Genomic DNA, 144,179 nt, shown 5'->3' with positions numbered 1-144,179 from the left:
AAGTTGAAAATGTCTGAGGTAAAAAAATGCATCTAATGTCCCCAAACTCTGGAACATTTGAGCTCAGCCACAGGACACACAGAGTATTGGTTGTTTCTCTTCATGATCTTTTGGCTGACTGGGAACTGTGACCCAGGCTTCTGCACAGCATGGAGGGAGAAGATCCTATCACATATCACTCCTCTGGGAAAAGATCCAAATTCAAAGTTTGGAGTTCCGTACATCACTCTCCCAGTCATAAAGTTAAAAAATTATAAGTGGAACCATTGTAAAGTGGGAGCCATCCATATAGAATTAAAACATGTTAAGAATATCAGGGTGACCATTTTGGCAGTGTTCTATGGCACTAGTAGGACATTGCTTGAACACACTTTGGAACCAAGAATTTTGTGCAGATACATTTTTTTTTTCCTTTAAATGTGGTTTTAATGAGAAGTTGTATTTTCTTTTCTCTCTTGGTTCTAGTCTTTCTCTTAGCATCCCATCACTATTGTTTTGGGAGATCCAAAAACATCACTCCCTCATCTCCCTATCTCCCCGTCCCCCAACCATAGTGATTCCATATTTGATAAAAGAACAATAGATTCCCTTAATAAACGTTTAGGACCAGTGTTAGTTTTCTATTTCTCCCTAGCAACTCATTTAGTGGCTTAAAACAATTCAAGTTTATGTTACCATTTCCAAAATGAGCAGTTGCGCATGGCATGAACTGATCTTCTGCCCAGGGTCCCCTTCAGATTGAAGTCAAGGTGTGTGCTAGTGCTGCCCTCTCCCCTGAGGCTCAGGATCCTCTTCCAAGCTCATTCAGATGCCTAGAAGTATTTAGTTCCTTGTAGTTGTGGAGAGAAGTCCCTACTTTCTGGGCAGTAATCAGCCTGGGGGCCATTTTTAGATGCCGGAAGAGACACATGGCCAAATCTTTGTTCCTTCAAGGCCAATAGGAGAAGTTCTCCCTAGAGAGCTATGACTAAGTCTTACATAATGTTATCATGAGAGTGACCATACCAAACCCTTGCTCATATAAGGTAACTTAATCGTCATCTTCCCTGAAGGGCAGGAGGTAACACATGACATGTAGACCAGCAGGTGGAAATCTTTGGGCCTGTGTTGGAATTCTGTCCACCAGAGTACTCCTACCTAGCCAATGAGCAAAATCAAGACATTAAGAAATTTTTAAATTTTTTAAATTTGTTCTAATTTGTTTATATGACAGTAGAATGCATTTATACATTTTGATACATCATACATAAATGGAGTATAATTTCTCATTTTTCTGATTGTACATATTGCAGGACCACATTGGTCATGCAGTCATGCATGTACATGAGGTAATAATGTCTGTTTCATGCCACTATCCTTCCTACCCCCATATCCCTTCCCTTCCCTTCACTCCCCACTACCTAATGTCAAGTAATTCTGTTCTTAGAAATTAAGAAGTTTTAAGCAAAATAAATTCTTCCATAAATAGAAAATATAAAAATAAGGATATTAAATATAATCTCTTGATTTCAAATATTCTTTAATACAGAAGTATATCTTCATATGATTTGAGGAAGACCACTTTCCATCATTAAAAATCTAAGTAATACTAAGTAATAACATATTTAACTCTCATGGAAAAACTTTTTATTAAAGACACTAAATTGATAAAGAGCTGATAACTTATTAAGAAATGATTTGTTTTTCTGTCTTTCCAATATCCTATTCTGTAATCTGCTTGCATTTCCTCATAGGTGAATTTCCTGTTCAGGTATATCTCCAGGGTAGTTTTTGCACAGCATGGCAGATGTTACAGTAATTAAGGGTGCACCCAAATTCAAATGTGTTCTGCGTACCTTCAGTCCTACCCTGTACATGATCGTGTTAATATTTATACAATAGCCTATTTAATTTTAAAGCATGCCAAATTTGTCAGCCCCCTGGGTCACCCATCAAATAGGTCCTTACCTACTTTCTTCCATTGTGCAGATGAAGTCAGAAAAACTGATAGGTTAACTGCTGTTTCTGAGACTTCATGACTAATCAGTGATACAGTTGGGATTGTAACTCAGCCTCTAATTATTTACCTATGTGCTCACAGTCAGCCTGAAGGATGTGAGCACTACAATATAGGTTTGAGTTGTGAATGCAGTTTGAAAAAAAATCAGGACAATGATATGAAACTTCCACTTAATTTTACCAGTAGAAATTCTTGAGAGAAATCAGGTAATAATCACCAGTTCTGGTTCTCAATGAATTTACTGAGTCTTTTAGACACAAACACAGACACAGAGATACTTAAGATTACAGTTCAGATATGGGGTATTCTATGAAAACCTTACATGTTAGGCAATGAAAGAATGTTCAGAGGTGAACTGGTAAGAACATGAGAGCTGTAACTGTGATGGGCTAATAAATTTGGTACCATGAGAATGTTATAGGCCAGACTATAAGGGAATTGACTAAACAGACTCCATTTTGCTCTGAGACTCCATGTTATGTGGGAAATAAGCTTCTCCCATGGGAACACCCCACCCCTGTGCCCATCATCAGTTGCTTAGCATGACATGTTTAACAATACAAAATGACAATTCCTATGTAAAGAAAAATTGCTCTCTTTTGATTCCTATTGCTCCTAAACAATGTACCATGTGAACAGTGATTGTGTGGATCTTAGTAACCATTCTTTAGTTTGTACCTAGGTAAGGGTAGTTTTGACCCACTTCTCCCTCTGTTGATGATCTCATGATGTTAGTTTGTAATTTTGGATCATAGCAACAGACGCTTATGATTAATGTAATTTTTGGTATAACCCTGTGGTTGGGGCTGTTCTCCCAAGAGCCATTTTTTGGGGTATTGTGTGAGACAGACAGCCGGCCGGCTTAATAAAGACTCAAATTTGGACTTCTCAGTGGTGATCAGTCTGTTCTTAAGTTGTGCCCCACAACGGTAAACTCCTCTAAGATGTTCTTGTCAGGTACAGCAACAAAACGTTGACCAATACACTTAAGATCATCAGTTATCAAATTTATATATTAAGCTTCTTGTAGAAACATCATTTTGCAAACCCATTCTAGAATCAACTGATTTTTTTTGTTGTCTTCCCAACCAAGATAGCAGACCAAAACTCTGCACCCTGTGAGCACTGCAACATCATTTAAGATGATTGGTTTATCCTCTATGGGTTTCTAACAAGCACACTTCACAATGAAACACAGCTTTAAAACTCTGTGGAGCTCATCATTCTGCTAATGAACTTTTAGCCTAACCTCTTGCTGGGATTGACCAGCACTAAATGAATGTTCTTGCAAGTTATTCTTTTCACATTTATTTATGCTACAGTACACAAAGTTCTCCATTGGGTAAGAGCTTGGGGTTTTCCAAATTCACATAAATGCAGAGTTCCACTGGATAAAGGAAGGGAAACATCTAGATGGTAACAGATAGCTTCTTTTTGTCTTTTATTTTTTATTGGCTCTTTTTAGTTATACATGACATTAGGACTCATTTTGACATAATTTGCTCTAATTCAGAGGGAAAATAATTTGCTCTAATTCAGTCCTCAGTACTTCCCCTTTCCCTCCTGTCCTTCTCCCTCCCTCTGTTCCCTTCTCTCTGCTCTACTGATCTTTCTGCTATTTACTTTTAACTTTTTTTCAGTTAATGTGTTGGGGATATACATGATGTTGAGATTCATTGTGATATATTCATAGCATCTCGCTATCCCACTCCTTGATATACATCCAAAAGACTCAAAATCAGCACACTATGCAGTCACATCAATGCTTACAGAAGCACAATTCACAATTGCCTAACTATGGAGTGAACCAAGGTGCTCTGTGCCTTCTTTTTTAAGACATATATTCTTAAATTGCTTCCTCAGCCATATGACCATTCTTCATCCTATCATTTCTATTGTTCTTCTTATGTTGCTGATTTTAGATGGTAGATACCTATGGTTTGTTTTTGGCTTTTTATTTAATTCAAATTTTTCATTTCTTTCCATAAAGTCTTCCAAATAATCTCTAAAAGTTTACCTAATATCTTGGCTTATATTAACAGGTCTACAGGCATTAGACCTTTACTGATTAAAGAAATTATGATGAGATATAAATTGTATAAATCTTCAGATTTTGTTATCATGTCTCAGTCCATTTAAGTTACTATGACAAGATATTACAAACGGGGCAATCATGAATGACAGAAGTTTATTGCTCACAGTCCTGGAGGCCAAGATAAAGGCTTCAGTAGGTTTGACATCTGCTGAAGGCTCACTTGCTGGTTCATAGATGCTACCTACTCATTGTGTCCTCACAGGGCAAAAGAGGCAATACCTCTTTTACAAGGGCACTAATTCCATTTATGAAGTGTCCACACTAATATCCTAACCATATTCCAAAGGCCCCACACTTTAATACCATACACTGGTGATTAGGTTTCAACATATAAATTTTGGGGAATCATAGACATTCAGAATATAGCATATGCCATTTCATCTCAGTATTGAATGAATATATTGACCTGGGGTACTTTTTACAGACAACTTCCCTCAGAATAAGAGTGAGCAAATTCTGTAGATGTTAGCACCTTGCTAGCCTACCACCATTCTCTTAGGCTCTTTTTTCTTTTGCTCCTATGTTCCCTGTCCAGGGAACATGTGCTGAACTATGGGGTCTTTCTTCCCTCCCAGGTCTCCCTCCATGATATCATTTCTTAGAGCTTACTAAATGCTATCAAGCAGAAAGTCTTCCAGTCAGTAATTTTCTTCCTCATGACTCATCACATAAGAATAATACTTTCCTCTTGTTTTCACAAAACACTCTGTTGAGTAAATGCACATTTAAGAAACACTAACCTATCTCTCTTCCCAGGTAAGATACTGCATTTAACTTGGATACTAGAAGAAGATTAAATCCATAGAAATACACCTAGTTTTTAGATGCCAGGTTGACAAAAGAGATGATTGGGAGGGGAATCATTATGGCAATAATCAAATTTCTAGAGAAATTATAAAATCACTTTATAAATTACTTTTAGGTTTTCAAAGCACTTCATTTATATTGTACTTGGAATGGACGATAATTTGTTGAGGTATCTAAGAAAGCTGCTATTTTCACTTTTATGAATTTAGTACAGAAAGACCAAATAATTAGCTGATTTGGTCTAGCTAGTTATTGAAATTAGACCTGGAATTGAAATAGAGGTCATGACAGCTTAAGCTTGGACTCAATTAGATTATGAGTCTCACAGATCTCACAGGAATCAATACAATTTAAGTGAAAGGAAGATCATGGTTTGAATCATTTATTTGTTTTAAACTAGACAAAAATTCTAAGTTTTTATATATCATGGAATATCAATTCTTCCTTCAAGTATTTGCATTCTCCCACCTTGTGCGAGTTCACCAAGAACACATTTAACATCTCTGTGGTCTTCTCTTTGACCCTCCTATAGTTTTAGGTAAAGTGCTTGGCTCTGCAAAATGATCCGAAAGTATTTTAGCACATTCACAATTCTCCCACCTCTCATTCCCATATATCCTTCAGAATTGTGTGGCATTTGAACTTTCTGGAAAGCCTTCAAATGTTCCACTTGGATCACCTTATAACTCTTTCAAGCAATGCAGCAAATCCTCATTTTCTATTTGTTAGCTTTCCACCACTATGACAAAGCAACAAAGATAAACAACTTATGAGGAAGAAAGGATTATTTTGGTGCAGGGTTTCAGAATTTTCTGCTTACAGCTGGTTGACTCTGTTGCTTTGGGGGTCTGTGGTGAAACAGCACATCATGGTGGATGTGTATGGCACAGGAAACTGCTCACCTCATGGCACCAGAAGGCAAGAGAGAGAGTCAGGAAGGAGCCAGGGTCCTAAAATACCCTTCAAGAGCACGCCCACAAAGTCCTAACTTCCTCCCACAAGGCCACACTTCCTAAAGGTTCCACTGCCTCCCAAGAGTGCCACAGGCTAGGGACAAAGTCTTCATCACATGGAACTTGAGGGAACATTTATCCAAACTGTAGCACTCATGCAATCATAAATAGGGGGGAAAGACATAACTATTTAACTGTTTTCAAATTTTGAACACAACAGAATTCAGTCAAAATCTTTCTCTCAAATATGCACTTGTTGTATTGTATTTATGACATTTATAGCACTTGTACTCATTGCAATAATTATGTACAGTTTCTTCCTTGCTCTACTCATTTTCTCCCTTCTGGTCCAACATACTTTGGAGAAATCCTATATTCCACTTGTATGTATATTTTTTTAAAAGAGCAATATCCCATCTTGTTGTCAGCATTAAACCTTTAGCCATCTTCATTGTTTAGAAAATAAAACCTTTGATACTGATGACAGTTGGTTCTGTGATTCATAGTACATACATTTCATAAAGTGACCATGAACATTGAATGAATTAAGAAATACAGAGCCAAGGTTCTTAGGGAAACTCAGAGTTAGATTCCTGCAAGTCTCAGACCATTACATTTTTGCCAATTGATCAATACATAACCTTGTAGTTTTATGTGTGTTTCTGTTTAAAGATATTTAACATATATTGCCAATACATTAGCATTGAACTTGTGCTTGGGTGAAGCTTCTAGTGCACATATTTTCCCCAGAAGGCCTTCTTGTGCATAGGAATGCTGGACAGTAGTTCAGCACTGTGCTTGGGGCCAATTTTAAACCGTAAAATCACACACACACACACACACACACACACACACACACACACAGAGCACTAGAATGCAGAAATACAAAGCTGAGTAGACTGTAAAAATGGCCCTTGTTTGCAGTAGAGACAGAGTGTCCTCTTGTTCCATCTCACCAGGGAAATGAATGTTGGCTGGATTAAATTCTTCACAACTCTGTGCATATCCTTGAAATTTGGTGTGACTATTAATACTGGAGTGCAAATAAACTTAAGGGAACAGGTGAATGTGCAAATACAGGATTGTTAAATAATGAGGACAGTTGCAATTTATATTATAGTCTAAACCTAACTACATTTTCACCCACACTAAAAAAATGAGCTCTGCTCTATTCATAACAGATGCTTCAATAGTCCCGGAGTTCACCTTATATTCCCCAAACTCTATAACTTTATTCATGTTCCAGCCTAGGTCTAAAATCCTTCCTACACACATTCCTTCATATAGCTTTCTGTGGTTAAAACCAGTTAAAATCAGTATCTCCCCTGCAACGGCACTAATGCCAGTAGTACTGGGGGCTGCCATTATACAATATTTCCCATTCTCCTTGAATTAATATTTTTGTTCAACTACATCCCATTTACTCTCCATCTCTTAGACACATAAGCTAAAGCTCTATGAAGTCTGGATTGTCTCGTGTTTTTTTAGGTCCTCAGTAGCTAGCCCAGAACACTACACATAGCAAAAGCTCAATAAATATTTGCTAAATGAAATTTAACTGAATTTGATTTAAACTAGGTCAAAATATTATGTACTTAGCACTAGGTCATTTGTCACTGATGCAATTTTCTAGGCCATGTACAATAAAGAAAGAAGAACTGTAGCAGTCAAGAGTTCTGTGGAGAAGCAGAGCATACCACAAGAAAGGCAAGAAGAGAAGCAGGCACAAAGACAGGAGTCTTGTTGAAAGGGCTTTCAATGACAGTCTGAAGCTTTGCTTGCATAGCAAGCGAAACATTTTTATATTGCATATATTAGAGTGGCCTAATGTAAGAGTGTGTGTCGATTGGGGGTGATTGATGGCAATTCTGCATGGCTAAGGCCACTTAGGCATTTAATGGGGGCCTGAGAAACTCTTCACCCATATAAATCAGAGAGATAGTAGAATGTTAGACAACTCAAGGGCCTCCCAAACCAAACTCAAACAGATCAGAAGATTATTTCAAAATATTTATGATCCAAAAGTAATTATATCCAAAATAACTTCTTACTAGAAGAAATAATGAGTACTTCCACCTTTTTCAGCTATGCTTAAGTAATAACACTGAGCCAAAATTTTATATTTGTTATGTGCATTATGCAATATCCTGTCAAGGATGATTCTGAAAATCTAGACTAAAACTCAAATATTCAGTGTATAAGGAGATAAGTAATGACTTGGACCACAGCCTCCTCAAGCTCAGAGGGGTGACATAGGTCTTTGATCCATCCACAAACTCAGTTAATTATCTTCTTCTCCCTGAGAGCATGTTGGACTGCAGGTTTCTCCCTCTCTGCTTCCCTGAGCTTCTGACCCAGTAGATCTGAGAATCTAAATGCTTCTCTTTAATGCTGGACACCACAGGTGAGTTGAACCATCTCATTATTTTCTGCTATGAAAACATAATAAAGGAAATAAATTTCACTTATTTCAAATGTATTTCTTACTGAGTTATATATGTTATTTTGTGGGAAATCGAGGTATTAGGAGAAATTTACCATCATTTTCTGTGAATAACCAACCACCACCAGTGTATTGATCCTAACTGGGGATTTCATCTATATAATTTTGATAACATTGCTCAAGAGAATATAAAACATTTTGAAAACTAGCTACAAATTATACTTAGGCAAATATGTTTGAGTCTATCTGACCTAGCTATCTGTTATATATCATCCACCTATCCCATCTACCTGCCTGTATGTCGTAGCTATTCATCTATTTATATTATCCATCTTATCTATCATCATAATCTTCCTATCTCATTTCTTTATTTGCCTAAAATTTGAGTTGCCTGTCTTACAGTGCTTCTTAAGTAACTACCACTGTGAACTTGTTTATCTGTGTTTGTTTCATTGGCTGAACTCCTGTAGTCACAGACCATCAGCAATCCATCCATGTAGATGTCTCCTCCCACCACCTCAGAGTTGTTCTCTTTGATTGTAAAAGGTGTTGGAGTTTGGTAAGTAAAAATGGAACAGCCATTTTATCCCAGATCACACCAAAGAGAGAGATACAGACATACACCAACCCTGGATCCTAGAAGAAATTCTCTTAGCCACCTAAGTAGTCTAGTCTTAATATTCTGTGATACTTATCTCTGTGGGTGATACAGCATTAGAAGTGAATTTTCCCAGAAATGAAGACAAGGGAATGAATAAAAAGTCCATCAGAGGGTATCTTATCTAAATTAACCCAGAGCCGCATGCCAAGAAGAATGTCTAAAGTAATTATCATTTCTGTTCAGATTTCCCTTAATTGGCATTACTCAGATCCAGATGATCAACTGAGAGTGTGACCTTGCTCACACTGGTGAACTTGTTCTCCAGAGAAGAAAACTGATAACAGGCTTCTTTGTCATCAAAGGGTGAAGAAATGTGACAATCTGGGAACTGGTTTTAGGGCCCCATCTGCTAAACCAGAGAGAAATCAAGATTTTACAGTTCTATAAATATTTTAGTGTATCCCATCATTTATGAACTGTGTCAGCTATCATAAAACGTCCCTGACTTTTGTTACAACCGCATATAAGGCCAGAAAATTGCATCTCGTGGTAAACCATAAAAAACTAAGTAAAAGCACCATTCCTTTCAGTATATTCTAAAAATATACAACCTCCCTGTCAGTACACGGCAGAGTAGTTACCATCCCAGGATGCCTGTTTCTTTCTCATTTTTTTATCTGATCTTACCCTGGTCTTTTCAAGCCCTTTTGTATTTCAGTATCTTTTTATGTTTCATAAATAACAGCCATCGCCACATAACAGCTGAAATAGATTTTACTTTGTCACAACATACAGTAAGCAAGGGACACTTGGAAGACCATAATACTGCTGTATGACATGCCTTCCTTTTCCACCCGGTGTCTAATTGCTCAAGATGTGGTTCTCGTTTGGTCTCTACTGAGTTTCTTTAGCATTATGATTAAAAGAGCTTAATGAAGAGGTGATTGGCAGATTTGAAAGAGGCAGCCACTCCTAAGGATGTACACAGGAAGAAATATATAGGAAGCTGACTTGATACTGAAATGAAAATGGTGATTTATGAGTTGTTTCATCTTATCCCATATACCCTTGTTCTCTGGCTTTTTAAGATGTTGTATGATTCTTGCAATATCTTAACTCTTTGATATGTTTTGATCCTTCTGATGGTTTCTGCAACATGTAACAGCTGTGAGGGTCACATTACATTTCCAGGGGGATCAACTATTCATGTTAGTATCATTTGACCAGGCAGCAGGATATTCCCTTCTTACTAGACTACATATGATAGGGTACAGAAGGTAACAAGATAATGGAGCCCAGGCATTTGCAGAAACCTGAGAGCAGACAGACTCCCCTTGTATTCTGACATATATAGGATGTTTCATGGACCATATTTTGGATGATTAGGCATTAATATTACCCTTTCTCTCTTTGCTCCTTCCTTCCCTTCCCTGCTCCCTCTCTTCCACCCGCTTCCCTGTCTTTTTTTCCCAGTGCTTGGAATTCAGTCCAGAGCCTTGCACACGCTAGGCATGCCTTCCACTACTGAGGTGCATTCTCACCCCTCTCTGAATTTCTTGAGCATGGACAAATGCATGATTTCTAAATGTCCAAATTATACCTGTGCATTTATCATCTACATAAAACATGTTTTCAGCTTCTTCTTTAATATGATTTCTAACCCCCTAAAATCTTTCCTTCTACTCGTTTTCCTCCCTGTAAATAAGCCATTTTCATTTGTAGTGAACACTGTCTGCCTAATACTTGAGATGCGAATGTGTATGCGAGTCAATATGAAGTAGATTTGTTGTCTGTAAATATACTGTAGGCACCCCTAGATTTGCAATAGATTCAATGTGCCTACATTCTCAGTACACAGTGGTGAATTTAAGGCATGGAAATAAAGTCACATCCTGGATCTTCTTGTACCCTGTAAAGCCCAATTTGACCTGGAAAAACCCTTTCAGACAATATGAGCAAAGGAAGAATTTGTAGAATCCTAGGAACATTCTTGAGGTCTTGGCAGATCCTTTGTAGAAATATGACTGCATAGCTGGTGTAGGAAGGTCCTTTGTGGAACTGCTGGGCTCCTGCCAATAACAGCTTTCAGAAGACATCATATGCCTTAACCTTTCATGGCAATAAAAAGAAGCAATGAAGATTTCTAATCAAGAAACTGGTGGTTTGGGCCACTTGACTCAAAGTTTTCTGGGTGCTCTGACCTGTGAAAACAATATTTATGTGCTATAGAGCAGACACAGAAAGAGAATAAGAGCTGAAAACCATAGCAATATTAAGGATCTATCTTGATTAACAGAAGTAGGACATAAATTAAGTCTTGTGAAGCAGACCTGGAAGGTTTGCAACTTGCTAGGTAAGACAAGTTTGTTTAATACCTCCCACTCTAAATTTCCTCTTCTTTAAAATGACAGGACTGTACTCCTGGTTAGATGTCTTGAACAACACATGGTCTGCCCATAGTAGTGAGAATCAAAGTACATACAGTGATGAAACTCTTAGCAGAGGGCTTGAAGTAAAAAAATAACTTGGTAAAATGTAGTTCTTACTGTCATCTGTGTTCCTGACACAGAGTAGTGTTCAATAGATTTTGATTGTATTGAATTAAATTGAGTAAGTACAATACAGGATGTACTTCAACTCATTAGAAATATCACATGATGCTAGGTGTGGTAGTCAGTACTGTTTGTTATTTGATCTTGTAAAATTCTTGTCTGAAGGCTATAAATTTGACATTTTTCCACTTACCTGATAAAGACCCCACATTTCAGAGAGGTGAATTACCTTGCTTGTTGTTACATAACTGAACAGCAAAATCAGGGCCTGAGCTCAGGGTTCAAAGGCAAAATGGGAAAAACAATAACTGACTGAAGAAACTTAAAGGCTCTGAAGTCCATAGTCTATTTGTCACAAATAATAGAAAACAAATTGCAAATGCTGAATACAAAGTCATAGACTTCTTAACTTTTACCTCAAAATTCCCCAAATCTCTTAGTGTGCTGTGATTTGTGAATAGTGTCAGTTCTATAGCCAGAGGTCAAGGGTTAATGGGTTGCCCATAATCTGAGCCCCTCCTCTCTGCCCTGCATCCTGGTAAGGGGGAAGCCATGGCTGTGGAATGACTACAGTCTCCTGTGTGTCTCAAGGAGAAAGTGCTCACCTGCTCCCACAAAAATTGGCAGGAATAATCCCTGAGTTCCTTAATGGAGTTGCCACCTCAAAATGTGCCTTATTGGCATGTTGATATGTTAAGCTGAAACCACTTGAGGAACTGCGACTTCAGAAAGGACCATTGGCCTATCTTTCCTACATTCAGCAAGCCATAAAAATTCTTTTAGCGAGGATGTCCTTCTCATACCTAGGCTGGAGCCTTGGACACCAGAGACTGGTAACTGGCGCTTCAAAAAACCTGAATAAACTTTTGAAACAACCCTTATCTTCCACTAGTTTTTATATTCCCCTTCCTAGAATTTATTATCCTAGTCCTGAGATATATTTATCCTGTCATTCCTTCACAGATTTATGTTCCTTGTTTTAAAAAGGATAAAAACATCATGCTTCGGTATTCCTTCTGAGTTCACTCTCTTGTGAAGATCCTCAAGTATATGTCAAATTAATAAAACTTGTGCTTTCTCCAGTTAATCTCCTGTTGTATTAATTCAGTTCCTAGACCCAGCCAAGGAGCCCACAAAATAACTAAGAGGGCGTAGAAAAGATCACTCTCTCTCTCTCTTCCTTACAACCTTCTCTCATTTGCTCACGAATTGCTGAACACTAATGGAAACTTTATTTGCTCTTGTTTTCGCTGTGCAAGGTTGGTATTTCACCAGGAAACAGAACCAGGAGCAATGAGTAGAAATCATAAGAAAATAGACTTAAGTTGCATAAAATAAGGAACTTTGCAACCATTAAGAGCCATTGCTAAGTATCATTTAGTCCAGAAGAGACGTTGTAATTTGGCAGGAAATTAAGCAAGTGTATCTAGGTTACCTTTTAACTTAGTTCTGTGATTCTAAGGGAAAAGTCACACCTACGGCAAATATTCTTGAACTAACATTTGTGATCGCATTTTTTATAAAGAAAATGAAGCCTCATCCTTCTAAAGAAAATTGGTGAGACATAGTTCTGGAAGAATCTGTTCAATCCAGTAACCCAGATTTATTGAGCACCTTATCTGTTTTGAGCAAGGCACCTGTAGTTTCATCCCTGTGAATCACAGAAAATAGTCAACTGAACCTGAATCTGGTAAGTCAGACTCCAAATAAAAATGAAGGGAAGTTAAGGCATTCATGACTGAAAGGGGGAGGTGAAGCTTTGATCGGCGTAGGGCCTGCTGTGTTTCTGTGTCTCTTTCCAGTGTCTCTGGTGGACAGGTTGGTCAAACCTAAGTGCTGGGAAGACCACAGTCTTAGGTTAAAGAGCTCCAAGTTTCACTTCTGATCTTCCCGGGTGTCTCCTAAAGCACAAGAACCCCACCTCTGTCTCTTCAGCTACGAGTTTATCATGGGCCTGACAGAATGAAGATGGAGTGTGGGAATTCATTTCCGAAACAGGAAGTGAGACCCGGAGGAAGTGCAGCAAGGCCAACGCATGTTGTGGTAACTAAATCCCTGTCTGTGTTTCATCAAAGGGCACTGGTGAGTCACAACAGGGAAAGGAGGGCTCCCACGGCAGTAATCAGCAGCAGAAGGCCACATCAAATGCAACGCCGGTGCCTGACTTCCTGCTCCCTATTGTCCCACAGACGTTCTTAGACAGAGTGAAAGATGCCACATAGACTGTCTATGCTTTTTAAGTCCTTGTTTTCAAGCCACTTGGCTCTTACAGAGATGCATGTCTCCAAGCTGCAAAGTCAGAACAGCATAATCGTATTTACCAAAAGATCAGGGACGTTGCTGGATTTGGACCCAGGACACTGATGGCTGTCTGAAGCCCCCTGCTCCAGCAGCTCTGTGTCAAACTATGGGGGACACTGTGTTCCCCTCTTGTCCATGCTTGGCATCTTGCCTGGCTGAAGGGGCATCCTTCCCTCATGTGAGTTATCTCTCTCCCCAAGATCTCGAGGGGACTCCAAGGCAACTTTGCCTCCAGCTTTGCATTTTAAAAGTCTGCCCCTGGAAAGCATTATCTTCCCAAGGCACATGGGTCTCTGTAGGAACTGCTCTCTTTCAAGGCTAGCAAATCATTCATATGCATCACACAACACTGCTTATCATACTAACTATAAAGTGCATTGCAGGAAATTACTGTACAGTGTTACAGAATGAAATTAAATCTAGCATCCCCAAACTGCAAACAGAGGACTCGATAGAGTTATTTTTCTAAAAGAACATAAATGGAATAGAAGGTCTGGGGATGGAGTTCAATGATATAGTGCTGGCCTAGCATGTGCAAGGTCCTGGGTTCAATCAGCACACAGAGAAAAAAAAAAAAAAAAAAAATATATATATATATATATATAGAGAGAGAGAGAGAGAGAGAGAGAGAGAGAGAGAGAAATGGAATAGAGGCTAGTTAAATCACGACATGAATGTTACTTTATTCCTATTCCATCAACTAAACCTGTAATTAACTTCACTTTATATTGAGTAAGTATAAGGATTTGGAATAATAGCCTGTTATTAATGTTCTTTTTCAAATTGGAGCAAAGTGGCACTTTTGAATTTAACCATAATTTTAAAATTATTCTTTTTTAGTACTTCATTTGTGATTTGAAATTTGAATAACTTGAACTTAAAATTCTATTTTAAGCCAGGAGTGGTGGCACATGCTTGTAATCCCAGTTGCTTGGGAAGCAGAGGCAGGAGGATTGCAAGTTCAAGGCCAGCCTTAGCAACTTGTTGAGACCCTACATCAACATAAAAAGTCAAAGAAGCTGGGGTTGTAGCTCAGTAGTAGAGTGCTTCCCTTGCATGCTCAAGGCCCTGGGTTTAATTACTAATACGGAGAAGAAAATCAAATTTAAATCTAAATACTGTATCATATTTTCTTTCGTTTTCCACATACATTAATATCTCAATGGCTTCCTATAATCAGAAAAAACTCTGTCATTGTCTTACCTAAATCACTAGCCTTACTTCCTATTTCCTAGTAATAATAGATCACACGTGGCATTTATTACATGTTAAGGCAACTGAGCATGATGGGATGCACCCAGGGAGGTTTTCCTTCTCTTCAATTTTAACAGAGTGCATCTCCTTGTCATCAATAGAAAAGTTTTTGCAACAAATATAAAAGTCAATTTTCAACCAAATCAAGTAGGGGGACAAATGATTAGTGACAAGTTGCCCAGAAACTCCTAGCTCCAAGAGCAGTGTTGTTTCACCATTCAGAGCAGCTGTTCTGTTCTACTTTGGGGACACTCTGTCCCGGAGGAAGGATACTGAGGCTGGTTATGTGTGAAGGATATGTAGACCTTCCTGCCTAACTTGTTCTTTCTCTGCAACAAAAGGTGTATAGACAAAGTTATTCTAAACAATATTTATACTGAGTACTTGAAAGGCAGCAACTTTTCTCTTCTATGAACTTTTCCATAATGAGTTTTTTACATATATGTTTGAAGAACTATTTGTTTCTCCCAGTTACTTTATTTCTGGTGCCTTGGGGAAAGCAACTTGGTCATGTAATTGCGTCCAGAAAAATACTGGAGGACCCAATGGATTGGTGTGAGTTTACACTTTTTACACTACCTTATTACACTGCCTTACTTCAAAGTGAAAAAAAAAGAGGATGTTTTTCTATAAGTATATTTTTCTAAATAAGACTTGGAGTATCCACAGAAATCAGAGGAGCATCAAAATGTTCCTTTTGCTCCTTTCGATTGGTTCTTATAGTTCTTTTATTCATGGCAGGCTTAAGTAACAAACACCATGGGAAATGGTTCAGCTTTCTCATGAATCTATAAACACTCTGCAAACTCTAGAACAAACGGGAAAGAAAAGAATATAAAAGGAAAGGGGTTTAGGTTGAGGTATTGAATTTGCTGTGTTAGAAAAGAACCTCTGTTCCTGCCCATCACATCTTCCAGTGCCCTTCATGTTCCTCCTAACATCCAATTGCAGAATCGCTGGGTGACAGGGAGGGCCGCTGACCTAATGACTTGCAGTGCTCTGCCCTGGGCCGCCATTTACATTGTTACTTCTTCCAGACATAATTTACTTCAGCCACGACTTAATTTCTTTTGAGGTTGGAGCCCAGTGGCCTTCAATGATTTTCACATCCACAGCGCCATGTTGTTGTGAAAACACACCCATGGGTAACAGACAGAGACACACAATGCTTGCCTTATAATAAAACTTTAGTAAGTACCACTGACAGTTTCATTCTCTATCTGCTCCATCTCCTGGGTGCCTTTTACCCTTATGACTCAGACCTGGCATGGAAAATAAAACAAATAGTTAACACCAGTTTTATCCTCTGCCTTTTGTGTTGGGTTTATTGCATAAGGACAAAACTTCACATTTGTAAATACTTCCACATTGACATACCTCATGGAATAGTTTGCTAAATGCCACTAATGTGCTGACAGTACTAACGTATATAATTTCATTTTATATTCCACTGTTTAAGTGAAGCTTTATTTTACCAGTGCTTTGGCCTGAGACTAAATGATTCCCAATCTGCATGTCCTTAGACAATGCACAGAACCTTTAAGAAAGACTTTCCCAGTCTGACAACATTGCAATCTTATTTAAACAAATTCTTCTCCCCCGATTCCCTACAGAGCAACTATTGTACGCTTTTGTTGATTGTAGTGGACATATTGCAGATCTCCAATTACCTCCCAATGGACCACCCACCACAAGAAGGGTCTGTCTTGCCCACACAGAAGCACTGGCAGCCCCTGGCCTCCCAGAGACTGGAGACAGGCTTTTGTCTCAGTCCCGACTCCACTGCCCCTAATCTGTGCTTTTGCCGACGTGGAGCAAACCTAATCAATTACACCAAACCACGACGCGGTAAATACATTGTCTAACAGAGTAATAATTAGGTAGTAAAAAGAAAACATCCTAATGTTACTTTGGGTCGAAGATTGTCAGCTTCCAGACAAATGGAGAGATTTGTGATGTGAAACTGAAGTTATGGAGTTAAGACTTGCCACCAAAAAAAAATCAGCTAGGGACGTTAGAACAAACTGCCTTCTCCTCTTCTCGTAGATCTGAGCATTCTCTGTCAAAACCTGAAGTGTAGCACTTATTTTTTAGTTTTCTGAAACAGGTAATTTGGACAATAAAAACGATTTGTTAGGGACACAGCATTTGCAAAAGCTATTTGTGTTATAAAGTTGGATGTAACTTACTTAAATGGAGGTAAGTCATGGTTTGAAAAGTAGCTCGTTGTAGTACCCAGACAATGCAGGTGGTGAGTTCTTGACTTAAGTTATTTTCCTAGGTATCTTTGGATTACCAGAAGGAATTTATGCAATTTTGCACTATGTTTTATTCTAATTTTTTTGTTGGTAGTTTTCCAAATTAAAGGTCTTACTTACATTTCAAAAGTCAAATGCCATTTCAATTGATCTATAAAACTGTTTTGAAAATATACCCCTGTTATTATATTCATCACTTATCCCAAGTTTATGATTCTAATTTTGAAAATTAAATACCCTCTATAATTACATAAATCAAAAGTGTAGTAAATAAGAATTAGAAATTAAATTTACTCAGTTCTTTTTTCACTAACCTAAGACTACATTTTTCTATGACTCAATTTTTCATCAAAAAGAAGAATACATAACTTGCTCTTATCAACACAGAAATGCGGAGAGAATTTGGGATTTAAAATTACTTTGGTTCTTTACATATTGTTTAAAATGTCACAAAATGTCAATGGTTTTATAAAATGAGGAGCAAAGAACTATAATTAAAGGCAAACATAAAATGTATTAGCTGACTTCAACCATTCTTGTTTTTCTTTATCACTTCAAGATCCAATTTTATTACTTACAAAGTTCTGGATCATATATCCACAATTAAAATAGAAAATTTAGATTATTATATTCATATTCTTTTGTTCACTTAGACTTAAGAGTCACTGTCTTGTTCAACAGAGTCAAAATGGTACTCTAACAAATTTCTTTCTATTTTCCTTGATTCTACAATCTTGTTTACCTCCAACACACTACACGTACTCAACACACACACACACACACACACACACACTGCACTACACACAACACACCAGACACATACTACCCACTACACCCATGCACTGCACCCACAATACACTACATGCACACACACTATACACCATGCCTTCGCAAACACCGGGGTCAGGAAGATACTTCATGATGACTTATGTAATGCTGTCAGCTTTGGAGGTATCCATTATGGGACAACAGTAAAGCTGGTGTTTTGTACTTTGGAAGGAGTTGTGGTTACAATAATGTGCATGCACACACATATATGCACATTTATGTTAGGTTTTACCCACACTTGGGGAACCATTGTTTATGTATGACAACACATAAACAAAAGTATAACAAGCTTATAGAATTGTATACAAATCACAACTCTACAGATGGATAAAATATCACCAAGTCAACATCACTTGCAGTCAATAGCACAACAAAGAACCAGAACTCACAGGACTCCTCCTGAAGCTTCCATATTCTGTCTTTTTCCCAAAATTCTAACACCATAAGTTATTTTTGCCTGTTTACTAAAAGTTATATTAGTGGAACAATTCATTACATCCACTTTTGTCTGACCTTTTACTCAGTGTGTTTTGGGGATTTATACAGGTTGTTGCATATAGCAAGATTTCCTTTACAATAATGTGTAGGATTCTGTTGCATAAGGATAAAACAATTGATTTATCTGCTCTACTTCTGAATTGTTTTCGTTTTAATTAGTCAAAATAGTGTTGACATGAGACTTTATCTGACTCTCTCTTAGTGAAGATATATAGGATATCCATTTAGCAGTGGAATTGCTAGGTTACATGGCGTTTAGGGTCACTGTCCAGAGGTATTGTCAACTGTTTTGCAAAATGAGTGCACCAATATATACTTCTCTTTTCAATTCATGAGAGTTCCTGTTGCTTCACAACCTCACCAGCACTGGTTATATTTCATTTCTCTTAGATATTCTGATGTGTGTGGTAGAACTACATTGAGTTTTGAGTCTGTATCTCTTTGCTAATAAAATTTAGGACTTAAAATATATATATTTGCAGGCAAATTTTGAAAATATTTTAATGTAAAGTACCTCACCAAATATTTTGCCATCTGTTCTGTTTGGTTGAGCATCTTTTCCCTATTGACTTGTAGGAGTTTTTCATACCATCAGAATAAATTATTGTGCATGAACATTTAAAATGTATTCTCCCTTAGATCTGTAGAGGAAAGGTTGGGGAGACAGAAAGGGAGGGGAAGGTGCTATGCAAGGAGTGATATTGGCCAAATTTTATGCTGTATTATGTGCCTGTATAAATATATAACAACAAATCCCACCATTAGGTACAACTATAATGCACCAATAAAAATGTAGAGAAAGAAAGAAAGAAAAAATTCTTCCTCTCTCTAGTTTGCCCTCAGTGTGCATCTCTATCAAATTTAAATCTAGAAGACACACGGAAATTGTTCTTGTGCTTGGTGTGAGAGAAATATTGAAAATTCATTATTTTCCATAAGATATCTAAATGATTCAACAGTGTTTATAGCAAAGATAATTCCTGTCCCACTCTGCAACCTCGCCTGTATCTGAACCCAGTGATGGTATGTCTATTTCTGAGACTTTTGTTGTATTCCATGGTCTATTTGTCTATCTTTCCAGTAACGCGCCCCTGTTTCCATTCATTTAAGTTTGTATTTCTCATTCCTCCAGTCATATAGACCCATTCAAGATGGTCTTAGTTATTCTTCATTCTTTTCATTTCTTTGTGAATTTAGAATAAATATTCTAACTTATTCCCACTTGTCTACTAAGACCCCAAATCTAGCCATCCTTCATTTATTTAGGTCTTCCTTGATGTTCTAAATATTTTTTGCAGTATTCCAGGTTACAGTTCTTCAAATAGTTATTCTATGTTTTTCCACATCCTCAATATTGGCACTTTAAAATTTTCATTTTCTTTTTATGCTGGTAGGTAGAAATATTACTGGTTGTCTACATTGAGCTTCCATTATCTGACCTTGCTAAAGCCACTGTTAAAATTTGCTAGTTTATAGAGTGCATGGGTACCATATTTATTTCTTCCTCTTTCTTTCCCTTTCCTTTTCCTTGCTTTTTAAGTAGGATCTCCAGTAAAATGTCTTTGATATCTTTCTGAGCTCCAGAAAAATTTCAATATTTCACTATTAAACAGTATTTTTCATGCAAGTTTATTCTTCACACATTCTTCAGAAAAGAAAATTATTTATCTCTAGTTTCTAAATGTTGTTACCATGAACAGTATTCCATTTAATCAACTTTTCTGCATCTATTATAATGACTGTATAAATTTTTCCTTTTTTCTATTAATGTGATAAATTACAATGATTTTCAAATGTTGGACCAAACATCTTTCTAGAAAAAAAGAATTTAGCCTAAATTTGGTAATCATGTACTGTCATTTTTATGCATCTTTGCCTTTGCTTTTTTATCATTTTGTTTAAGATTCCTTATATATGATCATCCAAGAGATCAACATATGCTTTTTCTTTATTATAAAGTCTGTTCGATTTTTGTATCAAGGTTATATTGGTCTCACTCAATGCATTCAGAAGTGACACTTTTGAGTATTTTAAGAATTAACTGTTGGATTTTGCCTTGTGAGAAGGGAAGGTCTTTAATCACAGCTTCAGTTGTAGAATGATAGAGATTCTCTATTTTTTATTTTGCTACTTTTGGAAACACACTTCTTTCCTGGGAATCTTTAAATTTCTTCATAATATATTGGTATAAAACTGTAGATGATGTCTTTGGTTCAAAATGTTTCCTTGTTTTGTATGGTAACTTATTCTCTCTCTCTCGCTCGCTCTCTTCCATCCCTTCCTTCATCCCTCCCTCCCCCCTCCCTCTTGGGCACTGGAGATTGAACTCAAGTGTGCTTTTATTGCCACCTATACATAAACACCAAAAGACTTGCCATCTTTCATTTATTTAGGTATTCCTTACTGTTTTCAATGGGCCACATCCCCAGCTCTCTTAATTTTCTATTAAGACAGTTGTATATATATTTTATTCTACTCTGTTGTGTATGCTTTTCATTATCCATTCCTCTGTTGATGGGCATGTAGACTGATTCCACAACTCAGCTACTGTAAATAGTACCATGAATATTATGGCCATACAGGTATTTCTATAGCATACTGACTTTGACTGCCTGGGTTATATAGTAGATCTAGTTTCAGGTTTTTTTGAGGAATCACCATACAGTTTTTCATGCAAGTTGTACTAATTTACATTCTCACAAACGATGTATAAGAGTTCCTTTTTCCCTACTTCCTCACCAGCATTCATTATTACTTTTTAAATTATCCATTCTTAAATCAGAATTCATGGAAGTTCGCCTAGGAAACTATTTTATCTAGTCCCCAAGATTCTGTTATGGTTTTTCTGGCTTGAAAGAACCCTGATACAGGAGTTGCTTGGGATTATTGGAGTCATATGAGACTCAGCAGATGGAGCAGTAGTTGGAAGACAGAAGTGTTCATTTTAGTACCAGTTAGTGTGACAAATCTTGGAATGCCCAAGAAGATGTTGTATTCTAGTTCTGTCTTAGCAGGAAAACTGTCCTTCTGATCCAATGAGGCCCAGAACATTTAAAGAAGGAGAATGGCAGGAATGTGTTCAAAGAATTTGGCTGCTTCCTGTCCCAGTGGTGGACAATATACATATTACTTCACGGTATGCGAGTTTCTTAAAGCAATTATGTCCAAAGTACTTGGGTTATTCATAAAGAATTATGCTTTGGTCTCTATACCAAAGCAATAATATCTATACATTTTAAGGAGTTTTCAACTACTATAAGCACATTCTCTTTCTTTGTTTCTGAAACCACATTCCATAATTATAAGGTTTTTCTGATAATTCAGTTGACATTTGGAGGATAATTGGGTTTCAAAGCCTAATTCTTCCTTTATAATATTATATTTTTAATTGGTCTATTCATATGTTTGCACAAATGACCCCATTTCACCCATAGAACAATTGTGTGAGATCGGGATTTAAAGATGAGAAATCTTCTGTGTGCAATTTTAGTAACTTGGATACAAGTTTTAAAGCCAGTGAGTGTAAAGCTGAGGCTCAAACACAGGTTTCTTTGTCTGCAAAGTCTCAATTCTCTTTTCTCCAGACAGTGCTGCTACCTTGCATTGCAAAGTGGATATATTTTAGGGAGTCTATCTAGGCTAAGAACTATCCTTACTGAGAAGCATCTCTGTTTTATAAAAAGTAGCCTGTGGCAACTATATCCATATATTTATTCTACCCCTTTGATATAGGTTATTGAAAAGTACAGTTGAACAACACTTTACCAAAATTGGACCTGGATTGGTCTTTCTCTTATGGTGTTTTATGTGAGATGAGTTGATACTGACAGTTGGATACTGTGTCAAATGAATGACATTTTGACAGTATGAAGATCAATAAATGTTTGCAACTATTACTTTGAGTTCCTACACTTTTTGATACCTGCTTGCGTTTGTAAAATAAAGTCTTCACTATTTCATGAGCTAATTTATAATGATTTCTTTTACCAGCAGTTAGATGATCTAATCTCCTTTGCTTACAACTTTGCCTTCCAGGCATTTTCCAATTTTTACTTGTGCAGTGTGAGAAGTTAATAACCAGAATATATAAATAACTTCTATAAGTCAATAAGAAAAAGACACATCAAAAGAAATATGGGCAAAATCTTGATCAGGGTAATGATGAGATGGCTGTATTCAGTTTGTGAAAATCTATCAAATTTGAACTTGTGATTTGCATACTTTTTTCCCCTATAGGCATTATACTTAAATGCCAAAATGTTCTTTTGAAATCCATTAGTACTTTCTAAAAATACTTAAATTTTACAAAATAATTTAAAAAATATATAACCTAGTTCATTATTTTAAAAAATTATCCTTAAAAAGCCCACTTCAGTAAATCTTGAATCTTCATATATTACCCACCAGTGAAAATTAATTTGAATGAGTTATACTGTTTTTAATTCTTGTTACAGAATTCATAACCATGACACATAGACTGACTCTCATGATTCTTGTCTGGTATTCGCACCTTGTTATATCTCTCTCACTTGTGTGTGGAGAGGAGCTGTGACTTGATTAAACCAAGGGAATGTGGCAAAGGTTATGGTCTGTCACATCCATGATCATGTTATAATATGGAAGACTCCATCTTGCTGGACTATGTGCTCTCAAAATTTTCTCCCATGCTGGATTTGAAGAAATAAATGACCATGTCGGGAGACCCACATATCAAGAATGGAGGTGGCCTCTAAGAACTGAGTTTGGCTTCCAGTCAAGTCCTACAATAAGAACCTCACCAAAGTAAGTTCACAATCTTAATAGCTACTGCTAATGTTTATTTTATCACAATCATAAAACATGTAAAATTCTGAAACACCTTGATACCTCAATTATACAACCCTTTGGTGATAAATCAGAAATCTCTCCAGATCCTTGATTGTCTAAGCAAGAATTAATCATTTTGTCTACCATATTTGTTTTTGAGTACGGAACCAAATCCTGGCTTGAGCAGATTCAATTGTTGCATCATGGGCTAATATAAAAAATTGAGATTATATCAGGAAAGAAAAATTAATTTATCTGTGAATAAGTTTTTATATGTAATTTTAACGTTACTGAAAATAGTTCACTTTTTTTTTTTTCTTTTTGGTGCTGGGGATTGAACCCAGGGCCTTATGCTTACAAAGCAAGCACTCTACCGAATAGTTCACTTTTATAAGCAGAAATATTTTGTGAATACCCTAAACAGGAGCCTTTATGAATTTCCCGTCACTGACAGAATACCTGAGATAAGCTACTTAAATTGGAAAGAGTTATGTTGGTGCACAGTTGCAGAGATTTTAATTAATGGTAAGTTGGTTCTGCTCTTTTTAGACCTGTGGCAGAAATCATAAGGTGGAATAAGTTACTTAGCCAACCGGAAGCAAAAGAGAGAAAGAAGACCTGCATCCTCACATGTGTGAGGATTGTGTTATTCTCACATCCTTCCAACACTGTCATTATCCTCCTCTCTGGATGCTTCTATCTCAGTGGGTCCAAGGTGTTCTCACTGTTTTAATAGGCATAAATCTAATGTCAGACTTTTTGTGTGTATCTTAATGGGCTTATTTTTTCTCTGTGTTTCTTTTTCTTCCTGTTCATATATTTTGCCCATTTCCCATTATTTTTTTCTTCGTTTTTCTTGTTGATTTATAGGAATCCTTTGTACAATCCAGATATGTGTTCTTTGTTAATTTTGAAACTGCCCTTAAAAAACTTCTTTACTGTTGCCTTTGCAAATGGTATCATTTTTGAACTGAAATTCTTACTTTAAAATTAAGAATTCAGTGTAATTGAATTCATTAATTTACATGATGTAAAAATATAATATCCATGCATAAAATAACATATTCTTAAGGCAGACACGAAGGAAATACAAAGAGAAATTTTTAGTATTTTCAGAATACTGCTTTCTAGTTTAGATTAATCCAATAGGAACAAACAGCTGTAGACAAAAAACATTTAGCTAGCCTAATTAGTAAGTTATATGTTATGTATGTAACAAATTTTGCACCCCAATAATATAAATATAATTTATTTTCAATACACACAGGACATTCAAAGTTTACTACTTAAGACACAAAGAAAAATCTTAAATTTTATAAATAATTCAAAAATGATCTGCTCTAAGTTTTAAAAAAGTCTTTTTTTTATAAAAACATCAATGAACCATTTTCTACTTAATAATTTAAAAAGACATATCTAACAGCAACATAAAACAGGTCCCTATTAAATAAATCTTGGGAGAAAGTTGTTAAACAAAACATATTAACAGAATTCTTAAAATTATTCACAATGAAAATGGCATATAAGATCCTGTAGGAAATTAAGTAGTGATCAGAGAAAAATCTAAAGCTTTAAAAACTTACTTAAAGGGGTTGGGGATATAGCTCAGTCAGTAGAGTGCTTGGTGAGGCAAGCACAATACCCTGGGTTCTAATCCCCAGCACTGCAAAAAAAAAAAAAAAAAAAAAAAAAAAAAAATTACTTACTTAAACTGAAAATTAGAGAGTAAAAGTAAGTAACATGGATTGCCTACTGAGAAAACTCCCCAGAAAGGATCATGCAGTAAAAGCACGTGGTACTAGGGAAATTATAAAGATACAGGCAGATTTAACAAAGTATAAAACAGAACAAATAAAAAAGTCAAAATGTTTGCTTTTTTAGTTTTTTAGAGGACAAATCGTCTGCCAAACCAAAAACAATAAAAAAGAATAACAAATATACAAAAGAACACATTTCAAGTGGAAAATTGACACTGTAGAAAAAAAAATTTGATAAAGTTATTAACTGTATAAATAAAAAAAATTTGAAAACAGATAATTTCCAAGGAAAAAATTAATTTATAAAAATTGACCCTTACAGAAATACGATGCATAGATATGTCTACTTCTACCTTGGAAAAGCAAAACTTTTTCAAAGGACTACTAAGCACTTAAACACCAAACAATCCTCTAGCACATAGAAAAGGAAAGAAATTTAGTTTTAAGAAAAGTTATTATATGATTGCTAACTGAACCCAATAAACATATAAAAAAGAAAAGTAGAAAGCAATCTTAATGAATGTTGATACAAAAATCTATAAAATGTTACCAAGAACTTGTTAGTACGAACATGACACATGTGCACAACATATATTCCAGGAATAAAGAGATGATTTTGTATTAGGAAATACATTAATATAATTCATCATTTTAATCAGTTCGTGAGAAAAAAATTTTATATATTATTCTCTAGCCATCAAAAAAAAAATGCAGTTACTCCTCCTGATTAAAGCACTAAACAACCTAGAAATTGGTGAAAATTTCTTTAACATTATACAACATAGGGACAGTGGTCCTAAAGTCAGAATCTAACATAGGAAAACAATTGAAGGCATTCTTTTCTTTAAAAGAATAAGCAAAATATGCACTATACCTAGTACAGCTTCACTACATTGATTGCATTGTAATATGAAAAGAACTTAATAAATCTCTTCTAAATATATAACCTCATTTATATCATTACTCTAACCGAATGGACTAATGCACCTGTGATAATACCTACATAGAAAAGAAGTAAAATTATCTCAGATCACAGATTATAAAGCATCATACCTGATAGTTTTGAAAATATGAAGCAGACATCAAGAGGTAATAACTGATGTGAAAAGGGTAACTGGGATCATGTGGGTGAGGCAAAACTTTTCTGTCCTCTAAAGGCGTCAGAATAATTTGATTCCTACTTAAAAACCATCCTGGAGAGATGCTTCCAAACAACTTCATTCTGACTCAGTTTACCCATTCCCTAACAACAAATAAATACCCAAGTGCCCTGTCAGTATAAGTCATTGTCTTTGTTTTGGGGACATTGTATACAATATTTTGTGATGGTTATGTATATCAGCAGAAACTTTGATAAAAATAGCAATCATCTTTTCAAAGTTATCTTGAAAATCAACATTATAGTCATTTTGTAGGTCAACAGTTCATTGTCAATCAGTTCTCATAAGTTTTTTTTTTTTTTAACTTATACTGAGCCTATACTTTCCTAGTGAGTGCATGACACACTCTATATAGGAAATAGTTTACATTTTTAGAAGAAGAGTTACAAAATGTATATACCTCCATCATATGTTGCTTTTTTGTTCTTGTAATTTCATAATTACCTTTAGCTAGAAAATCACCTTTGGAAAAACTGACTTCAAATTGCACATTCATGCACATTTTATAATTTGAACAGTGATGTGACACATGCCTCATTGGGTATTAGTCACAGCAACATTTCCTACGTATGTCTCTGATTTTGGTACTTGAAATTGTCTTAATGTTTTTATGCATGGCCATTTTACAAGCCAAAGGAAATATTTTTCTCCATATTTCAAATAATTAATATTCTAGTGTATATGACCCTACTGATATAATATATTCAGTTATAATACTGAAGGAGTTAGTTTTCCTTCAGTGTACGGTGGGAACAGGTAGACACAAAGACTTATTTGTAAGAATACAATGTTTTTGCATTACAGAGGCATTCTATAGATTTTCCTCACTGAAGACCCTTGGTGATATGGAACAAACAGCACCAAAATAGTTAGGTGCCCCAGGATGCAGTCTTGACTTTTGTCTCCTAGTATCCCTACATAAGTCACCTCACTACTTCATCATTAGATGCTTCTTTAGATGCTTCTTTTTTTATTATTATTTTTAGTTGTAGATGAACACAATACCTTTATGTTATTTATTTATTTTTATGTGGTGCTGAGGATTGAGCTCAGTACCTCACATGTGCTAGGCAAGTGCTCTACCACTGAACTACAACCCCAGCTTCTAGATGTTTCTTTGTTGACATTATCATGTTGGCTGTGTAACCTACAAGGATTTCATTAGACCCCTAAACCATAACTCATGATAAGACTGTACTGCCAAAAAGAGTTAACTTTTTTTTTAACCCAGACTTCAATATTTTAGTCACAAATGTCAATTTCTTAACCAGTGTCTTTAATGAGTGTTTATTTTATAATTATTCCCTAAAATCTACAAATCTCTCTATTTGCATTTTAGGTACTTTCTTTGTATGTGTGCACACATACACACACACATACATAAAGTTAATAAATCAAATAATGTTCGAATTCATCTATTAATGATTTAACAAATCAACTAAGTTGTATATAACAATTTATATGTGTTTTAAATCAGTTTTTAAGTGTTTTAAAAGTCAAAATGAGAAGTACAGGAAGGTGAGAATTAAGTCATATATTTTTCCCTCTATGGGGTGATAGGTAATTCAAAAGATGAATTTTCTCAGTCATTTGCTTTTTCTTTTGCCCTCCTCTTGACAGTCAGTGACCATCTTTATTGTGTGCTTCCTCTGTCCAGCCTGAGCCTAATAATAGTGGTATCGCTCCTGTGCTATAAACCAAAAACTAATGGACAGAGATTAGCAGGGAAGTTGGTTGCTTGAAAATCGTTGTTACTAATGCATATTGTGCAAAGGACAGGATCTTTCTGCTAATCCAGCTTCCCTGCTCATGGGCACTCATTTTCATTCACACGCATTCATTTTTACACTTCACACAGTGCAAAGATTGCTCTCTGTATGTGGCAGATGCGATGGCCAAAAGCCTTCTGTGGCCACTTTCATGTGGAAACTTCAGATTATGTTCGAGGTGCCTGTTATTTTTTTTCCACTTATTTGTTCCATTTGACTGTGGTTAGGAAACTCTTTGGGGTCCATCTAATATTAAAACAAATTGCTATAATGTTCCAATGTCACCAGGTACTCTGAGACTTTGGCCATCTGGTGAGCTTTAGCCCCACTTAAGCTTTCTGCCCTACTGAATGAGAAACTTTCCTACTGGGGAAAATCAGGTCTTAGAATTTTTTTATGTTTCATGGACGACAAACATGGCTGGATGAGGTGGTTTGAGAAATCAAACGTATGACCTTTGAGGTTCTCATCCCCTCGCTGGCAAGGTGTATGTTCCTCAGACTCAGAAGGGCTGATGTTTCCTGTGCTTCCAGTCATTTCCCATTCCTCTTCCACTCCCCACTCCTTTCCTTATAACTTTTTTTTCTTTTTTTTTTTTTTCTTTTGCACTAAACATTGAGCTCATTGATTTCAAGGGTGGCATGAAGTGACCTAATGATGGGTCAGTCTTAATGAGAAAAGCGGCTGCCTGTGATGTGGCCTGGATTGGGCCGCCCCCCACTGCGTGCCAGCGTGTCAGACTTAGTCTCCTTTAAGAGACTGGAGCATGGAAAATCAGCAGAAAGCCACCGGGTGTCTCCTCCCAGAATGGGCCCTGTGCATGGCTATTTAGCCCCGTAAAAGAGAGCGCATTTGCACAAATGCGAGTGAACATAAGGAGTCCTTCAGAAAAGAATGGGGCCTTGGCAAATTTATAGACTCCCCTGAAAGAAAGTGATTACAGATCATTATCCAATTGAGGCAGATTGATGGGCTGGGGTCAAAGTAATATTGCAGATCTCACCAAGGGGACAATGGCTGCTTGTCACAGTGAAAGAAAGAAAGGGAAGGGAAACTGCCACACAGAGAGGCGAAGCTGGAAGCTTTATCAAAGGCTATGAAAGGGCCTGGATGTCCACGTCATTAGTTTTCTTGAGCATCATGTTTTATTTTATGTCACAAAGGATGTGCCATTGAGATCCAATTGGGCATTTAAACCTATCCCAATAAAGGACATACAAATGGCCCCCAAACAGGCTGCAACTCCCACTTATTTTTTTTTCTTCTAAAAGACAATAAAACAACATAGATGGAGAAGATGGTCCTTATAGAAATGCTTGTTTGCTTTCTCTCTCTCTCAGATCTCGCTCATAAAACTCGAATATGCAAAAGGAAGAGACGGGTAGCTGAAGTTCTTCCAATGAGCCCAGTCAGCGTCTTTCATCTGACAGCTAGGAGAGGAACAGATTTGACTCTGAAACTCCACAACATCTGGTCAAGGAAAAGTGCAGCCCTGAATCGGAATAAAACAGGGATAAATGTGTTCCCACTGCTTCCTTTGTATTGATTCCTGAGTGTTTAAAAGCGCTTTTCATTCATGGGTTTTTACAAAATGCAGCACATACAAAAGGCAGAGAATAACCAGCAGGCTGGTGTGCCTTTGCCTTTTGCTTGACAATAGGTTTTCGGGAACTAGAGATTTGGAATATCAGGCAAACATTATTCAGAGGAGATCTGATTTTTGTCTATTTTGTTTGGGTCAAGAGAGTATTAGCAAGTAAAAAAGAACTAATTCGTAGGCTGAACATAATTTACCAGGAAGCAGGATAGTCCATTTCTTTTAGCATATAGATTATTCCTAAACAATAAGATTATCTGGTTTCTCCAATGCATAGTCACCCAAAATTTAAGAGAATATAGATGTATATACATATATACGTATTATATATATTATTATGTTATACATATGTATTATATCTTTGTGTATGTATGTATGTATAAGGAAGGAAAACTTTGTTGGAGAATGTGGAGTTTTTCAGCTTTTTCTTTTGTGATAAAATTAGGGAGTTATGGATTCTATCACCCAATCATCTTTTTCTCTCAAGACAAAAATAGGCTCAGATATAATGAACGGTTGTATTGCTGTCTGTTTATATTTTACAAGTATATATCACTTATCCCCGTCATTATTGGATATCATAGATATGTTTTGTATTCTAGTGAGATAAATGTCTGAGGACATTTACAAATAGAATTCCTTCTTAGAACTCTTTCATTTTTTTTTCTATTTCCCTCCATCACAGGGTCTTTTCCTAATGAGCTCTTAATGAGCTGTCAATTGCTTATGCAAATAGAGAAAGAAACAGACACTGAGGAGTTGATAGATATGCAGTTAAAATATGACACTGCCTGACCTTTGGAAGTTATTAAAAATGTAAATTGCTCCAACCTAATAACTGGCCTTGACCCTCCTGGTCCTTCACTTTTCTACTTTCTTTAGGTTTGTGATTTGGAAGAAACAAAGACATCATCTCTTCATTTAAAGAAGATTAGTTTTAAGTTTGAAAATACCAGATACTTAGTTAAGGACTTAGGTTGAATGTTCTGGACTGATCCCACATTAAAAGAAAAAAAATGACAATTTTTAACCTTTTATGTAGCATGTACTATAAAAGACTAGAAGAAAGATGGTTAATCCTCTGTATCCATTGATTCTGCATCTGTAGACTCAACCATTCACAGATGGAAAATATTTGAAAAAAATGTGTCTATATTGAACATATGCAGACTTTATTATTCTTGTCCTTATTCCCTGAACAATATTGTATAACAGCTATTTGTGTAGAATTTGCATTGTATTCGTGTTATGAGTAATCTGGAGATGATTTAAAGTATTCCAGGGATGTGTGTAGTTTATATGCAAATATTATGCCTTCTTGTATAAGGGATGTGAGCATCCATTGATTTTGGTGTCTTCAGAGATTCTGGAAACAATCCCCTGTGGATACCAAGGAATAGCTATCTGCCAAATCAATAATAGTGGTTATCTTTGGGGAGAAGAATGGAAATAGAAGTGATGTCGGACTTTGCATAAGTATATATTTTTCTTATGTATATATTTCTTGAACAAATTACTAGGACATTAAGAATAAAATTAAAAACAGTTTTTTTGTGTGCTGCAAGATAATTTTTCAAAAATATTTGGGCTCACAAATATCTATAAAAGACTAAATTCTTACTCTGTAAGGGATTTATTTGTATTGTATGTTTTTCTCAAATTTTATTTCAAGCCACTAAAATATTAAACAATGTCTTTTCCTAAATGTGCTTCATCTCTGAAGATACTGAGGTTTGAAGTGATTCTGAATAATTCCGTAGAGACTCAAAACTTCAATAGAGATAAAAATTGTGCAGTGTAATGCTGATATTTGATTATACTCCAGAAATGACTTCTTCCTAAGTGATGTTTTGAGATGTTCACATCTAATACAGAACAAGGTAACTGAGGTCAATGACTGAAAGGGCATCCTGGGTCAGGGGGTTCAGTCTGAGGGAATGGGGATGTCACTTGTTACTGCTGTACTCCTTCAAGCAGAGTTTGCTGGCTTCACAGGTACACCAAAACCTTTTCTGCAATCCTACCTCTGAGGCTTGAATATATTGACCGTTGGGTTTGATAAATCTCCAATGTGCTATTCTTCCCTCAATGTCCCGGTAATTGGAGTTGTCTAGGGAGCCAATTTTATTAAGTATCTAAGAGGAGAAACGTTCTGAAGGGGGACAAAAATGATCCAAGGGAGATAGCCAGAGAGAATTTACAGAAGTAAACTGATCCACTGTCCCCTTAATTTGGGAACTGATTGTGCCTTGGAGTTAAAAATTCACGAGATGCTTAATATCCCTTTGGGGGGGGATAAGAGTCTTACCTGGCAAGTTAGTTGTGATTGTAACTCATGTGTACCTGATGGCACATTTCAGTGTTTTATGAAAGAACTGCTCAGGAGGTAACCGAACCAGAGCTAGTTCAGCCTGAAATCTGCAAGGGCTCTACACTGGAGTCGGTAGGAGGTGAGCTCCCGTTAGGTATCTTGGCACAAATAGGTTGGCACATTTCTTTATAGCCTTGTAACATCCTGGCAAGATAACCTTCTTTCTATAGGGGGCCTTTTATACACTGTGAGATTCTGTAGTAAATCCAGAAATGATGCGCCTTTCTGTGGAAGGCTACACTGAGGCGTGAGTACGCAATGGTTCAAGTTTTTGCACACCTCTATTTTCTGCCAGCGTTCTTTTCTCATTGTGCCCTGGGTCTATGGATCAGAAATACAGAGAATGGAAAACCTCGACCCTCCTTAGGTGCACACACACTTGGTCAACCTTTTCCACGTCAGACTAGGAACAGGCAGGGATGTGCCTAGTCATTTGAATTCTCCTAAACATGTATTGGAATTTTAACATGGCAATGATTTATAAAGCAGTCTTTAGAGCTGCGATGGAGTTCAGAATTTAATATCATCTCCTGGTCAACTGAAGGGTCCTATCACACAGACCCTGCAAGCATAAACAAAATGCAGATAAAATTACCAACCTATGCACAATTCCATTTTGCTTTCCCCTCATAAAAGATAATCATTTCACCAGAATAGTTGCTACATTCAAATGTGCACCATTTAAATGCCTTGTTTGTGAGAGAAAAAAAGAGAAAGGCAAAAATTAAGATTTGTGCAATATTCTCTAGAGAGAGGATATATGTGAGCAACAAAATACTTTAAGAGAATTTTAGGATAATTGTAAGAGATAGATTGAGGTGCTCTGTGTGTATTTAACTCAGTTAAAGTGACCATTTTGATACTGATTTAACTGAAAGGGTAATTGTTTTGAAGGAGAAATGAGTCTATTTATATAAATATGTTGTAAAAAAGACCAGAAAAAAAAAAAAAAAACTTTGAGGAGACTGGGATTGCTTAGGGCAAAATGGAAAGAAGAAGTTGCATTTTTCACCAATCTGACGTATTCACAGAGCTAAACTGGATCCTTCCAATCCATAAAGGGAATTTGGGCCCTGACTGATTTGTTTCACATTTATAAAGTTGCCCATGCTCACACAAAACAACTAGAATACTTTAAAGAACTTTGGGAAACTAGAAAAAAGTGATAAATCCCTACCTATGTTTAGATATTAATCTGAGTTAGATGGGATAGAATAAGACACTATTTCTTTCATACAATATTATTTATTTGCATTATATTTTTATCAAAATAGAAAAGAACTGCTTTTAGTCTTTTCTATTCAGTGCATTTTTAGGAAAAATTTTAGCCGGTTGCAGCTAAACATCCTCTTAAAATGAACCTCTTCTTAACCTAGGTTGACTTCCCATTTGGGGTTCACTATACATAACATTGTCAGTAACACATATTCAAGGAGTGTTTATGATCATAACAGCTACATTCTAAAGGGTTATCATTTCTTGACCTTTTAGCTAAGATCAAGTATACCATGTTAAAATTGCTAAAGTTTAGAGAGCCTACAGAGTGGGAGAAAATCTTTGCCACACACACTTCAGATAGAGCACTAATCTCCAGAATCTATAAAGAACTCAAAAAACTCTACACCAAGAATACAAATAATCCAATCAACAAATGGGATAAGGAAATGAACAGACACTTCACAGAAGATCTACAAGCAATCAACAGATATATGAAAAAATGTTCAACTTCTCTAGTAATAAGAGAAATGCAAATCAAAACTACCCTAAGATTCCATCTCACCCCGATTAGAATGGCGATTATCAAGAATACAAGCAACAATAGGTGTTGGAGAGGATGTAGGGAAAAAGGTACACTCATACATTGCTGGTGGAGTTGCAAATTAGTGCAGCCACTCTGGAAAGCAGTGTGGAGATTCCTCAGAAAGCTTGGAATGGAACCACCATTTGACCCAGCTATCTCACTCCTCTGCCCTATACCCAAAGGACTTAAAATCAACATACTACAGAGATACAGCCACATCAATGTTCATAGGTGCTCAATTCACAATAGCCAGATTGTGGAACAACCTAGATGTCCTTCAATTGATGAATGGATAAAGAAACTGTGGTATATTTATACAATGGAATATTACTCAGCCATAAAGAATAATAAAATTATGGCATTTGCAGGCAAATGCAGGAAACTGGAGAATATCATGCTAAGTGAGATAAGCCAATCTCAAAAAACCAAAGGAAGAATGATCTCGCTGATAAGTGGATGATGACACATAATGGGAGGGAGGCGGCAAGAATGGAGGAAGGAGGAACTGTAAAGAGGAAAAAGAGGGGTGGGAGGGGTAGGAGGGTAGGGGGAAAAATAACAGAATGAATCAAACAACATTACCCTATGTAAATGTATGATTACACAAATGGTATGCCTTTCTCCATGTACAAACAGAGAATCAACATGTATCCCATTTGTTTACGATAAAAATAAATATATAAAAATAAATAAATAAAATAAAATAGAAAAATAAAAAAAAATTGTTAAAGTACTATTTTGATATGTCATTTCATTTCATCCATGAAGAAAGTTATAGGTGACTTTGAGGATAAAAGAAGTTAAACGACCTCCCAAGAAAACACAAGCTAAAGCAAAAATGCACTTAATACTAGAGCACCTTATTTCTTAAAGCCCAGCTGGATCTTCCGTGTGAAGGATGACAGGCCACTCATTCTAGAAAGGGAGAACTGGACCCATTCATTCTCAGAGTGCCTTGAGGTCTAAGAGTAAAGATGTCCCTAGAAGTTCAGAGCTGCCTACGGTGATCTGGTTACATCGTAGCCATTAGAGTTCCCAGTGATGTCTGAGGTAAGGGTGAGGGACCACAGTTTCACCTCTAGGGTCCTGTCTGCATATCGAGCAAGACTGGCAGAGAATGGGATTGAGGCAGTGACCCCCCGGATATGCCTGTCAAGTCAGACCCACTCAATATTGAGCCCCTCCCTTTAAGTCAGTGGAGGGTCTCAGCCAAATTTGACCTTGCAGAAGTCAGTGGAAGGATGATTAACACATTTCCATGAATCAAATACTTGTGCATATTGATTTATTGGATATTGAGTAGGATACTGATTAGTACCAAAGAGACAATTCCAATGAAACTTAAAACTGCATACACTGTGGCCTGAATGAATTCATGTAGCTTCCCAGAAGTGAATAATCTCATTGGTAGGAGTAGTCAGCTCACTAAAAAATGTGGTTCACTAGTTAGTGATAAAGTAAAGTGGAACTTTTCAGACTTATTCCCCTCTTAACATGGGACATTTAGTAACATACAATTCTACCCCAGGAAATTTAAGTACTTTGTATTTTCTCACAACTGTGACCTATTTATTTTTACTTCTCCATCAGGAGTTATGTCTTTTCATAAATTTGGCAAACTAAGTCTCTCTTTTATCCCTGAAAATAATTCTACACAAAAGAACATTTCTTTACTCATACAGGAGATGATAATTTTTAGACATGAAAACCGCTTCACTTCTTCACAAAGTCTTGCTTAATCTTCAAAATATAACCGCAGAATCTTTCACAATTTCACAATACTACCAAACCTAGATTTTCCTCCCAGTTTTGCCAGAAAACAAAAAAATCATTTTGTCTCAGAATTGTTTTTGCTAAGAAAGAAGTTTCCCTAGAGATCAAGAAATAAAAAATGTAAAAAAATGCTTACCAATTTCAGTATTGCAAACAAGACAGCCTAACACAAGCAACATGTGTCAAAGACTAAATTGTGAAAAATGAATTGCGCCAGATACTATCACAAGGTAGCAGACAACTGCAGACAAAATGAACAAAAATGCCTTTCAATCTGACCTTGTTTAGATCTGGCAAATGTAGTAACAACTCCTTTCCTGAAAATGTTTTTTTCTATATTGAGAGATAGATACATCCTTAGGAGGCCAATGAAGTTCAGTATTATTTCCAGTTTACTGATGAAGGTTGGACTAAATGTAAATAGAATGGTCCAAGGCCTACCTATGATTCCAGCAAGAGCTAATATATAACATATAATGAAAATAATCTTGCAAAGGTAATTGTATAAAAACTCCTCTATCACTTTCTTTAATGAGCCAAGGAAACTGAAGATAAGACAAATAGAGTATTCTTTTTTTTTTTCTTGCAATACTGGGGATTGAACCCAGGGCCTTGTGCTTGCAAGGAAAGCACTCTACCGACTGAGCTATCTCCCCAGCCCGAGTATTCTTGTAAACAAAATGTTTTCTCCTATTAAGAGTATATTCCAGCAAAATTTCATCACCACACCATCTGTTGAATCATATTCCTATACAAAGCCTTTTGTCTGTATCACAGCTTCTGATTTTTCAAAGTATTCTCATTTGGTTTTCATTCTGGTAATCAATAAACAAACATTTTAATTGATTTATTCCAGATTATATGGAAGTTAGTGGAAGAGTCAATACCACAGTTTAGGTCTTCTGACTCTCCAAAAGCTATTATCTTGTTCTGTTGTGAGGTGTGGGCATTTTAAAGATCTTTACCAAGATTGAGGGCACATAATTTGCCTGATAATGCTTTTCCTTCAACATTTAGTATAGTAGAGACAGGACAGTCTTGTTTGTGTTACTAGAATTGTATTTTTTAAAATATTTGTCCAAATTGAACTTAAAAGGCCAATTTGACTGCTCTGTGTACACAACTATTTTGGCTCATGAGGAATAGGACTGATATTTTAAATACATTATTCAGATAGTTTTAGCCTTTATCTAGAATACTGAATTCATGAATTACATAGCTCTCCTAGTTTCTGTGACAGAATGACAGGTCAGAAAGATAGAATAAAAAGTGGGGAAGATTCCTTTATAAAATTATGTTAACAAATAACATTTCATATGCAACACTGCCATTAATCTCAGATAAAAAGCAGTCATTTCAATAAATAATGTCAATAAGCAAGAGAGATGGTATCACTTAATGTAATTTTTGGTAAGCATGGTAAGACCACCAAGCTGGATTATCTGGAGTATATTTGGAATCAAATAGAAATTTGTATCCGGCCCTCACTTGCTTGAGAGTGGAGATGAATCCCCCTTTGGCTATTGGTATAATTAACTCTTGTTTCACTCATCTCTGTTGACTTCTGCAGAATATATATGAGGTTAAAGAAACAATGGCTTGCTAAAATTCCTGAGCTATGGTGATAAATAGACATATTGCATAAATTCAAAAAGGAACATGAGACATCATTTTGCAGGTAGAGAAATCAACATCAATATTTTGATTGTACAAGTTCACCAAACTAGTTAGTAGTAGAGATACTACTATAACTTGTCACTTGGGCAGAGTACTGTGCTCTCAAAATGTGATTGTAAGAGGTTTTGTCTACCTCAACAAGTGGAAGACAGAGACAGGGTGTGCCAACTGCAGTTATCATCTGCAATTTGACTATTTGAAATACTTAATGAACATTAAGTGCACTTACTATTCTTTCAATAAGAATCCCCTTTACTTAGTGAAGCAACTGCTTTTTATCCTAGATTAATGGCAGGGATGAATATGAGACTATATGCATTAGAAAGAGGCATCCCAAGCAGGAATAAAAACAAATAAGTCATTATTATTTTATTTTTCTTCTGGGTTCTATCTTGAAAGGTTTTCTATGGTTTACTGAACTTGCTATTTAAAACATTTACCTTCAAATAGTTACATTGACCAAATGTATATGAATATGTTATGCTAATATCTGACAAATTGTACTATATAGATAACTTGCAGGTTTAAGGTATCTTTGTAAAAACACAGAGAGAGAAGCTAAACAAGCACTATGTTAAATTGTAATTTGTATACATTTTATGAGTTTGAAAAGAGAAAATGGGAAATTTTAAATTTATTTTCATTAATAATTAGAGAAATGCAAATTAAAACTAAGATTTCATCTCACTCCAGTCAGAATGGCAATTATCAAGGATATAAGCAACAATAAATGTTGGAGATGATGTCAAGGAAAAGGTACTTTCATACATTGCTGGTGGGACTGCAAATTGGTGCAACCGCTCTGGAAAGTAGTATAGAGATTCCTTAGAAAACTTGGAATGGAACCACCATTTGACCCCGCTAACCCACTCCTCGGTTTATACCCAAAGAACTAAAAAGCAGAATAATACAATGATGCAGTCACATCAATATTTCTAGCCGCTCAATTCACAAGAGCAAAACTATGGAATCAACCTAGATGCCCTTCAAAAGATGGATTGATAAAGAAAAAGTGGTATCTGTACACAATGGAATATTACTCAGCTTTAAAGAAAAAATGATATTATGGAAATTTGCTGGTAAATGGATAGAATTAAATAATATCATGCTAAGCGAAATAAGCCAAACCCAAAAAACCAAAGGTCAAATGTTTTCTCTGATATGTGGATGCTGATCCATAATGGTTGGTGGGGGTGGTAGAGAAGAATAGAGGAATTTTGGATTGGGCAGAGGAGAGTGAGGAGAGGTGGGTGAGTGGGAGTGGGAAGGATGGTGAAATGAGATGGACTTTATTACCTATGTACATGTATGATTGCACTAACAGTGTGACTGTCTCATGTATAACCAGAGAAATGAGAAGTTGTGTTCCATATGTGTGCAATGAGTTGAAATGCATTCTGCTGTCATGTATAACTAATTAGAACAAAAAAGCAAAATTTGGTCTATTGCATTAAATGAATAAATAAATCTAAATAAATAAATAGACAAATAAACTGATGTTTACTAGATAGATATTTATTGAATACTACCCTCTAGGAAATGCTGTATCCCAAGCATGAGAGGCTGAAAATCAGAGTCATAAGAAGTTGCAGACAGCTCAAGGTTTCAAAGGACCATGCTGTTTATTTGCTTAACTGAGGATGTGAACTGATTCCTTCCTGCTACAGACAGGACTGGACTCCAGACTGGGACCCTGAGGCCTGGAGCTCGCTAGAGCTTGAGCAATGCGGATGCTTTGCATTTTGACCCAAGCTCACTGGACAGCATTTCCCAGGATGCCAAGGAGCGCACTCTGCCTGCTAGTTATCAGCACACTGAACCAATTCTGGTTGAGAACATCAATAAGTCTCCTACATGTATTTCTGTGTGACAGGATAAAAGCTTGGTTTCTTCATTTGACCTTTGGTCACATCATTGAGGCAGAGGAATGCCAAGTCACCTCTCTCTGGGGAAACAGAGTGTAGGTGATGTGACTGAAGAGGCTATCAAAACCACTTTGAGACCTTGTCCCACCAGCAACGTGAGAACAGAAGTCTCAGCTATTTTTTCTTTTGCATAGAGGCAATGTCTACATAATAGGTGGCGTCTTTTCACCTTCTGCTGTTACAGGGTATATTACTTACTCTTTAGGTTCCTATTCACTTTCTTCAGTAAGAGACTTCTTTCCATTGCATATTCTTCAACTAATAACACCTCATATTCATCCCTGCCATTAATCTAAGATAAAATGCAGTTGTTTCAATAAATAAAGGTGATTCTTAACAAAAAAGATTTTAAGTGCACTTAATATTCTCATCATCATTATTATTATTACTATTATTATTATTAGGTCCTGGGGATTGGACCCAGGTGCACCTTACCACCAAACTACATCCTCAGTCCTATTCCTTTTTTTTTTTTTGAGACCAGGCCTCCCTAAGTTGCTGAGGCTAGCCTTGAACTTGGGATCCTCCTGCTTCAGCCTCCCGAGTTGCTGGGATTACAGGCATGTGCCACTGCATATGTCTTGTACTTAATATTCTTCAAGCATTTTTCAAGTGCAAAAAAGGCAACTGATAACTACCATTGACACATGGAGAAATAAAAAAAAAATTGCTGATAAATATATTTATACCAAAGAAAAGTAAATTAAAGTTGATTTCTTTCCATGAGAATCTTAATATTAAGAATGACTTAAATATATATAAATGCATGTATATATAAACACGTACAATGATATATATGTATTTATAAGGAGCATATAGAATGATGCTACCCAGACTTGAGGTTCTTTTCTTTGAGCTCTTTGAGAAGAAAAGAGCTGGCAGGGTAATGACATATCATTAATATCCTAAAGGAAATCCCAAAGCATACTGACCATAAAGACTTCACTGGGCCATTTCATTAGTTTATTAGGTAAAATTGAATAAAAAGGGACCTTAAATGAATTATAACCAGCTTGCAGAATAACAAATATACTGTGTATGAGAAAATTAGCTCCATGTGACATTCACAGCCACCATATGTAGAACGCCTATTACTTGTCCTTTCTCTTTGAAAATCATTTTATTGGAATGTATCAGCTAAACTAAAACACATGACCGTCCTTCTTGGGACATGAAAGAAACCACTGAAGACAAGTGTGGGTCCCGCCCCCAGAGCCGGCCTGTGAACACTCTGGGAAGAGCAGCCTCGAGGATCTTTTTATCAGTGTTCCTGTAACAGCAAGTGTATCACATGCTGCTGGGCTATTAGCCGCCTCCGTCTCAAGGAATTTGGTCAACATTTAGGAATTCGCTTCATGAAAGGCTAGCCTATTAAAGCTCTGTTGGGTTGTGTCTTTCTTTCCAACTTCCTGCATCACAGGGAGGGACGGTGGGCAGTGCCTCATGTGATGTAGCCCAGGCCCTGGGCCTGGGCCCCAAGCTAGTATTGTGACTTTTAAGTCACGCACCTCTTTGCTGTGGATCCCAGACCTCGGTTTCCACAAGGCGGATTTATGGGCACCCTGTGGCATCAGATGGCACATTCCATTTCTTTAGAGCCTCATGAAAAGGTGCCCCTGGAAAATGATCTTAGGCCAGCTTCCACTAGGGGGTGCATCTATGGTGAGGCAGTATCCAGGGTGTTTCCGATGCCCAGCCGAAGGGAGGAGGCCATGCACCAGAGATCTCTGGGAGGCTACCTCCTGCAGGCCGATGCCAAATGACTATTTCATGAGAATTTACTTTCGAGAATTGGTTGAATGAAAAGTTGAATCTAATGTAGACAGAGCTCTGATGAAGAACTAATTTTAGGAATGACTGTTTCCCCGTGTTGAGTGGGGTGGGAAGAAACTTCCCCAGCTGTGGTGTTCTGGTGTTCCCTATTTTCATTGGCAAGTACTTCTATTATTGTATCTAGATTTTTATAAAAAGTGATATTGAGTAAGACTCATATTCTTATTAATGGGCCTAATAGTTAAAAACAACAAGCCTTAATTTATGCTACTTATAAATGAGATGTTTAGAGCTAGCAGACTATGAATTTTATATGTGTAACTTCATTTAAGAAGAAGTTGAAATAAGTAATCCTGTTATCTTGTTTAGAGGTTTTAGAAAAAGAGCTTAAAAGAATTTTTCATAGATACAAAAATGTGCCTAATACTAATGTGTGGGGAGCCATCCTTACTTAGCAGAATCAGACGTGGTTGAGCTGAGGGACCTAGAGGTCTGGCTTCTAGGAACTGGCTACCACAGAGGAATGTCCCAGATGGCCGGGAAGCACGTGGCGCTGTGTGGGAGTGGTTCCCTGTCTGCTTCTGTGATAGCTTCCCTGAGAAAATGGCTTCCCCTAACTCCACCCCATCCTACGCATCACAGAAGAAGCCCCTCCCGTTCCTGGTCCCTTTACCTGTGAGATTATAAATAAAAGAGAGTTGGGCTACTCCATGCTGTTAGAGGCCAGACCCATCCCGCCTCCTGTCATTTAAAAACTAGGATTGGCTTTTGTGTGTTTATCAATTAGATAAGTTTATGGGTAATTGATTGATTTATAGCCAACATCGTCCTCCAGCAGTTAACCCTTTTCTCATCCACGTGAGATGTGACTGAGAGACACCCACACTAAAGTCCTTGCTCCCAACTACTATGCTCCTTCCCAGTGAGACATTCAAAGAAATCTTTTATCTAAATGGCATGACTCAGTCAAAAGAGCATTAGTAACTTTATTAAAGATAGCAATAATTTTGCAAGTTCAATGTAATCATATTCATTTTCAAAGAATAAAAGGCCAGAGTTTCCTCCATGATGATTTTATACATGTGAGACTACATTAAACTATTAAATGACACAACTGCTAACTTGGATCTTAGGGAAAGACCTAAACTAAGGGTGGTTGTGGAGGAGTAGTGCTAGGTGATGGAGTGTTGCTTCAAATCTGTGTTAGTCAGTTTTCCATTATTGTAACAAAGTACCTGATATAACCAACTTACAGAGAAAAGATTTATATTAGTGTGCACACTTGGAGGCTCCACTCAATGATCAGTTGGTCCTACTGATTTTGCCTTTGTGGCAGGGTAACACACCATAGTGTGGGGTGCATGGTGGAGCAAATGGCTTTCCTTGTGGTGGCTGGGAATCAAAAACAAGAGAACAAGGTCCCACTCTCCCCTTCAAGGACATACCATTGAAAACCTGAATTCCTCCCACTTGGCCCCACCTCTAAATTTCCACTACCTACTAGTAGTGCCATGGTTATGAACTGAATCTCTAATTCATGGGCCTTCTGGGGACACATTCCCAAACTGTGGCAGAGAGCACTATCTCCAACTGCTTACAGAACTTGTGCTTGCTGTGGACAATGCTAGCACTGGTAGTTAACACAGAAGTGCATGAACAGCCACAGTCTATATAACATGAAAGAATGACTATAGAATTGAGAGAAATATTGCTTTCAATGGAAATATGAAGTTTGCAAATTGCCTTAAGATGAACTGAAACAGTCTTCATTTATTATCTAGAAATCAAAAGCTCAGAGTCATTATATTCATCCAACAACATGGATCTTTAATGGCAAAGACCAAATTAGAAGCTAAGTCCAGTTCTTATTGTTAGAATATTTGTTATAAACTAAGCATGTCAGTGACTAGCACCTATAAATATACTCGATAAATACCATGAAAATCCTTGTTTTTTACAGCCTTCCTAAAGTGATCAAGTGCCCACCATTATAATCTGTGATCACTGTTATAAGCCATGAGTAAAAGAATCATTTTTTGAATGAATTTTCTGAGCAGAGTATGATAATCTCAGATTCTTTTTTATGTGGAATTCTTCCAAAGTCTAAGGAGAAGGCAAGAGTTCATAAAATACTATCAGTTGTGCCTAGATCAAAAATCTGTCTACACAGAATGGTGAATAGTGGAAGATAAGAAAATTGCTGAACAATTTAGATTTTACAATGGCCTAGTACTGTGTTATTCTACTTTCTGTTGCTGTGACAAAGTAATTGAGATAAACAAAGGTAAAGCAGAAGAGATATATTTTGACTCAGTGGTTTTAGTGATTTAAGTCCCTTGTCACTAAGCTTCATTGTTTCTGGGCAGATGGTGAGGCAGGGTACCATGGCAAAGCTGCTGACATCACTCACACCAGAGTGTGGAGGAAGTAGAGAGCGGGGAGAGAGAGAGAAAGAGAGCAAGAAGAAGGGGTCTAGAACAAACCAGCCCTTCAAGGGAAAACCCCCAGAGACCTACTTCCTCCAACAAGGCTCTGCTTCTGGAAGGTTCCACCACCTTTCAGTGGTGTCTTCCGCAGAACACCAAGCCTTCCACACATGGAACTTTAAGGAAGATTCCAAATTCAGACTATAACACCTACTGGTCACAGGAAAAATTCATCATTACTATATCAATATAAATAGGTAGCATAACTGTTATTGAAGAAGAATAATGATACAATCTTTATACAGAGTAGTTGTTTTTATAAATTTTTAAATTTTTATAACTAGTTATACATGACAGTAGAATGCATTTATGCATTTTGATAAATCATGCATAAACAAAGTATAATTTCTCATTTTTCTGATTATACATATTGTAGGATCACATTGGTCATGCAGTCACATATGTACATGAGGTAATAATATCTGTTTCATGCTAATATCCTTTCTACCCCCTTACCCCTTCCCCTCCCTTCACTCCCCTCTCCCTAGAGTAACTCTATTCTTACCTTAGGCCCCCCGACTTATTGTGAATTAGCATCCGCATATCAGAGAAACATTCAGCCTTTGGGTTTTTGGGTTTAGCTTATTTCACTTAGCATGATGTTCTCCAACTCCATCCATTTACCAGTAAATGCCAGAATGTCATTCTTCTTTAAGGCTGAGTAATATTCTATTGTGTATGTGTGTGTGTGTGTATGTGTGTGTGTGTGTGTGTGTGTATGATATATATGTGTATATATGTATATATCTTTATCCATTCATCAGTTGAAGGTTGATGAATGTAGGTTGGTTCCATAGTTTAGTTATTATGAGTTGAGCTGCTATAAACATTGATGTGGCTGCATCACTGTAATGTGCTGATTTTAAGTCCTTTGGGTATAACCCAAGGAGTAGGATAGTTGGGTCAAATGTTAGTTCCATTCCAAGTTTTCTGAGAAATCTCCATACTGCTTTCAATAATGGTTGTACCAATTTGCAATCCCACCAGAAGTGTATGAGTGTACCTTTTCCCCCACATCCTTGCCAACATTTCCTGTTGCTTGTATCCTTGATAATTGCCATTCTGATTGGAGTGTTGTTGATTCACTACATTGTTAGATTGCTTTTTAAAATTTTTCCGAAAACATGGACTCTGCTGCCAGCTTTGTTCTATAGTTGGGATTATAGTCTATCTAGAAATCATTAAGGTTTTCAGACTATATTACTGACCCACTCTGGACAAATTTTTTTGTTCTCTTTAGTTATACAAGGCAGTAGAATCTATATTGTAATATTTATACAAGCATATAAAGATGGGATACATCTTTCTCTAATGAGGACCCCAGTCTTGTGGATGTACATGCTGGTGAGATACACTGTGGGGTCTTCACATATGTACATAGGAAAGTTAAGTCAGATTCATTCCACTGTCTTGTTCATTCCTGGGCCCCCTTAATTTCTGAATCTAAAATAATTTATAGAGTCAGAACACATATTCATAACATTAACACAAAAAAAATTTCATTTCTTCATCTTTGGAAAAAGTTTGACCAGGAATGTTTGGTACCACAGACCTGCATGAGGCAGTTTTTGATTAGTTTGCAAAGCTCAGACTTTCTGTGAATAGCATCAACCACAGTAAAAATTCTGTCAATTATCAGTTTGAGAGACTTTTTTGTCCCATTAAATGATTGTCCACAGCAGCTCAGTCTCCAAATAATTAACTCGATTCACTTGTATCTGTTGCTTCAAGTTGAATTCTTGTTTAAAAAATAAATCTAGTCATTTTGTAAAGTTCTTGTCCTGATTTCTTCTTTATATTAGAAAACTCAACTGCTTTACCTCCAGGGGTACAAAAAATAATATTCGTTCTTGTCATAGGTCTCAACACCTTTCATTTGAACATCACAAAGTTGCTTACAAATGTCAAAAGAGTGAAACTTATCCCAGCCCTGTTTGAGGAAGAGTGGAACCTCACCGCATTCTCCATGGTTGAGTAAAGATAAAGAGAACTGTGGTCCCTTAGAGGCCCACGATCCTCTCACACAGGACCAGTAAGGTTACCTTAAAATACATATATGTGTGTGTATATATATATATATATATATATATATATATATATATATAAATATATGTTATTGATTGGACCTTTTTATTCATTTATGTGTTGTACTGCGAATCGAATTCAGTGCCTCACACATTTGAGGCAAGTACTGTACCACTGAGCCACAACCTCAGTCCAAGTTTATGCTTTGATTCTCCTTTCCTTTATCACATGATTATAACTTTATAGGTAATTAGTTTCATATTCCCCATAATTTCAAAACAATAAAGAAAAGAGAGAGGTAGTAAAACTTCTGCTCTTCTCCATTATTGCACATATTTTAAAAAAGTAAGTATAAGTGGAGAAACACACAATTGGATCTCCCTGGAAGAGAAAGTATGTTTTGTTTTAGTTTATTTTTCAATTAAAGTGAGGAACATTTTGAGATCATAGCTGTTGCTCCCTCCCCAGCTCCACACACACACATTCGCACACACAGACCCACACAGACACTAAGGAGATGTTACTGGAAACTGTGAGAGCGGAGTGGAAGAGAAGATCAAACAGACGTTACAGAACCACATCAAACTATTCTATCTCCAAGCAGGTAAAAAATACTTCACCAGTCTGCATCAGTTATTAGAGGCCATTCAAATTATTAAAGCCTGCTTAAACATAAGCAATCGGTTCCAACATTCTTAGGCAAATTAGTGAACTCCTGAAAAGTCTCTTTACACTAAATGAGGTACACCTGCCAGAACAAGAGAAACCCAAATTATATATAAGCCATGAATTCATAAATGAATTCCCATGAATTAAAATATCAAATACTTATTGCATAACAATAGAGATAAACTCTTTATATATGAGGATTTGTTTATTTGTCTGCATTGTTGGATATTTAAACACTAGCTACCAGTCATTGAGATGACTTGTGACAATATGGCAAATATTTCAGCCAAAAATGATATGTTTTTCTTTTGTTACATGAAGCTGTCAGATCTGTTTTCAGGTTTTAGTAGTTTAATTTCTTTAAATGTTTCCATAGAAATAACATTAACAAGATGATAGATTAGAGGTAATAATAGGATGCCCCCGACATGCAGGAGAATTTATCTTCATCATGTGTCTGATGATATCCTCTTATTGTGTAATGAACCCTGCTATTTGTATCTATCATACTTTTCCTCATTCATCTTCCTCGTTACTAAAGATAGAATTCTCATCCACTCTCTTTATAGATGCAAATTCACACCCCTCTATATGCCCTTCATTATTTGTGGTCATCTAATGAATTGACTCTTCATATACCAGTTGAGGTGGCTTTAACTGGGATACAAATGCTGATCTAGAAATATTTTATATATGGATAATCCCAGCTGTGGGAGAAATTATTGCAATTAATCTTTTTGGCATGTCTGCAAGATGTCAAGAACTACAAACACCTTACTACTAAAAACATGATCTGGGGCAGAAACCAGGAAAGGAGTGAGGAGCAGAGTGGAGATTCTGTTGCCAGATGACACACAGAGGTTCCTAAGCGAGGGATCCACTTCCAAAGCTACCCTTGCCCCCTTCTCCTCTCTTTTGTCTTCAAGTTTCCCTGTACAAGCATGCACCGCTTAATGATGGGGCCACATTCTGAGAAATGCATCATTAAACAATTTTGTCATTATGCAAACAACATACAGTACACTTACACAAACCTAGATGGCCCAGGTCAAACAGTTGATGTAATCTTTTGGGGTAGGCAGAAGATATTTGGGAAAAAAAACAAAAACTCCAAAGAGAAATTCTACTGATTTTGTGCAAAATTAAGAATGAGTATTGTATAACTAGAATAATTTTTAAAAAAATAATAAACGTTAATAGAGAACTAAAAAGAGTGATAAAATTCATTTATCAATAAACAAATTTAGAAAATTTAAAAAAAATTGATGGACTATGTCAAACCAAATAGCAAAATGGTGGTATTAAATTCAGCCATATCTACGTTAATAGAAGTAAATGAAAGAATCATTCCAATTAAAAAGCAGAACATGTCAGGCAGAAGCAGAGAGCAAGCTCTCACACCTTATGCTGCTGTAAGTGATGATGTTAATTTCAAACACACAGATTTGTTGAAAGATCAAAAAAGGAGAAGCTACCCCATACAAAGGGTGAGAATGGAAAAGTTGTGGTGCCTGTATTTATATCAAATAGAGCAGCTCTTATAGATAAAAAGAGACAAGGCAAAATAATAAAATATAAAATAAGTAGGCATAGCAATGCTAACTGCAAAGACGTTGTTTGAAATATAAATAAAAATATAAGTGTTTAATAATCCATGAAGAAGGATTTTCACTTCTGGGAAGTTAGATTTGATGTACCTTTCCTTATTGTTCCTACTCACTAGGTTATAATTCATGGTCATGTCATATAAAGCAACCAGGCATAGAAACTTCTAGGCAGAGAAAGGAAAGCCAGCTGCCTAGAGACCTCAGCCTATCAAGAGCAGCCCAGTGGTTTCCATTGAAAATCACCCATCACACCAAGAAGCAGAATGATCTGAAAGAGGATGAAGAAAGACAGTTAACAGAGGCGAATTCCAAGAGGACAGCGACTTTGGGATTACCTGGCTTGGGCTTTAAAGCAGCCATCATGCAATTGCTTCTGTAAGCAATTATGAACATGCTTGGTCAAATGAAAAAATATATACGCAGCAAAGATATGGAATATATAAGGAAGAACCAAATAGATATATTCATACTAAAAACTGAAATTACTGAAATAAAAAACTAGATTGATCCCCCCAAAAAGAAGAATGAAGAGTAAGAAGGAAAGCATGAGGGAATTTGAAGATAGAGCAATAGAAATTGTCCAATCTGGAAAAGAGAGAGAGAAAATAAGCTGGGAAAAGTAATTTAACAGACTCTCAAAGACATACGGGTACAAGAGAATAACTGAATATTTTCCAAATGCTGAAAAAAAAGAATCATCAAAGCAGAATTCTATAGCCATTGAAAATATCTTTCAGGAATGAAGAAACTGTCAATATATTCAGTAAATGTATTTGTAAACTATGCATAATAGTAACTATTACAGTATTAACCTGTAAAAATGAATGTACAGGTAAATATATGATTCAGCTGAAAACACTTTTTATTATTCATCATCATTGAAATTACCATGACTGCTTTCAAAAATTATTAAAATATCTCATTGGAAACATCATGAATCATCAAAATCTTCATTGAAACTACATAGACAGAACTGGTTTGCAAAATACAGTAGTACCTCTCTATAATTCTCCAAAAATGAATATGTTATGTATAGAGGTACAGCTTTTCAGATATCTTTTGCAGAATGCTTTGGTACCTTGTGAAAAATAAAATGAAATAATCATGTGATTCTTGACTGTAAGTCTATTGATATGGTGAATGACATTTATTGATTTCCTGATGTTGAACCAACCTTGCATCCCTGGGATAAAACCCACTTGATCATGGTGCACTATCTTTTTAATATGTTTTTGTATGCGATTTGCTAAAATTTTGTTTAGAATTTTTGCGTCGATGTTCATTAAGGATATTGGTCTGAAATTTTCTTTCCTTGATGTGTCTCTGTCTGGTTTAGGAATCAGGGTAATATTGGCTTCATAGAATGAGTTTGGGAGAGTTCCCTCCTCTTCTATTTTCTGGAATACTTCGAGAAGTATTGGAATGAGTTCTTCTTTAAAAGTTTTGTAGAACTCGGCTGAGAACCCATCTGGTCCTGGACTTTTCTTTGTTGGAAGGCTTTTGATGACTTCTTCTATTTCATTACTTGAAATTGGTCTATTTAAATTGTGTATGTCCTCCTCGTTCAGTTTAGGCAATTCATATGTCTCTAGAAACCTGTTGATGTCTTCGAAATTTTCTATTTTGTTGGAGTATAGATTTTCAAAATAGCTTCTAATTATGTTTTGTATTTCAGTCGTGTCTGTTGTGATATTTCCTTGTTCATTCTGAATTTTAGTGATTTGGGTTTTCTCTCGTCTTACAGCACCCCTTCATGCTCAAAACACTAGAAAAAATAGGGATAGTGGGAACATTTCTTAACATTGTAAAGGCCATCTACGCTAAACCCATGGCTAATATCATTCTAAATGGTGAAAAACTGAAAGCATTCCCTCTAAAAACTGGAACAAGGCAGGGATGCCCTCTTTCACCATTTCTATTCAATATCGTCCTTGAAACTCTAGCCAGAGCAATTAGACAGACCAAAGAAATTAAAGGGATACGAATAGGAAAAGAAGAACTCAAACTATCCCTATTTGCTGATGATATGATGGTATACTTAGAGGAACCAGGAAATTCCACCAGAAAACTTTTAGATCTCATAAGTGAATTCAGTAAAGTAGCGGGATATAAGATCAATGCACATAAATCTAAGGCATTTTTATATATAAGCGATGAATCTTCAGAAAGAGAAATTAGGAAAACTACCCCATTCACAATAGCTTCGAAAAAAATAAAGTATTTGGGAATCAATCTCACAAAAGAGGTGAAAGACCTCTACAATGAGAACTACAGAACACTAAAGAAAGAAATTCAAGAAAACCTTAGAAGATGGAAAGATCTCCCACGTTCTTGGATAGGAAGAATTAATATTGTCAAAATGGCCATACTACCAAAAGTGCTATACAGATTCAATGCAATTCCAATTAAAATCCCAATGATGTACCTTACAGAAATAGAGCAAGCAATTATGAAATTCATCTGGAAGAATAAAAAGCCCAGAATAGCTAAAGCAATCCTTGGCAGAAAGAGTGAAGCAGGGGGTATTGCAATACCAGATCTTCAACTCTACTACAAAGCAACAGTAACAAAAACGGCATGGTATTGGTACCAAAATAGAAAGGTGGATCAATGGTACAGAATAGAGGACACGGACACAAACCCAAATAAATACAATTTTCTCATACTAGACAAAGGTTCCAAAAATATGCAATGGAGAAAAGATAGCCTCTTCAACAAATGGTGCTGGGAGAATTGGAAATCCATATGCAACAGAATGAAACTAAACCCATATCTCTCACCATGCACGAAACTAAACTCAAAATGGATTAAGGATCTCGGAATCAGACCAGAGACCTTGCATCTTATAGAAGAAAAAGTAGGTCCAGAGCTTCAACATGTTGGCTTAGGACCAGACTTCCTCAACAGGACTCCCATAGCACAAGAAATAAAAGCAAGAATTAATAACTGGGATAGATTCAAACTAAAAAGCTTTCTCTCAGCAAAGGAAACTATCAGCAATCTGAAGAAAGAGCCTACAGAGTGGGAGAAAATCTTTGCCAATCATACTTCAGATAGAGCGCTAATCTCCAGAATCTATAAAGAACTCAAAAAACTCTACACCAAGAATGTAAATAATCCAACTGACAAATGGGCTAAGGAAATGAATAGACACTTCACAGAAGAAGATATACAAGCAATCAACAAACATATGGAAAAATGTTCAACATCTCTAGTAATAAGAGAAATGCAAATCAAAACCACCCTAAGATTCCATCTCACCCCAATTAGAATGGCAATTATCAAGAATACAAGCAACAACAGGTGTTGGCGAGGATGTGGGGAGAAAGGTACACTCTTACATTGCTGGTGGGGCTGCAAATTAGTGCAGCCACTCTGGAAAGCAATGTGGAGATTCCTTAGAAAACTTGGAATGGAAACACCATTTGACCCAGCTATCCCACTCCTTGGCCTATACCCAAAGGACTTAAAATCAGCATATTACAGAGATACAGTCACATCAATGTTCATAGCTGCTCAGTTCACCATAGCCAGATTGTGGAACCAACCTAGATGTCCTTCAATTGATGAATGGATAAAGAAAATGTGGTATATATATACAATGGAATATTACTCAGCCATAAAGAATGATAAAATTATGGCATTTGCAGGCAAATGGATGAAACTGGAGAATATCATGCTAAGTGAGATAAGCCAATCTCAAAAAACCAAAGGAAGAATGATATCGCTAATAAGTGGATGAGGACACATAATGGGGGGTGGGAAGGGTTAGTGTTGGGGTTGGAGTTGGGTTTAGGGAGGGGGGCAGGAATGGAGGAAGGAAGGACTGTATAGATGGAGGGGAAGGGTGGGAGGGGAGGGGGGGAAGGGAAAAAATGGCAGAATGAATCAAACAACATTACCCTATGTAAATTTATGATTACACAAATGGTATGCCTTTACGCCATGTACAGACAGAGAAAAAACATGTATCCCATTTGTTTACAATAAAAAAAAATGAATAATTGCATTAATAATGAAGACCAAAGTATCTCTTGGAAAATATCAGGGCAGATTTGTACAATTAAAAGGAAGAAAGTGGGACTGAAGAGAGTCCAGTGGCATGGTGTTGAATAGCAAGATATCATTTTAACATAGTACTGAAGGACTTTTCTATGCCTTACCATGTATATTGATGTATTACTTTCTGCCCAAACTGTTTCACTTTCTGTCTGGTTGCTATGCATGTGAAACTGGTCTGCAAGGTTTCCTGGACCAACAACAAAATCCAGGTGCATCCATCAACAGGATCATTAGTGGAATTTGTTCTAACCCTGGTTTTCAGGTCCTACTTTTTTCATAACACAATTAGTCCCAGCCTTGACCTTGTCCCTGAGACTTAACACTTAACTCTGTAGCTGTTCTCTCCTAATAGTCAAGTAACTCGATTGTGATGTGATGTGTGATGTTGGATTTCTCAGCTCATATTGCAAGATTTTTTTTTTACAATCATCTCATAAAAATGCTCCTTTTTATTCAAATAAATAGGAGCTATTTTGTCCTTATATGAATTTTTTTGACCTCAGACTCCTTTTCTGTTTTTATTAATGCCTTCTAGATGTATATATTATTGGAGTTCACTTTGACAGACTTGTACAAGCATTGAGTTCCCAGTATCTTTCTCTTTTTCTCCCCTCCTCCCTCCCCCTGTTCCCTTTCCTATACTCTACTGATCTTTCTATTTATCTACTTTTTTTAAAAGTGCATGATAGACAGACACAAAGGTGAGATTCACTGTGGTATATTCATGTAGGTACATAGTGCATTTGGTTGGTGTCATTCCACAGCCCTCCTCTTTTTCTGTCCTTCCTCCCTCCCCTCCTTCCCTGTCCTCTCCTCCAATGATCTCTCTTCTAATATGGGATTCTTAAAGACTGGCCATAGAGTTCAACCACTTAGTTTTGCAATGACAGAAAGAAGACCAGAGCAAGTTTGGAGTTGGAGATGACTGAGAAATACGGTTATTTTACTGAATCATTCTTATTAATATAGATTTTTTAAACTGGCATTATACCAAATTATGCAGGCATTGTACTGTTTTCCTTTCCATATATACATGGAAAGGAATACACACATACACACACACACACACACACACACACACATATATATAGCTAGTGGAGTCGGAGGACATGGTTTTCTTGAAATTGTAGAGACGTTTTGAATTTTAAGGAAAAGAAAAAAGAAAAGAAAATATACTTAACTCCTTCAACGATTTTTTTTTCTCCAGATACATTATATTATTTTCACAAACCACCTTCAAACTGAATCAAAGGGTCTAGTAGTTGTAAAATTATTTTTTTTACAATTAAAAATTAACTGATTACAAATAACTAGTTGGTCATAACTAGAAAAAGAAAAGGGCAATTGTTCGTAGCTGAATCTTTTCTTACATGAAAGCCGAATCAATGGAGAAAGAATTTACTAGTGTTAGAAATGAAGGAAGGATTTAAGAATGGAATCATCTCAGTTATTTTCCTTAAACATTAAACTCACCAAGGAGCCACACCAGGGTTGTGTTTGGTGTGGGGTCATCACCTGCACATCCTGGGGAAATTCTCAACACCTCTATTTTGTGGTTGCCCAAGGACAGCTTGCTGCAGAAAAGCAGACAGCAGCCAGAACCCTCCCATGCTGTCACTCTAGTGAAGGGCAGAAGATGCCTCCTGAGTACCGGGAGGGCTTTCCTTCTGGTCTAGGGACACAACACAACTTTCCTCCTTAAGCATCTTGAGGTAGGGAGTCCAGGGGTAAGACCAGTTAGTGAAACATAGAGGTTCATGTTTTGAGGGGAAAAGTATAGCTATAGAAGACAGAATACTTCATCTGGTTTTTTTTGTTTTTTTTTTCTTTTTTAGCCAAGCCTGAAGAAATTCATTCTCAATGGCATGGAACAAGTTTTTGAATTGTGCCCTGAGAACTCACTGTGATTTGCATTCATGTAAACACCTTCATTTTTTTCCTTAACTGAACTGATTTAACTGCTAATTAAAACTAGTCAGTAAGCACAATGCAAAATTAATTAAACCATTTAGTAGAGAGATGCAAATTAGGCAAAGCAATGCATTGGACACTATCAAAGTAAGTGCGATTGCTACTTGTCATCAGGCAAAATAGTTCTTAGGGTAAGCTCCTTCCCCAGGGATAAATGTTAAGGAATAAAAATCATCCTGTTGATTGTATGATGTTTTATTAAGCAAATGCACTGAAATGTAGCCTATCCTCAAAATGAAAAAAAAAAAAACCTGAAGTCTCATAGTTGTTTAATAATCACTAAGAACATTTTTGAAAGGAGTACAGTGTTTAGAGTGAAATATACCATTTTCAGATTTTTATGCAGGTAAAATTGTAAACAGTGTGATACGAATATTATTTGTCTCACCTAAAGAAAAAGTTAACCTACCTCTTTCCATCCTTAGTGCTTCAACTCTAGACAGTCTTTTATCTAATAATAGTCTTCTGTTTAAGAGGTGACTGTTTCCTTTGTCAGTAAATACATCATTTTGACACTGTAAGTATTCTGTATATTCTCGACATTTTTTATTGACCTTGAATCATTTTCTTTTTGAGTAGCTTCCCACAAAGCATATGGGCTATCAGTCAATGGGAAAATGAGTACTTTGCATTGAACCCTCAAAAATCAAAAGAGAGGAAAGCTTTGTTGTTGTCCTTTTCCCCTTATGGAAGCTGGTAATGGCATTTATAGACAGTCTTGCATGTATACCCTGTCACTTTCCCTCCCAGTGCATGTGGTAATTATGCCTCAGTGGCTGGATAGCATCAACTGACATGGGTACTCATAGTGTTTAGGACTGAGATAATCACATCAGCTGAATTGCTGAAGTGACATGTTGTATTACCCTACATTCTGTATAGATGGGTACGCACACACACAAACATTTTTCTGACTTAAGTACCATCACTAACATACTTTATGTGATCAAAAATATGACTGTCTTTCAAAAAGAATACTGAACAGTATTTACTATAACCAGAAATAAAAGGACCTGCTTTACGTAAGTGAATGTAGATTTAGTTTCCGCATTTTATGTTTTGTATGTTTCTGATAGAGTCTCTCGGATCAAAGGAGCTTCTAAATGCATAAAAATGGAGTTTCAATACCCAGAGCCTAGGGGAACTGTGGAAAACACATCAGATTCACTATGATCAACGTGATGGATGCTGGATGAAGGGAACCTGAATCTATAACTCAAACGAATTCATCAAAAACCGATTCATTGCTCATAAATGAAACTGTATGTTTATTTCCCCTAGTCAGAGAAGAAAAGAAACTATGACTCTGGTAAGATGCAACTTAACCCCTGCCAGATTTGCTCACCATGAAGAATGTTGGCCATGGGATCATTCCCTGCATGAGTTATGTGCATGCCGTTCACTGTGCAAGTAACCTTGGGCATCACATTCTTCCCTCATCCTCTGCCGCACAGACAATTACCACCTTGGTGTCCCCTATGCTTAATACAGAGTGTGAGAATAAATGCAGAAATCCAGATAGATAGTAACCTATAGGAACCTATAATAATTTTTATCCCACCCTTCTAACTCTGAAATCTTGAGTGTGGTGGGGTGTGGGGAAGATAGAGTTGACAGACCAGATTCGAATCTGAGCCCACCAGACGTGTGTTTCTGTTCTGTCCCTCCGAAATTATCACTGAGGAAAATAGGGTCAAAAGGCTGTAGTCATTTTAAATACGTTTTAAAGAAGTAAGTCAAGTAAGCCCTTTCACAACCCCAGAAATTGTTCAGTGTTGATTGATGTTGCATATTTATAATAATCCTAAGGAAAGCTGACCCACAATGATAATCCCCAAAGAAATCAAGCAATTTATCAAATGCAAGTTTTCTGTGTATTTCAAGAAGCACTCAACTGTGCATGTGCTTGGCCATCATCCCCTTGCTATGATACCATAAGCTGTGACTTTTTCTGGACCTGAAAAACCACCCATTTGTTTAAGAACAGGGATTTGGACTCAGAAGGCATTTGCTATACCTATGAGGTGTGTGCCTGCCATTACAGAATGTGTCTGGGATTGACTTTATTAAGAGAAGAGTTTTTCAGAGTAGTGTGATGCTTCTTTTGCAAATGGCAGTAAACTAACTCAAACTGTCTATAAAAAATAGATCTATGCATGCTCATGTGGGGAAATGTACTGGTTGATTAACTGAAAACTACGGAAGGAACAGCATGTCCTTCAGGCCCTGCTGGATCCAGGCTCAAATAGCATCATTGCTTGCTGTGGACTCTCCCTTTCCCTCCTTCCCTTCTTCCTTTTTGCTCTTCCCTCTTTCCTCTTCTTCTTCCTTGTTGTTCCTCTCTTTTCTTCCCTTCCTCCCTTTCCCAGTTCTTATAGCTCCCTCTACCCTAATCAGGATGTCTCCACTCTCACATGATCCTTCAGGCCATGATCTCCAAAAGGAGGACACTTCTCTTTCCTGGCATCAGTGTCCTTTCCCTCCAGAGTCCTCTGGTCCTCTGATTGCAGATCTTTGATAATGTGCCCATTTTTTTTTTTTTTTTTTTAGGTAAGCATGTCAAGGACCCTGGATAAAGAAAGGGAAATCCTCCTTGAAAAAAGGTCTAAGGTGAGAAGAAGGGGTAGGAATGGCAGGTAGGAAAATAGCAGCAGGTGTCCACTGCACATGAAGTTTGATGACCAAGGTCTCCATGAAGACATGGAGAATTTGGGGTTAATTCAACACAGAAAGCAGCAGATGGAAGGAGGAGAAACAGGTGTCTTGGAACTCAGTGTGGTTTCTGATTCTGCAGTGATCTATAATAGAAAAATTGTTGTCTTCTCTGGACCCCAATTTCCTTTTCTTGCAAATGGTGAATGGTGAATTTAGTTTGATGGATGAGTAAGCAATTTAAAGGAAAGAGGAAGAACAATGTGCACACCATTGATTCTGCTCTGTGACATTACCTCTGAGAAGGGAAAGAGGGAAGAGCCCTGTCCATTCAGGTAGCACCTGCTCATACGCTGTACACAGGATTTTAACTGCAGAGCAGTCTCAGCTTTGGAAATGTTAGGATGTGATCAACAGCTCACTCTTCAGCTTCTGCTAAGGCTTTCAAGAGAGTCAACAGTCTACATATAATCATGTTATACCCATTCTTGCAAAGCACTCTACCTCAGGCTGATAGGACACACACACACACACACACACACACGAACTCCATTCTCATAGAAACTCATGACAGTGTGTTTAAAAGCTTAAATGAAAATTCACAAAGTTTTCAAGCACATTTTATTTTAGCTAGTGTTATTGATAGAAATGAGTACTAACAAAAACCATATATTTAGTACTTCAAAATGTGACCTTATTAAGACAGAAGGTCTTTAAAGAGGTAATTAAGAGGCTAGAGATAGAGCTCAGTGAAAGAGCAACTGTCCAGCATGCACGAGGCCCTCGGTTCAATCCCCAGGAACACATGTATGCCTGCACACAGATAATTAAGTTAAAATGAAATCACTGAGGTGGACTTAAATCCCATAATGTTCTTAGAAGAGATGATGACACAGACACACATGTGTGAAGACACATGGAGAAGAGGACCATTTATAGTCATGGAGAAACTAACCCTGTGACACCTTGATTTCAGACACCTAGCTTCCAAATCGTGCAGAAATAAATTTCTGTTATTTAAGCCACCCGACTTAAATGACTCAGCAACAAAAATCTGACTGACACACTCAATATTTTCTGAAGAAAACTGTTTCTCAACAAAGTGTGCTGTGCCTACCCAATGAAAGTTCTTCTAAACTACTTGATATAATTGGTCCAAAGAATGGGTTGGGTTTGGGCTTGTGTGTGTTAGCTATCCATTACTGTGTCCCACATAGCTGACATGAATGACTTAGAAGAGGAAAGATTTATTATGCCTCATGATTTAAGAGGAGGCCCTAGTCAGCCTGGCTACTCTGCTTTGGGCCTGCAGCAAGATAGAATATCATGGTGGAAGGACATGGTAGAGAGACGTTGCTCAATTCATGCCAGCCTGGAAGTGAAGGAGGGGCACCAGGAACAAGAAATGATCACCAAGGTCATGCCGCAAGTGACCTACTTCCTCCAACCATGACCCATCTGCCTACTGTTTCTACCACCTCCCACCAGTCTTTCGGCTATCAGAGGATCAATCCACTGATGAGATGCAAGTCCTTGTGGTCCAAGCCATATCTCAGAACATTGTAGCATTGGAGACCAAGCCTTCAGTACATGAGCCTTCTGGGGCCATTCCTGATTCAAACCACAACAGGGTTGCAGAAATCCTTTGGATAAATCTTCAGTAACTATTGTGAAAATACAAAAGCTCATAATCTTCAAGTCTGCCATCACAAGGATATAAAGACAGAAAATAAAAGCAGCATTATCACTTGAGTGACAGTTTTCTTCTCTTATTGCTTTATTTTTCTCATTCTGAAGTCCATTGTTGTCTGAAATGTCAAATAAGATGCCAAGTAACTTCATAACTCCATCCAAAGTATCCTTTTCTATTGACAATTGAACATTGCATATGCTTCCTTCAAAGATAATTTGATTTTTTTTTTACTCTTTAATCTCTATGAAGTTTGGTTATAGCTTAAATTTGCCATGGCAATATTGAAAAAGCAACAGCCCTATTACAATTTTTGTCTGCAGACAAAACAGAGAAGACAATGCAATATGGAATTAGAGTACAAAGATACCTATTTTGAATGATGATTGTATAGGCAATAAATAATTTTCCATGTCAATAGCTTGTCATATGTATTTATTATATTATAAAATATAATTAGAATGCTTTTACACACATACACCCATGGAGAAACCAGCTTGAAATATTTCAGATGCCTTATTAAAATTTTTGTAATAAAAATTATTAAATAAAGATGATGTTTATAAAAGTTCTGAGTTCTAGAAAGTCAGAAATGTGTGTGAAACATACACACACATACATAGAAACAGTTCCATAGCATAAGTCAGGATTTATTCTGGATGCAAAGAGAGTATTTATGGAATCATTTTGAAAGGTTAGATTTCTGAAGGCTAATTTTAAAAGCAATCATATAGTTAAGTGAATTTAAGTGTATTTCCAACAGTAAAGTAGGAATGAAGTACAGTGTAAAACACATGGTACTGAGACATGTAGAAAAATGAGAATCACTGATGAGCATCAATCAATCATGGGATTGATTCTGAACTTTTAAGTCACTGAATGGAATCACAGATTGGGTACAAACAGGGTTCTAAACTGCTTCTGACTGCAGAATTCTGATGCCACCAAATGACAGTTTAAAAATCCAAACACAAACTGTATTTACATTCTATGTGTTCAGAGCAGAGGTTTTGTTTGGTTTGCTGGTTTACTCTGGCTGGGTGGAATTTTGGTAATGAAATTGACGGGGTAATGGGTTTATTTTGGTATAAACAGCCTACTCAATCCACCTCCCAATTGTGCAGCTCTGCCATCAGAAGCCACCTCCAAAGACCTTCGACTTTTTCGTTCTGGAAGGAACAGAAGGGTAAATTATAAGCAAAAGGAGTTTATCTAGCTTCTCAGCCCCAGGGTTTACCCAGCTCCTCAGGCAGCACAGGTGGGCATTAGCCCTCCTGGCTTCCCTCCAGGAGCTCCAAACAGACACACCTTCCACAGGTGAGCTGATTTGCCCCTCTTCTGCTACGAACATGAAATAAGAACCTCTCAATTTTTTTTTCATTAGATTAATCTTTTGGTCATGTGGAATATATATCAAGACAATCCTTTCTGATGAAAGGCAGTTCTTCTAGTGTTAGTAATTTATGTACAATAGTTAAAAGGGCTGTATATAAATACATGTAACAATTATTATCAAGGTCCTTCATGACAGATCTGAAATTTTGAAGCCTAAAAACCTTTGGAAATCCAAAGTATCGTCACTCATTTCATGATTAAATCAACCAAAGCTGACATGACTGTTAGCACAAAAGGACCCAGCCAGATGCAAACTTCACCAATCAGTCAAAGCCTTTTTTCAGGACCGGAATCATACCTCTGATGGACCCACTTTCCTGGTGGAAAAGGAAAGACTCAGCCCAAGGGAGAGTCTATGCTTACACAGGTTACACTGAGAGGTGACATAATTAATGAGCTTGTCAGTTTGGGACACTTAAGAATTTGGGGTCTGTTTCACTGGATGAGATGGGGGTGGTCTAGGATCAGTGGTTAGTTTGGGCACTCAGGAAATGGGTCTGTGAGAATTTAAAAATTTGTATTTACTGGGCAATATTTTTACTTGAAGAAGAATGGAGGGTCTGGGGTCAGCAGTCAGTGGGTATCTATTTCCCTTTAGGGACCCACTGTACTGTTACTGGGAAAGGATTTATTTGGGGAAGGATCAATCCTTTCTAGGGATTGTTCTTATACTGGAAAGAATTCGTTGGGAAAGGATCAAGCCATCCATGTGACACTTTCCTCTTCACTCTCTCTTCCCAGGTTACACTATTTTGGAGTTTTTCATTTTCATGTCCAACAATGACACTATTTATGTCCCTTTTTTATCCTGTTGAATACAAATTTCCATGTATAATTTACTACAGTCAATTTAACATGTTTTATTATGAGTTATAACCCCAGACTCTGAATCAGTAAAACACACACTGTAGCAATCTGAGGTTATCTGGTGAAAAGCATCTTCTACATCTTGTCCTGATCCTCTACACCTAGACTCCCAAAAGCAGCAGTTTCCTAGTGTGGCTTCCTGCATCTGCTCCTGTCCCCGTGGAGTCCTCAGCTTCCAGAACCAGTAGACAAACTTTTATTGTTTGTTGATTACCGAGTCTCTGCTATTCTGTTATAGCAGCAGAAAATGGGCTAAACCCTGCTTTCCACTCCTCCCTCCTCTCTGAACACAGCTCCCTGCTCACAGGGCCCCAGCCTCAATGGCCCCTTTGCTGTGCCTCAGAACATTCTGGGCACATCTTCCCATTAATGAACCACACCAGCTTGGCCTCCACATGGGGAGTTCTCCCTTTAAATATTGACAGGTTCATCTTACTCACTTCTTGACTCAACACTGGAATTTCATCTGCTCAGATTGGTCTCTCAATTCTCCTGAATAACATTTTTTCTACCTGCTCTGGAACCCAGCATCCCTGCAGCCTGATTTATTTCCATTGTCATTGTCACTATTGTCACAGCATGTCATCCCGTCCACATGTATGTGTGCCTAGCACAGATTTGTCTTAGTACTTCACTCCTTGAACTAGAACTTTGACCTTCTGAGAGCATGAAATGTCTTATGTTTACCTCCACAGCTTCAAAATCTGTCGGACTGACTAGTAAATAGCAATTTTGAATAAATCAATTAACTAATCTAATTGGTAATGCTATATTAATTTTATGTTTATGTTTCTCTATTTCTGTATCCATTTATTAGGAGTTCTAGCTGTTGATAGATTCACATGGGAGCATTTTTCTTAAATTAAAATTAATTCCTTCTTCAAACTCTATCCAGTTCTATCACATTATCAAAATGGTCACCAAAGCTAGCAAAATCAAAATTAAATAATACTAAGTTGGGTTATGTTTACCTAGGATGAAGATGACCTGGTTGAGAACAAAGCAAACTACACTGCTTGGTACTAGTTAAGATTGCAGTTCAAAAAAACACAGATTCAAGCAATCTTGAAAATATGCTCCCAGGTTTTACAAAATGGAGACTGTATGTGTTGCTTTAAACTGCAGGGTTGTTGGAAGTGACTTGGTCACTCTTGGTCAGGAATTGTGATTGGTGCTGGCAGCAGTTAAGATGTCTTGTAAGAAAGGGATTGGTAATATCACCTTCAACAAGAATGTACTGAGTAACTATTTGGTGCATTTTGCAAATCACAATATGATAATTGAAAAATTGAAGTATCCACTCTCCAAATGAAAAAAAAGAAAAAGAAAGAAAGGGATTGGGTGGGGTCTCTGCACAGTTTGGAGGAAGGCATTCCTTGTATAGAAAGTCAGAAAGTTAATAATATTTCAAGGATCAACTCACACTGAGAGGTCGGGGAGACTGGGTGTGTCTGCAGCTCAGTGCGAGGGTTCATCTATGGAAGTTTCTAAGATGTGATCACTGATTTTAAGTGGACTCCATTTTAATTGCCTCCATTTTTATTTTTTGACAATTATTTTAATTCAAAGGCATAATATTTTGAATAGTATGTGAAGAGCCAAAACTAAAGCAAAAGCTCTGAGTTAGAGCTATTTCCTGCCAAAACAGCTACCAAGGGTCATTTTATTCTTTTGGCATTCTTTTGTTAAGTATTTTATCGATATTTTAAAAAGTCTAACATTATGCAATTATGGCCTCCTAAATATTTTAGCACGTTATCTCTTATTAAGAATCTACAAGTGCATAATAAAGTGTTTTCTTCCCCATAAGGTCTTTGCCTCTGGAATCATCTGACTTTTGTACCAAGGTGTACAGTGATCCAAAATCCAAAACCGAATGTAGACTCTCATGGAAGCTTCTGCCTTCTATACCCTGGTTAGATCCCAGGCAAGATAAAAAATAAAAACACAGAAGTAGCTGGGTGCAGTGGCACACGTGTAATCCCAGTGGTTTGATCCTGAGTTCAAAGTCATCCTCAGAGACAGGAAGACACGAAGCAACTCAGTGATAACCTGTCTCTAAATAAAATATAAAATAGGGCAGGGGATGTGGCTCAGTGGTTGAGTGTCCCTGAGTTCAATCCCCAGTACCAAAAAAAAACCCAAAAACAAACAAACAGAAAAACAAAAAATCAGAAGTAAGAGTTACAGCTAAGAAAAGATTTGGTACTAGATAAAACTTCTAGCTAAGCCATGTAGACATGATTTTTTCCATTACAGTGTAAGTCAGGTGGGAGAACATAGTTTGAGAAATAAATAACTTACATGTGAAAGTTGCAGACACAGGTGACTCAACCTTTTGCACAAAGGAGTATAAACGCATGCTAAGTTGAGGTTTAGCATGTGAGCACATGAGAATGAAAACATCACGTTGTTCATTTGTTCTAAGTAACTCAGAGCTTGTTCCAAGAAGAGGGTGGGGCATTTCTCCTGACTCCTGAAAAATACAGAAAACTGGCAGTAAAAAGCAGATGATATGATTTGGCAGGGAGTGTACACAAATGAGGGAGAAGCACAATTAGCTATGAGCTTGCTAGTGAATTTGATCATTTCCAAAATTTACAGGGATATTTAGGACATATTTTTACATATCTTTTTTGTCTGCTGAGTTTCCAAGATGGGTAGAAACTCTGTCAATACTCATTCTGAATTCCAAGCCAAGTTGAGTCGGAAAGTAATTTTACATTACAATATAAAGAATGTATTTAACTGTAGAGGAAGTCCTGAGATTTTTAGCCTTGAAGTTGTAAGACAAAACAAAAGTAAACCAAGGCAAACATACCAACAAATCATTGGATTCCCATAAACACATCAAATGAAGGAATCATTTATTTGCCTCGAATATAAACCAACCTTTGGAGCATGTTGAATACATGAATTAGATTTAATAAGATCAAAGAAAAAGGATACAGTGAAGAAAAGCTTAAAGGAACTTACCATAGGTCAAGCATATGCCTGAAGAGCTTTTCAGATATTTCTTATGTTCTAGTATTTATGTCTGCAATATTTCATCTTTATATAGTGCACGGTTCACTAGAAAGAAAAGTATCAAAGACCAAGATGTCATGAAAGTTCATCATTATTTCTTCTCTATCTCAGAGAGCATGTTAGTACTGCACTTAACAAAACAAACAGGAACCAAAGAAAAGCTGTCCCACAATTTGGGGGTGGAGGAACCCTGTTTGTTGCCGCCTAGTTTGTTGAAACTCCCAGCAAAATGTCATTTTTAAAGTTGAGCTAAGTTTTATTCCAAAAGAGAGTTGGAAATAAACAATAAAAGTACAATTTTTAAAAAAGCAATATGACAAAGTAGAGTTACAGTCAAAAGTCTCTTCATGAGCATTTACTAAGAATCCATTTGCATTAAGGAATGAGAATTCTTCACTGTTTCCTGCAAAAGTCTGATGGGTAGGGCTGATTATAGAAATAAAGACTAGAGTCTCTGCCTCCATTAAGCCAACGTCCCCTTTGCTGGAAGTTATCTTGGATTCCAGGAACAAGGTCTGATCCCATCAACATCTTATGAATAGTGGAAGTCAGTTCCCAGGCAACACCAACTGTCTTGCTGGGGACAAGGCCTCGCCCCGCCAATCCTGAGATGAGGACAAACAGACCACACTGAACCTAGTTCTACCCGCTCTGGCAGCTGGGTGGTCCCTCAGGACTGTGCGCACCCACCACTGCCCTCATTCCCTGTTCTATAAAACCTGCACGCCATGGTCAGACCCTGGAAGACAGGGTCAAGGACACGGTCCCCTTGTCTTCCCGGTGTAGTGACGCTGACTGAAGTTCCTTTTCCTGCATTTGATGGTCACCTTTTCTGTTTGTCTTTTGGGTTCCAGACCTGACTTGTTAATTTCCCGAAGGCAGGCCTCTGGCCTAGGACTCTGGCGACATACTGACCATTTTCAGAGACTGTGATTGGGTTTTCACAAACCTTGCTAAACTCAGCAAGGTGTGAAAAGGAAACTTGCCAGACATCACCCGACTCTGTCATTGAGAAGCCAAACCTGGCTGGAATCATACTTACTTTCATTCATGAAACCCTTAGGAAACAATTCCATTTGGTTTATTGTATAAGCAATGTTGAGTTGTGCATTTTGAAAGAGGGATTTTAGACTAAAGAATAAGGAATGGCTGGTATTGTTTTCCTACAGATTCAACTCAACTACTTTTCAAAAAATCTAGATATCTCTGTTTTCAAAATGTACATTCTTTCACCACGATCTTCTTCTACACATTGCCTGTGTTGCATACAATTGGATTATGTGTCTTCTCTGTCCATGCCCTTTTTTAAAGATTGTCTGTCTTTTTACCCTTTTATTGGTCCTTTGTAGTTATACATGAATTAGGAATTATTTTGACATAATTATAAAAGCATGGAATATAATTTGCTCCAATCCAGTTCCTAGTACTTCCCTTTCCCCCTCTGTCTTCTACTCTACTGATCTTTCTGCTATTTATTTAAAGTTTTCTTTTCTTTAAATAGTATCTTGTGGATGTACATGATGGTGAGACTCACCATGGCAAATCCACCACTATATACACATAGATAGATAGATAGATAGGAAAGTTAGGTCAGATTCATTCCACTGTTCTTATTTTATTTTTTATTCCATTTCTCCTCCCTCCCCTTCAATCCCTTTTATCCACTTCATTGATTTTTCTTCTCTATTTTTTGTATCTTCCCCCCTTACTTTGGATTAGCTTTCACATATCAGAGAGAAAAAAACACATTCCACCTTTGGCTTTTGGAGACTGGCTTATTTCATTTAGCATGATAGTCTCCAGTTTCATCCATTATCAGCAAATGCCTTCATGTCAGTCTTCTTTATGGCTGAATCATACTCCAAAGTGTACATATATCACATTTTCTTTATTGATTCATTTCTTGAAGGGCACCTGGATTGGTTCCATACCTTGACTATTACGAATAGTACTTTTATAAACATTGATGTGGCTATATCACTGTAGCATGCTGATTTTAAATCTTTCGGGTATATACCAAATAGTGGGAAAGCTGGACCACGTGGGGGTTTCATTCCTACTGTTTTGAGGAATTTCCAGTCTTCTTTTCAGAGTGGTTGCATTAATGTGAAGTCCCACCCACAGTGTATGAGTGTAACTTTATTGAATATTTATCCCTTGGGTCTCTCATGTTTCTCTTTAAAAAGTACCATTTCCTTCAAATATGCATAAGTTTCCCCAACTGAATAGAGTCATGTGACATTTTTCTACTGTCTTCAGTCATTTGTAGATGTGAAACTAATTTTTCTGACTCTATTTTGTGTTATTCTTTATATGGTACAGAAGGCCAGCCTTCAGAGCACTTTTGAGAAGCATATCCTGTAAGAACCCAGAAACCACACCTGATGCAGGAACTCACATAAGAGAGTTTATTAAGCAAACAGGCAGAGTGTCTCCCTGCAGGGTTAGAGAGAAAATAAGAGGAAAAGAGAGAGAGGGAGAGAGCACACAAGAGAGTGAGTGACAGCCAGGAGGAGAGAGCATGAAAGTGAGGAAGAGAGAGAAAATGGCAGGGGAGCTATTCTTAAGCAGTGGAATTTTGCCTAATAAGAATGGACCAATGGTTGGCGAGGACGTTCACGGGCTAACAATCTGGACCAATTACCGAGAAGGAGACTTGCAGGCTGACTGATGAACCAATAGCTAGCTAGGATGTTCACAGACTGAAAAGCTAGGTTGTAAGATGGGAGGTGGAGAAATGGTTGCAGTGTAAAGGGCAGGGGAGCAGCTTTATATTATATATCCCACCTTGGAACCTGTGATGGACTCAAAAGGTGGCCAGGGCTGGGGTGGTGGCTCAGTGGTAGAGCACTTGCCTGGCATGTGTGAGGCACTGGGTTCGATCCTCCGCACCACATACACATAAATAAATAAAATAAAGGTCCATTGACCACTAAAAAATTATTTTTAGGAAAAGGTGTCCAATAACAACTCAAGTCAGAGCAAAGATCCTTCACTGGTCACCGGGATTTATGTTTCTTTGAAAGTTGTTCTAAATTGAAGCACTGTTTAAGAATTAATAGTCAAATAGTAGTAAATGAATAAACACTGATAAAATTGAATTTTGAGCAGGCTTGAGTTTCAAAGAAAAAGGGCAATCAATTTTACTATTACTACAGAGTTAAACACAAGACTATTTCAACTTTCACTGAAGTCAAAGTATACACCAGAGTATAAAGATTGAGTATCCCTAATCCAAAAATCCAAAATATGAAATGTTGCAAAATCTGAAATTTTTGAATGCATAATACTGTAAGTGAAAAATTCCATACCATGAAACTCCCATTTCATGTATAAAATCATTAAAAATGTTTTATAAAATCACCTTCAGTCTATGAGTACAAAGTGGTTATGAAACAAATAAATTTCATGTTTAAACCTGGGTTTAATTCCCAAGATGTCTCATTAGGTATAAGCTAATATTCCCAAATCTGAAAAAAACATCTGAAATTCAAAATACTTCTAGTCCCAAATATTTTGAATAAAGGACACTCAACCTGTATTTAAAAAGTTCTTATAGAGTGATACTACATAGTTTTGATGAGATTGAGAAGAAACAACTATACTTATACACATGTGAGAGTACAGCATTTGGAGGGCAAAATTGTATTGCTCTTCAAAATTATAATGTGTTTTTCCTAAAATGAAATATTCCATGCCTTATTATTTGTTTTACAAAAGTATTAGTATGATGTGCAATGATACTTGAACATATGTTAATTATTCAATGTTTGAGATAATAAAATCAGGAATCACCTGATTATAAATACATAACTTTTAAAAAACTATGGTCTATTCACAGCATGGAATATTATACAGCACTACCTACTCTCTCAATTCCACTACTCTCCTTTCTCTTTTCACGGGATTCCCCCTCTCCCCAGTTATTGTTTCTTTTTTCCTGAAGCACTGAAGACTTTCAATATCTGTTTGGACTTTAAAATACCCTTGAGAAACTTTCACAGGATCTGCACTGATTAAATTTCTTTAAAAGGTAAATGCTTTCAGTGATCACGTTCATCATTTGGGAATATTATTCACTAAAAATAAATCGACAGCACATCAGATAACTACTAAATTAACATGTACTTTTCTTCCATTCTTTTGGATTTTATTTTTTCATAGTTTAAGCTTTTATTAGTGAGTTATAATTACACATAAGAGTGGGGTTCATTTGACATAATCATGCATGCAAGGAATAGGACTTGTTCCTCTTCCATCCCCAGGACTTCCTCTTTCCCCCCTCTCCTTCCTCCCCCAGCTCCCATTCCTTCACTCTATTGGTCTTCCTTCTAATTATTTAGGTTTTTTTTTTGTAATTTGTTCTTTATAGATACACATGAGAATGAAATTCATTGTGGTCTTCATGTACGTACATAGTATAATTTGATCCATTTCATTTTTTTAATTTTAAAATTTTATTTGTACATGACAGTAGAATGCATTTATACATTTTGATAAATCATACATAAATAGAGTGTGATCTCTCATTTTTCTATTATACATATTGCAGGATCACATCAGTCATGCAATCATACATGTACATGAGGTCATAATGTGTGTTTCACTCTACTATCATTCCTTCCCTCCATACCCCTTCCTCTCCCTTCACTGCCCTCTACCTAATATAAAGTAACTCTATTCTTCCCTATCCCTGCCTCCTTATTGGGAATTAGCTTCAGCATATCAGAGAAAAACATTTGGCCTTTGGTTTTTTGGTTTGGCTTATTTCACTTAGCATGATATTCTCTAACTACAACTATTTATCAGCAAATACCAAAATTTCATTCTTCTTTAAAGTTGAGTAATATTCTATTGTACATGTGTACCACATTTTCTTTATGCATTCATCTTTTGAAGGGCATCTAGGTTGGTTCCGTAGTTTATTGTGAACTGAGCTGCTATGAACATTGCTGTGACTGTGTCACTGTAGTATGTTGATTTTAAGTCCTTTGGGTATAAACCCAGGAGTAGGATAACTGGGTGGTTCCATTCCAAGTTTTCTGAGGTATCTCCATACTGCTTTCCATAATGGTTGCACCAATTTGCACTCCCACCAGCAATGCATGAGCGTGATCAATTTCATTTTACCATTACTATTTTTCCTTGTCTTTCCTGCTGAGATTCTCCCCCTCCCAGTTTTCAAATGAGAGAGAAACAATTGACCCTTGAGTTTCTGGGTCTTTCTCATTTAATTTAGTCTGATGTTCTCCAATACCATCCATTTACCAGCAAATCTCATAATTTCACTTTTTTAGTGGTTAAGGAAAACTCCCATGTGTCAATATACTACATTTTCTCTGTCCATTCACTTGTTCATGGTCACCTGGGCTGTTTCCGTAACTTGACTACTGTGAACTATGCTTCTATAAACATTGTTGTGCACTTACTGATTTTAGTTCTTTAAGATAATATAGAATAGAATAGTTGAATCATAGGATAGTTCCATTCCCAGTCTTTTGAGGAATCTCCATATTGCTTTCCAAAGTGGTCGTACAAATTTTCAGTTCCACCAACAATGTATAAGTATACCTTCCCCCAACATCCTTACCAGCATTTATTATTATTTGTTTTCTTGATTGTTGCCATTCTCACTATAATGAGATGAAATCTCAATGTAGTTTGGATTTGCATTTCCCTGAGTACTAGAGATGTTGACCTTTTTATTTTCATTTATTTGTTGGACATTGAATTGCTTCTTTTAAGAAAAGTCTTTATATATTCTGAACATTAATTAATCCCCTATCAGAGGGGCAACTGGTAAAAATTTTATTCCACTCTATAGGCTTTTCCCTTTGCTCTCTGTAATGTGTCATTTTTTGTGAAAAAAAAGCTTTTTAATTTGATTCCATTCCACTTACTGATTCTTGGTTTTATTCCTTGAGCTTTAGGAATCTTTCAAAGGAAGTTGGTGCCTACACCAACATGTTGGAGTGTTAACTATGTTTTCTTATAAGAGTTGCAAAATTTCTGGCCTCATTCCTAGGTCTTTGAACCACTTTGAGTTGACTTTTGTGTGAAAGCTAGAGATCTAGTTTAATGTTTCTACATATGGGTACCCAGTTTGCTCAACACCAGATATTAAAAGGCTTCCTTTTCTCCATTGTGTTCTTTGCACCTTTATCAAGAATCAGATGACAGAATCTATGCAGATTTTTCTCTTTGTCTTTTATTCTATTCCATTGGTCTTTATGTCTGTTTCTATGCCAATACCATGCTGGCTTTGTTATTACAGCTTTGTAGTGTGTGTATGTATGTATGTATCTATCTATCTATCTAGGTAGACATATATATATATCTGAACTTTTGAGATCAAGTATTGTGATGCCTCTAGTATCACTCTTCTTGCTCAGGATTTCTTAGGCTATTCTGAGTTTTTATTCTCCAAACGAATTTTAGGACTATTTTTCTATTTCTATGAAGACTGTCATTGGCATTTTAATGGAGATTACATTGAAGATGTTATCATTGGTAGTGTGGCCATTCTGACAATATTACTTCTTCCTATCCAGGAACATATGGTCTTTCCATCTTCTAAGTTCTTCATTGCAGTTTTCATTGTAGAAGTCTTTCACCTCCTTGGTTAGATTTATTCCCAAGGTGTATCATTTTTTAGGAGATTGTGATAACTCAATTTCCTTTATTTCTCAACAGATGCATTATTGGAATATAGAAAATCTATAGATTTGTGTATGTTGATCTTGTATCCTGCTACTTTGCTGGATTTGTTTATCAGTTCTAGAAGTTCTGTTGGGTTTTTTTTTTTTTTTTTGGATCTTCTAGATATAGAATCATGCCATCAGCAAAGAGATAATTAGACTTCTGCTTTTGCTTTTATCTCTTTAAATTCCTTTATTTGCTTGATTGATGTTGGAGTATCACTATGGTGAATAAGAGCAATGAGAGTGAACACCATTGTTCCTGGTTTTAGACGCAATGCTTTAGTTTTTCTTTGACCAGCATGATATTAGCTTTGGGGTTATTGTATATAGCCTTTACAATGTTGAGGTACATTCCTTCTATCCCTAATTTCTTCCAAAATTTTAACGTAAATGAATGTTGAATTTTGTAGAATACTTTATCTGCATCTATTGACATGATTACATGAATTTTGTCCTTAAATCTATATGATGAATTACATTTATTGATTTGTGTATGTATAACTAATGTTGCATCCCTGGGATGAAATCCACTTGATCAGTCATATTATCTCCTTAATATGCTTGTGAATATGGTTTGCCAATATTTTTAAGGGGTTTTGAATCTTTGTCCATCAGGAATATTGATCTGAGGTTTTCTTGATGTATGTTTGTCTGATTTTGTTATCAGAGTGATACTAGTTTTATAGAATGAAATTGGAAGAGTTCTTTTCCTTTATATTTCAAGGAGTAATTAGAGAAACATCAACATTAGTTCTTTTTTAAAGGTTGCTAGAACTCAGTTAAGAATTCATCTGATCCTGGAGTTTTCTTGGTTGGAAGGCCTTTAATTGCTGCTTTAATTTCATGGCTTGATATTGGTCTGTTTAGATTTTCTACATCTTCATGGTTCAATTTGGGTAGCTCATACATGTCTAGACATTTGTCAATATCTTCTTGATGTTCTAGCTTATTTGAGTTTAACTTTTCAAAATAGTTTCTAATGATCCTTTGGATTTCAGAAGGATCTGTGTTGATATCTCCTTTTTCATCTCTAATGTTGTTGATGTGGGTCCCTCCTAAGAGCTATTGTAAATATAGTAATGACAGTGATTTTATTGAGAAAAAGGATGTCAAAATATTTTTGAGAATTATATTTAGACCCATGATAAAGAAATAAGATGTTTCCTTTTTTATCCCACCTTGAAAAATAGGAAATCAATAGATAAAACAACTATTTTCAAATATTAAATGGCTTTTATTACAGAATGATCATCCTTGAGAAAAGAATAACAGCTGAAGCCTGTGATTTCCCAAGTGTACTGCCTTGGTACAGGTTACGGGTTGCAATGCAAGAAGAGAGGACAAAAACAGAGGTCAGCAAATTGAGGGGAGAGAGATGATGATTGGGGGAAGCAGGGGTAAATAATATCTGTATGGTAAAATATTGAAAAGAAGGATGCTGCACACAGATTTCTGAAGACACCTCTCAGAGGAATTCTCTCAACTCTTTTACTGCATAGAGAACATGAAGCATGGATAAGGAGATACTACTCAAAACTACCCAAGGATGTGAAAAGAATCATTAGAAAATAACACTCATAAAAGACGGGAAGTTTTTAGTGTCTCTACAAGCCAAAAGAGAGGCACAATGAAATACAAGAGGCAACCTATAGTTTTTTCCATAGATTTTTTTCACCTTACTAAACTAAGTCATTAAAAACTACACTGAAGCACAGTAACAAATCTTGACAAAATTATTAGAAAAATCTTATTCCAAGTAATTAATCTTTATGCAAGAACAAAGGGACTCAGGAAAATCAAACATTAAACATTGTAAAATTTGTAACTTTTCCCAATTAACATAAAATTATCTGGCTTGCAAATAAGCAGGAGGAAAAATCAACCAATAAAACAGAACTAGAAAAAAATGGATGTGTTAGAATTTGAAGACAAGAACAATAATTTAAGAATTTTAAATATGCACTATATACTCAAGTAATTACAGAAAGGTATGACCATTTTGAGTAGATAAGTAGATTAAGTTTTCACCTAAAACATTGGAAAATATGATATTTAGAATGAAAAATATACTAGAGAGGACTAACAACATATTGTACATTGCAAAAAAGCATCAATGAACTCAAAGATCAAAGACACTATCAAAAGTGAAGAAGAGAGAATAGAGTTAAAGAAAACAAAAATAAACAGGATATGATTGGCTTGTGAGAGAAGAGTCTAACATTCACCTTTAGGACCTTCTACTAGGAAGGAACAAAGTAGAGAGAATTTCAAAGAAAAAACTGGAGATACAAAATTTTCCAGATTTTATGGAAAGTATAAATCAGTATAACCTGAAAGAACTCCAAGAAGATGTACCTAAAGAGAAATCTCACCAAGAGATGTCAATCAAACTCTGAAAACCAGTAATACATAGAAAAATATCTATTATAATAGAGGAACAAAGGTTAGATTAACAGCAGACTTCTCATCAAAGTATTAAAACAATGAAGGACATCTTTAAGTAATGATACAGGAATAAAACAAAACTCAAAACAATTGTTTACCAAAAAAAATCTATACCCAGAGAACATTTTCTTCAAAAAATGTAAGTGAAATAAAGTGAAATAAAGAATTGTCAACACACACACAAATAATGAAGAGAATTAATCAGCAGCAGATCTTTATTAAGATAAATGTTAAAGAGATTTCTACCAAGAGAAGAAAAATGATCCAGTTTGTAACTTGTATCTAATAAAAGGAATGAGGAATGCAGAAAATGACAAATATTTGGGTAACTCTAATTATATTTCTCATGTTTATTCTCTTTCAAAATTAGAGACTGCTTGAAGCAAAGACAAAAACTGTATTACGTGATTGTGAGCATGTAAATTTATACTTCAAGAACGCAATGGCACAGAGAATAAGAAAGAGACAAAAGTAATGCGTGCTATTGTTCATTTCTGCACTGGATGTAAAATAGCATGAAATCATTTGAAAACGGATTGTATAAAATTAAAGATGCATGTTGAAACCCTGAAGTAAGCACCCAGACAAAACAGGTATTTGGTATTTATACTATAATAAAAAAATTATTCCTAAGGTAATGATTATTTAAAAATGTCACTAAAAATGAAACTGGGAACAAAGAACAGATAGGACCAATTCAAAAAATACTGTTTTTCCATCGATTATTTTAAAATTAAATATAAATGGCCTAAACATCTCTTCTAAAAGTCAGAGATTATCTTCAGCAGAGACAAAAATTCACAACTTAACCCTAAGAAACCTATTTAAAACACTAAAAGCAATTCACTTCAAATACAGAGACATAGGCTGTTTTAAAATAAAATATTGATTACAAATATGTATGCCATATAATTATTAACAAATAGACCTTGGAGTGGTTATATTAATTTCCATCCAAGTATTTTTACCCCATTCCAAGCACAACTTAGCAAAAAATTTAGAATGAAACCCTTCCATCAGTTGGGAAAATATTTTCTCACAATAGTTGGGTACATTTATCTGAATATCTGTCTGTCCTTCTTGATGGAAACCTTCCATTTCAGATTCCATACTTTTGGACTTATTCTCTCAACAGCCCATGTCACTCCCTAGTTGTAATTTAGGCATTTGGATCTTAGTGGGGAACTTTTTCACTCAGCACACCAGAGCACCGCCATTTGCTGGTTGCTCTAGTCTAGTCACTTGAAAATAGGGCTTACTAATATTCCCAAGAGACGGAGTTACTGGGAGAATCTGTCCTGTTTTCTATCACCACAACACCTGGTCACAGGAATACACCTGGAAATATGAACAATTTCTCTCCCTTTCTATCTCTTTCTCTCACTCTGTAGTGTAGGAGATCAAAACCAGGGTCTCATGTGTGCTACCCACATGTACTTCCACTGACCTACACCCCAGTCTGACATTAACAAGGTTTGAAAATTGTGTTTGATTGTAAAGTTATTCAAAGAACCTACCTCCCCAAAGAGTAATGTTCAAATTTCTTTTAACTTTCAAAGAACAAAACAAAATAAAAAAAAAGAACAAGGGAATTAAAAGAGCCATCCTGCAGAGAGACAGATGCAGAAATGAGGTTATTATCTCAAGTACTGGGTGTTTTTTGCCAACAACAGAAGCATCAGTACGGGATCTTGCAGAACAGACGCACGTGTCATCACTGTTAAGTAAAGTAATTACAGATTTGGCACCAGCAAAGGCTGTTTATATGCCAAAATGTGGCGGTTTAAGTAGCAAATGATTACCAGCACTTTGAGCAGGTCTGATCATCCATCAGTTATTAATTCCCTTGGCACACTATTACATACCATGGCTGTTTCTGGGCAAATGAGCCAGTGAGGCTGTAGTTAAATGAAACTCACTGCTGCAGTCTGGTCATTCCTCAATAATGAAATTTAATTGTGAGATACAGTGATTTATATGATCTTTCTTTGGGTGACTGTCATACTCGAATACATTTCTGGGGAGGATGGTTCTGTCTTCAGTCATTTCAAAGAGATGGAGTTCATTTTAGAAGTCACGCTATTGACATAAAGAAAATAATTACTCATGACATTATGATTCCTTCTCCACTGGTGTCTGTCTTGTTATGCTGGCGATGTTCATGCCTGTGTAATTTCTTACACGTCATTTCAAAGCTCTTCCTTTGGAATACATTGTGCTTGCTACATTCTTTAAATATGCAGTTACTGAGGGTTTGTTTTAGATGACAAACTTTTGGTGCTTCTTTGCCTATAAAATCAATGCAGCAATTTTCATGAAATATAGAAATTATATTCTATATGAACTTGTTCACGTGATTTTTGTGTGCTTCTTCGCCTCTCTTTGTGTTCCACCCTAGAGTACAAGACTAATGCAGACAAACTCTGCCCCTGTCTACTCATTAATGCATCACTGGTCCAAAAAATAGCATCCACATCATAGTGCATTCCCATAAATACCTGTCAAGAGGATGAGCAAACACTCCACACAGAAATTACGTAGGTGCTAATGATTTTATCATTCTCTTCTCAAAGCAAAGTACTTTATGCAGCTATACCTGGATAATAAAATGTTGTCTCTCCTCTTTAATAATGAAAAATAGGTAAAGATGCCAATTTAAAGTATGCCATTTCACATTTTAATTGCTTTTAAGGATTCCATGGTTAAGACACACAGCTATTACAAAAGCCTTGGAATTTTGCATAAAGAGAAATCTGTTACTGGATGGATTTCAAAAGTAAAACAACTTTTACAAATGTACTTAATGATGTGTATTATGAAGTGAGCTCCTCTAACTCTTATGGTACTAAGTTGAAAGCCCAAATTATCTTCCTTAAATTTTTTAAAATTTTTTTATTTATTGGTTCTTTTTAGTTACACATGACAGTAGACTGCATTTTGATATGATTATACAAGCATGGAATATGTCTTATTCTAATCTGGATGCCACTGTCATGGATGTACATGATAGCAAAATTCACTGTGGTGTATTCATATACATACATAGGAAAGTTATGTTAGATTCATTCCACTGTCTTTCCTTTTCCTATTCCCATTCTCTTCCCTTCATTCCTCTTTGTCTAATTCACTGAAAATCTTTTTAAAGTTTATGCTCATGTGTGTTTCAAAGATTGCCTAATGAAGAGTTTCTCAGGTCAAAGAAATGATGAATCCAAAAAATTTATCTCTCTTATGTGGAAATATCAAAGTATTACAAAGGAACAATAATTCTCAGTAAGTTGCACAAATGAACAAAACAGGACTCCCTTTCTCACCTGGAGTATAGAGTGGGAAATAGACAGGAGTGATGACCTGAGGCATAATGTTCTACACCTGCTTTATCTTAGCTCTCAAACCAGAGCGTGTCCAACAACCAAGAAACAGGAACATGTCCACTTCCCCAGTGCCAGTGTGTGGGTTTGGATGCAAATAACACCATGGTACAAGAAGCAAATCTGCAATTTGGCCTTTATATCTGTGACATAATTGATTTTCCAACGCACCTCAAGAAATAAGTTTCCTCCAAAGAACTTTCCTTAAGGAAAGCTAAGCTTCACTTAGGTGAAGTCTTACAAGGGTTTACAGTTTTTAGAGCAAAGTTGCAAGGGAACTTGAATGTTGGTCATTTATGTGGAGAATTAATTCTGGGACCTTGTTTTGATTAGATGCAAAAAGTTGTCTGACTTTCATTTCACTCTCTTTTCTTTCTTTTTCTTTTTATTTCTTTTTTTTTTTCTCACTTTCTATTTTTCTCTTTTGTTTCACGTCAAGACCTAATCCTGTGGAAAGGGATATCAGAAAAGGGACTAAATCCTGCAATTTTAAATGATTACTTTCAAGAAAACATTTTAGAGGTACATAGAATTTTCTTTATAAAAGCATGATATGAGCTGGATGTGCTGGCATACTTTCAGCAATTTGGAAGGTGAGGAAGGAGGATTGCAAATTCTAGACCAGTCTCAGCAATGTAGGGAGGTCCTAAACAATTTAGCAAGACCTTGTCTTAAAAAATAGAAAGGATGAAGGTGTAGCTCAATGGTCAAGTAACCCTGGGTTCAATACACAGTACCAAAAAAAAAAAAAAAAAAAAAAAAGAAAGAAAAGAAAAGTATAATATGTTAAACTACTTATCATCCAAAACACTGTAAAGGTCTATTAAAAATTTTAATTTTCCATATCTGTAACGTTTGTACTTTAATAATGCCTACGTTTTATCAGACTAAATGATATTTTTCAAATTTTGTTTGAGAGTTATGTAATAGAGAACATAACTCTACGCATTTTAAATAATTCAAGGTTTTATCAATGGTTGCTATAAATGCTAGCCTAGCGCTGATTTTATTCACAAATACTTGCATAAATATTAATATCTAGTTAAAGATTCAAGTTAAGTGGCTGGATTTTGGTTGCTCCTTTCAGATCAGCGACTAATGTCCTAGGACAGTTGCTAAGGCATAGTTTATAGCAGGATAATTTCAGCCTCCAGAATGATTTTTTTCCCCACTCCACAGGATGAGGGATGAGCACATTTTGACCCAGTTCTGGTTCTGATATGTTCTCACTGTGATAAAATTTTTCAGCACAGATGTCATGTTGGAGAATAGGGCACTTAAACCAATGGCTGCTTTTGGTAGACAGATGAGGAGGGCAGACGGGAAGGAAGAAGCAGAATGGAGAAAGGAAAGAGGCACTGGAGGTGGGCGTGGTGGGCGTGGCGGGCGTGCTGGGCGTGCTGGGCGTGGCGGGCGTGGTGGGCGCGGGGATGGACTGTGCAGCCCCTAGAGGCCAATGCTCCTCCTTCTGGAGCCGTTCTGCGCCTGCGCCTGGTGTTGACTGTGCATCTCTGCCCAGGAATTGCCCTTCTGTTCTTTCAAAGGCACAAGATCTCACTCTCCTCTTGACTTGCTCTGCCAGTCTCTTCTTTCCAGAAAGCCCGCTCTGACATATACACTTGAGACATAATTCTCAGCTTCTATTCCTGTAGGTGAAGCCAACTCTGGTGCCCCTCCATCTTCTGGACAAGTACGTCATTTCAGATGTTTTCATGTTCCAAGATCTATATATCTTATGTTTTCTATCCTTAGAAATATATATATATTTGCTTACTCCTACTTCCCTGAAAATGATATCAATCACTAACTTGTTTGAATAATAAACAAATAAAATGGTATATAATTTTTCATCCCCTTCCTGGAAACTGAATCTTATTACTCTGAATGCAGAGCTATAATCTAATATTACAATACATACTGAGCAACCTCAGCTCTCTCACTCTGGTTGCATTTGTACTGCAATATTTCTTCGGAATTATTCTGTTAAACAGTCACACTTATCTGTATCACCACGCAGTGATGTACTGCTCTATTTTTTAAGATAATGAAATGTTGGATGGGTCTCTGCTAACATTCTTGATCTCAGTAATGTATTTATTTCCTCTACTTCTTTAAGAGACGATGGCCTATCACAAACTACTTCTGTATTATTATATTTCTCTGAGTGATAGAAATAAAATAAAGATTAACATTTGAGAAAGATCAGATGGTCACCCATCACAAACATTTTAAAATATCACTTTCCTACACAACAAGAGCAAAAGAGAAATTAAAAATTAAGGTAAATACAATGACCTATTTTTGGTATGATTCTAGCAATTAGAGAATTAGAGTGCCTTATTTTCATGTCTTATGTCCATTTTAATTGGGGGTATTATGATTGTCATTTACACCTGAATAATACCTGAGGATCCTTTCCTGGAAATATTTTGAATGTACGTGTGAGAAAACACTGATACAAGTGGGTTAGATGCTGTCACACAGTGAGGTAGACAGAAAAGCAGAGTGCTTCAAAGCTAGTGGTACGTCTGACTGCTGAAGCCATTGTGGAAACTGAGGACAGTGAGCACTCAGTCGGATTTAGCAGGATCTGCGTAGACTGTGCTGTTTTAAAGATGCAAATGTTCATATAAAAGGGCTATCAAGGTTTCCCTTCATCTATCCCAAATTATTACTCTTCAATTTTTATTATTTTGCATTCTTTTCTCATTAATTAATTATTTTTTATGGACTGCATTTTGATTCATTGCACACAAATGGGGTACATCATTTAGTTTCTATGGTTGTGCACGATGTAGATTCATACGATTCATGTAATCATACATGTACATAGGGTAATGATGTCTACCATTTTTCATACCCCCTCCCTCTCTTTTCCCTCTACGTAATATAAAAGTCCTTCATTCTTCTCTCAATTCCCACTCCCAATCCCCATTATATATCATCATCCACTTATCATGAAAAACTTTTGGCCTTTTGGGGGGGGGGATTGCCTTATTTCACTTAGCATGATATTCTCCATTTCCATGGACCCACCATTTGACCCAGCTATCCCACTCCTTGGTCTATACCCAAAGGACTTAAAATCAGCATTCCACAGTGGCACAGTCACGTCAATGTTTATAGCAGCTCAATTCACAATAGCTAGATTGTGGAACCAACCTAGATGCCCTTCAATAGATTAATGGATAAAGAAACTGTGGTATATAGACACAATGGAATATTATTCAGGCATAAAGAAGAATAGTATTATTTTGCATTCTTTAGCTGTGTTTTCAATTTTATTTTAATTAATGTTCTTATTCTTTTTAAGTTATATCAATAGCATATATATTTATATAGATATATGTATGTGTATGTTTATGTGTATAAATATGTATATTATATATAATACATATTTGTTTTAAACAAACTTTTAAAAAAGGCAGCAATGAAGTGACACCTATACATCTTATGCATTTCTTTTGCATGGGCTAGTTGGTGATTTCCACTTTAGTCAGATGATATGTCTCTTTCCACCCTGCTCAGACAAGCAACCACACAATTGTGGTGGTAGAGATAAACCAAAAGTGTCTCTGTTCTTCCAGCTCCCAGTTTGTCCTAAATAATAATAGAGCTGCCATTATGTAATATTGTATGTTCTTTTTTTTTTTTATTATAGTACTAGGGATTTTTTTTTTTTTTTTAGTTTGAAACAGTCCTCTCCAAGTTGCTGAGACTGGTCTTGAACTTGTGATCCTCCTGCCTCAGCCTCCCAAGTTGCTGGGATTAAGATGTGCTCCCCTGTCCCTAGCTAAAACAAATTAGGCTTCTTCTCTTTCCAAACACTTAAGAAAGAAACTTTTCTCCTCTTAAGAAAGAATTTTAAAAATAAAAATTGTATCTAACCAAAATATTCTTAATGTAGGTCAAGTTTTGTTGTAAAGCTCAGGGAAGAAATAGAGACATTTTTCAGGGAAAGTCTCTGTGTGTGGACATACATCAAGATTTAGTAAAGAGTCAAATGTTCTGAATTTTCCATTGCAATTTTTTGAGAACAAGATCTGAGAAATTTTCTTTTTAATTCTGTATAAATTGTTCTATCTCTAACGTAAATTTTGGCTTATTTCCATCACAACAAACCCTCAGGATGAGTGTCCCTTTTCTCTGAAAGCGCCATTGAATATTTACATGTTCTACAGATATGTAAGATGCACACAATTATAAATGTGTGCCCTATAAATGCAAAAGATTTTGCTCCACATTTTAATCAGTTGGAATTTGACTGGAACCCTAGACTTCCTCCAGTCCTTCTGGTGGTGACGAAACTCCAAGGACTCATTTCTGTCTTCTGTGTTTCCCACACCCAGCTGATCGACTTCCTGGAGAGCCAGGGGTTACTTCTCTGGGCTGCACATGTCCGAGGTGTGACCACAGCGTTGAGGACCTGACTCCACGTCAGTGCCTGTCCACCAAGCCACGTGGGCTCAGCCAGAGGCTGCCTGGGCCCAGCTACGTCTCTTTACAATAGTCATGTGTGGTTATTCTCATGGTCATTCTGTTTTCATAGAAGAGTCAGGAGAATCCATTCATCTCTGAGATCAAGAAACTAACCACTCTAAAGTCTTCCTATTTATGATCTGTGGAACTTAAAGTAGATAATAAAAAAGGTAACGATAAAACATCAAAACATCCCTTCCAGCTCTTCTCTGCTGTTGTCAATGATGCATCCATACCCTCAAAATTAAATAAAAACATCTGGGCGTCATTTATGAGAAAACACCTGATGTACCAAGAAGTGTAACACATTGCCCCTGCCCTTGAGGGCCTACAAACTATTATAGGAAACAAAGTGTCATAGGCACACTGATTTATTTATTTGCTTATTTAGTTAGTTACTGACTCTGGGGATTGGAACCAGGGCCTTCTGCATGCGAAATACACACTCTACCACTGAACCACATCCCCATGTCAACCTTGTTTATCTTCACACCATTGTGCATTTTTGAGCACGGGTCCAAAAAGTTTCCACTTGGAAATATGAAATAGAAATGACCAGTCATTTTGCAGAAGTAGAAATAGGACCACTTTGGGTTAACCCAAGCAGCATGATTAGAAAGAGTTGGGTCTTTTAAGCCTTCTTCCTTTTCCTGTTGGCGCCTTCCGGAGTAATAAGATAATGGGGTCCCAGAATGTGGGTTTGCTGCAGGCAGCATCCTGCGTCAGACACTTTATGGTCCACCTATTTCCTGATCAGAGGAGAAGTTCCAAACCCATTTGCATCAACATGTGCAGATGCTCTCCTCCTCCAAATGTCTTTTTAAGTATCTAGACACAGCAGTCTGGCTCTTCCTCTGGGTAGTGTTCCCCTCTTCTGGCTACAAGTATAGTTATGAGCTCCAACAGACAAGATCTTCCAAGGACTTGACATTTTAAAATAGCAAGGGTATGATTCCAAATCGAGATCCACACGGCCTTGAGATGAAGATGCTCATCCGTGAGAAGTGCGCGGAAGTCCTCCCTCTTGTTCCCAGGGACTGGGGACGCTTGGGTGAGGTTCCTGGGAGCGTTTCAGGATAGGAGCACTGTTGACAGCCAGAGGAAATCTCTTTGTCTCCATCACAGAGCCGCCAGGAGTGCTTGCAACTCAGCTGCACTCAGTGGGAGATGGGAGCTCTCTGAAGAGGCAGATGGAGCTTCATGAGGTAGCTAGGAAGCAGGGCTGCAACCCACTTGGAACCATCCCCTTCCTCCTCTGTCACACAGCCCAAGAGATCCTGAGCTTGCTTGTTCTTTCCTGCAACTGGAAGCACAGACGTCACTGCCAAGAAGGGAGCCGTTAGTCTTCCTCCGGATGCCCTGCACCCTGGTCTCTCAGGCCCCTGGATCACAGATACCGGGAGGACTGTCAGTGTGACATTTGAAGTGAATATCAGGCCAGTTGGCTGATGAGTTTCCACATTGTTGAAGGAAAAAAAAAAAAAAGCTATTATCCTTTCTCCTGTGTATTTTCTGCTAGTTAAGAATAATGTACATTGTTGCCAAGAATAAGGGGGAATTATATTTCCCACCATTTCTAATCTTCTTGAGTGGAACCAATTTATTTTGCATTGAATGGGGGTGCTCATAAGCCAAAAGGTAGCCCTGGGACTGGATTGAGATATGAAGGGAAATTGAAACTCAATAAAACCCCATGTACGATGGTTTGCACCAGATCCATAATTACCATATAAGATGTTCTTATGTAGACAGGTGCAGGTAATTAAGCAACACATTGACAATTTTTCAGTCCCTTAGCCATTTCCAAGGGAGCTGGGATAACACCATGATCTGCAGAGAAACCTTCTGAGATAGGATCAGGAACAGAGAACTTCTATTCCACTGTCCAGTCTCATCTGAAACATTTACAATTTACCTTTGTTCTTTTAATTGAGTGTAAAATTCCTCTATCATATTCGATTTGGCTAGGTACCTTCTGGAATATCATTGGCTATAATACATAATGTATTAAGTTAAAATTAAAATTAGGGTTACAAAAATAAAACCTTCAAATTTCAAAACTTCCTGAAATAAGAATTTTTGCCAACAAAAGCATAATACACTGAAGAATAGACAAAATTAGGCATGGAAAGTGATATTAAAATAATAGTGGGACCCATTTATTGTTTGCCTGTCATTATACACTTGCCACTTAACTGAAGTCACCTAACACTTCTCCAGGCAGGATTCTCAGAGACCTTAGGAAACTGCTCAAGGTCCCCCAAACTAAAAGGAGCAGTATTTAGATCTAGGTATCTCTCCATGTATAGTCTTGGTGGATAATTGACTTTTGATTGCTGTGATCAAAATACCTGAAAAGAACAATTTAGAAGAACAAAGATTTTATTTGAGCTTCTGGTTTCAAAATCATAGCTCATAGAATCAGTTCATGGTTGGTTGGTTGGCTAGCATCATTACTCTGGACCTTAAGCAAGGCAGAACATCATGGCAAGAGGGCATGGGGAAGCAAGTTGCTCAGTTTATAGTAAGGAGAGAGAGAGAGAGAGAGAGAGAGAGAGAGAGAGAGAGAGAGAGAGAGAGAGAGAGAGAGAGAATGAGAACCAGGAAATGGCCAGGGACAAGACATAGTCCAAATGGTTACACTGCTAGTGACATATTTTCTTCAACTAGACCCTGCCTGCTTACGGTTTCCACCTCCTCCCAATAGTCAATTCAAATTATCAATCTATCCAATGGATTAAATCTACTGGGAGCTTCATGGTCCGATGACTTCCCTGAAGGCCCACCTCTGCACGTTGCTGCACTGGGGACCCAATCTTCAACCCATGAGCTCCTGGGGTGCTCTCCAGATCCAAACCATAATACTTGGTTCTTAGGGATAGCTGAATTGCAAGTCATTGAGTAGCAAGTATCTTTAGAGAGTTGGGAAGTCATCGTGAATCAGTAGTTGGATCCCAATCGACAAAAGATTTTTCAGATTTTCCTTAATAATATTAGCTTGAAATTGGAGTTATAAACTGGGACCATTACAAACATGTTACAAAGTCAGGTGCTAACAACATTTCTTTAGTAAAGAAGAAAAATATATGATCTTAAGAACTTGAATCTTTCTTTAGACCCCTTAGAGGAATTGCATGATGGATATTTGTTAGGGGCTGAATCATCTCCTTCCCAAGTTCAGACCTTTTACCTCAGAATATGACCATATTTGGAGACAGGGTATTTAAAGTGGTGATCACGTTAAAACTGAGGTGATAAGAGTGGGTCCTAATCAAAACTAACTGGTGTTTTTATTTTATTTAATTTTTCATTTTTACAGTCTGCATTTTGATTCTTTACCCAACTTTTCATTTCTATGGTTGTGCAACATTCATGTAATCATACATGTCCATAGGGTAATGACGTCTGTCTTATTCCACCATCTTTCATACCCCTGCCCCTCCGCCCTCTCATTCTCCTCTAAGTAATCCAAAGTTTCTCCCTTCTTCTCTTACCCATCATTCCCCCACCCACATTATGTATCATCACCCACTTACCAGGGAAAACATTTAGTCTTTGGTTTATTGATATTGGCTTATTTCACTTAGCATGATATTCTTCAGTTCCATCCATTTACCAGCAAATGCCATAACTTTATTCTTCTCTATGACTGAATAATATTCTATTGTGTGCATGGCTAAGGAACTGGGCAGACAATTTACAGAAGAAGATATATAGGTGATTAACAAATACATGAAAAAGTGTTCAACATCTCTAGTAATTAGAGAAATGCTAATTAAAACCACCCTAAGATTTCATCTAACTTTAATTAGAATAGCTATTACCAAGAACACAATCAATACTAGACATTGGCGTGGATGTCGGAGGAAAAGGCACACTCATACTTTTCTGGTGGAGTTGCAAATTGGTGCAGCCACTCTGGAAAGCAGTGTGAAGAATCCTCAGAAAACTTGGAATGGAACCACCTTTGACCCAGTTATTCCTCTCCTTGGTTTATACCCTAAGGACTTAAAATCAGAAATCTACAGTGACGTAGTTACATCAATGTTCATAGGCGCTCAATTCACAATAGCTAGATTGTGGAACCAACCTAGATGCCCTTCTACTGATGAATGGATAAGGAAACTGAGGTATATATACACAATGGAATAAATATTAAACTGGTGTCTTTATTGAGAAGGAATTAGAAGACCAGGGCCACACAGGCACAGAGGAAAGACCATGTAAGGATACAGGGAGAAGTGGTCATCTGCAGAGAGGGCCAGAAAGGAGCCAACCCTGCTAACACCTTGACCCTGGACTTCTAGAGTTCAGCACTGTGTGAAGACACATACCCAAGGATTAAGCTACCCAGTGTGTGGTACTTCACTATAACAGCCCTAGAAAACGAATACAGTATATTATGCCCACTTTTATGAAGTTGAAGACATGGAAACTCTTAGCAACAAACTGCAAGGGTTATAATAAAACTCAGCAATGATAAATGAAACAGAAAGATGATATTTAATAATTATTAATATAAAAGGGTCCTAATTAATCAATCTTCAAACACTTATTTCCCACTTATAAACATGAGCACCAACCCAGCTCTTGCCAATCCCAATGCAGATGGAACAAGCAAGGACAATGGACGATAATTTTGAATTGCATGTGGTGGATGAGGCCTTCTGTCATTATTAATCTTGTTTATTTCTGTAAAGACATGTCACATGAAAGACTACAGCACAAAACAGAAATGAATTGGAAAATCAGGGCTCTGTTTTGCCTCTGCCAATAACTTGTCACATGTCATTTGGGACATTCGGTAAAGCTCTCTAGGTCTGTTTCTCCAACTCCACAGGAAGGGCATTGGAAAAAGGAAACCCAGGACTCTTCTTATTCTGGTGTGATTTATCTTGGACTAACCATAGAAACAGTGTTCAAAACAGGGTATGTAAAGAAAGGGAATATTGCTATCTGGCCTCTGAAATAAAATATAAATGTGCAATTCAGGAACTCAGAGAAAAATGACTATGACCAAGATATTGGCCAACTATTCTCTCATTTAATTAAAAAAAAAAGAAGAAGAAGAAAAGTTAACGTGGGTTTCAACAAGTAAGATAAACAAGCATTTGCAAGGGGAAAAAAAATCCTCTCAGGGTGTTTAACAATGGAATAGACTCCAGAGCCCCACTAACGGACTGCCTTCCTTAGGGATCGTTTAAATGTAATGGAAATCACTTGTTCTTTCACTAAACATAATAAGGGATGGTTGTGTACCGAGCCATCTATCCAGGGCTCAAGGTACAAATTAGTGAGCAAAATAGAAGGAAGGCTCCTGCCACTACTCTTATGTAGAAGAGAAAATAGGAACCAAACTAATACAAAAAGCAAAAGCAAAACCACTTGCAGCAAGCATATCTGAGTCTGTGAGAATGCACCAGGGAACTTAGGGAGGAATCGGGAAGTCTCCCCAGTGACCACTGAGCTATTTCAGTCGAGGTCTGAAAGCAGCATAGAGACACGGCTAGTGTTCTGTACAAAATCTGAGTTCTCCTTCCCTCTTATCTACAGAATCTCCATTATTTTCCTGTTCAATGTGCTCAGTAGGATAACTGATTTCCAGGCTCTGTTGCAAGTAGGACAACCTATAGAGTCCTAACCAGAACACTGTAAGTGATTTCTCAGAAAAGTTCATTTTTTCCAATGTAAGTACCACATTTTTCTCTTGGGATCTTACTTTTTCTTCCTGTTTGGGACAATGATGCAATACTTGGAGTCATAGCAACCATTTTGTTTCCATGAAGAGTAAAACCACATGACAAGTGAAGCAGATCAGGATCAAAGAAATCAGGGTTGCAAGACCTGATGGAATTAGAACACAAACTTTGATTCCAACTAGTAGGTCATCTCTACAGAATATCTTAACAAACTTCCAGTGAAGAATTCATCCAGTCTTTCCACACCCTCTGTAACTCATGCAGGTGGAGATTTGAGGTGGACCCATATCTCCTATGGCCGACCACTTCTTCTCCTGCCTGTATGATTCTCATTCATCCAGCTAGGGTTGTGTTTGCTATCTTGCCTCTTGTCAGTTGTGCTTAGTATTATGATTATGTAACTTAATTGCATGTTACATAATACAGTGAAACAGGTGTCAAAGGAAGCTTGGGATTTTGCTTTATAAAGCAAAGGTAAATACTTTTAAAAGCTCAGCAATTGAAACTTCCTTTGTAAGTTTAGGCAAAGCCTTGTTAAAAACTTAGAAGAAACATCATAAAATCCAAGAACCATTTTGCACTCAACTTGCTATACAAGTGTCTTCATGCTCTTTGTTGATCCAATTGGGAAAAAAAAAAAAAAGAAAAAAAGAACTGGAAATCCCGAAGGTGGCAACATAAATGGGATTTGCATTCTAAACACCACAGGAAAATATAGGAAACTCCGATTAATTGACTGATACTCTTATAAAATTTTTTTCAAAAAAAGTATGTTAGATTGTGTACGCGTGTTTGTTTTCTGTGGTTTCCTACCTCAGGTAACGTTTTTGCTTAACTAACCAAATGCTAGTTCTGATGGAAAGATATCGCTGTAGCGTCTACTGTACTATTACTTTAATCAGCATATTACACTACTAGTTTAAACTATTTAGATTCTGAAAATCTTGGCAGTCGATAACCAAATCTAATCAGATCTTTGGTTCAATAAGTTGACTGTGTATCAACACAAAATATGCTCTAAGGCCACTCTGGAAGTTTTCTTGCTTCACTTACCATTTCAACCGCAACCGTGATGGATGGTTCCCTGCACACTGCAAGTGTAGGGAACGCTCAACTCATGCCCACTCCCAGTGACCCTAAGCCATTAGGAAACGCGAATCTGTGAAGATGCAGCAGCCTCTCATTCCTCAATGGGAAAATCTGGAAGCTTATTCCATGTGGTTTCTCAGAACGTCCTGATGTGCCCCATCTACCTAGTCCCTAACTCCTAATTATTCAGCGCCTTCAAAATTGTGTCAATTTGTCTCTTTGTCTCATCACTTCTTAATTCAGACTCTCATATCTTATCCAAAAAATTGCAAGAACCATGTGAATACTACCAAATATACCTACCTTGAAAAGAAAAGAAAAAAAAATATGATCCGAGTATCAAATGTGGTTTTGGTTTCTTTTCCATTGGTCAATCCCTGACTATTATGTTGTCAAAGTGGTCTCTAAATATTTGCCTAAATGTCTACAAGATGGATATATACTGCCTTTCCTGTGAACGTGAAGTCACACTGGTCTGTATTCTCTTCTGTGAGATGTTCCATGCATATAGCTGGGCACGTTAGGAAGTGCATACCTTCTTCTGGGCCTGAAGGGGGTTATTTAGGGTCATGCACAAGTAATGGAAACATCCAGACAGTACTAAGTCATTGCCTTGCTCCACATGGCACCTCCCCAAAGACCAGAAAGAGTGAATTAGCTTCCAGAAGGTCAGCCTGGCATAAACCAGTTTCCTTACTTGACACACACTTTCTACAAGAAGACAAAATAGCAAATTGCCATAATAATACACAAACAAACAAACAAACACAAAAACAAGGAAACTGCCTGACCTTACAGTTCCTTAGCAGCTAAGATCTGGTGAGTTATCACAGACCATGCCTCATGGCTGCAGATTAATGGCAAGATCCAGGAATTCAATGACAGTCAGCCATCAGAGGTCACCTCTTCTCATGCCTGGGTAGAAATCCTAGCATGGCTCACTGTGCCCATGTTGGGTAAGTTATCAGAAAACTTAACCACCTACACTTGCCCTTGAATTCTACACCACTCCAGGATATTCTCAGGTAGTCCTGTGACTGAGGCACAATCTCACCCTGTTCAGTTTACAAACTCTTGGTCACAGCGTGTTCTTCCCCCGTGAATCTATAGAAGATGCTGATGATGTTTCGTTTGTTCTGTTTTTTCATCTAGACCCGACTCTGCTCTTCTGTAGCTTCTATCCTCAAACAACAGTAACCAACTAAAGAATAAATATACACCATAAAGTTCAGGTGAGCAATCAGAGCAGAAACTCTCTCTCTGATGATATGATAATAACATATCATCTCACCTGGATCAAATTTTATCCCAATTTTATTTGATGATATAAAGATGCCTTTCAGTGGAGATCATAGCTAGGATGTCTATCCAATAACGTGTCTTCTAAGCCAGCAGTTCATCCTTAACTGGTTTTCAACAGTTTCGTCCACTAAAAAACAGGCTTAAGGGCTGTTATCAGTTATTATCATGGATTCCATGTTCCTGTAACACTGTCAGTATGCAGACACCATGAAAGTAAATGGAATCTCCCAAGAAGGACCTTAATGTGATAAGGAAATATAATATGGTAACCACCAACGTGGAACTTTAAGAACAGCAACCTGAGAGAGTGAATAAAGGTATCATAGAAAACCCAGAAAATATATGCCAGTTTGTTTACCCATTCATCTCTTGAAGGGCATCTAGGTTAGTTCCACAATCTAGCTACTGTGAATTGAGCTGCTATAAACATTGATGTGGCTGTGTTACTGTAGTATGCTGATTTCAAGTCCTTTAGGTATAAACCAAGGAGTGGGAAAACTGGGATAAGGAAACTGTGGTTTATATATACACTGGAATATTATTTAGCCATAAAGAAGAATAATATTATGGCATTTGCAGATAAATGGATGGAACTGGAGAATATCATGCTAAGTGAAATAAACCAATCCTAAAAACACCAAAGGTCGAATGTTTTCCCTGATAAGTGCAGAATGATATATAATGGGGGTGGGGGTGGGGAGTGAGAGAAGAATAGAGGAACTTTAGATTATGTAGTGGGAAATGAGAGGGAGGGGTGTATGAAAAATGGTGGACTGAGTCAGACATCATTACGCTGTGTACATGTATGATTACAGGAATGGTATGAATCTACATTGTGCACAACCATAGAAACGAAATGATGTACCCCATTTGTGTACAATGAATCAAAATGCAGTCTGTAAAAATTGAAAAATTAAAAATTAAATTTTAAAAAAGGAAAACCCAGATAATGCAGGATAATAGAGGATACAAGAAGGTTTTCAGAAAGAAAGAACTGGTTCCAAGTGAGACTTGTGTCCACCATTAAATAAGACCTAGAGAAGAGCATTGTCCTGGTAGGGGCCAAACATCTGGCTGTCCCGATGACCACGGCAGTCACATCTCCCGGGAACTACGTGGCCAAAGTCGGGCTGCAACAGAGAGGTGCACATCATTTCTTCATGGGGTGAAACTGAGCATGTTTAAATATTAGGAGCTCATAGCAGATGGTTTTTATTATTTTATAAAATATATAAAAGAGAAGGGAGAAGATCAGTAATCTGAAGTCCATTGGGTTTGTGGTCAGTCTACAAGACAGCCCCCAAGATCTCCACCTCCTGGTACTCACACCTTCATGTTGTTGCCTCTGTTTTTCTGGGGTTGGCTTCTGTGATAAATAGAATATGACAAAAGTTATGCTACCTTATTTCTGAGGTTAGGTTATCAAAGACACTGTGTTGCTCTCTCGCCTCTGTGGAAGCTAGGGAGCCCTGTGGAAAAATGGTCCATGCAGCAAGCCGCTGAGGGGAGGCTGGCCAAACAGCCTGCAAGTGAACTTGAAGTAGATCCTCCCTCAGTTCAACCTTGGCAGACCACAGTCTTGCAACTTCACAAGCCACCCAGAGCCAGCACCAACCAACAAAGCTACTTCTGGATTCCCACCCCTCAGAAGCTGTTCCATGATACACGTTCGGTGCTTTAACATGCTAGACTTTGTAGCAATTTGTGATCATAAATAACTCATGCAGTGGGAAAGAAGGTCAAAAAGGAAAGGAATCACCCAGATCCCATAGAAACGTATTAACTTTAGACAAGAGGAGGCAGGCCACTTTTGTCCCGGAAGGTAAAGAAATCTTCCCATTTGGGTGTGAATGTAAGTTGAAGTGTCCATCTCACTAACTTCACAGTTTAGTTTTTGTTGTTCCTTTAGTGTGGATTTTTCTTCAGACTCTTTTAGCATTCAGTTGTTTGTTGAAAGAGAGCAAATGGTTTGGCACTCCAGATCTGGTGCTTGATAGAAGATGGAGCAAACAGCTTATCAGGGTCACTGGTAAAGCAAGTGGTCCAAATGGTGCACGGTGACTTCTGAGCTGGAGACTCCAGACAAGGAAGTCCAGACTACACTTGATGGAAGTGGGAAGCGGAAGTAGAGACCAGGTTGAGGAATGAGCCAAAAAAAAAAAAAAAAAACCAAAAAAACGTGGAATTCAGCTATAGACGGGTAAGATCAGAGTGGGACGTCAGCTGCAGTGATTTTTGGCAGTGGAATCAAGGTCATTCACAAGTGCCACAGTGACCCACAGCAGCGTGTGGCTGAGGCGCAGGCAGCTGAAGCCAGCTGGCCTCAGTCAATTTTTAATAGCCATGTTAGACTGTGAGGGATTATCTATGTGACATAGAATTGATGCAGGACGATAGAGAGCAAGACGTGAGGCAGAGAAAGGGCTCATGTAGAATATTCCAGGTGGCAGCAATGGGAAGAGGCAGCCCTGCCTATTCAGATGACAGAGCCTGTGAGTGAGTGTCAGACGTAGTGCAGAGTTGAGGCCACACCTTGGGAACCCAGGAGGACAACTCCAAGTCAGCTCTCGTGGTGCAGGGCAGGTAGGGAAGAATGAACTCCTCAGCCAGGGCGTTGGAAGTGAAATCCCAGGGGAAAGGCCCTCACTCTGTGCCTAGATCCCTGACGGAGGTAGCCTCTGGCAGTCAGAAAGGTCCCACACAGCCCCCTGCAGGGCCAGAGTATCCGGGCCTCAACACTTTCCTGAGACATTCTCTCCATGCCTTTCGGGCACTCACGCCCTGGCAGGGAGAAGCACGGGTTCCAACAGGAGCTGGAGGGAGCCTTTGGTGAAGGGATGGATGGATTTGCTTTTCCATGTTAATTCTGGCTTGTTTCTAGGGAAGTTGGCCAACTCCAAGTCTGGTGACTGGGAAATGTTCCTTCTGGGAACACGAGATTCATGGCTAATGATTTGGGGCTTGAAGCTGACATTCTCTTTGGCTCTAGATCCCTGGAGACGGTGAAAGTCAGAGAATAGTCAACACCACCCTAAACCAGCTGGTACCTACTAGATGCTATCCATTCTCATCCTGGTGCAGAGTTACAACCTGCCAGGTGTTATTGCTTCTCACAGTGCATCTAAATATAGTGGAAATAAAGGGATATTTTAGATTTTAGGTGGAAACTTATTGGAGGAATGGATATTTTTCTCAGTGCCTCTTTGTAAATGATCAGGCTGAAATATTGTTGAGGACTGATAAGGTGGCTCTTTGGGCATCTGGAGAGGAGAGATGGGCCAAAACCACTCACCCGATTTCTATGTGATCATCATTTCTCCTACCATGTGTTAAATTACTAACGGAACAGATTAAAACTTGACTTAATGGTCTCCTTTCTGACAAAATCCATTAATTCCTACCTAAATAATATTTATAATACTGGTATGGTTGCATTTATTCACTTTTGCAATCATGGTCTGTAAAATCCATAAAAGCTGAGTTTGTTTCTAGTGTCTTAGTTTGCCCAAGGTATAGTATATAATGGGCATCCCATGGCCTGTGTTGAATGGATGAATTATTGAATGAATGTCGTGGGAGTAGCTTGAGTGAGCTGGGAGATACATGCATCCTACTCCTTAAAAGTTTTGTAACTCTGTTTCCATATGTCCATTTAACGTGTATCCTCAGTGAGGACACACATAATTTATATTATCTTTAGTATCAAATTTGTAACAAAATTTAATACATATTCAATTTGTGACATCTAGCACTTTAAAATTGTTTATCATTCTATTTTCAACCAAGTTCCCTATGTCGGTGATCATGTAAAATTAAAAAGGAAATGTGAAGTCTGTTCAGGAAACAATCTGGTTTTATTTGACATCATTCAAAGAGATAGGGCAAATGACTGTTTTTTTAGAGGAAGAAATATGTGTTCTCAAATGTCATTTAATATTTTTCATCTCTGCATAAAGAAGTGAATCTATTTTATCTACAGCTCATTTCTTTTCATTACCTGTGCTATAATAGTTTAAAAACTCTTTAGTTGACAGAGTTCAAATGAAATTATTATTTCTTCTTTTCCAGGGACACACATTTAAATTAATTTATTATGACTAGATAGTCAACTGTATGTATTCACATTAGCCAAAGAAACAAAACAGCAAATAAAGGGTTGGGGATATATTCTGAGGATCTTCCAATGGGCCAGAGTGGAAGTTATATTCAAAGGTGCAACAAAATTCTTTACTTTTCCATCAACTCTCCAGTCTCTTGCTGGTTATCCAAATATTATTTCTTAGAGAACACACAAGTGACACTACTGTAGATGTGGCACCATTTTTAAGGTGTGTGTGTGTGTAAGCATATACTCTCCCAACACTTTTATTCTCATAAATTCTTATAAATTCTTTATTCTCATAATTACTTTTCCTACATCACACAGGAAAAGTGCTTCCTATCTGTTACTACCTGTAATGGTTGCATACTATATAAGAAAATTAGCTCATAATCGCTAAGAAACTTCCTGACAATTGTTGGATTTTGAACTCAGATCACTCAGAGGCTAAGTTGTTGCTCTTTTTAGGTATACATGGCAATAGACAATAGAATGTATTTTGACTTGTTATATATATGTGGAGTCTAACTTATTCTAATTAGGATCCCATTCTTGCTGTTGCACATGACGTAGCAGGACAATGTTCTTAATGACTATACTATACTAAATTATAGTTGGCCATAAAGCATATTCTGTAAAAATAAATATTTGATAAAAGAGAATATCCACTGATAGAAAACAACTTTCATGTCCATAGCGGAATGATGGGACAGAAGCTGAATTAGAATTTTCTTTAGTAATGTTTTAATCAAGAAACTTTACAATACCTAAAAGAATGGAATTGGCCAGTTTGATATGGAAAAATGAGGCCATGTTCCCCAGAAGGAAATAAAAAAGCCAGGCATTCTGAAGCTCTGAGAAAAAAATTAAGGCTGGGTAAGAATCACCCCTGATGGCTCTCAGTTCTTCCATCCAAGTTGTAAACAATCTGGGCATAAAGGCCATTTGGGAGCTTCTGGGTGGTACAATAAAATTATTTTGAAATGGTGGAAAATATTCAAGTATTTTATGGAGAGTGTTTTCTACTGCCTATAAGATATGAAACATAATGGAGATATATAAGGTCGGCTTCATTTTAATGGACAAGACAGTGTCAGATAAGAGGAAATGGTGGTTCTCTTCAATGAGCTGGCAGAGGAGAAATTGTAGCTATTCTTCTTCTCTTGGCCTCTGAAACCACAATTTACCTTTTGAAAGCACTTGCTGCACAGGGTTGATTTTGTTCAGAAGCAGTCCTCCGGGAGAAAGGCCTGGGTTACAAGGCTCTGGTGCCACAGGGGAGGTTCTGGGGTGTCTCCTTGGGGTACAAGGGTTTGGATGTCCACAGAGGAGTTCACGTTCTCTACATCACCCCGTCTGCATTCTGTCTGCAGAGAGTTACAGGACTCACGCAGACACAAGGAACCACGCACCCCTCCTAATCCTGTTACACATTGGCCTTTATTCATGTCAAGAAGTTTTGCCTCCCAGGGAAATTCATATCTATCACACTTGAAATGACCACCAGGTGAAGCAGAGAATCCAAGACTAGAATCATTGGTTCTTTTGGTTCTTTCTTAGAATACCAGTATAATTTCAAAGCAAACAACTCCAAACTGGGCAGAAGTGATAATCCCAAGTGTCATGTTTACCAGATCCTTGAGGACATATTTTCCATCAAATTTTGAGAAGACTATTTTAACAGACCATTAAATGTCATACTCTGAGTTTATATGCAGGATTTGTCACTACATTTTCTTTTGACAGCACTATTGTTTGAAATAAATGTGAGCATTGTAGTGGGGGTAATCTCAAATGTCTTCAAAGTTATTTTGACTTATGAGAAGAACTCATAAGGGAATTTTTATTTTGACCAAAATTAATCTTCCTATTCCTCCTAATGATATGAACTTCTGTGCAATATTTTTTTAAAGAATGGAGTTACTGTGTGGTCCATTAGAGGAATGAACTGATACATAAAAAGTTTGTAGGGGACAATATTATAATTGGAAGAGTTTATGGTCTCATGGAAATTATTGTCTAGATTAAAAATATTTAAAGGCAGAAGACTGGCAAATCAAAATTTTATGTCTCAGTTTCTTAGAGAAGTTCCTTTATTTTCACATCCATAAGCCAACACAAGCAGATTGAAGATATTTATTGCCTGTGCGATATAATCAAAAGAACAATGACCTCTTTTTTTCCAACTACAAGCAGAATAACAATTGATATTATTTGAAATATTGAAATAAAGAAACTTGAATAGAGAAAACATGTGTTAGTAATGAGGGAGGGCCAGTCTGTGAAGGGAAGTCTACCATGAAGTAGTATTCAGTCCATAATGTGCTCCTCCTTAAAGCCTTTGTGCTCCTGCATGCCCATGTCTTTAAATGTGTAATGCCAGCCATAATAAGGACATTATTTTTAAAATTTTTAGCTATCACATAATACTGGTACATATTTATGGGCTCCAGTGTTATATCCAATACATGTATACAATGGATAATGATCAAATCAGGGTTATTACCATATCCATCACTTCAAACACCATGCTTTCTTGCATTGGAAACAATCAAAGTACTTTTCTCTTGCTATTTTGAAATAGATAACTATAGCAAGCCCACTGTGCTATAGAACACTGTATTTTTTTTCTCCCTTTTTGTATCCAAAAATCAACATCTAGCTCCCCTCTCCTCTCCTCTGTCCCTGGCAAACACTATTCTACTTTCTATTCCTCTGAGATCAGTTCATTTAGCTTCCACATATGAGTGAGAAAGTGCATTATTTATCTTTTCTTGCCTGTCTTGTGTCACTTAATTAAGAACATGTTTAATTTCATTGGGCACAAACACATTAATTGATTTGTTTATCTGAGATGTACAGGAAATATTAATAATTTTTTATTTGTAAATAAAAAAAGGAGTCACATGAAAAGGAATTTTCAATGACTAAATAAAGTGGAAGAAGTGAGAGGGAACTGAGATATCTTAACCTCAACTACAGTTTTATTCTCTCTAAATCATGCTGCAGAATTACTAAAATATGAACTTGCTCACTGAGTCCACTAAACAAAAACATGATCTCATACCTTATGTCTTCTACCAATTGTCAGTTGTCTACGTTCATAACAAAACATGAGAGAATATGGTCATGGAAAAGAATCCATAGAGAAGTGCAAACATATTTGACATTTGCTTCAACGTTTTCCATAAAACAAATAGAATTTTAATTTAAAAGGTTCTTCCCAAGGCAATGTACTAATAACTGCTTGGAAAGTAATAACAATGCATATTTACTCATTTTTCTCTGTCTCAAATGATTGTCTGACAGGTCAAATATAACTCAGTGACCAAAAAGGAGAAAGAAGTAACAGAACCAAGAGAAACACTCCAGTAAAGTTCAGAATTGTGTGTGAAATTAGTCAGCAAACTTGAATAATGAAGAGCTGAGGATGTATAACAACATTCAAGATTAATAAGACATCATTCAGTCCTTCCAAAAAATAATTCCCAGGAAAACAGTAGCTTCTGTAATACTGTAAAACTGTGCATGTGGATTATCCAAAGCTGGTTTGGAAGATACTTTTGTAATGATGAAATCCAAGAAAATAAACTGTCACAAACAGGAACCCAGAATCCCACACCTGATCAAACACCATTGTTTGGGGTCTAGGATCATGCCAAGTTTTATGTACTGGATGTACTGCATTAGAACAGCACATACATATTTACTGTTCCTATAGAAACCTGGTACATTCAACAGTAAGGGAATTTTGAACAAGGTTGAGAACACAATTCTAAGACAATGAGAGGAATAAAGTTGAAACCTGATGTCTTACAGGTCCAGACTCAACACCATGTCATCAAAGTAAGTGAATTTGCATTTTTTAACTAATTAGTTTAGCTAACTGGTTGACCACTTGGGAAGGATTTTAATTGTCTGTTTCTGTTTTCTTCATATCCCATGTAATTCTCTTAAAATTGAGGATTTCCAGAATTCTACATTTGGCAATAAGTGGAAAGTCCACTACTTGGTTTTTGTTTAGGCAATGGCACTCCAAGAAAGCCAAAGGAGAATATCCTTCCCACCCCAAGAACTCAGGCATTGACTACAACCAGTTCTTTAACAGTGACACCTGGCAAAGACCATCATTCTCTGGGTTAAGAGCAGGAAACCAGTGTCCATTGATGCAGACACCAAGAGTGCTGGAGAAGTGTCCATCTTGAGCTTCCAGCACAAAAGCTCACCTTTTGTGACTGAGGATGGAGTCAGAAAAATGAGAACCATGGTTGTCTACCACGAGGCTGTCATCAAGTCCTAAAATTAACCATCCCTACTACCAGATCTCATGAGTTACTAGGCATGTGGATGGGTGAGACACTGCAGCAGAACTGCATGGTAAGAAATCGTAAGGGAAGTACTTCAGGAAGAAGGAAGGGTTACAGATCTTAAACTTGGAGGTGCATAAGAAAGGAACAATGTCAGAAAGGGACTAAATGAAAAAAGAAATACAAATTTTTAATTTTTTAATTTGTTCTGATTCTTAACCCAGAAATAACCATGTAAAGGAATAGAAATGTGTTACCATCATGTCACTGTGACAAACTATCTGACGTAATCAACTTAAAGAGGAAAGGTTTGTTTGGGCTCATAGTTCTGAAAGTTTCTGTCCATAGTTGGTTGGCGCCATTATTTTGGGGTCTGTGGTGAAGCAGTTCCTCACGGCTGGGAGCACATTTTGGAGCAAAGCATTTCACCTAATGGTGGCCAAGAGGCAAAGAGAAACAAGAAGGGGCTGGGGTTTCCCTTCAAGGTCACAACCCGGTGCCCTAACTTCTTCCAACTCTTAAAGGTTCCACCACCTCCCAATAGCACTAAGAACCAAGTCTTCAACACATGAGCCTTCATGGGGAAACATTTAAGATCCACACCATAAAGTATTTGGTGATCATAGCACACTTTGAGTGAAATGAGGGACAGCAAGTTCACAAGGAACAGGAGGATGGAATTGAAAATATTGTTTTAAGGTACTTAAATCTTATGCAAAACAGAATGGTGTTATGGAAAGGTGGGCTTCAATTATGTAAAAATGCATGTTGTAAATCTGAAGGGAACCTTTAAAACTTTTTTTAAAAAGAGACTTAACCGAGTACAATGAAGGAGAATATCAGAGAAGCAAGACGCTTACAGAAACACAGGCAGGATGAAGGCAATGCAAAACACAGGTAGATTCACCTTGTAGGCAAACAGATGGCAATGCAAGCTAAAGAGGAAACCTTGTGGTTGAACAAAGAGAAGGACACACCACATAGAGGAAGAGAGCCATCAATGAGAGGAGACTCACCAAAACTGAAGACCCTGGAGAGACTTCTTTGACAAGTCAAAGAAACTTGTCATCCAGTAATCAATAGCCTTTGAAAAGATCTTGCACAAGTGAAGTCTAAACAAACATTTTAACATACCTAAGCTGAATTTTTGTCAACAGACCAAAACTTTTAAGGTGAAAAGTCATTCCTTATCCATGGAAAAAAATATTGCTCTTCAGCATTTTAAGTAATGGAGTCCATCCAGGATTTATTTCACACATTTTTTTCTAAATAAAGCATAAGCACTCAAAATCTCTGCAATTCTGAAATACAAAATGGGTAAACCATGTCCTAAGAAAGGATACAAATAAGTCCAGAAATACTTGTACTTTGAGAAGTTTACATAATTTTCTCAACCTAGAGAAAAGCAGTGATTACAGCCACCAATGTGCCTTATCAATACCTGTATCTGTTGATATTATCCTACCGTTGGTGTCTTTCTTTGGGGCGATTGATGTGCAGTTAATTAAGGGATGTTGTTAAACCTCGTGTGGGGAATCCACGGGCATATTCCGGCAAGAATCTCTGGGGTGTCTGCCAGGCAAAGTTACGGAATAAGCATCAGTAAAGTTTGAAACTGTGAAGGAGAGCCATATACAAAACACAAAAGCCAATCGTCCTTATTTATAATTATATTCAGCCCCACGTATGGCTCAGCTGTCACAAGGGACCACAATACTCCATGTGAGCAACAATTCACCCACCTTTCCTGGACCCTTCCACTTAGTGTCGACACTTCCTCTTCCTACTGTCACTAGCAATCTCTGCCCCCAACTGCTTTGGAGACCCAGAGTCCCAACTGTTCCTCAGCTGAGATAGGTAGAAACTGGCCCAATGACCTTACATAAGGCACTGACTGTAGAGGATGCTGAGATCAGAAGGAGAACTGTATTTGAAGAAGAAAGCAAATGAAAAAGTAGGGTTGGACAACTCAGGGCCCAACTTCGATGTGTCCCCAGCGTGAGAGATGGGGACGACAGACCATTTCTGCTGAGTTCAAGCAAGTAAGTGAAGCCACATTCAAGCCAAGAAATCATACAGTTTTGAAAATCATTTTCCTTGGTGTTGTCCAGATCAGAACACCATCCAGGTGCATCAGGACAAAACCAGACAATGGAAATCAGAATGAGACAAGTGTTGGTGGAAACCCATTATGTGTGGGAGACTGAAGTAGGGGGCAAGACATTCCCAGAGATGCAGAGAGGGGGGGACAATGGGGAAGTATCTGCCTCCAAATGACCTGGACCTCTGCCTAGGGGTTCTGTTACAAATTCAGTGAAGGGTTTTGCTATACTTAATACAAGATATAAAAATCTATAAAGAAGGACCGTCTCTTGTTTTAGTAAACCAATAGTTGCTTTCCAGGATTTTGAGCTACCCAAGAGTAAGGCAAGTTTGGATGCTGTGCTGCCTGCCTGGAATGCTTTTGGAATCATTTTTTTCTGGCACCTTTCAAAAGCTCTTCTCCAATTCCTCAAAGTTGAGGTAGATGCTCAGACCATTTTCCATCCCCCTACCATTGGGTAGACCAAATTGCAAAGATGGTTTCATTGATTGCAAAGTAATTCATGTAGGGGTAAATTTCCAGGCTTGATCCATTGGTGTTGGGAGCAAAGCCTCCATTTCCCAGGGGAGGTGCAGCTGTAGGAGGCCATGAGCGCGTGGGTGGAGGTTTGATTGCATGTGGAATGGAGCCAACCAGACTGAGAAAGGAGACAGTGGCTTAAGGGATGTGCTGGAACCCCTGGAATCACCTCTCTGAAGGAACCAGCTTGAGGTTCCCCAGGTATGAAGATAATGAAAACCACTTTTTTTATTTGTTCTAGTTTAAATCACTTGCAATTGAAAAAACTACCTTTCTATTTCAGATGTTTTCGTGGAAAACCAAAGAAGTTTTCATGCCCAGGAGAGGCATTTTAGCCAGCTTTTTCACTGCCATGACCAAGAGACCTGAGAAGAACAATTTTAGAGGAGGGAGCTTGTTTGGGGACTCACAGTGTCAGAGGTCTTAGTCCATAGATGGTCCGACCGACCATTGTTTGGAACCAGAGATGAACCAGAACATCATGGAAGAAGAGTGAGGGGGAGGAAAGTAGCCGGGAGCATGCCACCAGGAAGCAGAGCAGGAGAACTGTGCTCAGCAGGGACAAAATGCATTCCCCAAGGCATGCCCCAGGGACCCACCTCCTCCAGCCACACCCCACCTGCCTACAGTTACCACCCAGTTCATCCCTATCAAGGGATTAATGCACTGATTAGATTAACACTCTCATAACCCAATCATTTCATCCCTGAACTTTCCTGCATTGTCTCACACATGAGCTTTTGGGGGACGCCTCACATCTAAACCAGAACAAGGGAACGAACAACTGGGTCATTTAGGGCTGAGGCAAGGATACTGTGTGTTTCTCAAAGATGGTGCTCACTGCAGGGACCTGTCATGTTGGTACTTGATTTAACTGATGTTCCTAAGGATGGACTTGGGCCTCAAAAAACATAAAACAGCCTTCTAAGGAGAGATAAATGCAGGAGAGGGCAAATTGCCATTTGAGTCAACACTGCATCCTACAACCAAGCCTGGCCCGTATACCATAAGGAGTGTCCCATAAAATGTCTGTGTCATTTATTTTGGAAACATCGTGATCAAAGATTTGAAAACAAATCAAATGTTTATATCTGATGGGCAACTCTTCAGCTATGCCGTTTGCTTAATTACTTGAGAATAATACATAAATAGGTCAGGAGTGGCTAGGTGTTAACAGTTCTTATCCCAGGTCTTTGAAATAAGTTTTCACCCCAACCTCTTGAAAGAGTGTTATTCACACTGATAAGAGGTATTGACATTCAACTTCAGTACTTCTTTCTCCATCTAACTTATTTAATGAAAAAAATTATTTATGTGATATAATTTTATCATTTCAAAGATGACAGTAACATAAAATATTTCTCAGGTGACATAAAATAGGTGTTCAGGATTATGTTTCTTTATGCGTGCAATATAGCAATGCTACAGATCTGCTTTATTATAAAATATTTTTGTTGATTTCCTTAAATTTTTCTATGCATAATGATTGGGGAGGGAGTGAGAACTCTAAAGATCTAGGGTATGTTTTTGCTATGTTATGCTAAAGTAATTCTACAAAGCTCAAAGAGGATTGGAAGAACCAGACTGCAAGGATGTTGAGACCAACAAAGGTTAAAAAATTATACAGTGAAACACTGGTCCAACTTGTAATTAACCAGATAACCATTACCATTAACAATCATATGTGGAAGGCCAGTGCTTAATTTTTTAAAGAAGATGTACATGATAGGAATGAATTTTATCCACATTTACTAGTTAGAGGTTACTGAAATGTTATATTTAAACTTTTTATTATAATTATGCATAATAGTTTATTACACAACATTTGTACATGCACATAGTATAATTTGCTTAGCCTCTTTCACTGGTATTTTCCCTTTCTCTCCTCCCTCCCTAGTCTACTGGATGCATTCTAACTGATATCCCTTCTGTTACTACTTTTATTATTTTAATTAGGTCATTATCATTATCTATAAAAATAGGATTCATTATGGTTTGTTTCTACAGCACATGACAATTTTTTAGATGGAATGTTCTTAAATAATTGACCATGTAGTTTTCTGACTCTATTATTTTATCAACTGACTTCATTATTTTTAAAACATGTTTTGGAAATCACTTGAGTGGCTTTTTGATGTTGTTGTTGTTGTTTGATACCAGGGATTGAACCCATGGGCACTTAATCACTAAGTCACATTCCCAGTCCTTTCTATTTTTTAATTTTGAGACAGGGTTTTGATAAGTCACTTAGGGTCTCACTAAATTACTGAGACCGGCTTTAAACTTGTGATCCTCCTTCCTTGGCTTCCCGAGTCACTGGGATTATTGGAGTGTGCCACCATACTCCAGTTGAGGTTTTAAGAATTGTACAAATAAGTTCAGTAAGAAGTAAGGGAAGAAGTAATCTTTCTTTTGGCATTCAATGTGCTATTCAGCTTTCTATGACTATAACAAATAGCTGCAATCAGTCAGCTTATGAAGAGAGAAGGTTTTTCAACTCATAGTTTACTGGATTCAAGTCTATGATCAGGTGGACCCATTGGTTTTAGGCCTCATAGCAGAAGCACATACCTTAACAAAGCTGGCTCATTTCCTACCAGGATGTGACAAGGAGAGAGAAGAAGGACTGGTATCCCACTATTCCCTTGGAGAAGATCATGAAGATCTCCCATGAGTCCCACAGCCTTCCAGTAACACCGTGCCAAGCCTTTAACACGTGGGCCTTTGCAGGACACTTAAGATCCAAACTGCAGCATTTATTTTCTATATGATGACAATGATTTCAAGGCTATATGATTAGACAGTAGTTTCTTAGATGTGTGTGGTCCTCTTTCACAAATATTCAGAGTGTCTTTCTCATATAGCTTTGTATGTTTCTATTTTGTAGGTGAGACAAGTAAAGTAAAATGCATAATTACCTCATTACCCTTTTCCCTACTTCATAGGGGATTTAAAAGCTCCTTAAATGAACAAATACAATTATTTATTACACAGAAAACACTAAGATGGTACCAGGGGTGCAGCTCAGTGGTAGAGCAGTTGACTAGCATGCAGGAGGCCCTAGGTTTGATTCCTAGAAATGCAAAAACGAAACCCACCATCACCACTGTATAGTCAGGATACTCTAAGGAACAGAACCGACAGAATGCATGTAGATATGATTATAAAAGGGATTTATTAGATTGGCTTACATGATCAGATGCTCTATAGCCCCACATTGGCCATTTCCCTGTTGGAGAGCTAAAGAAACCAGTAGCTACTCAGTTCAAGAAGCTAGAGCCTCAGGGACAAATGATGCAGCCACAGTCTGAAGCTGAAGTCCTGGATGTCCCCTGGAGAGCTGCTGGTGAGAATCCACTTTGGAAGAACAAAGGAGCTGGAATCTGAGGTCCTGGCGTGATGGCAGCCTCAATCCACACATCTACTCAAGAGGATGGAGCTTGCGTCCACTGCTGCTTCCCCTTCCTTCTGCCTTTTGCTCTGTCTGGGCCCCAGCCTAGTGGGTAGTGCCATCCACATTTGGGGCTGGTTTGTTTACTCCTTGTTTGCTGTCCCTCATGCCAATCATATCTGGAACCCGAAAGTCTCTAATGCTGGACATCTTCAGTCCAATCAAGTTACTAATCCAGATTGACCATCCCAACCACCCAGTCTGTGAGGATGAATGAAATACATGGAACTTACATTCTAAAAGGGGAAGCAGAGTGAGATTTGAAAAAAATGTATATATTATAAATGCAAACCTGTAGATTTGGAGTCCATCAGAAGATTCATAAAAAAGCACTATAATTGAAAAGAAAAGAGAAGTACAGAGGATAATGTCCTTGGTCCAAATACAAAATTCTGTCTCATGAGGAGACCAAGAGAAGTAAACGAATTTGTGAGTTATATACACATGAGAGACAGGGATGTGACCACATAGAAATGCTGAATCTCTTGGGTTTGTTCTCCAAGGAGCAGCTAAAGAAATGAGTCAGGCATGGGGAGGATTATGAGAGGACCAGAATGCAGCTCCAAATCATTTTGTTATAAGCTTGCTTAGTTCAGTCATTTTTACATATGGTTTGAAAACTAATATAGAGCTCCTAGATTCAATATTCCAAATCTAGTTTTTGCAACAAACTAAGAAATTTCTGGTAGCATTCAGGAATATTTGGTATTTCCCCAGAACATTAGGTATACCCTTAAAGAAAATCTATCATGCACATATGTAAATAATTCTAAGGCTGATATTAATAAACATTTTTTTTCTGATTAGAGATGGTATAAATGGCTTTAGTCTTCTTTGGAATATTTTGTTCTTCTAAGGTAAGGGGTTTCCTGTCTGCTGTCTTCATCTGTTAAAAAAAAAATAGATTGAAATGCACAACGCAGGTCTCAGTTTCTTCCTTAGAATGACTCTTTTCATATGATATATGACATCTGTCAGTGGTCTCTAAGTTCAGCTGGTTAGAAATGGAGTTTTGAAGCCAAGGTCATGGGTTCACTTTCATTGGGGGTCAGTTAGCTGATCCTTCCTTAGTTGACAATGTTCTGGACACCCAATTTAACTTACCATTTCTCAGAAATCGGAGGGTAATGATACACTAGAACTAACTGGCACTGCACACCATCACTCTGATAGATGATATTAAGTTAGAAGTCAGATGCCTGTAAATCAATTATACTGCAGCAATCACAAACTTAAGGGTAAGGTAGAGCAGGGTTTGAGTTCCAACATTAACTGATATTGTAAAGTTGGATGAATTAAATCCTGAATCTTATGAAGAACCAAGTATCAGTTTCCTTCTGATCATTTGCACCGACACTTCAAACTCAAATTTGTAAATCCACAATTATTTCCTCCTCAGCACCTGGGACCTAATCCTGCGCTTTAAATTCGTAAAATAATGGCTAGGATCACTCTCACTCAACCCTGCTACTCAAATCAGGAATGTAAGGGGTTTCCTGTTTGTTCCCCTGACCTTATGGTTTAATGATTAACACTTAAGGTTGACCCCAGTCGAGTATGTCATGTATCCCTAGTCTCATCTCAATTTTCTCTTCCTTAGTTCTGATTCTTTTTCTAGGTTTAACTACTGGAATAAATATCTTTCTATGCCCTAGACTTTCTAGATTCATCCCTTGCCTTTCCAAACCTACTACAATCTTCCCTCCAGGTGACCATCATAGTAATATCTGCAAGATGCATATCCGATCATGTAACTTCCAGAATCAATGTTTTCCAATATTCTGGCAGATCCTCCAGGGTACAACTCAAACTTCTTTTCTGTCTTCTAATCTCCTTGTACTTCACATCAAACTCTGCCTATTACAATATTCTTCTCTCAAAGTCTTTGCTGGAAGCTTTCATCCTTCGGGGCCACCTGTAAAATCGCTACTCAGGCCAAATCTAGGTTTGAATGTTTCTTCATGTGCAATACTTTCTTACAATTCATGGGGGTAAACTGGGGTTATTTTCCCCAAGGTTGCCCCACATCTTGTAAAAATTACTCATGGTGCTATAATTGTTTTGTCTATTTCTTTGCAATGCATTCTCTAAGATTATTGCAAACAGATTACCTCTTGATTTATTTTCTCTGTATTTGGAAGAGTGGCGGGTACATAGTAACATTTAGGGAGATATTTATAATAAACAAATTAAAGTATAAATTCTAAATGGAAATGCCACTAGTCTGCTTAGCATCTGGTGGTCTGGTTGTATATTTGGGGTTATAAGACAAAGAGAAAGTCAATTGTCTAGCAAGAAAAATCCAGAGCTATAGAGATGTAAAGGTTGGGAATGACCCGGAATGTTGGTGAGGATTGAGGTCTGAGAGGGAGAAGGGGTAAAACAGGAACCTCAGCATCAGGATTAGTAAGGATGGTGGCACAGAGAATACAGTTGTCTAACACATACTTTTAGCTTGTTTCTTGTAGAATTCTGTGTGACCATTTGCTAATATACTCCCCAGAGTTCAGTCATGATTACTACAAATCAAGAATCATCTCGCTGATAAGTGGATGATGACATATAACGGAGGTGGGAGTGGTTAGCGTTAGGGTTAGGGTTAGGTTTAGGGTTAGGGTTAGGGAGGGGGGCAAGAATGGAGAAAGGAAGGACTGTATAGAGGGAAAATAGGGGTGGGAGGGGTGGGGGGAGGAAAAAACAGAATGAATCAAACAACATTACCCTATGTAAATTTATGATTACACAAATGTTATGCCTTTACTCCATGTACAGAGAAACAACATGTATCCATTTGTTTACAATAAAAAAAAAAGAATGTGTGCCACACAGAGATTGTGTGTATGAGAGAGGAAGAAAGAAGACAGCAAGAGTTAGAGAAAGATGACAAACAGATAAATATAATGAGAGAATCTTCAGTGGAAATTGAATATGGGTGAAGTTTTGTCCCCAGATCTGAATAGATGTGCTACACACAACACTTAAAATCAAGTATCCAAGGAGCAGAGGAAGTCACATGAATTCCTTGAGGAATGTTGCGTGTAGGCTTCAGAATCAAGGGTTTATATCGATCTTAGCTAGCATTAGATAGCAAGGAAGCTTCCAGTATAGTCTCTGGGTAAAAGTTAGGAAGCTTCATACTGGAGGGGTTTTTTCATGTTCTGATAAACATAACTTCCTGCCTTGTTCTGGCTTTTGATCTCCAAAGTCTGATCTACATTCCATTTATAAATTAGAAAGGTTTCATCCACCATCTCTGGTGTCTGGGGGGATTGAACAAAATTCTGTAGGTCTGCCTATGCAAATATTTCTATCTGAACCCATAAAGTGGCCATAAAGAGCACACTCTTTGATGTATTAAGTCATTTCCTGGCAAACTTGCACAGTTCCAATAATTCAGTAGCAGTCATGTCTCATAGAAAGTCAGTCCCGAGTTACTTCATCCTGGAGAATTACTGGTTGGAGTCCACACAACACAGTGCACACCCTCATTACCTTAGATACTGGCTTTTGAGGGTTCTGTTCATGAGGTCTCCCAGGTTTTCATTAGCTCCTGTGACTTGTTGCACTGTACTGTATTGGGACTCTTGGGGAGTTTTATTATCCATTATATTACTTCACTGCATGGGCCAGGCACCTCCATAATTAGGCTGCAAGAAACTATAAGCATTGCACTCCTGGGCACAGCTTGGGAAGCATCGCCAGGTGAGAGGCTTTGTAAGCTGGAAGATGACAGTGAACAGCCTACAGAGGACCAGGGCTCTGTCCATTTTAACTGAGTACCAACCACCCCATTTCCCTTTTGGAGTTTAAGAAAAATAAGGTTTAATCCTCCATCATTTAGGTGGATTTACTGTAATTACCTATTCCCAAATCCTTGTGTTTATGCTTCCTGTTATAGGAAAGACACATGGTGTTTGAGCTGGGGGGTTTTTGTTGTTGTTGTTGTTGTTTGCTTTTGGTAATTGTGCCAGCATGACTGTAGTCATTTTGATCTGTCTCCTTCTAGCTTGCAAAATGCTCACTGATTCCATTTATTACATTCTACTCACATTCATCTCTTTGTCTGCCGACCGGCCCTTTTCTCTCCCTTCAAAAGCAGCAACAGGCGCTCAGATACACCATGTAGTTAGTTCATGGTCATAATTACGATTTTCCTTCACCATGGCACCAGCTATTAAGAGCAAAACTCCCTCTAATCCTGGATTCAGAAACTAAACAGAAACGCTCTTGGAATTCTTCCCACCCTGATATATTTAGGTGCCCACACAGTAGGATGTGAGAAGCCATTCAGCCATTCTTTGTCCCAATATTTCTACTTAACTAGATGAGTTTCTATTTGCCTATTTATCTTAATAAATTCTCTGGGTAAGCTCTGCAGAACCAGGCATTTCATAACACAGTCAGCTCTCCTTATCCTCAGTTTCTGCATCTGTGGATTCAATAAAACCTGGATGAAAATATTCGAAAAAAATCCATCTATGTTGAACATGTACAGACTTTTTCTTGTTATTTTTTTCTTAAACAATAGAGTAAAACAGCTGTCTAGATAGAATTTGCTTTACATTAAGTTTTGTAAGATATTTAGGGATATTTCAAAGTATCCAGGAGGATGTGCATAGGTTATATGCAACTATTACTCCATATTACTCAAGGAAACCAAGCATCCATGAAAATGGATGTTCACAGGGGGTCAGAATCAAGTCCCATGGGACACTAAGGGACAGACATGATAAGAAAAACAAGGTATGAAGAAAGGTCCCTAAGTAAGTGGTTATGAAATGTCGATTAAACCTCTAAATGGAATTATGTAGTCATGTCTTTAGTATCCATTCCAAACCAGAAAGTCTCAAACTTGCTTATTTTTTATTACTTCTTCATTTTTAGTTTTCCCTGGGCCTTTTGCACATGCACAACTATATCAGAAATAGATACAGAAGAAAGGGTATTTGAGTAAATTTGTACATATTATGTTCCTGGATAGCGAAGAGTACATACTGCCTGTGGAAGTGTCAATTCTTCACATATTTATGAATAAATTCAATATCATTCCAGGTAATTTATCTTTAAAATGATATTGTTTTGAGACCCTGAGAATATGAATGGATTTGGAAATAAAACAGGTAAGAAGATTCTAGATCTTTGGAGAAAAAAGGAGAAATGAGAAGAGATTTATTTTCCTGGGTATGAACATATTACAGAAAGTTAAAATTCAAAAAGGTACTGAAGTAAGAGGGTCAGAGTAATACAAGAGAATAGAGGATGACTAACTGAGTCCTAACATGCTTAAGGAGGTATTGGTAAAGCAGGCTGCAAAAATAAAGAAAAAGGGAGAAGGAAGACAAGAGGCTCTGAGATGATTGGGACGTCTTTGGAAAACTAAAATTCTATCTTCAATTCATATCCTACACTAACATAAAGTAAATGTGGAATAAAGAGATAATTGCAGAAATATGAACCATGTAAAAGGAGCTTAGAGAGCGAACATAAGCAAATGAAGTGGAAAATTCACAATGAAGAAGAAAGAAATCAGACCCCAAAATAATTAGGTTAAATTTCCAAAACTATGACAAATAAATTTCAAATTCAGAAATTTCTGGGAAAGAAAACCTAATGCAGTGTTAATAGTCTCAACATACCATAAGTTCATACAAATAAAAGCCTAGTAATATAATAGAATAAAAAATTTTGAATATTACATCTGTTGCTTTTGCTAGGCAAACAGTGTATTGCCTAGGATTTGCCAATTTAATCCAAATTATAAATTTTTTCATATACATTCTTTAATTATTTATTTATTTTATTTTTTACAGACTGCATTTTGATTCATTGTACACAAATGGGGTACATCATTTCATTTCTATGGTTGTACACGATGTAGATTCATACCATATAAAATTTTTTATAATATACTTTTATTTTAAAAAGCATCTACTTTTAGAATAGTTTCATATTTGCAGAAAAAATTACAAAAATAGGAAGGGGAATTCCAATGTATTCTACATCTTGTGTCCCTTATCACAAACGTCTTACATCTGTGTGGCATATTTGTCTCAACTGATGAAGTACTGACACATTATGATCAGTTAGGGCCCATACTGTATTAGATTTTTAATAAGCTTATATCCTGTTTTCCTTCCAGATTCCCATCCAGAATACTGCAATACATTTAGTCATAACATTTTCTTAGGGTCCTCTTGTGTGTGTCTGTTGCTCAAATTTTAGTTGTTTGTGAATGAACTTGACTGTTTTGAGAAATGATCAGGTACTTTGTAAAACGCCCCTCCACTGGGCATCTACCTGACATCTGTCTCATGGCTGGACTAGCTTATTGGTTTAGGGAAGAAAATCTACAGTTCCATTCTCACCACATGGCATTAGTGGTTCCTGTCATCAATGTGAATGATCACTGTCATGTTGTCCTTGATCCCCGGGCTGAGGTGACCTGAGTCAGGTTTCTCCACCACAGCGTGACACTTGTCCTCTCCCCCCATCTTCCCATACTTCTTCTCCCTTTGGAAAAAGTGGACAGCTTGTATTTATGGGATGGGAAGTTATCCACTGCACTTTCTCAAGGTGTATCTACTTAGATTATTTGAAATTCTTTTTCATGGTAGGATGGCTCTCCTATTTATTTATTCCATCTTTATGTATCAGTAGGGACTCACAGGTATTTTTTTACTTTAGGTTATAATCTGATACTAAGCTATTCATTTTGTTGGTTGGAGTTTCCCAATTTTGACCCTTGGGAACACACTTTCATTCAGCGCTGGTGTCTTGTTGAGATCCCGCTGACCCAGTACCATCACTGGGGTTTATTTGAGTGATTCCTTATCTTTGGGTAGGACAAGATGCTCCAATTTTATCTTGGTTTTTTTTTTTTTTTTTTTTTTTTTTTTTTTTTTTTTTTGTGGTGCTGGGGATTTGAACCCAGGGCCTTGTGCTTGCGAGGCAAGCACTCTACCAACTGAGCTATATCCCCAGCCCCTCCAATTTTATCTTGTATAATCCTTATCCCTGCCTCGGAATCTGCCATTTCTACATTGACTCTTACCTTTTTTAAATTGAAGAATGATATTAAAAAGCAGGTTCTGGACACTGGGTGTGTTCATGATTATGATGATGGACAATATACTCTTAATCGTAATTTTTTGCATAAATTAATGTCAGCCCTGTTCACTTAGGAAAGCTGAAAGATATTTTTAAAATAGATTTTATATTCACCAAATGAATACATGTAAAAGAAATCTAAATGGTCATGCTTTAAAAAATTCTTTTGGGGCTAGGAATATAGCTCAGTTGGTAGAGTGTCTGCCTTGCATGCACAAGGCCCTGGGTTCAATCCCCAGCACTGCAAAAATAATAATAATAATAATAATAATAATAATAATAATTCTTTTGTTCCATTGAACCATTAGTAAGTTTGAAAATATCAAAACAAAACTGCACTAAGCCTTTTGAGGCACCCTGTCTATACAAGTGGTGAAATAGTTACAATACTTTATTACTATTATCATTTCTTGATTTTTCCAATTTCCTATAAATATGCAGGCATTCTAAAATTCTCATATGTTCTTTAATAATGAAAATACAAAGTTTGGATGTTTGTCTTATGTCTAGAATCATTAAACATAGTCATAATACAAATTAATAAATATCAAACCTTTTATCAAAGAAAGATACTGGTATAAGAGGTACTGTGGGGAAAATAACATGCCTAAAAATGAATGCTCCTGCAAGAAACTTAAATTTAGTAGGCAGTCAGCTAAGGTGAGGTGACATGTACCTGTAATCCTAGCAACTCAGGAGGCTGAGGCAGGAGGATAGCAAGTTTGAGGCCAGCCTCAGCAACTTAGTGAAGCCCTAAGCAACTTAGTGAGACCTTGTCTTAAAATAAAAATATAAAAAGGACTGGGTATGTGACTCAGTGGTAAAAATGGCCCTGGTTTTCAATCTCTAGTACAAAACAAAACAAAACAAAAAAATTAATAGGTAAAGCATATTTATTCAACTAATGTAAAGAAGCATAATTTGACAAAGATTAACAAAAAAGAAGAACAATACCAAAGCTTACTTTCAGTGCTGATGACAGCATAATTCATTCTGACTATAGTATCAAAGCAATTTCCTGGAAAAGGTGGCATTTAGATTTTCTGAAAAAGAATACGGCATTTCAAGAGAATACAAACAAAAAATAACAAAGTAGAAAATGTCAGAAACCGAAAGATGTCCATTTTGGCAAAGACATAGGCTGAGGGGATGGTTTTGCAGTTCGGTGTTGGAAAGGTAGATTGAGAATAGATTTTATTGAAGAATTCACTTTTTAAGTCAATTTAGTCAATAAGGATGGAAAGGAGAGAAAGATCTGAGACATCATTAATCTCTCAGAAATGGTTACTGATCCCTTCTTTTCTGCATGTCATGCTAAAGTTTGAGTTTATTTTTTGTTACTTTTTGTGGTACCTGGGATCACACATGCTCACCCAGAACTCAACCACTGAGCCACACCACTGAACTAAACCCTGAGTCTGTTTTTCAACACATGAGTTCATTAATCCTTATGACCTATGAGACAGGTATTATTGTTATTCCTAGTTTTCAAAAGATGAAACAAAGGCATGGAGAAGTTAAATAACACGTGGAGAAGTTAAATAATCCAATTGTCTAGGGGATGTGAAAGGAAAGGGAAAGAAGATAGTTGCAAGATATATAACATTGTTTTGTGGATGAAATACTTTTGATTCCTTCAATCTTCATATAGCAGATAGGAGAAAGGGCAATTTTGATGCAGTGAAAAATAATAAAATCACTGAGTTACTAGTAATTTGAAGCACCAGACACAATGATAATGGAATCCCAGAGTCATCAAAATCAAACAAATCAATTAGGTCATGAAAATGATTGCCATCTCATTAATAGGAGGAGTAGATTAGGAAGAAAAGAAGTCAAGTACTCTCAATAACAGAAGAAAGAAAACAAAAATAACAAATATCATTTATCAAATGCCTACTATGTATCAGGCATGTGGCATACTGACATCTCAAATGAAGAATTTTCAAATGACATTTTCAACTTAACAAAAAAGTAATAGCAATTTTCAGACATTTTTGTGGTGGTGGTAGTTGGAATAATGACAATTTCACCTACTAAATAAATGTTAGTAAGAAGCAGTATTTTTGACATTCAGTTTCAGGCAAAAACACACTTACTCATTCACCCTACAAAAAGCTTCGAGCCAGAGAATGAAAAATTATACATAGAACACATTTGAATTGCCCACCGTGTTTGGACAAACCTAAAAGTTTTGCTCACAAATATCCTCAGAGAGAGGAGGGAGCTTTTGTTTGTTCCGTGACACGACAGTATGTTGTGTGCATGCACAAGTCCACCAATTTCAAAGGGTTCCCTTGTTTATCCTTTATTTTGCCCTAAAGGTGTTCTTTTTATGCTTTTTCTTTTAAAGTGCAGTTTTAGTGTAAAATAATCATGAGCCACCAAATGATGGAAAAATTGATAAAGGAAGGCTGAAAGAAGTAAAAACAAGCATTACGAGCCTCTGTTACGTTGTTAGATGCAAAAATTTATTTGCGAATTGCTTTATTACCTATACATTGTAATTTTATTGCTCACGTTATATAGTTTCATATTTGTAAAATTTTGGGGGGTCCAAGGTAGGATGAATTGTGTCATAACTTGTTAACATATTGAATTAAGGAAAAATATTTGTTTTTATTTATTGGCTTGCACTTGGTGACAGGGTTTTGGGATAAATAAAAGTTAAGTGAAGGATGAGTGTGTATTGTTTTCATTTCTTAATATGTTTCCTATGACAGATTTCAAAGGTACAAAATTTAACCTTGATCTAGCACCAATAACTGTTTGTCCCCAGTCTTAAGGGGGTTGATGAACTTGCATGCAGTTTGTTTGGGTTTGGGGTGGAGAGAGAGAGGGATGAGGACACTTACCCAGCTTCCGTGCAAAGCCTTTCCACTGGGATCTACGTACTCCCTGATGCAGAACACTTGAGGCCTCTGCGGGCTCCTATTTTGGTTCATGTCCTCAGTGGCAGGACCTCAGCTCAGATACCACACATCCTACCTGATGCACCTTTGAAAGGTCCTCTACATAAAAGATGGAGGCAACTCAACCCTCACTAGTTGCCTGTAATGATAATCCAATGAGTATCAGGCTTACCCCTGATAATTTTTAAAGAAGTTTACTCATAATGCATCCTTGGATGGATGTCCTTTGACATGGACTGTGGGAAGCAGTGAAGCAGTGAAGGTCCATTGTCCACAGAGAAAACTCCAGTGCCTGGAACCCATGACAACAAGCACACCCATCTGCAGCAGCAGAAGACTCAGCAGTACCCCTCCTTGAACTTGGGGTCCCTACCTACCACACAGCTAGTCTCCTGTGCTGCCCTGAAGAGGCCCAAGTGGGCTGCTCCCTTCAGCAAGGCTGGCTGAATCTCCAGGGGACGCTCTAGGGAGTGAGAATCAGTCCTCCATGCTTCAGTCCTAATGTAAGATCTCTGTTGTCAGAGACTCTGCCTTCCGCTGCTCACCTGCACATCTTGAGAGCTTCTCACGGACTGTGTTCAGTATAAATAAATAAGCAAAGAAACCAAATAACTCAAAACTCATTCCCAATCATTTGACATCATCTCAGACTTGTCCATAATATAAGGAAGGTGTATGAAGACCCTACAACTGACTTCCCTCTTCAAAAATAGCGACCTCCACCCACTTTCCACGAGTTTAGTTTTTCTAACCTAGGGAGATGAGAAAAGGTACAGATTCACCTCCTCAAGTTCTCTTAACGAGTTTTCCATCTTATATCTGAATAGTGCCTGTAAGAGTTTGGATGCTGAATGTCCCCCAAAGGCTCATGTTAACATGAACTTGGTCACCAGCATGACATTATTGGAAGGTAGTAGAACCTTAGAGAGGTTGAGCCTAGGGGGTGACCTTCAGGTCATTGGGGGCGTGCCTTTGGAGGGATAGGGGAACCTCAACCACATCTTCCTCTTTTTGCTTCCCTGTCATGAGGTGATTCTTTTGACTCTGCCACACACTTGCACCATGAGCCTCACCACAGGTTCCAAGCAATGGGCTAAACTATGATGGACAGGAGCATCCAAAACTGTAATAAACAATGAACTTTTTCTATTTATTTATGAGTTGATTTCCTCTGGTATTTTGTTATAGTGATAGAAAGCTGACCAACAATATCTTCACAAATTAGAAGTGAAAAAAAAAAAAAAACTTAAACTCCTTTGTTCCCCAGTTCTATTATAATCGCTTTCCTCTGTATGAACTAAGCCTTTTCATTATACTGGGCTTTGACTTAGGGGAGAAAGGAATTTAAATAGCAGAAAAAATAATTATCCTGTCATGATATTATTATCTTTGTTTCATTGAAGATGAATATAAGTTGCAGAAAGATTCAGGAACTAGTCAAAAAACATATAGCTGGGAACTGTAGTGTCTGAATTTCAAAATCTTCTGTTGGTTTCAAAATGCTTGCAGTATCTGTTTCTACATCACTACTAGATGCTATTCCTCTGGCTGGGAAGGTACTGCTTCTCCTATTCCTTAATTTCCTAACAGTTATCAAATTTCAGTGCAAATATTGCTTCCTTTATGGACACTTCTGATTCTCTTGGCCAATCATTCTGAAACACAGGTGATCTCTCCAGAAAACATCAGTGATTGTCTGCAGTCAGTTTGGTTTTCCACACTTGGAGGAAGGGGCTTTAAGAGAGTGTTATGTCTAACATTTACTGGTATGAACAGAGGCCAGGGGTGGAACTAAACAGCCTGCAATGCACGGGACAGCCCCGTCAGCACAAAACTACACAGTCCCAAATGTCAAATTGTGCTGAAGTTGAGATATTTGGCTTTGAGTGATGCTACATTCTTTTTTATATACTATGAAAATATTGGGTACTGTCCTGCCAGTGTTTATTAGAGTTTATAATTCTACATTTATGATTCTAAATGTACAGTTGTGTTAGTCGGCTTTCTGTTATTGCAACAAAATAACTAAGAAAAATCAACTTCTAAAGAGAAAAAAGGCTTATTTTTGGCTCTTGGTTGTGGGAGTTTCAGTCCCTGGTTTGCTACTTTGGAGCCTGTGGCAGGACAACAGCACATCATGGTGGAAATGAGTGGGGGAGCAAAGCCGCTCACCTCGAGACCAGGATGCAAAAGAGAGGAAGAGGAAAAGGAAAGAACTGAGGTCCTACTGTCTCCTTCAAGAGCACCCCAACCCCGTCACAGGAAGACCCCCTGGCGGGCCCCACCTCGTAAAGTTCTACCATCTCCCAATAGCACCAAGCCTTTAATGCATGGGCCTTTGCCAGAAACTTCAGATCCAAATTACAGAGACACTCACTCCTCACATAATGATGTTTGGGTAAGTAATGGATGATACACATGCAAGTGGTCCAAAAGATTATAAGGGAGCTCAAAATTCTATTGTCTTGGGACATCACAGCCATTATAACATAAATCACAATGCTTCATTTATGCATTTATGATGATTTGGTGTAAACAAATTTACTGTGCTGTCAGGATCCAAAAGAACAGCACATACAATAACGTATAGTATGTGATACTTGATAATAATAAATAACTATATAGTTTATGCTTGTACATACAGCTTACTATACTGCACTTCTTATTGTCATTGTAGAGTGGACTCCTTCTACTTAAAGAAAAAGAGGTTTACCATCTGTGCTGTGTGATGCCAGTAGCTTCCTACACCTCAATTTTAGTGCATAACCGCTTGCATCTTCTTCTCCCATGCTTGATTTACTCTCCCAGTGTTTTGTTCTTCATGGTACTAGGAGCAATAGGCCACACCATATCCATGCCAGATAGCCTACATGTGTAGTAGACTACATTTGTGAGAGTACACTCTATGATCACACAACAGAATCACCTAATGAAGCCTTTCTCAGAACATATCCCCGTGAATAAATGATATATGACTGTGATTGGATGCTGAAAGTTTTCCTGGGACTTCAACAATCCCACCACAAAGGGATCATATAATTCACCATTCAATCCATGATAGCTCTGTAGACACAATGGGCTATCTTTCTGAGTCAGTTTAATAGAGTTACAGGGTTAGAAGCTGGATTACAGTGGATTAAGATTAGGTACAAGGTGAGCTAGAAATGCAACGAGTAGAATATAGTTTTAAGTTTCATGTCGAAGGGAAAGAGTTGGATAAATAAAGCAAGGTGGAAAGAAAACATTGTGGCATGGGTATTTAAGTAGATGGGATGCAGAAACCCGAGGCCTCTATTTCCTAGTGGGAAAGTTTCCATTAGAAAGGGAAACATGGTGGATGTGTGAAACAGTATAGGCAGCGAGAGCTCCCCAAAGATGAGGGATAGAGGAGCGATCAGGGACCCATGGGGACCCTGAGAAATGAGAAAGAATATGATAGTGTGGTTTTAGTAAACTGGCTTTTATCTTCTTATTCAGACTATGTCTGAAATGAACAAGGTAGAAGACAGTGAAGCAAACTACCCCTTAATGTGTTCCGTTAGGAAATATGTAAGAGAGGAGAATACTTGGGCGACCAAAAGAGCCCTGAGGAATGCCCAAATTTAGGGAGCATGAAATGGGGAGAAGAGTGAACTGAGCAACAAGTTTTCTTGTTGATTGACAGTTTGTCTGACTGATTCCCAAAACCTTCAAACCACTCCAACTCCAGCATCCCACAGGTAGGCAACCCAAAGAATAAGAGTAACTAACCAAAATGATAATGTTTTTGCACATTCCACCTGAACCCCAGCTTCATCATGAACCCACTCATCAATTCACACTTCAAACCCAACTTTCATTTCTGTACCCAGTATTTACAAACCCTTCCAAAATTTTCAACTGCTGATCATGAACTTTCTCCTTCCTTCCCCAGGCAAATTAAAGAAAGTAAGAGGATAATGGGAATATTGACATGATTGATCAGAATGTCCAGATTAGATAAGAGAAAAACCCAGTTACCTATGAACCAGCATAGTAGAGGAAACGGAAGACTTGGAAGTAATGACAGAAAACTTCAAATGTGAGAACTGGAAACATTTGAGAGATGATAGTTCTTGATCAGAGATAGAAATCTTATTCATTGCATTGATGGAGTGGAATTACTTTCACACAATCACCACAATAACTGGATTTTAGAAAAGGCTTAGGTTGTTAAAATTGTGTTTAAAAGAACTCTAAAGGTAGGAAATGAGATAATCAAAAAGACTAGAGAAGTTTCAAAGAAGTAGAGAATTAGAATACTAGAGAATAGAATGGAATAGTGGTTCCTGAGCTTGGGAAGGGTGTTGGAGAGGGAGGGATGGAGAGGGCCTAGTTAATGGGTACAGGAGTGCAGTTGGATAGGAAGAATAACTTCTAATGTTCTATGACCCAGTAGAATAAGTATGCTTAACCATTAATTGTATATTTCAAGACAACTAGAAGTGAAGATTCTGAGTACTCCCCACACAAAGAATTGCTATATGTTTGAGTGATAAAAATGCCTACTATCCTGATATGGTCATTACATGTATTGATATACATTTATTGAAACGTCATACTGTACTCCATAAATATGTAGATTGACTAGGTGTCCATTATGAATAAAATTATGTTTTAAAAAAAGAAAAGACAAAACATTTAGAGAATTTTGTTTCCCTCATCCACAAGAATTTTCACAGAACATGGAATCATGGTTAAAAAAAGAAACTTTATCCTAATCCATCCACATATGTATTGATGCAAAAGAGGGGGGAGGGAGGAAGGAAGAAGAGGGGGAGAGAGAAATGAAGGGAGAGAGAGCAAGAGAGAAAAAAGGAATTAATATGCAGCAAAGAAAAACCAGTATCATACTTCCTTGTATCATGCTTTCATAGTATTTCTCAATTGATGAAATCTGTGTAAAAAGCCCACCAAACATGCAAGACTGATCATTTTGTGATCCATTGGTCTAATGGTGGCAACCATTTTACAGGAAGAAACTGGCAAATCCAGAGAAGACCAATGAAAACTTTCACTTGTTTGTACAAAACAGATGTAAACTTAATAGGCTTTCAGAGGCAGTCCTGCATGGTTAATAGAAGACAAATATTTTAGCTCCTTTACTCTGATAAAGAAAAATAAAGTACAGAAAAATAAATGGCTTTTCCTAAGAGAGAACAGCCCCTTAAGACTCTGTTCTTTTCACCAACGAGGAGAATAGAATTCAACCTTCGAATTTCAGAACCAACCTTTTTTGCAGTTCTCTAGTGAAATCCTGTCCCTTTCTACTCCATCCCTGGTTGCCTTAGGGCTGCCTGGACTCTGTGACCACCCAGTACTGATGAAGGACAAATGACCAGGTAACTCTTCTACCATTGTGATGAACAGGGATCCAGCAGTGGGAAGACAGTGGGAATTTCTTTACAATTTATTTCTTCCTTTTTCTTTTTCTCGTAATGTGTTTTTCTTTGTTGCCTAGTATCACTAAACTTCTATCCTGTGCAAATTGGAATTTGGTATCTATGCAACATAACATCTGACTACGTTTCAGTGGGGCTGGCTCGCTGGTTTCTTTGCTATCTGTTCCACTGGAAGAAGGACTCCGGGAAACTTTGTGGGTGTGCACAGCAACGCTCCATTCTTTTGTCTGTGGCCGCCTGAAACATGTTCACGCAAGCTGGAGTGTGGAACCCGTACCTATGAGGATCTCCCAGGCACCATGGCAACACAACAGTGGTGTATGTGCAACATATCAGGTGTGCGAGGACATTGCTGAGAGACTCCTTTATGTGTCGACAGCCGATAAGATCAACTCCAGCTACTCCGATCATGACAGTATTACAGTCTCACATCTACACAGCTGCCTTATCAACTTAAATGTCTTTATGACTGTAGCAAATACACAGTCACTCTGACAGCACTGGTTTGCCAAGGTGAGAAATGTGTGAAATACAGCAGGCCTGAAATCAGAACATGAACCCGACCTTCTCAACACCAAATCTTTATTGCAATAGTTACTTTCCAGATCTGTCTTTTGAAATAACATTGATTATGAATAATTATTGCAATCACAGGTACATATTTAGGAGAATGGAAAGTAAATAGATAAGAAATTAAAACTCACACTTTATTACACCATGAAAATATGACTTTTAAAAAATGCAAATTTAAAGAAGTTAATTTATAACTTTATAATTTATTTAACATCTTATCATGAGCATTTTTCCTACTACCCATTTAATACATAGTACTTTATTTAATCATGTTCTGTGGTTGGATCTTAAAACTGTTCTAATTACTGTCCTTTATAAGTGAGGATCTACTGAGATTTTGTCTGTGTTTTAGTATAGATTTGACTTATAGTCTAGAATCACAACTATTATATCAAATTATGTAAATTAAACTTTTGTTAAAAATTTCTTCCAAAAAGGTCAATATACATAAATTTGTGTTTTCTTTGAATCTCAGTACAGGGTGCTATCATATTTTACAAGTGTTTATTGCTTCGTGGGTTAAAAAAATCCTATTAACACAGATTTGCAAACATTTGATTACTAGTGGTGAATTTTCCATGTTGATTTCCATTGGTCTGTTTTATTTCGTGAATTGTGTGTGTTCTTTGCACACTTTGATTAGATTTAGTCAATTACTATTTTGCACCAACACTAGGTGTTTTCTGGCTTGCAAATACTTTCTCCAACTTTGGTTTTCTTCACAATTTGATTCATGTGCTTATTATATTTGGAAGTCTGTCACCTTGCATGTAAACAAGTATGTTGAAAATATTTGGAGTTCTTCATCTACTTTATATCCTCTATGTGAGATCAGATCAATATTTTCAAAATTTTCTTCTCCGTGTTCTATGGTTTCAAAATTTCCATCTAGTTTTATAATATTGAAAGTATCCTTATACTTCTTATTATTGCTTATTGCTCACATGGCCTCAGATGAAATAAATTTGTTTCTTCTATAATAAAATAATTTTAAGTAAATTAATTTCATCAATAACATAAAGTAATTATTTTAGGATTTGAACTCTAATATTGAAAAAATCATTTTAAAAATATAAAAGACACACTTGGAAAATGTAGTACATGAATTAATTATAAAAGGGTACAAGAGAACAAGAGAGGATGTTGTTAAAGGAAAACATTTACATTGGAGAAATGCCTTTATCATTTTTCCTTTAAGATTACTCATGGTATTTAGGTTCCATCTATAAACAATCTCATCAGAGTCTGACTTGTCTAAATCATATTACATTTGCTGCTTGCTGGCCTCAGTGGTCCATGTCTGTAATCCTAGAGACTTGAGAGACTGAGGCAGGAGGATCACAAGTTCAAAGACAGCTTCAACAACTTAGGCCTAGTCTCAAAATAAAAAGGTTTGGGGGATGTAGCTCAGTGGTTAAGTGCCCCTGGGTTCAATCCCTGGTACCAAAAAAAAAAAAAAAACAGGAAATCACCCTCATTACAGCTACCATTTTCCATCCTCTTCAACTTGGAACTGAATCTTTAAAACTTTATTCATATTAAAGTTGGTTAATAATATCTATTATTGGACAGTTAGGTTGTTTCTAAATCTGTATATTTTAAATAAGTTTAAGATCTGTATTGATTTTCTTTTTCTCATCCAGACATGAATTATCAGTAGGAAAAAATAAAACAAATATCTTAATTCTTGCTTGCCACTTTAAGTATGTTGGACATTTATGAAGTTGTGTTTTTTAAGTGGAATTTGAGAAGGTAGGTAGGCAAGGTAGGAATCCTTCCTTTCAATGAAGGAATCGCCTTCATTGATCTTCAGGGAGAGAATGTAATGAATTTTTTTTTTCCTTTAAATGAAGAGAAATCTTACATTTCCTTGACTTATTCAGATATTTACATGTTAGATTTGTAAAAATCACAGTATTTCATCCTGTGACATAATTTACTGTATTACTCAAACCATGAAATTATATGCCATTTTCAAATTTTTGAAGAATGTGTCATATTTAATGAATTCCCCAATTATGCCAACTTCCAGAACTTTCAATCACTTTCAAGCCTACTCGCCCATCTCAATATCTTGCCTTTGTCCAATTTGAATTGTCAAATGGATTTTATCCAAGATCAGCTCTCATCTATACATAAAATTTTTAAAAAGGCAATCACTTTTAAAAATTCTAAGCACCACAATTGACTTGATTTTGTTTTGAGTTAGGTTCAATTATCATCAAGCTAAGTGCTTCACATTAACCAATATCAATTATTTCTGCAAGGGAGAATATCAATCAATATTAAGAATTTTCAGGGTATTTCACAGATCTCAATCAAGAACTTATTTGCATTTGTACACAATCCAGTGAGAATGAGATGGGTAACATACCATTTGATTGAAAAGGTGTGGAAAACTGCCCTTCAGAAAAACTCTGCATCATTTTTGTAAAGAAAGTAAACAAAGTGCTCAGACGTTAATTTGGCAAAGTATTACCATAAAAAAAAAGGTAAAAACATGCACAACCAATTTTTCATGCATCGATGGACTTTGAATCTAAAAAATAATCTAGAAAAATCTAAACTCTGCTTGAGTGTTTTTTTTTTTTTTTTTTTTGTGCATAGAAGCCCACTGGGTGGGAGATGCTGAACATCCTAAAACTCACGAGAAAGGCTCAGGCAATAAAGAATTTTCTGACCCAAGATGTCAATAATGTAAAGGTTGAGAACTCATGCATTAAATTATTTGGAATATCAGAAGCAGAGAAAGGAGCAAGCAATAAGCAGAAAACAGTTAACTGTGTAGATAGCAAAGCCACTAAGGGCATAATAAGTGAAAACAACCTGGAAAATGAAAAGACCCAGAAAACAAAGGAGCAGGTTGCTCATGTCACAGCCTCCTGACGTCAGCTTCCCAGGTAGCTCTGGTCTTCCAAGTTCTCTTTTACGGTGACTTAATCATCAGACATCCTAGCCCCTACTCTCTCTCTGAAATGAACATTACCTCCTTTATCTCTGCTCCTTCATGTCATTCTTCTGACAATCAGCAGCCAAGGATGCATGATAAATACCAGCTCAAAATGCTCTGGGACAAAGCATTTCTGTTTTTCTTCCCTCCCTGATTTTCCACTAGAAGAATCACCTTCATTGAACCCACCTAGACTCAGAGGAAAAGTGTTTGCACGCATATCCTTTGTGATTTCCTCTTCCCAAGCCATTCATGAGTATTTCTTTCTCTTGCACCCTTCTATTTGAAAGATAGTAGGGCCACGATGGCCTTGGTCCCCGTCACTGTCCCCAAGGTGCCTGCTCCTCCACCCCTTGGCGAGTATCACCTGGGTTTTATTGCTCACAGATGCTTCCCCAACACCCGTTCCCTCAGGTGGCTTCACACTGTTACACAAGAGAGCCAGTTCTGGTTGTGCTTCCTTTGAACTGCACACCTTAACTCAATAAACACTTCCCCAGCTCTCTTTTAACAACCTTTGAAGCCATAAAATGGGTTGTGAAGATGCAGAGGTTACCCCGAAGAGCTCAAGTGTGTAATTGTGTAATTCTTCAGGAAGTATGTAATTTCTTGGGTTTCAAGTTTTTTTTTTTTTAAAAAAAAACAATGATTTGTCATGTTTCATATTTCTAACTCAAGAGGCTGAACTCATGTGGTTTGCGTCTAAAGTACACTGTTAGAAAGGAAGTACGATGCCAGGTTGTTTATTTCTGCAGAATTTCCTTATCTCAAAAATAATCCTGAGTTTGCATAGTCAAATCTGGGTTTAATCATAGCAGTGAAATTCCTTTCCTGGTCATGGCTCTCTTTCCCCAAATGACAAATTCCAGGAAAGAAAGAGTTAAACGTTTTGACAATTGTGTCAAAACAAAATAAAAAAAGCAAGTGTGAAATGGAACATAGCACCTCTCCGCACAGGTGAAATAAAGAACCTATTCTCCCGATCTCATCTCGCACGCCACCTTCTTTTAAATGCTGTTTCATTATAGATGAAAGGCGAAGATAGAGATCTCCACAAAGACACCTAGGGAAAAAAAATCACCCTCCCTGATCATAAGCTTTCACTTAGTGACAAGAAGACACCCTGTCTGCTGAGGTTGACAAAGCTATCCTGGACTCCACGCACACTCAGTTGTGAGAGATCTGATCAAAGTCCTATATATAAAAGCAAATGGAAAAGCCAAAGGTTTTGTTTTACATTACAGAACTTCAGCTTGATTTGAATGTCTGAAAGTTGCACTTTCTAGAGTCTTAGAAACTGGTCTCTTTTTATAACTGAGCCAGCAGAATAAAGCAGTGCAAATCAGTGACGCTTGTTAGGGATCTAAAACAAGATTCACTACTGATATTGGACTCCAAGCAACCACTCTCTTTTTTGTGCACAATCAATTTAACCCAGTCCACACTCATTCAGAATGCAAATTGAGTGCAGAGTGAAGTTCGTTTGGAGAAAACTTTCATAAATACGTTTGCTGTTTACATAACATGTAGAAAGTGATGTCTCTGCCTTAAAACTTCTTGGACACATGTTTTTAACATTCACTGGGCAATTCACCATCTACCTCCTCAGGATGAATTTGCAATTGCTGCTTTAGACCTTTATTTAACTTTTTCTATTCTTTGCTATCTTTTTTAAGGTTTTGAGATTTTGTGAGTTGATTTGAAATAAATTATAACATCTTTTATGTATTTCTTGTACATTTTTTGCAAGTAGTGGAATGTAAGCACTGAGGGGGGTTATAGTTTATTTGCTTTATTAGGGTGCCTAGAAGAATACCTAGCAGGTAGTAGATGCATAATACTGTGGTTTGGATCTGGAATGTTCTCTAAAGCCCTTGTGGCTTGGTATTGAGCTTGGCACCACTGGGGGGTGGTGGAAACTTTAAAGAGGTGAGGCCCTTCGGAAAGTCTCCTGGCCATTTGGGGTGTGGTCCCACCCTCAAGGGGGATGGTAGGATGTGGTTTCTTCCTCTCTCTTATTGCTTTCCAATAGCAATAGGTGACCAGCTTTGTCTCATGATATGTCGTCTCTCAATGGGATCAGAAGTAACAGGATCAATGGACCATGGCAGATACCTCTGAAACTATGAACCAAAATAAGTCTTTTCTCATTGTAACTTGATAATCTCACGTTACTTGTTACTTGTTACATTACCAGAATGTTATCACATACCATATTTAACAAGTGTTTATTGAATGACTTTCAAATCCCCTCCCTGTGTTTAAATCAGGGCCTAGCCATGGCAAAGCACATGTGGTCAATGTCACTGTTCACTCAACAACACAGTAACACATTGTGCATCATTATTATTTACTGAGTCGTAATACATACAGGCATGCTTTCATTCAGTCCTTAGAATACCCTGCAGGTTAGCGTTTGCTACTCCAATTACAGATGAAGAAAGTGATGCGGATCACAGTAGGTAAGTCACATCAAGTCATAGAGTAGACCCTGGATGCAAACGTAAGGCAGTCTGATTCGAGAGCTTGGTACAGGCTCAGTTAGGAACCCATAAGTCTACATTTTTAAATAATGCCACACCACGGACTACTGTTTACTCTTTACTCAAGTTGAGCCTTTAGTATTTGGTTATGACACTTCGTGTTGTCAAAACTTTAAAAAAAAAAATCTGTCAAAACTAATTAAATTTCTACATTATTCCTCTAATATATGCACTTTGATTTTCATTTAGTAGATAATAAGTTGGAAACCAACAAAAATGCCAACACTTTCTTCAAAGAAAATAGAGCTTAATTATTTTGAATATTCTGTTTCCTAATACTATTCCCAGGTCATTGAGGCATGTTTCAAAATACATGAGATTTTTTTGAAACTCACATTGTCACTAGTTTGTATTACATCCAGCCGGATTTTAATGAAATACTAATAACACCACCAATGATACCAAGTTCTGTTGCTTGCCATGTGGCAAATAATAGTCTACCTCCTTCTTTAATATCCTTTACTTAATCTTTATACTAACTACATAAAGGAGGGTTGTTTTTCCAAGACATAAGTGAATATCTTACTTAGAAAAGTTAAGGTCACAGAACTAGCTTTTGGTAAAGAAAGAATACCAACTCACCAGACTAGTTGGGGTTCTTCAGAGAAATAGAACTAGTGTGGTAGGTATCAGTCCTCAGGCCTGAGAAGCTGCAGGGCTTCTATTTGAGCAAAGGAGAAGATGGATGTCCCAGCTCCAACAGAGAAGCAAGACCACTATTCTTCTGTCTTTTGTTTCCTGTTTGGACCCTCAGTGGATTGGATGATATCCACCCACAGTAGTGAGTGTGACTCTTCTTTCCCCAGTTTGCAGATTCAAACGCTAGTCTTTCCCAGAAATACTCTCACAGACACACATACCCAATAGGAATTCGCCAGCTATCTGGGCCTTCCTTAATCCAGTCAAGTTGACATATAAAATTAACCCTCACACCTGCAGTGGCCTGATTTTAACTATGGACGTACTTAACTAAGCTATGCCTCCCCGCTGTGTGGAACTCCACAGTACTAATCATAAACTATGAGACCCATGTTTTAATATAGAGGGAAGTAAACACGGATCAGCAGGTTATTAGTAATCACAGGTTCATGAAATGACGCACACCATAAAATTCTATAAAAGTAATTCTGGTTCTTCAATCTCCTGATGAATGTAAGAAGACAAGGAGAAGTGTATTTCAGGCAAGATGCATGAAAAAAAAAAAAAAATTCAGGAACAACAGGAGCCACCATGACCAGAATAATCACAGGCACGTAATAGGTGAAGGGGCACTTGGGTTTGCTGAGAGTCTGAAGGGCTAGTCACTGGGTGTCTACCATGTTCCTGGTCACATCCTACCAGGAATATCACAACAAATGAATCAGAGTGCACACTCAGATTTGGACACAGCAGAAAGGGCGAGATGTGGGGAAAAGGAACAGAGGCATTGAATCAAGAATCACATGTCATGTTCTGAGGTGGGGGAAGTGGCATAACCTAGAGAGAAGGCACGGAGAATCCCATAGGACAGATGAGGTGTGGCTAAACTACAGCCCTAAAAATCAGGCGCAGGGGTTGACAGGATAAGCAATGGATGTCTCCTAGATGAGTATTTTTTTGGGGGGTAGGAATTTTCTGGTGACATTAAAAGACAGTGACAGCAGGAACAGAGCCCCATTAGTTATGAAGTATATCCTAATGTGAGATGATGATTTGGGGACAGTGGAAACTGAAAGGGAGGGGTAGATGCCAGAGATGTTAAATGGGAAAAAATAAGATGTCAAATTCTGTTTGCTACTATAGAGGGAATCTACCTAGGTACCTGAAATAATAAGTGCCTAATTTATTCCAGAAATGAGGACAGGATCAGAAATGTTTCCGAGCCAACAGGCAGACCTAGAAGCATGCTAGAGCAGAGACAGCAGCCCATGTCAGGCGTGAATGCCGACCTCGGCAACACAGGCGGCAGAATCTAACTAATGGAGACAAGAGTCACAGGAACACACAGTCAGTCAGGTTTGTGGCCTTATTTCCAGAATTCAAAAGGGGACGGGTTTTTTTCCTTTTGATTTTCAACACATTTGAATACTCATACAAAGAATTAAAATTAAATCAGATTTAGTTAAATGTTGGCTAATGGTGTATATTGTCATATTTTACTGTAATAGTTTTTTTTTTTTTTGGCTTGTTTAAGAGATTGCATGGTATATTGAAATTATGTATCTTTGGAATTCTTAACTTAGGGTAAATATCTTGATTTCTCCCCACTACTTTGTGAAAATACACTAAGTCATTCAAAACAACTGACACATTACATTTTTTAAATCACATGATTTCAAACAGGCAATTCAAAATGCTGATGGAGCTGTTTTAAAAGCAGCCAGGATTATTTGTAGTTATTCATACAACATTTTAATCACATTTTAAGTTGACAGATAATTTTTTAAAAGGGTGTATCATGCTAAGCGAAATAAGCCAAACCCAAAAAACTGAAAGTTGAACATTTTCTCTGATATGCAGATGCTAATTCACAATAAGGGGAGTGGGGCTAGGGAAGAATAGAGTGACTTCATGTTAGGTACAGGGGAGTGAAGGCAGGGGAAGGCATATGGGGGTAGGAAGGAGAGTAGAGTGAAAGAGACATTATTACCTCATGTACACGTCATGTACATGACAATGTGATCCTACAATATGTACAATCAGAAAAATGAGAAATTACACTCCATGTATGTATGATCTATTGAAATGTATAAATGCATTCTACTGTCATGTACAACTAATTAGAACAAATTAAAAAATTAATTAAAAGGGTATATAAAGATTTGTTGCATGTATAAGATTGAATAGAGGGTTTAAAACAAAATGGTAACTTAAAAAATGCAATACTTACATAAAAATCAACTCGAGGAACCTTAGATTACGTAGAAGGAAATGAGAGGGTGGGGGCCCGGGGGTATGAGAGATGGTGGACTGAGAAAGACATCATCATCCTACGTACATGTGTGATTACACGAACGGTGTGAATCTACATTGTGCACAACCATAGAAATGAAAAGTTGTATCCCATTTGTGTACCATGAATCAAAATGCAGCCTGTAAAAATAAATAAAATAATAATAATAAATAATTTAAAAAAACTCAAAATGAATCAAAGATTTAAATGACAGATCTGAATTTGTAAAACTACTAGAAGAAAACGTGAAAGAAAAACCTCACAACGTTGGTCTTGGCAGTGATTTCTTGGATGTGCCACCAAATGTATAGGCAACCAAAGCAAAAGCAGGAAGCTGCATATACCGCAAGTCTGAAAGGGGTTGAGTTTCACAACATATAGAGAACTCTTATGACTGAATAGCAGAAAATCAAATAACTAGAGTAGAAAATGGCCAAAGAACCTGAATAGATTTTTTTTTCATAAAAGACATAACAAATAACTAACAGGTATGTGAGAAGATGTTCAATCTCAGTGATCATCAGGGAAATACAAGCCAGGACCCCAATGGATTATCTCCTCATACCTGTTGGGATGGCCATGATTAAGAAATAAAAATGGTGCAATTGTGGAGACATGGGACACTCATGTACTACTGGAGGGAAAGCGAAACTGTGCGGCCACTCTAGAAAACAGCAAAGAGTTCCTTCAAAGATTAAAAATACAACTACCATCCAATTCCACAATCCCATTTCAGTGCAGTTGTTCTAAAGGATTGATGATTGTATCTCAGAGAGACATCCACAATCTTCTTTCATTGGAGTCCTATTCATAATAGCAAAGATATAGAAATAATCTACATATCCATTTGTGGTTGAATGATAATCAAAATGTGACAATACTGTATGATTCCATTTATAAAGTATCGAATATAGTCACATTCATATAAGTGTCAAATAGAATGATGGTTTGCCCAGGCTGGAGAAGAGAGGCAAATGGGGAGTTGCTGTTCAGTGGAGCCATGAGTCGGTTTTCATTTACTGCAACAAAATATCTGAGACATTCAACTTATAAAGTGGAAAGGTTTACTTTGGTTTACACTTTGGAGGTTTCAGTCCATAATCATTTGGCCCCTTGCTTTTGGGCCTGTGGTGAGGCAGCAGCCCATCATGGTGGGAGAGCATGGTAAAGGAAGCCCTCACATCTGGTCCAGAACTAAAAGAGAGCAAAAGGACACCAGTGTTGTTCCTCAATTCCCTTCAATGGCATGTCGCCATTGACCTAGAACTTCTAACTAGACCCCATTTCTAAAAGGCTCCACCACCTCCCACCAGTGCCACCAGGGGCTAGGGACCAAGTTGTGAGCAGATGAGTCTTCCGGGCCTTCCAGATGCAACTCATAGAAATGAATATTAAGTTTCAGCTAAGTCAGATGAAACGTTTCTAGGGAGCCAGGGTCTAACATTGTGCTTATAATTAACAAACTTGTCTCGAGAGCGGACCTCCTATGTTCTTACCATGATTTTCAAACCTGCATTGAGGCAGATTTTGCTTTAGAAGGGATTGGATTCCTTTTACTAATTCCCTTACCCAACGTTTTGAGTATCAGAAGTAATTATCTTCAGCTACAAAACCAGACAAACAAATCAGCAACAGTTTCTGGTTGGACTTTCATCACCTTTTTGTCGCTGTCATTGCATGTTATGAATCTCGTTACCCATGCCTTGCAAGTCTCCTGCACCTGTGGACTCTTGGAAAGCTCAGCTCTCGGTGGGCGACATCTGGACTGGCCCATGTGTTGGACGGGTCACCAGAACTATCAACTGCACAATCACCTGACGTAAGAGAGTACGGCCATGGGCAAGAGGATCTGCCACTGGTATCCAGTTTCTAAGACCTTTCCTAAATCACGACTCAAGAAAAAACGTCCAGTACTCAATTTACACTAACAGTAATACTTAGTACTATTTAGTAAATTAACAGTTTTATATAAAATAAGTATTATTCACATTTTACCAATATGGAAACTGTAGCCTAGATGATTGAGAAGCCCAATTGAGTTACTATTGTATCAGTACTTGAGGACCTGTTTCCTTTGCTATTAAGATCAATTTATCCAATTATTCTTCAGAAAAATATAACAAAAATGGTATAAGACCTTATGTGGTCGATTAATAGTCAACACTGCAACTTCACACCTGAACTTAACCTGTACTTAGAAAGAAAAATTTTATTTAATGTCTGGTTAAGGTTCTACAAACTAGTTGCACTATTAAAGCTCAGACAGTCTGCTAGAATTGCCACTCACAAGACAATTTTTTAAATTGAAAATCTTGATCCTTAGCACACACACAAAAAAATGTAACTCAAAATGAGAATCATTAGTCTAGTTAGTAATGCATCCTCATCACAAATCAAATGCACTTATAACAAATCATCAGTTTGTTGAAACAAAAAGAGTAAAAGAATTTGAAAAAAAGTTAGGGAGAGAAAAATATATATCACACACTTTGAAGCAGTGGAAAGTCAAAAGAATGGAATCATTTAATTGACCTCTAGGTAAATCCCACTGTTATCGCCCATGTCATTCCCAAATATGTCAGGAACGTATTAAGGAATACTAATGAATTATGTATAATTAATATGCACCAATAAGAAAGAATACTAATGAAGACCATTCAGAGAAGCACCCAGGTTCTAGATTTATGACAAGAATACTTTTCTATATTTACTCTGAAATTATCTCAAATTGAGAACGTCAGTGAACTTTACAGTTGAAGATAATCTTTTGGTGAAATATATCTTCTATATGACCATTTCTATATCCTTTATTTTGTCATTTATTATATTCCTATGGTTTGCAGAATCATGTAGCTTGTATTTTTTATGCAATGATTTGCACACCATAGACATGTTTAATTTCTACATACCTCATCTGCATTTAGAAAGAAAAAAGGTCACCACGTCTCAGCCTCAGCATTCACAATGGACTCATGCTGGTAAGAAATTCTGTACTCAGAAAGTAAACCTAGTGTGCAAGAGTTTAACAGATACTCTAAACTGGGTAATGCAAACAGGCTGCGTTTGAACATTAGTCCACTTCGATCTGAGGTAATTGTTTCAAATGCTGTAAATATTCATTTGATACCTTTACCATAGAATAAACACTTTCTTACCACTCTCCTACACTTCTGAGGTTTCCAGAATACCATCCGGATTTATTTACTTCCTGTAAAACCACAGGGGTCCCTAATCCTGTCAACAGATTGTGCAGCAGCATTTCCCCCAGGTCACGGTGACAGCGTTGTTTGTGAAATGCCGCCATCTATGGGACGGCCGCGGGCACTGCAGGCCGGGCCCCGCGCAGCCAAACCACAGGGCCCCCTGACTTACTGCGCAACGTGGTTAGTTCAGTAAATGAAGCAGTTCTTGGTCAATAAACAGAAATAAAAATTATAGCATTGGCTAGAAAATGAACGCTAGAAACTCCAGTCTGGAACTTCTCGCTACCACAGCTATTTCTTGGAGGAAACAAATGAGTTCGATGACAAGTGTTTCTCCACAGCTTTGATCCAAATCTGTTTCTCCACCCTGCGTCTCTGTGCTTCCATCCAAAATGTCCCAGTGTTGATAGAACAAGGCCGCCTCCCACATGCTTGCGCACGGAGTTAGATGGTTAATCAAATCTGTTTTAATTGTTCCTTCTAAGTAACACCTTACCCCTCTTGGATTTCTGATCTGTTATTGAGACTGTGAGACAGTGTTTTGTGTTACCGCTCAAAACACAGTAGAAGAAACTGATTTGACAGTTTCTCCCATTGCTCGTTTATCTAAAGTCCATGCCCGTTGTCCATTCTCCTAAGCCTTCCTGTGACCAAGACCCGATGTCTTAAATTTTGGTTTTTGTTTTCATTTTACATCTGTGTAGCCTTAGGCAAATCATTTAACTTTCTTTAGTCTCAGTCTACTCAGATTCACAGCAAAAAAACTGGAGAAGGTATGCTGATATTCCTTTCCAACTCTCAATCATGTCAGTCATCTTCTGTATTGAAAACTACATAAATAAATACGGCCACAGATTGTCCTTAGGATAGAATCTGAAGCCTCCTTAATTCTACAATCTCATTTTAAACATGAAGGAGCTAAGCTTGTTAAAAAATATATCTATTTACATATTTATTCATTTATTTTGAAAGGATGAGGGGCACTGTCCTTGGAAGATTCTCTACTGTTTCCAGGGGACAGATAATCTTAAGGGACTCAGACTCAATGTTAATTTGAATCAGGCCCTCTGGTCTGCTAAGGGAGGAAATTAAGGACTAAGAGGAATCCTTGAGTGCCTTCAGTAGGCAAAATCCCAATTTGATAGTGGCTTATCATCTGATGTAGACCTGGAAGGAACCAGTATTTACTAGACTTAGGCATTCTAGATAAAGCTTAGGTAAAGGTTGGAACCCAGGAAGCTGGAATTCAGATGGGATAAGCAAGCAGGCATCTTTCCCGCCTGATGCCTTGGTAGTCAGAACAGCACTCTGCCTTGGTTTGGACAACTTTCAGGCACTCATACAGGGCTTAGTTCAGCGACTTTCTTTTTAGTAGGGTGTGGGAAGTCTATGTCAAGTAAATGAATTAGATGGTATTTCTTTTTTCTCTGCACAATATGCCATTTGAATATTGAATCAGACAGTGTTCCATTTCATCTCCTAGATGAGTAGAAAGCTGCAAAGAACGTCACTCCAAACCCAATGAGGAGAAAATGTTCAATTATTATCTTAGTCTCTTCAGGCTCCTATAATAGAATACAAGAAACTGGATAGCTTCCAAATAACAGCATTTTAAAAAATTTTTAACAACTTTATTGAGATATAATTGACACATAATAAACCACTTTATTTAAAGTATTCCAGTTGAGAAGTTCTGACATATCTATACATCCACAAAATCATCACTATGTGAAATCATACCACAAAGGTTTCTTCATGTCACTTAAACAACTGCATTTTATCTCTCATGGTCCTGGATTCTGGAAGACCAAGATCTGCCCACTTGGGACTCTTTGGGGGCACTAATCCCAGTAATGAGAGCACTTCCCTTATGACTTAATCACCTGCCAAAGACCCCACCCTCCAGCACCATCACTTTCTAGATTAGGTATCTACATATGAATTTAGGGAGTGACACAAAAATTTAAACCATATTCATTTATCCATGAGTTCATCTTTTCTTGAACTCAATAGGGAGTTAATTCCTCAAGGCAACCAAGATTAATAATCACATCTAAGAAGAGAGAGTGGTTCAGCTTAGTCGGCAGTGACCACCACCGAAGTGGGTACAAAAGAAATAAACGCAATTTTAATGAACTACTATAAGCCAAGAGTGGGCTCAGGTGTTAATTTGAAATAGCTCAGGTCCCTAGGAACAAGAAAAGTTTGAACTTAATAAAAGTTTATCCATGGGTCTCAACCAGGTGCTCAGAAGAAAGACTAAGGAAGAGATCAGAGAAATTCCTTCTCAGGAATACAGGAGAAGGAGATGATTGGTATGCAGGGGGTAAAAGTCTAAGAACCCCCCATCTGGCAAGATCTTTTTTTTACAAAACAAATGCTTTTAGCACATTGGGGAAGGATAGAGGAAAGTCAGTCAGAATCTGAGAGAGTAAAATATAACAGAAGCAGACCTCCATTGCTACTAGGAAAGTTTTGAACCCTGTAACCTTGGAGAGAAGAGACTTAAAAGAGGGGCTGGGGATGTAGCTCAGTTGGTAGAGTGCTCGCCTCACAAGCACAAGGCCCTGGGTTCGATCCCCAGTGTTATGGGGCACAACTTAAAACAGATGGATCACCACTGAGAAGTCCAAATTTGAGTATTTATTAAGCTGGCCGGCTGACTGTCTCCCACAATGCCCCAAAAATATGGCTATTGGGAGAACAGCCCCAACCACAGGGTTGTAGGGGTTTTTATACCAAAAATTACATTAATCATAAGTGTCTGTTGCTATGATTCGAAATTACACATTAATATCATGAGCTCATCAACAGAGGGGGAAGTGGGTCAAAATGACTCTTACCTAGGTACAAACTAAAGAATGGTTACTAACATCCACACAATCACTGTTCACATAGTACATTGTTTAGGAGCAATAGGAATCAAAAGAGAGCAATTCTTTATTACATAGGAGTTGCCATTGTATATTGTTAAACCTGTCACACCAAGTAACTGATGATGGGCACAGAGGTGGGGTGTTCCCATGGGAGAAGCTTATTTCCTACATAACATGGAGTCTCAGAGCAAAATGGAGGCTATTTAGTCATTTCCCTTAGAGTCTGGCCTATAACATTCCCATGGAGTCAGATCTGTCAACCCATCACACCCAGCACTGCAAAAAGGAAAAAAAAAAAAAAAATGGAGACTTGACTCAGGATCCCACCCTGATTCCAAATGAGGGCTGACCTACTCGTGCACTGGTAAGGGACTCCCAGCTGCAGCTTGTCAAGGGAGAGAGAGTGAATTTTTTGGGGTTTATAAGAGCACTGTCAAGAACTATGAAGCATCTGATTGTCCCCTAGTTAGAAGCTAAAAATTAACTTGAAATAATTTCTCAAATCCTAGAAGGATGACATGAGGTTCAAAGGCAGAGACAAAAGACAGTTTAGGACTCACAGCAATAGCATGGTCAGTATGGTCAGAGTATCATTTTCTTTCACCAGTTCCTTGAGTCCCAATGCCCACAGGGTAACGCTCGAAGGACAGAGGATGCCTGCACACACAGTGGGTGGCATTACAGAAGAGAAACCCGACGGACCGTACTCCAACCTCTGCTAATGGACCGCAAGCAAATCTACCTGACTTTTTCCCAGCAGGAGAATTTAACTTTATTACATTGGACAGCGATCAAATCTGCTCTGGAGAAGACATGAGCTTCATCTTACAAAGTTCTTCACTATATAAATATACTTGAGAAAAACAAATGCCCATCAGTGTCTCTGCTGGTAAGATATACAGAAACATCAAAGACTAATGGAGACTTTCCCCCACCCCAAAATCACCAGCCACTGATATAATGGAGTTTGCTGCCAAGGGGGAAGAGGGATAGAAACACTAAATATGTACGATGCTGAAGCCCCAGACACATAGATCCCCACTAAGGTAGAGGTGGTGCCAGGGTATGACCAAGTAGTACTCTGCCACAGTGGCACAGAGCTACAGAAAGACTTCCCTCTGTGGCACGGGTATTTAGGGAGGACCAAAAGTTGATGGGAGAAGACAGACATTGACAAAAACATGGAGACCACAGAGTCTGTTCTAAGCAACTAGAAGAATTCCAAGCCTATAGTGCACAGAAGACAACCGGCCACATGATAAATGAAACTCCACCTAACTCTTGACTGAACCAGCCAACGCACACGTTCTGACGGCCTGACAGAAGTGGGGTCAAAAACAAGCAATCCATTTTCAAATAGATAAGGCAAACTTAAGAAGAAAATATTTGCTCCCGCTATTGGAAAATTGGCAGAGGCTTTGAAGGAACTAGGAGCCGACCAGAAAGGATCGAGCAGAAAAGTTGGGCAACGTGAAAAACACATGGGAAAATTCAGCTGCCAGAGAGTAAAATGGAAATGCTATCAGTTAGAAGAACAAAACCAAAACGAGTCAAATGGGGACTCTTCTGCAGGTTCAGGAGTAGAAAGGGCACAGAAGAGGAAAGACTCAGATGTGAAGTGAGGTCAATGGAAATTATTCAGACTGAAATACAAGGAAGTAAAATAAATATAAAAAGAATAGAATATCTGAGATCTGCAGTACAAACCTAAAATTAGGTACCTGAAATTGGTAGTTCACAAGACAAAGAGAAAGAAAAGGGAACAGAAAAAAATTGTTGGAAGAAATATTGAAAACTTACAAGAACAATTAAAATATCAGATCATGCATCTAAGAGACTTCTGACCTCAAAGAGAATAAAAACAAAGCAAAACAAGGACACATCTGGGCAGATAATAGTTGAACTATGAAAATCAAAGAAGAGAAAACTTGGAAGGCTGCTAGCGGGAAAGAAATCCTTCATAGGGGACAAGGACGGACATTGAAAAGCAGATGCTAGTCATGTGTGGTGGGGCACGCCTGTAAACCATGGTTCTGGGAAGCTGAGTCAGGAGGATCGCAAGTTCAACACCAACCTCGGCAACTTAGCAAGACCCTGAGCAATTTAGTGAGACCCTGTCTCTAAATAAAATACAAAAAAAAAAAGGTCTGGGGATGTGGCTCAATGGTTAAGCAACTCTGGGTTCAATTCCTGGTATCCCCCACCCACTGCAGGCAAAAAGAAAAAAGAAAAAAAGAATCAGATCTTCCTAGAAGGAATGCAGTCCAGGATGTCAACTGAGTGGTAATTTTTAAGACTAAGAGCGAAGAAAGGAAGGAAGGAAGGAAGGGAGGGAGGGAGGGAGGGACGGAGGGAGACCTGTCAAAAAATTCAATGCCCAGTGAAAATATCTTTCAAAAATTAGAACCAAATAATGATTTTTTTCATGCAAATGAGAGCTGAGAGATGCAGGCTAGCTGACTTGAATATTCAGTAACATAAAGAGAATATTCTTTAGGCAGAAGGGGGATGATACCAGATAAGAACTTAAACCTCACAAATAATTACAAACTCTGAAAATATTAAAAATGAAAGGATTAACAGATACTTTCAGGATATAGTGTAGCTAGTTGGCAATAAGCAAAGATACATTTCCTAAAAGGAAATCTGCATTTATTAGTGCATGTGGAAATTACATAACCCCATGTATAAGATGGCAAAAAGCCAGAACCTCACATGTAATAATGATAGTAATAATAGTAACAATAGTAATGAAAATAACAAAATTTATTTGGAGAAATATCTTAGGAAGCTATTTAGAAGTGGAATAAAATTATAATCACATGTCTAGACACATCATCCTCAACCTACTCATCAAACATGAAAGGAAAACAGGACTGGCAGTTACTGGGAACTTGGCCAGCTGATACCAATAATGGAAAAACTAAAGTAACAGTATCAAACTAAAGTCATTCATGTGAACTCCAAGCTTACCTAATCTTCTAGGGAAACATTTTCAAATAACCAAGTTCCATTTCAATATACATTCTTTAGCCCGGTTTTCTACACCTGAGAAATAACAAGAGAGCCCTCTCTGGCTCTCACTGCTACACCTGATTCCTAGCCTAGGTGGTCTTGATCTCACTCCTGGGTGGGTTTTCTCTATTATACATCCGTCATGTCAACCCGATTTCTAAATGCTTGAGATGACCTCTTGCCATCTTCAGGATTTCTTCTGGATAACACATGGGCTCCAGGCAGACTGTCCCTGTTCTTTCTGTCCAGGCAACCCATGCTGTCCCTCCAGGAAGTCTCCTGACAGCAACCTCCTTGCCATAAGCTAGTCCCTGATACACTCAACGAACTGTTTAAGAATTTTACTAACTCCGTGCACATACTGTGATGGGCTGACAGATCTGACTCCATGGGAGTGTTACAGGCCAGACTCTAAGGGAAATGACTAAACAGACTCCATTTTGCTCTGAGACTCCATGTTATGTAGGAAATAAGCTTCTCCCATGGGAACACCCCGCCTCTGTGCCCATCATCAGTTACTTGGTGTGACATGTTTAATAATATACAATGGCAACTCCTATGTAGTAAAGAATTGCTCTCTTTTGATTCCTATTGCTGCTAAACAATGTATTATGTGAACAGTGATTGTGTGGATGTTAGTAATAACCATTCTTTAGTTTGTACCTAGGTAAGGGTCATTTTGACCCACTTCCTCCTGTCGATGATCTCATGATGTTAATGTGTAATTTTGAATCATAGCAACAGACACCACTTATGATTGATGTGATTTTTGGTATAAGAACCCCTACAACCCTGTGGTTGGGGCTGTTCTCCCAATAGCCATTTTTTGGGGCATTGTGTGAGACAGTCAGTCGGCCGGTTTAATAAAGACTCTCAAATTTGGACTTCTCAGTGGTGATCGGTCTGTTCTTAAGTTGTGTCCCATAACAATACCTTTTCCCATAATATTGTTTGAGTGAAGATTAAGTATGATAATACATGTAAAGTGTCCAGAACACTTTATAATAAATGAAGATCAATACATTTCAAATTTTGTACATTTAAAAACTGATTACTTGTATATATTTTTCTCTAGAATGCTGTTCTTCTCTATACTCTAGCACAACTGGGACTCAAAAATGTCTTTTTATTGAAGGATAAATATCTGAATATCCACCAATAAGAGGTCAAGAAATAAAGTTAGACCCTTATGGGTTATTATTTATTGATTAAAATAGTCAGTAGATATTGATATTAAGGTGTTTATTAATGTAAAATGAACAAACTTAATAAAAATCTCTATACAATATTAATTTACTACTTAATAGTATGCATGCAAAATAAAAGACTGGAAGGATTCAAATTTAAATAATTATTTAAGTAGATTTAGGTCTTCTGATCAATGTTTTGTTTCAACAAGCTTAAATATTAATTCATTTTCTCCTCTTTTCTAATATTTGTCTCATGTGCTTCTTATTTAATGATGAAATAATTTATAAAAATAACCTAAAAATTTACTTATAACAATGCAGCCCAATCCCAGCATTTTAATCCAAACTTATCAAATCCCCTTCTGTATTTGGGGGCCAAGACCCCACAGCTACCTACTTAGTTTTTCTTTTGTCCCTCTGACCCTCCTTCTCATATACCTACTTGATAAATCCCAACACCCCAAATGCTTAATGTTGGAATACCTCCAAGATCAATGTTTAACCCTCTTCTTTCTGTCTGCATTCACTTCCTGTTTGTGACTTTGAATATCTATGTAATGATAGCTCCCTAAATCCAGGGTTATGTATCCAACTATATTCTCAGCACATCTACTAGAATAGGGAATCCAGTCAGACACTGTGAAGTGAACTTTCTACCTCTAAAATTGACACCTGGATATTTTCCCACCACTCTGACAAAGATCTGTGTCTTTTGTAAACTTCCCCATTCGGTCATATTCTTAGGCGACATATTTATTTTCTGGTTTTCATATTAACACACAGCCTAGTGTTTCAAACACAATGTGACTTAAAAACCAGCTCATTGCTAAGGGCTAAGCATTTAGTTATTAAATCATAGGTGATGAATTCTCTAACATAGGACTTGCAAGAACCATTACAACAGAATTCAAATTTCTCTTTTTAGAAATTCCTAAGAAAGATAATAATGCCATTCATAAAAGGTATTTATTAGTTTGAAAGCTCAGCGCTAGGCTTTAGTGTTCCTGGGAGTGAGGTTCAAAAGAGGGCTGGAGACCAACCAAATGCCCAGTGAAAGTAATGACCCCTGCTCTTCATTCTCATTTATTCATTGGTTTAACAACTATGAGCACTTATATTTTATAAGAGCTGTTCTAAACACTGAGGAGATCATATGGGGCAGAGACTTGAATGTTTGAGTACAAGTGTATAATTTTTTTCAGGTCACCTCACAATACTATTAAATTTACTTGCATGGCTTGATAACTTTTACAGCACAAGTGGTTTGTCTTAGATGATGGCAATATTCAAGTGAGAGCCTTCAGAATCGAAGAACTGCTGACTCACAACATGATTGTGTAGAATGAATTCCTATTGTGATACTGAATGGTAACGTTTGCATTTAGCTCAAATCTATCTAGCTGATTCTGCTGAGCTACACTGACCATGGAAGATTTGATCAACCCAGAATGTTTCATTTGATAAGGAGTAGCTTTATTTCATTTGATTTGCAAGAAATACTGGTCATCCAAGTTCAGAGCACCATGATGGAAACTTAAAATTTGAGAAAATGAAAAAAATGGCTCTGTTCTCAAGAATATTGTTTGACAAAATATACCTTAGCATCCCGCAGAGTATTAGACCACTAAGCTGGAACATCTTGAATTAAGCTTCTAAGTATTACACATTTTTATGATGGTCTAAATGACACAGACCAGAAGAATGGCTTAAATACCAAAAGAAGGAAAATTAGGGAATGGACTATGGAAATTATAACCTAACAGTCTGAATACACACACACTCATGTCTCCAAGTTTATTTCTATAATCACAAATACACACCAATAAGGGTGTGCAAGCACCTAATGTTTGTAAAATATGCATTCATTCATGAGCACCTGCAATATTTATGCAGTGATCTGTTATAGACAATTAGGGTGTACCCATGAAAAAATGAAGATGCTTTCTCTCATGAAGCTGATGTTAGAGCAGGGGAAAACGGGCAGTAATCATCAGAAATTTTGAACAGATGCATTACTTGGCACTAGAGATGATCATAGCAATGGAAAAAGGAAAGTAACATAACCAGGGAAGATCAGGAGTCTTGGTACTAATGATGGGTTAGAGTTTCAAGCAGGACAAAGTAGTTGGGAAGACTGGAAGAAGGTGAGTTATGTAGCAAAAAATATGAAATGCATTGTAATTTTGTGTGATACAGATATATATTTATATATAAAGCATTTCTATTTCATGGTGACATGTATATGAGATTAATATATTTGAAGAATACAGATACTATTGGTCCTCCATCACCCACTTGTAGGTTCTGTCTCTATTGGTTCAACCAACAATGTATTGAAAACGTTTGGAAAAGTTAGCATCTATATGGAGCACGTACACTTTTGTTTCTTGTCATTATGACCTCAAAATTATAGTAGAACAATTATTTACAGAGAATTTACACTGTATTAGGTACTATATATAATCTAGAGATGATTTAATGCTTAACAGATGATATGCAAGGTTACATCAAATGCTATGTCATTTTATGTATGAAATTGGAGCATCCAAGGATTTTGGTTTCTCTGGAGGTCCTGGAACCAATTCCCATAAATACCAGAGAATAACTGTGCATTATCAACATTTCCATTGAAAACATTTTCATTAAGTACAGATAATCTTTTTCTGCTTTCCAGTTTTCCTTGATAAAATATTTCTGATATTCACCTGAAGATATCTAATATTAACTTTTCAAGAATAAATGGCATTAAAAATACATAAATCAATAGGTGTAGAAATTAGTTCTCACACAAGGCTTATATCGTCTGGTTTTAAGGGATAAGTCCATTTTTACACATGATTGGTAAAGGCCAGGTGATTGACCTTGCGTACTGCCTTTCACATATAGATGCCACATAGCGACTGCCTTCCAGGCACAAGACATGTGCTACAGTTGCTGAGGCTGTTTTATTGGACTCTAGTTCCGGACACCACCTCAGCTTAGCAAATGTAAAGAAGAGAAATGACACACAGTTAGATAGCACAGTTGGTATGGTAACTTTATCACAAACATGACTAAAAAGTAATTATGCTAAGATTAAGTCAAATGAATTAATATTTTGTCTCTGGTCTGAGGTTTTTAATCTTGGATTCGTGTTTCCACATAGCTTCTTTATGTTGGGTAAGGACTGCTTCTGTTGATGATATAGCACATACTAACACAAAATATCAATTCTAGATAAATCCAATTTAGAACAGAAGTAAAATAGCTGAGTAGCAGTTTCTACACAATTTTTTCCATCCATTTACTTTGTATTTTTGTAAATAAACCTTTTAACATGAAAACTTTGAACTTTGTGTGTCCCCATTCTTTGTTGAGATCAGAAACCTAAAATAAAACCCTTAAGTAAGGATTGGAGGTTTCCTTTTATGCTTGTGATAGAAACACTACACCTAAAGCTGCAAATGAATGTGTTCATGTTATGTATGGACCCTCTGCAAGAGTTATCAGCAGCACAGTTAAAGGTGTATCCGAATAAAGATTTCCCTCAAAGTCTAAGGTGCTACTTCATTTTTGCTGATTGGGAGTCCTTTGATTTTCTTCTCCATCCAGAAAAAAATAAAAACAAAAACAAGTCTGTAAATCAAATAAAAACATTTTAACTCTCAAACTTTTCAATTTCATGTTGTTTCTACTAAGTCAAAATGTAAAGTAGAGATACCTGCAGATAAAGAGGAATGTTGTGTCTTCCATTAAGAAGTATGAATAGGTGCTCATTACTTTTGTAAATATTTTGATAAAGACTATAAACCTTGATTATTGTGATATTCTCAACTGTATGATTTTGACATGTGACATGTCAAAATACAGTGTTAATATAAGTCACATTTTTAGTTTATGGATGGGTTAGTCTTTAAAAATCTCTGCAATGGTCAATAGAATCTATGTTTAAAAATGATTGTTGTTACCATTTATAGAAATCCTAAATCAATTTGAAATGAGACTTTTAAATTTGTGCATTCCCTTTTCTGGCATGAATAAAATTGTTCTTGAAGCAGAACTAAATAGAGACTGAGGGTATAGCTTAGTGGTAGAGAATATGCTTTGCCTGCATCATGCCCTAGGTTCGATCCCCAGCACCATTCAATCAATATGTTGTTCACTCTCTAACACTGGCTTTGAATCAATCTTTCACTTCAGTATCCAACCAGAACTCTTATAACAGTAACCGTACTTAATTATAATCAAATTTACATGCTGAAAATTCCACCTCATAGCAGCATCTCAAAATTATGAAGTTTCTACATTTGCCGTGCCTATGAAGACTCTTGCAGTGCGGTGGTTCATTACTGGCATCAGTGTTGTTTTTATCTTTTAACTATAAAAATCTACCTTGACTTGTAGAAAAGATCATGTTTAATTGCACTGGGTAGGCTACTGAGAGTTATTTATATGAGAGCAGGAGACCATCTTTACAAGATTTTTAAAAACCATTCTCAGGTTATAATATTGGGAAAACCAATTAAAAGTTTTGTAACATCAAAATATTAGTTTATAAATTTTACAGTACATCAGAAAAATATCTGGAAAACAATGAGACCACATGTGAACCCACTGTACACTTAATGAATCTGCTGTTATTTGGTTTAATAGCAAGTAAGTTATTCTTAGAAATCAGTTATGTTGAACTTTCAACACATAGTATTCTAGAAAGTGTTTTAATTCACTGGAAGAGGAGAGGAATGAAATTTCTTTTAAAGTTTTTCAGGAAAGAAGCATGATCTACCAATTATTCCATAATGTAAGTTAAAATATAACATCTGGAAAGGTCATGCCCACAAACTATGATGTGCTTTGGTTGGTTTGGTTTGGTTTTTCATTTGTAGAAATTCTCACATTTTTGGTTAATGTAGAGATGAAAAATAAGCATTTTCATGCCAAACAGTGAAAACTGGAAGATTTTTTTTACATAGTTTTCAAATATACTCTATTCGCAAATCCTTTCCAACATGAAAGACACTTTTCGTAGGAAGAAAATGATCATTTTATTTGGCAAAACAAAAATTTCCAGCTGAGGCACATTAAAACATTTTTACAATTGCCCCAAAGGCAGAATATTTTCGCCATTTCTTTTTCTGTAAAAATCTGTCTCTACTGAATGGAAATGACCATGTTTTCCCTGGAAAATGTTAGAACAGATAAATAAATACTTTTTGCCCATGCAAAGACTTTGTGAAATGGCTTCTAACCTGTTCTACAAGTCCTACTGGTGAATTTCTTCATAATAATTTAATTCTATTTCTTAAGATTTCCTGGTAAATTGACAAATAATATATTAAATCTTGGCTTATACTCTCTAAAAAAAGAAATGTTACCAATAGTGTGCACTCCTAACAAAAGTTAACTATACTCTTTGATGACCCACTTAATTTCAGTTAAATCTTACACTATAGTGTTTATAATGAGTTAGGAAATTTCACATGGAGATGAAAAGTACATAATGAGTCAAACAGCAAAGTTGGAAATTAAAACTGTAATATTACTGATAAAGAATTCCTTTTATAGATTTACCAATCAACCAGACCAAATAAAAGAATCCGTGAAGTTAAAAATAGTTCAACAGAGAACATTTGCAATGATGAAAAAGGAAAAACTGTGAAATAAATTCCTAAAGAAAAAAATAAAAATAAAAATAAACACATAAAAGAGAAAGCGCATTGTTCCCAAGTGCTGTGGGGTGATTGCAGGTAGTCTAACAAGCACCATTGGGGTTTTAGGATTTTAGTGGAAGAGAAGTCATGACAGGGCCTCCTGGTTTCAGCTCTGACACACGGAGAGCTTGGAAGTCATCACCCTGTCCTGACAACAGGGCAGAACAGAAATAACTGAAAATCAGCAACATTTAGAGGTCTATCAGAGAACGAAGGTCATGAAGAAAATCACAACCCCAAAATCAAGAGAGTCGAGTTGAGAGCATCACAGCCAATACACCTTACCTGGAAGAGGAAGGGCTGGAGCCAAAATCTAGTTGAAACAGTTAGACGGTCATTTTAACAGATTTCTAGAGGTTCTGTGTGGGTGAGTTTGAGAGTGAGGAGCTCCAGAGGGCTGTGGTGTTAGAGGGGGCCTATCATCTTTCTTACTTTTAGCCTCCAGAAACCTTCACAGTGAAGAACCAAAGAAAAGCTTCTATGGTTCTGGTATGAGGGAAGAAAGAGTAACATCCCCAGAAAATTCTCTGTAAAAAAAAAAATCTCAGGGAATAAACTCTTTACCAGAGTCATACTCCACACAGGGAAAAGCTGTCTTTAACTCCAGCCCCTCTGTCCTCACTGTCTCACCTCAAAGTAATGGACAGCTATGAAACATGGCCAAAAAAAAAAAAAAAAAAAAAAACTCACTAAAAAAGAAATCCCAGCATATCATCTCTTTAAATGGATGAATCGTAGGTCATATGAGTTCTA

This window comes from Sciurus carolinensis, chromosome 7, assembly GCF_902686445.1.
Source record: "Sciurus carolinensis chromosome 7, mSciCar1.2, whole genome shotgun sequence".
Classification (NCBI taxonomy): domain Eukaryota; kingdom Metazoa; phylum Chordata; class Mammalia; order Rodentia; family Sciuridae; genus Sciurus; species Sciurus carolinensis.
The sequence above is the reverse complement of the archived record's forward strand: the minus strand, read 5'-3'. Positions refer to the sequence as shown.